Source organism: Rhamphochromis sp. 'chilingali' (assembly GCF_963969265.1).
Source record: "Rhamphochromis sp. 'chilingali' genome assembly, chromosome: 6".
Lineage (NCBI taxonomy): Eukaryota > Metazoa > Chordata > Actinopteri > Cichliformes > Cichlidae > Rhamphochromis > Rhamphochromis sp. 'chilingali'.
The window spans coordinates 38,829,737-38,973,915 of record NC_137933.1 but is presented as its reverse complement, the minus strand read 5'-3'; the positions used below and the strand labels follow the sequence as shown (position 1 = coordinate 38,973,915).

General features: G+C 39.7%; 2 protein-coding genes and 1 long non-coding RNA gene across 5 annotated transcripts; 2 read left to right on the top strand and 1 right to left on the bottom strand.

Annotated features, from left to right (window-relative positions):
• The first annotated feature begins 3,244 nt into the window (after positions 1-3,244).
• LOC308398350 lies at positions 3,245-4,324 on the top strand. The gene is made up of 2 exons (XR_013971932.1): positions 3,245-3,496; positions 4,076-4,324. It is a non-coding gene; the product is annotated as an uncharacterized lncRNA (long non-coding RNA).
• Positions 4,325-41,773: 37,449 nt separating this feature from the next.
• LOC308398285 (protein MTSS 2-like) lies at positions 41,774-124,190 on the bottom strand. Of its 3 annotated transcripts, none has more exons than XM_080884836.1 (15): positions 123,677-124,190; positions 101,250-101,311; positions 100,429-100,502; positions 69,936-70,020; positions 69,020-69,111; positions 67,909-67,983; positions 63,290-63,447; positions 62,584-62,691; positions 62,397-62,494; positions 59,538-59,814; positions 59,147-59,221; positions 56,217-56,372; positions 55,582-55,764; positions 53,155-53,320; positions 41,775-52,617 (listed from the first exon to the last, which is right to left on the bottom strand). In XM_080884836.1, the coding sequence occupies exons 1-15, from the start codon at positions 123,761-123,763 to the stop codon at positions 51,749-51,751; spliced, it is 2,565 nt and encodes an 854-aa protein (XP_080740962.1). In that variant the 5' UTR covers positions 123,764-124,190; the 3' UTR covers positions 41,775-51,748. The 3 variants fall into 3 exon arrangements, with proteins under 3 accessions (XP_080740964.1, XP_080740962.1, XP_080740963.1); XM_080884837.1 differs by having other exon boundaries at positions 59,538-59,685; XM_080884838.1 differs by lacking the exon at positions 56,217-56,372 and having other exon boundaries at positions 41,774-52,617.
• Positions 124,191-132,269: 8,079 nt separating this feature from the next.
• Positions 132,270-138,166, top strand: LOC308398898 (uncharacterized protein; the record flags this gene model as incomplete). Its single annotated transcript, XM_080885765.1, has 3 exons — positions 132,270-132,570; positions 134,090-135,739; positions 138,102-138,166. The coding sequence occupies exons 1-3, from the start codon at positions 132,549-132,551 to the stop codon at positions 138,164-138,166; spliced, it is 1,737 nt and encodes a 578-aa protein (XP_080741891.1). The 5' UTR covers positions 132,270-132,548.
• Between the last annotated feature and the right edge of the window lie 6,013 nt (positions 138,167-144,179).

Below are 144,179 nucleotides of genomic sequence, written 5' to 3'. Positions count from 1 at the left end.
ACGGTCTTTTTGTATGGTAGTACGAATATTGATGTAATTCTAAATCAAATGAATCAAGTACAACTGCATGACTGTGATTGTGGATAAAAAAACAATAGTATGGTAGGTAGCAGTCAGCAGCATATCAAATTGTTAAATTCAGTGTTGTCCCAGTTAACCACCCTGACCACTGTTTTCATGCTTGAAGGCAAGCAAAGGTTTTCAAGTGAGTATTAGGGTCGCATTAAGAAACAAACCCACCACAAGGTGGTCGTTCAGTTTGTTTCACTAACTCTTCTACACAAGGCATTTTGTAGAGGGTATAGCAGAGACTGTAATCTCCACATTTTGACTTTTTTTTTTCCTAAATGATCAACAGTATATTTTTTCTTAATGTGGCCCTTATACTACATTGTTTATAGTCGATATAAGCACTGGCTTTAATAAAATAAATTATGGCTACATGTTCTCCATATATATCAACTAATTTAACTATTTACCACAGTTTTATATGTACTGTTTCAGCTATAATGGCACAGTGTAATATCACACTAACCTTAACCCTATTTTTTTCTGTGTGATCCACTGTATTTTCCTCAAATGTTTCGCATGAACTATAGAGCTGGAGAAAACATAAATAAGGATCCTTCTTTGCATCAAATGTATTCAAAACAAATTCTTCACAACCCCATAGTATGAAGCTTGTGGCAGTGAAGCTAGCCAGCAGCTGTTCTATCACACAGATATTTGACAAACTCTTAGCTCCACACTGTATGACTGTCATTAATATTCAGCGGAGAGTGTTTCTTCTTTTTCTGCCTCTACCTGCCACCCTCTTCCTAAACTAAAAACCCTTTATTTCCATGGAAACAGTCAAAAACATCCCTGTGCCCTTTAGGGGATAATGTGAACCTTGCAATGAACCCTTCACATAAATTCACTCATTCTCCTTTGTATCTCTCTCTCAGACACACACATACCCTTGGACGCGCACTGGAAACTGATGCAGTTTTGTGTGTTTACGTGCACGATCCTGCATTATTCATTTTTCTCTTTGTTTTTACCGATCCCCCCATCAGACTACCAGTCTACTTCCATTAAGGTATGACTAAGACAGACTTGCACACACAGACACAAACACACACGCAACTCACCAGTTATTTGCTGATTGCTTTATGATTTTCTTAAAAGTTGTGCTCAAGGGTCAATAATTAATTGTGTTTAGTACAAGCAGACGAGCCCGAGGGAGTCATGAGAACTGCTTTCCTGCTATTCACTTGGCTATCAGATAAACACATAGAAAATATTTACTACTGATAAAGTGATCCAAGTATAATGGTAACGGCTTACACGTTGTCTCCTTTTGCGTGCCTACAGTAATTATTTTTCATTTGCAGATTCATGCTATCATGAGATGTTTTTTCCACATGTTTTATTAGTGGCTATTGTATCGGGCCATACAAAGCTGATCCCACCCAGTGAATCAGGCTCCCAAAAACCTGAGATGCTTCCATCCATCACTTGGAATTAGTTCATACTTGTACTCCTCGCATTGGAAAATAAGTCTATATTACAATCCTCAAGGGATGATGTCATAAAGAACAAGTGGGATTGTTGTCCTGGATTTTAAACCTACAGAGTCCAAACAGAGTGGATTATCAATCATGGAGCAATTACATTATAACTAGAGCCTAAATGTTATATTTCCCTATGGCTCCTCGTAAAACTAATATCTCAGTGACAAATAGCTCCCTACCACCTTTTCTGTACTGGAGCATAATCACCTGTTCTAGTTTGGCGTGACTTCACATAAATAAGTAACAAATACAACTGGAAAAGACGAGCAATGTCTTGTTAGAAATAAAGCCTATACTCAGCCTTAACTCAACCTATTCTGCCACTGTGCCCACTTTTTGAGGTATTGCCATTGTCGCTGAGCATGATTCCTACTTTTTTCCAATTTTAATTTTTTAAGCAATGTGACTTCTTAGCTCACAGAATGCTGCCGCATTAATCCACACTATTGCATTCTGGAAGCATTCTACAGCTCTGCCTGTTAATGAATTATCCCCGACTGCCAGTAGACAGGAGAGCTGTCTATAGGTTACAGAAAAATGTGAAAACAGAGAAATGAATAGACAATGGTTGTGTTAAAATACTTTATTCTAATGTAAAAAATGCATAAGCGAAGCTATTTGTTGTCATAATACAACTAAAATGTAAATAAAAGCTTAATTAGGTTAGGCTGAGGTCAGACACCGAGTATTTTGTTGAGGATTCTGGATGACTTAGAAACCTGAGGTGCATAATCAAGTCTATCAGCAGGAATCTGTCAACAAGCTCAGAACGCTGTGTTTTTTTAAGCTTGATGAAAATGCATTTTTCCATAATCCAGTGGGTTTTGATAAGGTTTTATGAGTCTTTAAGATAAGCATGTGAAAACATCAAATTTAAAGATAGAAAGTTCCTACCCAACAGAGATAACAAACACACACACACACACACACACACACACACACACACACACACACACACACACACACTTGTATTCCAGCTGTTATGTGAAACAGCATTTAGACCAACATACATGTAAGACAAAAATGTTGTGGTTTACTAGTCAAAGTGCGAAGAGTATTTCAGTATTATATAGAGAGAGTCTTTATAAGAAATGGCAAAAAAATATCAAATTAGCATAAATGTTTCTCTTTCTTGACTGACTGCATAAATACTTAAATCATGAGGTTGCAGATAAATAAAATTTCTGTAATTTCTACTCATTTTACACTTTGAGTGATCACATGGTTGGTTGATTACATTCAAAGCAGCTTGTGCAACAGTCACAACCACTAATCTATTAATTTGTTCTTTTGCACACAAATTTTATTTTATTTTTTTCATTTTCCTGAATGCAATTAATTTTTTTCATCTGCCCAGTCTCTTACTGATTATTATTTTCTGTTATTTTCTAGATTTCTGGCTCATTTTTACAGGACTGACAAAAGTATTGATGTATGTTTTTGGTTTTTTTTTGTTATTGCAGCTACATTTCACCCCTATTCCATTTTGCCAAAGGAAATAAAATTGATCCATTTGAACACATTTTTGGGGAAATAACATCAGACACAAACAAAACAATTGTAGGCTTATGAGAAAACATTTCAATTTGTATATATACACAGCAAATTCAAAAGTGTTAAATGTTTTGGTGTTAATAGTCTTCTTGCAAAAGTAGAGTTAATTTTACTCTAAGCAGAGTCACATTCTTTTAATGTAACTCTGAGGTGTAAAATGATAGTAGTTAAAATCGAGTGTTAAAAATGAGTGTTTCTATGTCAAATCTGGAGGTGTTACAATGGAAACATTAACTCTTGACCTCTTAACTCTGAACTCCTACAGGGGCTATGACACCAACAGAGTAAATTCACAGACTCCGCCCCCAGCACGGCTCCAATCGAAGCTGAAGTGAAGCCGTTTCAGAACATTTTGCTCTACATATTTGAGTTGTTTGCCATGCTTGGTAAGTCACTTTTTCCAAAGATTGTTTCAATTATTATTATTAACTTTTACTTCTGTGGCTCTTTGGAGTTGAGACAAAGCTGTGTGAAAGGCATTAGCCATGTTGCTCGCTGATAGCATAATATTCTGTTTTAGCTAGCTGAAAGGTATTGTTTGCGGGCAAATACCACAGCCTTGAAAAAAAGCTTGCATGTGAATTTTCAGTCAAACTTTTGGTCAAATACACCTAAAACAATGTGTAGAATGTGAAATGTTGGTATAATGGTGCTACTTGAAGCCTGAAAACGATCGCCCATAAAAAAAGCGAGCAAACAGCAGTAGCTGACGTCCTGACTGGATTCTACGTTAGCATAGATCCCTCCAGAGTTTTGTGCACACGGTTTAGGTATAAATGAAAAAGGTTGAGGTTTTACATTTAGTTCAGTATTACCTGTTGCCTGTGTCTTTGTCTTTTGGGAAAATACTTTACACAAGTAATGGCTCAAAGAGGATTCCTTTTTTTTTACTGTGCTGCAATTGTTTACTGGATTATTTGTGCCATTAATTAGTGTCAACTAATTTTTATTCAATCTCTGCACAGGATATGCTTGTGAAGATGGAATATGGGGGAGAGCAGAAGTGCGTTGAAGTTCCACAAAGGGATGAATGAAGGACATGCATATTGTATTGAAGAAATAAGTGATGAGAATGCTGTTATTTGCATTTACCATGTCAGACCTTTTGATAAACACAATTCTAATGAAAGTGAGAACATGTATACTGTTACATCTTTCAGAAAATGTTTTGAAATTGTGGTGCACAGTTCAGAATAAATGTTTTTCAAAAACCATTGCATCTTTTTAGTAAATGTTTATTTCCAAAAGAAATGTCTAGAAGTTCAGAACAGTAAAATTCCCGCTTTTTAGAATGAATTAGAAGATAACTCTTACGTAGTTAAACTAAAATACTCTTTGAGAGTTAATATATAAACTCTTAACACCAAGTGTTAAATTATCAACTCCAGACAGATTTGGTGTTTAACACTAAATCAGAGTTAACGTACCAACTCTCCAAAAAGAGTTAAATTAACACTCTCTGGTGTGGACCCATATAGACACTTTAATAGTGTTGAAATCAAATCCGACAGTGTTAATTTGGACATGCTGGATTTGCTGTGTACTTAGTATTTAGTGCATTTCTACTTCTCAAATTGTACAGTTTGTTACTTTGTGTTTTTATGAGTCAGCACATTCATTATTTATTGACTCCCATGCATGGTATAACCCTGGCCTTCCCAAGAAAATACACCTGCACTCATGCACCAAATATCAACAAATGTCTCTCTTCATATTAGACTAGCTGTCGTCTTTATCGACTGCAACCCCCTGCAACCTGCTGTCAACGCAGTGGTTGAACTGGAATAGATCAACAAAGTTAGTTGGAATACCATGCAAAAAAATAAAAATAAAATAAAAAATGCACACTGGTAACACATGAAATGATTTACATAAACTGCCACTTCCTTTGTACATTGGCATTAGTGCAATGGTAAGTCCATGCTCCTTCTAATGTGGGATTGTATTGTGATTTTATTGTTCTTTTCATTGACAATGACAGAGCACTAATAGCCAAATTTCCTTCTCTTCCTAAATACTGGAATGACATGTTCAACACAGATTATAGGCCACATAATTAAAATGAACATCACAGAAGCCTGCTGGGTTAAACAAGCAGGCTGCTGGCTAAAAGTGCATCATATCCTATTATTAGCAAGCACACTGTGTTAGGATTCTGATTTAAAATGTAATTTGTGTCTCTGTCTAAATAATGCTCATAACGTTGTGCCCGAGTCAGGATTCTGTAGTATGATTACACATGATGGATATTGTTGCATGCAGATTTCAATAAGATGACAAGTGATGAAGTGGGGGAGGGGGAAAGGTGGAAGTGGAACAGAGACAAATGGCTTCCTTTCTAAACGGAGACAGGAAAGACAAATAATAATAAAAAGCTTGTTGATTAATTGATTGTAATTTCGTGATGGCATTTTGCTGAATGATTTATCATTCTTCAGGATTGTCACTGTGTACTTTGGCGAACAGATGCTAAAATATTTTGTGCTGATGAAGCTCATTTAAATTTGACAAACAGAGAGCGAAAGGAGCCAAGGGTTATCCGACATATGCAGTGTCTCTGGTTTTTAAATAAACACAGATCAACAGATCAGCCAGATGAAACAAATGTGAAAAAGATTCAGTCAGTGTGTGTGTGTGTGTGTGTGTGTGTGTGTGGAGGGTGGAGGAGGGTCTTATGTGTGTGCATTTTTGTTTTCACTTATCTTGCTTACGTGCAAGCCAACTCGAAGAGCGTTCTGCTGAATCCCCATTTTCCTTTAATCTTCACTCGCAGTTTATGCTGAGATGAAGCATAATGCACATCAATCAGAAACACACACACACACCAATGCATATATCAAAGATAAAATTAATAATATCAAACAGAGTTATAAATATGTAGATTAGGTTCTTACCCGTTGCAGTCTGGAAACAAACACATGGCCTGTTTGCAATCACAACAAAACACATTTTGACACCAATATGAATCCTGAAACAAAAATCAAGTGACAGAGCTTTGAAAACTACTTAGAACAGAGCAGGTCCAGTAAAGTCCATACAAGTAATATTCAGAGATATTTGAGAGTTTTTCCCTTTTTCTTTTTTTTTTACTAGTGGTTATTTACAGTGTGTGAATGTGTGTGTGAATGGGTGAATGACTGAATGTAGTGTAAAGCGCTTTGGGGTCCATAGGGACTGAGTAAAGCGCTATACAAAATGCAGGCCATTTTATAAAACACTCAATGTAGTCTTGCAGTATTTAGTATCTACTGTTATCTACTGTTAGCTAGTTTATTGTGATGGTGCTGTTTTTATTATGTTGCTCTTTTTTGTTTGCTTTCTCTTCTGTTTTTTTTTATTTTTTTATATCCATACAGGTGATCCAGGTGTTTTGTTTTTCTTTCTTTCTTTCCCCCTTTCTCACAGTCTCTTCTCCCCTCTGTTTTTCTTTCTCTCCCTCTCTTTCTTTCCTTCCTTCTTTCTCCCTGTCCTATCCCCCAGTCATGTCTGTCCCGTTTGTAGCAACCGAAAATAAAATAAATACAAAATTATAATAAAGGTCAATCAAATGGACCAATATGGCAAGGCCATGATGATCCACTTGGTAAAATAAATCCGCTTGGCATCTTTCTTGGCCTTAAGACAACAATTCTGATGGCTAAAGATCCAAATGGGACAAAAAAAAAAAAAAAAAAAGAAATTGTAAAATTTCTCAGTTTAAAGTTTTCTTTTGTGAATAAAATATGTTTTTAGGAGATTTATTTTTTATTTTACAGACTGTCCCTACTCTGCAGATGTAAAGTAGAGTCTATTGGTGTATTCGGCAAAAAGAACAAAAAAAAAAATCTATTATGATTATGTAAAAAAAAATAAAAATAAAAATGCAATACTCCTGATTATCCTCAGCTCAAGCTAAAATCTCTTTGTGGGACACCAAAAGAAATCCAATTCGCAGAAAAAACGTTTTAATATGGAAGCTGAGTCAGTGCCCCTGATACATTTGGCACCTTTTTTCATCATGCTGAGTTGTTATTGTGAGGAGCTGTATTTAACCCAAAGCGTGATTTTTTTCAAGCGCAAACACAAACAAAAATTGAGCCAAACTGCAGGCTCCTGGGTGACAGCTGTAATTTACGTCACTGGCACCCACTCCTGATTCCTTCATTGCACTCAGCATGCAATATCGCCACTGATTGTGTTAAAGTAGGAATGCTTAAAGATACTTTCTGTGTACTACAGAGATGCCAGCAACATTGACAAAGCGGCAGTATTTGACACTCTGAAAATGAAAGCAAGTTGGATTACTCTGAATCTTTGATCAGTGGCACACGGAGTTGAGCCAAACAGCTTTGGGTTTAAGTGGGTACTTGTGGGTAGTTGACATTGTGACAAAATTACTTCTATGGCTTCTTACACAGAAAGCATTTTGGCAACATTTCCCTATCATACATCTCAGGCATGTCTTTTGGAACAATATGATTCACTTTTTGCTCCTTATATTTTTTGCCAAATTTTAAATAATGCTTCCAGAAAAATGAGGTAAGAGCAAAGAATTAAAGGAGATCCAGCAGAAGGTCTGCAAGGTTTTTTTTTAATATTGTATATTAAAGCAAATAATTAGACAAATGTGTGACAGAAAGGTGGCAGGAAAACAGAAAAAAAGAGCTAGATTAGATGAACAGGAAAGTTATATAGTATTTAGTATTAAGTGACAAGAAACAGAAGCTCAGAACCGTGACAGAAAGACTGTGTGGGATTCACTCTGCAGTCTCCTAAATGTACTCCACCCATATACTCCATGACCATCTCCTTCCAACCAAGGCTCTACAATTCATGTCCAAGAACACAAGTGCAAAAACAAGATTTCATGGCTGTTTCATAAAACTGATATCAGACTCTATTTCTGCTATTTATACATGTCCACTGGTGTCTATTTAGGTAAAAAAAAACAAAAACAAAACAACAACTGTAAATTTATGACCCCTTCATTAAATACTCTGTGTGTACACAGACATCCAGAAATGTTTTGATTTAAAATAAATGTAAAAAATCAAGGTATTCACAACTCACAGCCAAGTGTCACGTATAAGTTCAGTCACATTTGGTCAAACACAGCACATTCCTCATTTACACTGAAATGAGATAGTGTTGTTTTTTTACCCACTGTGGGGAAAGAATGACTTAAACACATAATTATTACACTGATAAATGTTTCAAGATAATGTTTTGCCTTGTGTGCGCTTGCATGCATGAATATACTGTATGTTTTCCCCAGGCAGACTGACAAGCCGATCCAAATTGAGAGGGTGTTCCATCAACAGATGGTATTGGTAGCTCAGGCTTTGGCCTTCTGGGACTCAGTTTGGCCCACAGTTGGACCAATTAGCCTGAGCCACAAAACATTATTATGCTGAACAAATGTGGTTACAAAAGGCCCCAAGTTCTAGTAGAACTAATACACATAGACACCATGAAAATGTGTTAAGAAGAAAATGCACACATAGAAAAGCAGAGTTTATTGGACTTTTTGCTCAAATGTTGTTGGTTAAGTGTAGAGATGGGAAATTAACAGTTTCTATATACAAGTCTTTTTGCCATAGTTCCTTTTCTGTATGTTGATGCCAAATAAAACTTTATGCTGATGATATTATGCTGTACTTAAGTACAAAATAGTGTACCCTTGAGTGTTTCTATGTAACCTTAAGACAGCTTTTCTAGTTTAAGAGAAATTTACTATCGTACTTCTAGCGACCCCTTGAGCTTGTAAATATTAAATTGTTGCATACAGGTGACAAATTTATATTAAAAAAACCTTTGGTGAGCATATGCTTCAGTGAGCTTTGCCATTATATAGTTAAATAATGGTGTTCGAGGCTCCTATCTTACAATTACAAAATGCCCTAGATGTTTGACTGCTAAGATCTGGTGAAGGCCAGTTTGATTTATATGATCAAAATTCATTGAAATCATACAGTTACACCTTGTGGGAAAGGGGAATGTTTAATCGTATGATGGTCCTTTGTTAAAAGGACTCGATCGCTGTCATTGCTTCACTGAAGAGGGCAAGTTTTTACTTTAATTTGTCACTTGTGTGTACATTTTCTACATATATTGCACACCAGCTTTGTCCCTTCTGCTTCATAAAGTAAGAACAGGGATGTAGTTAAAGACTTGTTTGTAATTATTACTTTTTGAAAGCAGCGTTAACAAATAGTTTTTTGTTATTTTTTCTAACTGTAAACCAGTGCATCACTTGTGTTCTTTAAGCGAGGTAGGGTTATTCTTTACTCGATTCTTGTACAGTAAAATTCTGTACATTATTTTCTCAGTGGCTTGCAAGAGCAGTCAGCCTTGGTTACTTAGGCTTATGATTTTTTACATTTCCCATAGTCTATTGTGGCTACAGAAGGAAGACTTTAAGTTTCTGGTCCTTCTCTCACTTCTAGACACGAAAACATTTTCTTAACTGTTGCTGTGTCCTGGTCTTTAAGGCTTCTCTATGTGCAGAAATTTCTAATTTCTAAATCCTTTGTATTTCTTGGACAAGGATTTTAATTTTGGAACTGGACACTAGCAGATACAGTGAAGATGACACAGATGGTGAGGTTAAAGAGGTTTTAATGAAGGGGGAGTGAAGGGCCTGAAGCTCAACAGGAGAAATTCTGCCAGCAGCAGGAGAGAACAGACTGGAGATCTAAAGATGCAAGTGAATTGGAAAGATGGAAGGCAACTGGAGGGTGACTTTGAATAATGGTGTAAACCCATATGGAAAAGATATATATAAACCTTATGAAGTTTGTATCTGTCTTGTGTGAAACTTGTATGAAAAGCATACAAGAGTGAAAACAGATATAAGATCCCTTGAAAAATTGTATAAATGAAACTTGTATGTTTTGGATACTTACTAAAACAATATATGAAAGTAATGAGAAAGTGGCCACTTTCATGAGTAAATCATATGAGTAAATCATATAAGCCTTATATGATTCACTATATGAAGTAGGCCACATCTTATGCAAGTCTTTTATGAGTTTTTTCTATTTCTTTTCCATATGGGAATAGTCTCCAGGAAACTAATAACTACGTTTATAGTGTATTTCTTAACTTATGCAGGGTGGAAATATAGTTAAAAATCTAAAAAAGAAACAGTTTTTGTACAATTTGAAAGTGATTAAGTTAAATAGCAACAGGTCAGTATGTAAAAAGAACATCTTAGAGAGTTCACCAATCATCACAATACTGCATCTTTTTTTTTTTTTTAAATAGAATAGAATTCAACTTTATTGTCATTGCACATGCACAGGTACAGGGCAACGAAATGCAGTTCAAACCATAGAAAACATTTCAGAATAGTGTTCCTAAATATAAAGTTTCAAAGACTAAAGCATTCATTATCTACAGGACACAATATTGTGACAAGCAGAGAAATCTTAACAAGAAAGCTCCACACAGAGACTGAGCTTGTTGTTTGACCCCAAACTGGTAGGAGGAGCTCTTTATTAAACACTTGCTTGTACTAGTGATGTGTCGGTCGCTCTTAGAGCCGACTCTTTGAAATGAACGACGTAAGCCTCTTGCCTTGAGCCTTGTGCTTTGCGCTGGGATGAGGGGGGAATGAGGGGGGAGGGGCGGTAGTTACACTCGCAGTAGCACAGGAACAGAGTAGGAGGGAAAGAGAGCCAGGGACAACAAGGTCACATTAGAAAGGTATAGTAATCATCCACAACTATTTTTAGTTGCGGATGATGAAGGATTCAGAAAGTTTATTCATGCAGGTCCATATGACAGAGAATATGCATGTTCTTTTAGTTTTCATATTTTTCATATTTATATTTAATTGTGTTGTGGTTTGCAGTGTTTTGTGTTGTTTCACTTTAAATTTGTTCAAAAGGAAAAAGCTGAAAATGTAAATAGTTAAAGTTGAAATGTAAATAGTTGGTTTTTGCATTATATGATTTATTACATTTTATGTGGAGTGAATGAATAAAAGTATATTTACGGTGGCCGCTAGAGACAAAGCACATACAAACTCCAAAACACGTACAAACAATTTGTAATTATTTCTGTTCTTTTATTTAGAACATTTGAGCAAATGTTTGACTTAGAATGTAAGCATAAAATGTTAATGTATCAAATATAAAACACTTTTGAAAAACAATTTACTAAAGGCCCAATATGAAATACTGCTATATAAAATGCCTGACATAAACAAAATGTGAACTGTAGCAGCAATAACTCTCACAACATATATTAAATATAAAAGAATCAAAGCACTAACAACTAAACTATATAAGGCCAATAAACCCTTTAAACAAAATAAATATAAGTCTAACATTAACATTAAAACCAAATGTAAACATTGTACTTCAAACTGTAGCAACTATAAGGCTTACGACAAAAATATATTAAATATATAAATAAAAGAAATTTCCAGGTTTGAATTTTAGCATTATATGAAAATAACAGTGAAGACAATTCAAACAAAAATAAACGCAGGCCTGTCATATACATTAGTGTATAAAACCCAAAATGTAAACATGATTTTTTTTCACGCTTAAACTATAGCAGCAAACTGAGGTTGACAAAACAAATATATAAAACCTATAACAAGCAAACAATACATTGCAAGAAGGAATTACAGCATACAAAAACTAACTTGGCAAAACAGTGCTTTAAAATGTTTGCCTCATCTTGCTGATTCTCAGGGAATTGCCTTTAAAGGTTGAGAGCCAGGAATACAAGTTGGTCAACTCTTTCTGGTTTAAGTGCAGACCTTTGACATATTACAGTGTTTCCACTTGTACTGAATGCCTGCTCTGAGGGTGCACTTGTGGCAGGAATACACAGGTATTTTTTTAGCCAGCTTAGCCAATAGTGGGAAATGTGCCTCATGCTGCTTCCACCAATCCAGAGGGTTTGTTTGTGGGCAAGCTTCCAAGGTTCGGAGATATTGATTGAGCTCCTTTTCAACTGACTGTCTAGTTGACAGAGGGGCTGTTTGGCATTGTGTTGTTTTTTTTAAAGTAGCTGCTCGAATCGAATAAAAACTGTCAGTGACTTTGTACCGCAGTATATACACAACAGTTAAGATAACAGTTAAAAGTAATGTAACCATAAACAATAAAACAAGAACATCTAAACAGCAGCACATGTCGGGAGAGAACTAACTGCTCCCCCAACACGCCACAATATCTTTAAAGGTCTGCAAGTAATAAGGCTGAAAATTCATTTTGAATGCCCAGGAACTTTGGACCCTCAGGCATCACTGCATTAAAAAAACACAGGCAAACAGGCATGACTTTGTCATGAAAATCACTGGCCTCAGGAACACATACACACACATAGAATCATTTTACAACACATTTTAGAGTGCTATTGTAGTCATTTGAGATATTTCAGTTACATTCTCTGAATATTCATTTATTCTCTTTTAGCCCCATTTTTGGTATCCATCAACTTGTGAATGAAATTCTTGCAGATTTAGCAGCTAAACAGAACTGACAAGAAGTAGAGACAGTTCTCTACCTTGCAAAAAGGTACTGATAAATTTCAGAACTGGAGCTGAGAACCCAGATCCCCCCCCCCCCCAAAGAAAGTGCCAGAAACTCACTGCAAGAAAGTTGATAACAATTAGTAGTAAATTGAGTAACTGAAAGATTAAAACAATTCTTTGAAATGCTCAAAAAAAACAACAACCCCAAAACAAATTAAAAACAAAAACCTCTTACTAAGTAACAAATTATTACAATCAGCCCTGAGAAGCAGCTGGGAAGTCATCAGGGAGATGCAGAAGCAGCTGGGGTTGAAACACAGACTTTTGAGCTGTCAAATGATGCAGAGAACATGATTGTTTTAGATGCACAATTCATACAGTTTTCAGTCTAAAGAAGGGACACACTTTGCAGGCTGTAAGACGAAAGCTTCGACTACGTAGCGATTCACAACCAATTGGAACACCTAAAAACCGAGGAACACACACAAACCACTGCCAGTCGGGTGAGGAAGACTTTTTTTCCCTAAATACAATGCTATAGAAAATAATCCCAGTAACATCTATCCATCCACTGCTGCGTCTCAGGGTGTTTTGGGTTTGCCTTGAGCCCTCCTCCTATTAAGGCGGCATGCCTGAGACACCTCACCCAGGAGGCACGCGGGAGTCAGATGCCCAAACCACCTCAATTAAAGTGGCCCCTTTCTTCTTTTCACATTAAAATGAACCAAGAAGCAGAAATTTCTAAAAATACATTTTTTTAAAAATCCAGTCACCTAAAAGAAAACAAAAAGATCCTGTTACCCGATGAATCAAAGTTTCAGATTTCAGGCAGTCAGTGGAAGTTATAAGGAGATAAACAAGAGATCAAACTTACAATGAAACACGGTGGTTGGAATTTTCTGTGTGGATTTGCTTAGCTTGAGTTAGGCACCTGTACTGAATTCTACTCTGACCAAGTGGAAGCAGCACTCCTCTTCAGACACATGCTTAACCTTCATCTCTGTGGAGAAAGGATTCATGCTCCTGCAGGATAATGAGCCCAAACATACCTTAAAGCTTTGCAAAAATTACTTGAAAACCAAAAAAGACCAGGAAGTGCTCACTGTAGTTGACATGGACTTCATAGACACTTGATCACAAACCTACTGAGCATGTATAGGGGGGCAGTTAAAGGCTTAGGAAACCAAATTATGACACTGTGAGAGTCTCTGGGTAACAGATAAATCACGCTGGGATAAAATTGCTGAGCTGCTGTCCTTTAAGAGAAAGAGGGGACATGTCAAAAACACACGTCAAAATTCATGTACATTTTCCAGAGATGAACCTTTAAATTGCTGTTAATAACAATAATATTACCTTTGAAACAAATGTAAAACAGTATTATCTTCACTAATGGTGTCAGTCACTGGTTTAAATAAAGGGCACTCATAAATCCTATCACTGTCCTATCCCTATTGAAGAGGGAAATATGACTACTGATGATGATTTTGCTGAAGCATGTGCTGAATTAATAATATTATGGGCACTATAAATAACCTAAGCCATGCGTAATAGATGCGCATAATGACAGATGAAAGTCCACTACCTCCTTTCCTGTTCATTAAAAAGACTGACAGAGCACACAAAAGTATTGATATGCAAACAGGTCATAAAGGTTGTGTCTAAATCCAGTTCTGGTCGTAGATGCAAGTGGAATGGATGTCAGACCTCCCAGCTGCAGTATTAATTTGTAAATCAGACTGACGGATATCTGCTTTCAGAAATTTCTAGGAAAATGTCAGTCTTTGTGCACACATTTTTGTCTTTATCTGCAACTGGTTTGCTGAATATTCAATGGAGTTTATCAGGTGGGAAAAAATACTTAGGCCCTCGATATATAATAGGGAAATTAAAAAGCTCAGTATCTGAAGAGACTCCAATTTGTGGTTCCAAAGTCAGCTTTTCTGAATTATACAAAGGGTCTATAGTCTTTGTGAGAAATATTGCCATGTGTTTGGGTTATTTAAACCACAATTACAGTTTAGGACTGATGCACTTTCTTTGATCAGTAATGTATTACTGGGCAAGTACCAACTCCAAAATAACAACTGCAATGTGATGAAATCTGTACTGAAACAGTGAAATATGGAACACTCAGTATTCATAACACACTGACCATGTAATCAAACACAAATATAACCTCCACCCCTGTGTCCTAATTACTTTGCTGACTTATTAATGAGAACCAATTAAGATCTCAAGTTTAGTTCCATGCTAAACCAACCATAACTGCTGAGTAAATCTTTTCAATGATGATAACAAATAACTTACAACACAATGATTCATGCATAAGGAAACTCATACAGAAACAAAAACGCTGTGTAAAGGTACCTTTGACCTTGTGTACAAGGGTCAAGAAAAAAAAGATGTCTCTGCAATAGATCGTTTGCTTGCAGTTAAATTTACTATAGAATCGAATTGTTGAGTTTAAACAGTATTTCTTATCAAATCCCAGCGCACCTCTAACTTCGGTAAATGGCACAAACCGTGTTCTCTTCTTATCTCATGTAATGATTCTGCCTATTTAAGAAATATACCTTTCTGTAGTTTTTGAAGCCCTTCAGGCAAAAATCTACGTGAGCTCTTCTTTTCTTTCTGTAATCTTACTTCAATCAGTTTTGTAAATGCAAAGATTTTTATCCTGAGGCTATACACTTGGAAACATGCAGCTTCACTATTTAACTTCATTAAGAGACAAAAGCTAGAGTGTTTTATTAAATGAGGAGCAACAAATTGATATTTTCTCACACCAGTTGCAGAATGTACTGCATACTTTCATCTGTTGTGCCTTTTAACACTAGAAAGAATTATCAAATTGATTGTGCATGTTCTGTTTAACACTGTGTTTGTCCTTTTGTTGTTCTGTCACCGTGTTAATCAATATGTCTTGATAAGATCTAAAAAAAAAACAACAAAAAAAAATCTGTATTGGAGTTCATCCAAATGTATTTAAATGGTTTGTATCGGGTAAATGGTGAAACTGCTCTCTTTAACAAGTTAGTAGTGACGGATGTGTCCGTCCAGTCTAAAAATCAAGTGCAAGCCAACTCCCCAATCAAATCAGACCTGGAGGCCATACATGCATCATAAAAAGGCTGTTTTAATTGAGAGCATTTATATAGTGCTTTCGTAGCCTTATTGACCACTCAAAATGCTTTACACTACAAGCTACATTCATCCATTATTAGTGGGATTTTCCTGACACACACACGGGCAGTTTTTAGGGTTCAATACACTGTTACATGTAGAGGAGGGAGGCTTGGGCTGGGATCAGGGCACTGACTTGTTGATTATTAAACGATGTACGTCCTCAGCTATAGTTGACCCAGACAGACGTTTAGTTTTATAAAGTAATATTATCATATAAATAGTTTAAAAAATATGTTCAGTCCACTTTGTGGTAACTTTAAGAATGTCTGGTTTCATACCCAATGTGTTATATTACTTTTTTGTCTTTAGCTAAAATATCACTATAGGAATATGTATCGAGATAACCAAGAGGCTAAACTCACTGCGAGGCTCATGTTAAGAATCACTCAGAGTGAAGTGGCGGAGTGGGAGTAGGTAGGAGTAGGTATTCTCCTGCTTCTTTTCAGATGAATCTACCCACCATGAAAGGACACGGTTGTTGTTAACTATTGTTAACTAATTTAATAAAAAATGTGAAACCCCAGTTTTAGTACTTTGGCCATCACCATTTTGGTTTTGGATGAGAGGGTGTACCAGCTACCACTGGCAAGCTTGGCTAAAAAAGCTGCACCCATACACTATATAGAGATTTAATGCTCAGGTACACATATCTGCTAATTAGTGATAATTTAGTGCCACTCCAGTGTCTATAATAAGTGGAGATCAAAATCAGCAGATGTAGGCACAGCTGTTAATCAAGGTGTACACAACTTTTTTTTAAGCCTTAGCAGTTTCAAAATACATGACTTATCCATTTAACTCCCCATGGGGTTATTATGAAAGAAGAAATTAGGTATGAGTTTAAAATGGTTTTATGAGAAGAACGATAACATTTTCACTTTTATGTCTGAAGTTAAGCATTTTAAAATGGAAGTCTATAGGGATTCATTTGTTCAGAGCCAGCCAGCAGCTGATACGTTGAGCTACAAATGCTGGAATCCCCCATATCAGTCGAAAGTAGATCCATCCTACTAACCAGTTCAGGTCTGCAGGGGTGCTGACCCCATTCCAGCTGTGGGGGTACACCCTGGACAAGCTGCCAGGCTCTCACAGGGATACAACTTGCATACAAAGTTGGATATAAGACATATCAAGCTTTTAAGTGATGCTTGTCTTGGGATTGTTCAGAGATATGAAACCACTGTTTCATAAACTATATTCACAAAATCTGTTTATAAAACACAGAAAGAAAACATGGCAGAGCCAAAGTCTCGGAGCTTCGGATTAGGTGGTAAAGTCATTTTTCTATTTTAGTTCATCTTTTTCTTTTCAAAATTACACAATGTGCCCATTGTCCCTTTGAAAGAATGCTTCACACTTTTTTTTTCACAGTGACTTTCCACAATCAATTCACTGCCCACCTAATGTGAGGATAGATTATTGTGCAACATGTAAGCCCATTTCACTTCATCACAGTAAAAAATAATACCCATTAGAAACAATTAGACTGCTGCTGTCCCTGTATCAAATTTTGTGAATTGTCAGTGTTGCACATGCTACTTCCTTATTCAAAGCTGAGCCCACAGGTCGTTAATATAGCTGCCAGTTTTGTTTTTTTGTTGTTGTTTTTTCCTGCCAAATCCTAGTTTACACATAATTACCAATGCATGATTAGCACACGTGCAATGTTCCTGCTGTGCAATCTCCATCTACTGCCAGTGGTTGGTGTGCATCATCCAATTGTTTTACATGGGGGTGTTGCATGTAATCAGAAGCATGACAGCCCTGATTTATGTATTTAGCATATTCGAATACTAAGCCAACAACAAACATAAACACCCTTAATTTTTTATTTATAAATTTCTCATAAAAATTTAAATCCCTTATTTTACAAGTACATAACTGACATAACGCTCATCTTTACTTTGCAGTTCTGTTGGCTCTGAATGGAGCTCACAATCAGTGTAACTATGAAGCAGTCTTAACCTTGTCTGTATGTGCATGAGAGAGAGAGACAGAGACAAAGTATGTCTGTGTCCACTTAACTCTAAAAAAAAAATATATATATATCAATGTGTTCTCTTTCCTTCTTTGTCTCCATCTGTTAATTTCCCTAGCGAGTGATTACAAGCACATTAATGTGGTTCAACAGCAACCTTCTCTGAAGACAATTGGCCGCTTAATCGCCCCATAACTGCATTCTCAATATTGATCAGGAATGAGTGCTGCACCATCACACATGGTTTAACACACAGAAAACATGTGGGGGAAAAGGAGACTAAAATTTAGGGGTAACAAGCGAACACACAGTGAGATGATAGAAGGAGAGAGATCTCTGTCTGTTTGTAGGTGTGTTGTGAGGGGAGCTCTGGATGTAATTTGCTGCAGCATTGCAGTAGTGTGGTGGGGAGTTGCTCTGAGAGCAGCCATCTCACCTGACTCATTAGAGAGAGTAATAAATCGCTGACTATAGATCAGTGTCAAGGGGCTACTCCACTTTGCCCACTGCATCAATGTGCATTGTAGGTGTGTGTGTTAGCACCAATGTATTTGCATTTGTGTGTGTCAGTACACGTGAAAACAGCCGCACATTTGTATTTGAGCGCGCACGCTTGTATCTCTTCTTATTTTATTGTTTTTATTTCCCTGCAAGAACGTTGAAATCTTCACATACGATTGCACTTTGTCTTCTATGCATTCTCTTAATGAACATATAACACATATATGCAGAGTACCATCTTCTATAGTCTTTATTGCATGTGCCGTGGCTGTCACGTAAGGAGAGGGACTATTGTTTTAATGTCACGGCTAAAGGCAGAGACATAAGCTAAATCAACCAACAGATTTTCATATCCTGCCAGTTTTCTTGATGCATAGATGAGATTTGGGAACTGTGCAGTAATGCATACTGTCTTTTCTACGGAACCATAATTAAAGACAATGACATATTCAGACCAAATTCATGCTGAATGCAAAGTGTTGGTCTGTGAAATGATTTTGCACTCCTCATTTGTTTGCCACAAACAGCCAATTTACCAGCTATACAGCTGTTAGAGGTACTGGAGTGTGACTGTGCGCGCAGTAGCTTCCATTCAGTTTCTCTCAGTTTTACCCCATGTCTCTCTGTGGCCACTAATTAAAATCAGAAAACTTCCAACTCTGCTGAAACTTTTTTACTGAATTCCAGAAATTCTGAAGTCATAAAATGTTCCACCTAGAATAAATTACTGACTTGGTAGGGTCATCCAAATATGCACCGTGCCACATACTTTGGTGAATCAATTCAATTCATATTCTGCATAACAGTGTGTATTGTGCTTATGGCAAAAATCATTACAGTAACTGAAATGTGAGATGGACTGACTGATGGAAGGAAAGGGCCAGTATGTGTGATGTAGGTGTCTCGGTTTTCACTGGCAGACCGTGTGGAGAGAGGAAGAGGACCCAATGCAGACACTCGGAACGAAATTATAATTTAATAAAAGGCAAGCTGTTTATTTGTGGCTGGAAAAAGGTACAAAACAAAACGCAGATAAACACTGAGGCAAAACTAACTAGAACTAAACTAAACGCTGACCAAGAACAAAACCTTGAACATGATAAAAACCTGAACATGGAAAAAACCTGGAGACATGACAGAACTCAACAGACGACCGGACACTGAAGAAAGGAAGACAGAGGACTTAAATACACACAAGGGTAATGAGGGAAATGGAAACACACGGGGGAACACAGCTGACACAAATGGCACAGGGAAGCAACACTAAACACACTGAACATGGAAACACAAGCTTGTCAAAATAAAACAGGAAACATGATGAGATGAAGACTGTGACAACACGAGCTTGAAAATATGACATGGAAAACACAGACATGAAACACATAACAGACTGGGGAGATGGAACGATACACAAGGAGAGGAACATGAAACAGCTAAAGGGAAATGAGGCACAGCTATAACTAAAAATCATACGTAAGAGGACAAGTGCATCGTGGGATGCCCCTAGATGCAGATGCTGTGAATTTATGTATATGTATTGAGAGATATTCTAATCAATCTATCAGTTTATTAGATTCCATTAGCAAGAGTATGATTTGGTATAAGGCTGGTGGAAATTCTAGCACTACTGGGCAAAATGGGATATGCTTCTGCTGATAGTGTTGGATCATCAGGTAGCACACTATGCTATTGAATGAAGTGAATGTTGTTTTTTTCTTGTCTTTGTACATTTGTCTTTGCCATGTTTGTGTGTGTGCTCACTTTTTAGGATGCTTGTGCATACCGCTGAGCATGTGAACCCAAATTTTAAGGATCTCCTCTGCTAAAGATAAAATTCACGATCTCAAAAAGCTCAATTTGAGGGGAATCATCATGTCGACTTCAAAGCTTCTAAAAGGTCCTCTCACTTCAGTTTGTGAATTCACAAAAATCTCATGAAATGGCGTTTCACCCGTCGAGAGACATAGTGCTGGAATCAAAGGCATGGATCAATTATCCACAGTTACTACAAGAACACAGCTTCAAAGGATACATATCAGATCATAATCTCTGAGGGTTGTGCTTTCTCCACCTCCTCTCAGATTTCATAAACACAAATACACAGGGAGAGAGAGTACGCAAGGAATACGCACACATGTGAGTTGTAAAAACATTTAGTTTTTACAACACACATGTGAGTTGTAAAAACATTTAGTTTTTACATCCTTGCATTTGATATCATTAATGTCATCAGATCAGGGGGACTTATTTGACTGATTAATCACACTGATGAGACTGCCTTAATAAGTGAGGATGAAGAATTGAAATTGGTTCATTACTTTGTGAATCTGACCCACTTACATAGAAGAAAGAGAAGGAAACAGGGAGCGAGACGATGCTGCGATGCTGAGGCAGTCTTGAAACCAAACAATGAAACTTGTTTAAGAGAAGACAGCGTCACACCTCAAATTCAAAAGCATGGAGAAAAAGGTTGTTTACTTCTGTCAGGGATGGACATGTGAAGCTACTCAAAGAAAAAACATTAAATACAACAAAATGCCAGAAAAGACATGAATGAGGCCTGTGCAGTGAGACATCGAACTGTGATGCTCTGGTTTCAGAGGAGAATAAACGAGGTTGAGAAAAGTGGGCCTCCAGATGTGACTCCTTGTTCTTACGCCCCCCTTGGCATCATCTTCAGACGGCTGGAATGTGTTCAATTATATTCATAAATATAGGATCGTCTCATAGCTGACAAATATAGACTGGATTTGTATTATTTAAATGCAACCTGGGAGGAAAATTACAGCGTGAATATGCAAATGGGTTAAGAAGATTAAAAAGATCAGCAAAAAGTAGGGGTGTATATGTGGCATGGCAAGGCGCCACAATAATGGGGAGGGTAGTGGGGAGGACAGGAAGAGAATGAGTGAAAGAGTGAGGGTAGAAGAAGTGAATGATGAGAGAAGAGGGAGAAAGAAAGCAGAGAAAGGGAGAAGAGATAGGAGAGATTATGAGCGATTGAAGCAGGGGTGGAATCTGAGGAAAGGAGACAAAGTAGGAGTGTTTGAGGAAGGACTGGGATCGGACAAGGATGGGTGAATGGTGTTAAACCAGGACAAAAGGAGGAGATAAATAAGAGCAGAGGTGTTATCTGCGGAGAGGAGTAAGCGTATTATGTGCAAGAATAGAGCTGCAAAGCACTTTTTTAAAGAGCAGAGTGGGCCAGGCACAAAAACTGATCCTGATCTAATCTTCTCTATTGTCCTTCACTTGGGCGTCTTCAAACTTCAACCACATCTCTGCCTCTGCACACACTGGTTCAATCTGCTGCCACAGTTAAGTACAATTAATCTCATGCTGCCGATCATAGATAAAAAACAAACAAGTAGGCGAAAAATTTTTTTTTTAAAGTCTGCTAAATAAATCATCGTACGAGCGAGTTAATTCCTGCTCTTCCATTGTTTTGTTTTTGACGGAAATTTCCTGACCAAAGGAGCGATGACGGATACCTATATCTAACTAGTACAGTTGATAAGTTGCCATGGTGACAATTAATGAAATCCATCCCCATCTTCTCTAAATGTGGCTCCTCATTAACATGGTAATAAACATTGCAGTCGTTATCACAAAGACAGATCGGCGAGAATGATAGCTCATCTTTTTCCCCAAAAAACTGAGTGGTGGGGGTTTGGATGTAGCGGGGAGGGCAGGAGGAGGGTCGACTGAAGAACTGAGGATATGAGGCGAGACAAAAGGCTGTGGGAAGATGAAGCAGAAGATATGTAACAAAAGAGAGAGTCTATAATGTTCAGAGTGGATTGTTCAAAGCTTTAAACAGATGGTATTGCTATCCAGAAGTCATTGCAGCATTTCATTTAAAATATTTTCAGCATGTTTTTAAATGTCTGCACTGAGGATTTTTTGTAACCATATGAAAAAGTTTTTTTTTCCTCCTTTAACAAGTCTCTGATATTAAATTTGCATTAAATATTAAAAACAGTCTCAAGAGGAGTGCTAGATAAATTTTTAAAGTGAAAGAATCACTGTTTCACTGTGATGCTGCAATCCCCCAGTCATGCTCACAACACAGACATGCATCTTCCAAGCTTGCTGCTGTTCAGCTGACCTCTGTGGGCTTATTACTGTATATTTATTCATGAACTTGCCATCAGTTTAGAAGGACATTCCATTCCAACATGTTTTAATAATTATTTCTTCTTTATATCTTCTTTTTCTTTCTGAAAATTACATGGCAGAGCCTTCAGAGAGCAATGAGAAAACATATACTTGAAGCAGGTTCGGTCATTTTAAATCTAAAGAAAAAATATTCCTTCTTCAAAAAGAAACCTTGTGATTTTTGTCAATATATTACAGACCAAAGAGTTGGAGTCTAGAGAGTTCACTGAATTATCATGATTAATCCGTGTTGCTTTTTTAACTCTCTCAGAAAATGACCTTAATGTGTGAACATGAATACCTCTACCAAGCAAATTATAGCTCTCATTTGACTCTCACAAAAATCTGAGAAGGCTGCTAAATCCCTTCAGTCTGTCTTCATGCTGCGATTCAGGAGATTTTTTTGGAACATGATAAAATCTTTGCAGACTTCCTCAAATATTTGCTATAAATACGAACAGCTCAGTCATTATGCAGGTGGATGCTAAGATTTATGGTTTTCAAAAATCAAATCTGACAACCAGTAATCAGTTTTGAAGCAAGGTCTATCTGTGCTTGAGAATGTCTACTTCCATTTCCTCCAGTGAGCGTGTTTTTAACTGCTCGGTGATTGAAGACCAGTTGTCAAGAGGAAGGGAAAAAAATTGTTTTCAAGGCAAATTTAGCATTTAGTATTTTTACAATGTGACAAATGATCTCCGTAGCAGATATTTCACTGAGATTAGTCCTCTCGTTACTAGTTTTATTTGTACAATTGTGAGGTTGTGACTGTATTATAGATGTCAGTTATGGCAGCGGTTTGAAGAGAAAAGAATGGTCACTGAGAAAAGTTCAAACTTATTTGCAAATTTATTTGTTTACACAGAGAAAATAGACACGATGATAAAAAAAATGTTTTGATCTTGTGTCTCTGTGGTAAAAGAGAAGTGTTATGCTTTTTCTTATCTCTGTCAGTTACAATCAAACTTTAATGAAAGCAGATTAAAATATAAGCAAATAACTCAAAGTCTTCAGTGTAATGGCATTAAAACTAGAATCCAGCAAAGCACAAAGAACGTGGCAAAGAAAGAAACTAAATGGATGAACACCTGACATGCATAAATATTTTTGGTGGCTGCAAAAAAAAAGAAAAACAAACCCTAGCCATATGGATAATGGAGTTAGAGACTGCTATGATTAACAGGTATCCTGTTACAGGACACTGGTGCCCATCACTGCCTGCTATTCCTCACCTCTGCTTAGTGGACTGGACTGAAGTGCTACCAAGAGCCAAGCCAAGTTCAGTTCTGTCAGTGGCCAAAGAAAAACCTCAGTGAAGCCGTTGAACAAGATTTTCAGCTGATGATGAGACAATTCTGTCAAACTTCCAGGTGCCTCAGGAGGATGAAGCCATTTTCTGACTACATGTATATACTGGGGTTTGAGTACTGCTGTCAACTGGGAATATAGTAGGATGGGAGGAGGAATACTTTGAGAATCACCTGAATCCCACTGACGTGTCCACTGCATGAAAGTTGGGGAAACTGCCTGTGAATTTGCAGACTGGACCAGTGGTTGATTTCCCTCCCCCCCCCCCCCCAAACAGGGTACCAGGTACCAGAGGGTGTACTTTCACTGAGATCAGCTGCCCTGGAAAGATGTATGCCTCAGATTCAGGGAGGCATAGATCTATGTTTTTTCACTGTTGTGGAACAAAACACCAGCTTATTTTCCTCTCAAGGATACTTTGGTGGGTGTGGACTTCTGACCAGGACTTTTGGAGTGATTTATGGTGTTTGGAGCTGGAATATAGGGTCTGTTAAGTAAGACTTATTCCCAGTGAGTGTCGGACTTCACCGAGGCTGTCCTGTATAGAAAAAAAAATGTTTATGTTATTATGGGTATAATTTATGGGTATAATTTCTAGGAACAGCCAAGTGGTAGGAGGTACTCTCTGTTTTATGTTTTTATGTACTCATGTATTCTTGTAAATGCACCTGAGTGTGAAGTGGCAAAAATGAGAGGTAGCCCCAGAGTCTCCAAGTCTAAGGCTATGTTTCTCAGCCAGAAAAGAGCAAGCAGAGGCGTCCCAGGGCACAAAAAGTAAAGGGAATGACTGAAGGATTGGTACAGTGTCCGCTGCTACATGGTCTGGAAAGAGGTTATAACTTTTGGCTAACTTGAAAATGCCTCAGCATCACTTCAGAAGAACTGGAGGAGCTGGTGGTGAATAGGGAGATCTGGGCACCTCTGCTTAGACTGCTGCCTGCAGGATCAGGTCAGTGTAAGTCGAAGAAAATGGATATATTATTGAAGCTCATGCACACATTGTGATTCCACCAAATGTGCTGCAGTGCATTTGGGCAGCAATCCCAGTTTGTTTGTTTTTTTAAGCCATTTCAAACTGCAGAGTGCAGGTGAGAGAAGGTCAGACACAGGAACAACATAGAGAATCCAATTAATTGTCAAGAATAGGCCCCGTGCAGAATAAGCATTGCACTTCAGACACTGGTGTGATTTATTGTGACAGACGTAACAAAACTGAAAATAAACACCTGGTTTATTCCTGGAGTGGGATGTATCTGTCAGTCACAGTTGTGACTAAAAGTTCAAGTGATGCAAAACATTTTCAGATTTCAAACTGGGCTGCAGCATTATTGAGACTGCAAGTCTCGTGGTTTACTTATTTCAGTTTAGTCATACACAACAAACCCCTCCTCCTCGTCTGTAGTGAAAAAAAAAGATAAGCAACACATTGTGTCCACCCATAATGACTCCAGGTTAATTAATACACAATAAGATCATAAAATGATTATGATTTCAGGAAACTAGAGAGAAAACAAATGAAAAAGTTGATTTATTATCTGCAGAAAGTGGTTCCACTCTGGGCTTAAATAATTACAATGTGGCCAAGGTTTAGCATTGTGAAACATCAAAGAAAAAAAAACTGCCTTGTGGTGTTCTGATCTTAATCTGCTAATGAAGGGTGTAATTATACAACATCATCAGGTAGAAAATGAACTTGTTCCTAATCCCACCCACCCAAAATTCCTCACTGAAAGATTCAGTGGAACTGATTGGGAGAGCACATTGTGGGTGCAGCAGCCAATTGAATTTTCCACCCCCTCCCTCCTCCCAGGAGACTCTGCTCCAACTTTCATTACCCACAACTTCCCCCCTTTAAATGTTATTGCATTTACAAATCCATTAAATATGTCCTAATTTTTATCTTTTAAATCAGTAATTGGAGTTGCCAGCTCTACACAGTGGCTCCTGCAACAGCAGCTAGCTGATATAATTGCAATGTATGCGTGACTTGAGTATAATACCAATTAGCTGTGTTACCTCCTTGAAGAGCAAACTGTGTCCAAATAAACACATCTTAATTATGCCCGCAGAGAATAGGATGGAGAACACACAATTAAAGTGGCTAATTAATTCAGTGTTTTATCATGATAGTTTTTCCTTTTTTTGTCCTTACCCTGTCTTGCTTTGGCCACAATCATGCAACTAAAAGATTAATAAACTGTTCGTCCTCTTCACGCGACTTTGGGTCAGCCTTTATAGTTTTTGTCCTGGCAGCCCGTTTGCCTCTATGGACTGAAGAAAAGGGGAACAGTGAAAAAGGAGAAAAAAAAACTGGGAGAAAGTGCCAATCTCACTGAGTTTCACTGTGCTAACCAGACCAATCAGGCCTATTGGCTTCTATGGTCCACCAGACCTGCTGTCTACCCCAAATTCTCTCAAACTTGACAAAGCCTTTCTTTGAGTTTAAGCTTACAGCTTTTGTCTTCTGTTTTTTCAACAGCTCTTTATATACTGTGTTCATGTTTTTATTGGCTTCGAGCTTACAGAGCCAATCACAGCTGTCACAGGGCAAAGGTGGGGGTACATGTGGGAGAGGTCATTAGTCAATCACAGGACTCATAAACAAAGACCGACAATAATTTACACCAATTTAGAATTTCCATAGGAAACCTAACCCCATGCATTTCTTCAGACTGTGGGAAGATGCTGGAGTGCCCGACTGATGCATGAATTGGTTTGACGTTCGAACATGCAAACTGTTGGTGGATTCGAACCCGCTTGGACCTTCTTGCTGTGTGCTAAAGACTGTACAACCATAGTGTCATGTCATAATGGTATAATAATGAAAATAATATTAATACAAGGGAACATTCTTACATCATTCCACACTCCCATACTCTTTTCTCTACCTGCAAAATACAGAAGGTTTGTGTGTTTGCTGGTATTTGTTGAGCTGTTGGAAATCTTCTCCAAAAGTTGATTCTGTTCATCTGGACGTAGCGTTTTGTGGGAGAAACGTTTCGTCACTCATCCAAGTGACTTCTTCAGTCTCAGCTGACTGCAGGTTTCCCCAATCTTATAAACAGCCATTCCCCAACTCTCTGTCAATGGTACTCATGGCCATTGATCAGTGGTCTTTGATCAGTGGGTTTTGGTCAGTGGTTGTTGATCAATGGTCATGAGAATTTGCATAATTACGATTAAGGAACTGACCTCCCAGCCCATTGTTCCTTCAGTGGGCTGGTTTCAGTCATTGTGCAAATGTACTGTTTATAAGCTTGGGGAAACCTGCAGTCAGCTGAGACTGAAGAAGTCACTTGGATGAGTGACGAAACATTTCTCCTACAAAACGCTACGTCCAGATGAACAGAATCAACTTTTGGAGATTTACTTACCTGGATGATTGAGAATGCATCAATATATTGGAAATATTGCATTTCAATGTATTTGCCACTTATAGAAATGTTAGTTAAATGACCACAACCATCTGCACAAACAAAACAAAACCACCTAGATTGGTCCAATCCACTTTAACCCTTCAATACAGACCTATAAATGATACAGAAATGTTTTTTTCCCCCCATGTCTTTCATCCCTCCATGAGTGATAAGCACTGCGTTTGATATGGTTTTTATGTAGCATTGTTGCCTCTAAATTGATTTGAAGGTACACAGTGATGGGAACTAATAACTGACCTACAATGTCTGAAATCGAAATCTACAGTAAAATGTTTGTAAAGTAAGGAATATAAAGTAGAGATCTTTGTACCAAAAGGATGTAAAAGTAATATATCTGGGAAGTCTACTTAAGTACACTAATGATGTAATTTTACTTCATTACTTCCCTTCTCTGATCAAGAATATGTTTTAATTAAGTCACTTTAGAAGCTAACCATCTTGAATTTTCTCATTTGTAACTGCTCAGTACGGTAAACAAAACCGGTCATGCACATATGAGATACGTTATACAAGAAATGAGCATAGAGAGCATGACTATAGGAGAGTCTCTGTTGTCATCTTTAACTACAAATGTCTGAATAGGCTTACATCAGATCAGATACACAATTCACCACGGGCCCTGGCTCAACCAGCACAGTACAAATGCAGATTCAAAGTGTCGGTCCCCAGAGTGTCAGCTCTGCTCCCGACATTATGTTGTGAAGGAAAGTGGATCACATAGTCAGTCAATGAGTCTCCGTGGCTTTGTGAAATAGCATAGGAGAAAAGCTTGCATCAGAGTGACTCTAAACTCTCTCGGTGATGCAAGCTCTTGCATTATTCTATTTCAAGCAACAATGCAAGGAAGCACAAAAGAAAAACGAATGCTTCCACTTAATTCACCATTACCAAACATTTCTAAAAGACAGTTTATTTTGATAATAGTGATTCTTGAAAGACTTCTATATGTAAGTTTTTAATAGATCACCCACAAAACTTTCCACTCCCATCAGCTGCCCTGGTTAGCAAGTTTAGCCCCTTGACTACATACCTCTGCCAAGGTGGAAAATGTTCTCCACACCATGCATAATAATCTCAGTCCCTGGGAGGACATCTGAATCCAGATTACTTTGTGCTAATTTCTTAAAAAACTGTCTTTAAAAAAAAAATCAGACCATATCAGATTACATACAAACAGTTCCTATAAAAGACCAACTTTAAAACTGTAGAATTTGAAAAATCACATGGAAAGGCACTAAGCTACATATTTTCTTTTAGAACAATATTTATGACCTCACTGCGGATTTTCCCACACATCTATCTCCAGGGTTTACAGAGAATGGTCCCAAAAAGAGAAAATATCCACTGAGTGGCAGTTCTGAGTGGTTAGAAATGACTTGTTGATCCCAGAGAACAGACCAGAATGGCCAGATTGTAACTAAAATAACCACTCACTGCAACCAAGGTATCCAGAAAAGTATCCCTGAATACACAACACACTGAACCCTTAAGCAGATGGGCTGAAGCAGCAGAAAACAACTAGGTGCCAATCCTGCCACTTCTGCAATTTGCTCAGGTTGACCATTCATCCTTTATGACCACAGTGTACAGATCTTCTGAAGGCTGCTTCCAGCAGGAGAAGGCACCATGTCAAAAACTTCAGATGATCTCAAATTGGCTACCTGAACATGACAATGACTTAACTGTGCTCGACTACAGCGGTGTGTGGTGACCTTTACAGAAAGGCAATTTCCTCCCATCCCCAAGAACAAAAAACCAAACAAACAAACAAAAAAGAAACACAGACAACAACCCTCATCTGTGTGTTTCCCAATCAACATTAAATTGATTAATATTAAAATAGCTTTATATCGTTCAGGTGAGCACATTTTAAAAGCTTTATATTCTGTCATATTTGTAAATGGTAAATAGCTCTGGTTCTTATTAAGCACTTTTCTACTACTACATTCACACAAACAATTGCCTTTCTATGCTTTGTAGTGGCTGTGCTGTGAGGACCACATATCACTGGGAAAAAACAAACTTTTGTTCATGAACTCAAAAACGCAGACCTGCATCTTGATTTTAAAAGGAGGAACATTTATTAAAAACAAAGAAAAAGAACTAAGCCCAATTAAAAGGCTTCAGCTGTGTGTGAAATGGTTAACTGTTAATATCTGTGGGGGCACTAAACATATTTAGCAAGATGAAGGTGCAATATTGGCAAAACAGCAGGTAAACATATTACATTGAGACATTCTAAAAGATGCCATTTCCAAAAGTGCTGCTGAGTTGAATGTACTGTTATTGGTCAGAGCTGTCATCTCCTTTTTCCCTCATCATCAAAGCTTTACTTGCCAATGTACTAAAGAAGTTCTTAACAACTTTTTCACACTCCATTTTCTCAACAGGTTGGCTAAAGTGATTAGCAGAGGTGTTTTTTTTTTTTTGTTTTGTTTTTTCCACTCTTCACTATACCGCAGGAAGTTGAGTGATCAGTTTAGAAGCCAATCAGAATTCAACTAGGGTGGGTGCAACTCCATGCCACCTTTCTAGACCGGTGCCGGTGGTTAGCAAGATGAAACTCACCTGGTACGATGATAATTCACTGAAGCTCGTTTACTTGCTAATACTAGTTATGTTTCCACACAAAACACAGAATGTAACTGATCTCGGAGCACTAAAATTAGAGCCAGCCTGGCACCCATCACTTTCTCTCTAAAAACCAGAGGTTTATCCATAATGTGCACATGTAATGTGCAACCAGCTCGTGTCATTGTTAATGGGAGATGGATACATTGTTAAATGGAGACAGCTACAGTTTTCTATGAGCATGAAACAAGCTAAGCTTTCTGCCATAATAGATGATTGCAGTTTCAAGATGCCAGTAATATAAAGGATGGATGTGGAACATTACAGCTCAAATAGCATCTTAGTCTCAATTCAATTGAGCACCTTTCAGATGTGGTGGAACAGGAGATTTGCATCATGAATTTGCACCTAACAAATCTGGAGCAACTGTGTGATGCTATCATGCCGCAAAGAATTAAGGTAGTTCTGAAGGCAAACGCGGGTCTCCCCAGTATTAGCAAGGTGTACCTAATAAAGCATCCACTAAGTATATGCATGTATTAAACCATATCCAGGAAAAGCTTACACATACAGTGCTGATATTGTAAATTACAGGAATTTTAGTATGCATCAATAGAAGATTGGCCATTGCACTTAAATCTGTGTCCGTGCAGCTGACAGTGGAAAAATGCAGCTGCACCTCCTAAAGCATAGACATCCTTTGAGGCAGGTATAGCCACAATCTTTATATAATATTTTAAACATTGATACATAGAAATTGTGCATCATTACTTCAGTGCCAAAATGACTCTGCCATTTAAGAACATCTAAAACTGGCACTTGGTAAAGGACGATGAAACAGCTGGTCTGAAAACTATTTCAGTCTAGATGAGCAGAAACGTGCTTTTAGAGTGAGTCATCTTGATATTCATGTTCATTACCTGATTGGGTCTTATCAGTAAATAAAACTGAAATCATTACAGCTGAGCTAACAAATCCTTTGTGATTATATCCATCCTGTATGGACTGTTGCCTGAAATTTTAGCATAGCAATAGTTATTTCCTATGGTGAATGAAGCCTGAAAATTATCAGCTCTTGAGATAATAGTCCCCCCGATCAGCTTATGAATGAGCCAGCAACATAATGGATATTTGTCTGGATCTTGAAATTTAAGTATTTTATCCGTTTTCAGATTTGACGCACCTTTAAGAGCCACATCAGGATTTTAGTTTTATTTTCACAAATCTAACTATGTAGGTGATTCTTTCCTATCACCTCCTTTGAGCATCATAGCTCTATGTGGTTGGCCATAGACTCAGCATCATGAACAACTCAGCAGCCAGGCAGCTGTGAAGAGAGAGCGGGAGCCTTTATTGAAATGCTAATGCTGTCGTTCATTAGCTGTCTTTAATTAGTGAGTGTGCTGCTGTGGGCTTCTGGCTAACTGCAGCCATCAATGCCAGACCAGTCATCAACAGACAGGAGAAACACACCATTCCCAAACAGCCTGAGAGAAAGAAAAAGAGAGAAAGAAAGAGAAAAGTCTGTGTGTGTCTGTGTTGGGTGGGACAAGGGTATATTTTGGGAGAAGGACAGAGATATTGGAAAAATGGAAAGAATGAGGAGGAGATATGAATCAAAGTGAATAATCAGTATAGACTAAAATATGAGTCATCTGGGTTTTTGCATATTAACCAGGGCGTATCTTTGGGGCACAGTCTAACTTGTTGTCAAAAACATTCATAAGGCAACTAATAAACAGACAGGAAATCATTAGTGGTGATTGACGGGTGTGAAAGCTCACAGCCTTGTGGGATTCAGCTGGTTGGGAAGCTGAATGGAAATCATCTCATGACCAAATATTTGGCTAGTTTGGTGTTAACTTCAGGTATAACTGATGGAATACCAGGGGCTGCAAGGCAAAACATGAACGCTGGGTTTTCAGGGGCATACAATTTTGTTCTCCCTCTCTATATTTTGTGTGCAGCTCTTAAATAAATACACAGACAAATCAACCACTCCTGTCTAACCTGAGTTAAACATAAACTTCTCCAACCCTCTTCCCATTATATCTTAATTGTTCATTTTAATTCATTGTGCTAATAACTGCAAAACTTGTTTTTTACAAATTCAATACTACGTGCAGCTGTCTGGCTTAAATTGTGGTAGGCATATTAGTTTGTGTTTACTTGTTAGACTGAAAATATCTATGAGAGCAAAAAGTATTGTTTTTGTTGTGGTACAGGAATTTAATACTGAAGCAAACACTTTGAAAGCAGACTCTTTCCTGGAAAAAAATAAAATTAAATAAAATAACAACCTAAAAGTAAGGAGTTCAGCCCCCCCAAAAAATCATTAAAAACTCAAACAAAAGTGTTTTCTTGTTACAACCACTACCTGATTTCATGCTAGAAACAATACTACTGACACACTATACTACAACTACTATCTATCTCAAAAATGCTGTTTGAGGTAGGCGAGTGCCTTAAATCCCACGGAGCAAACTGACGTCAGAGTGACGTCTTTTATATGGCATTTTGGGACGTACAATTTTGGTCTGCTGAAGGGGTTGTTTTGTAACGCTAGGCGACGTCTTTTTTTCGACTTCTACTGAACTTCTAGCGTTGATGCTCGTGGGACCTGTATGAACAGTTGTGTGCAGTAAAGCAAAGTGATCAGCGGACATCTCCAAGATGGCACGGGCTCTTGATGCTTAAAAAAAAAAAAAAAAAAAAGTAGCTGCAGGGTGGATTTCGCGCAGAAATGTTCCCCAGCTTCTCGCAGGCAGTTTCCGAAATATGCGCAATGACAAAGACTGTGGAGCAGATAGTCCAGTGCATATGTCATACAGAGTTGGTCATGGACCAACGGATCCAGTGTAGACATGAACTGCATATCTATCAGAAGTCCAATGTTTAGTGGGATAGGTCTCCCTGTGGTACATACATGCCCTGTTTGAAAGTAAGTATGTAGGCAGGCACATATTTGTCTAAGTTGCTCATCTAGAAGTAGCGTATCGAATGGAAGGGTAATGAACACATAAGCACAGTTCAAATATTGCAAGAATCTGTTCTTTTTCATCTTAAAATACAAAAAAAGCAAACATGTTGAAGATGTTGAAGTCCAGCTCAAACTGGTGAGCGTGGAGCTGAGTTTGATAAGCTGACCTTGGATGTCCCACCAAGACCATTACGATGGAATTCGTAATTTGAAAGATTCTGTCAAACATTTCAACATGTCTGTGAACACTCTTCATGTTCTGCTGTAATTTGTGCACATTTCGGTGCGTTGTCAGTACAAACATACTTACTTGTTATATTGTTTTTTTCCCCCTTTGTTGTTCCCTCTGCTGTGGACATGCTGCAAGAGCATATAGCACATCATTTACTGAGACAGCCTTTCTTTCTACCGCCAAGTCGCTCCTCTTTCTTCCTTCTCTCTCTGTCGCCAGTACTCAAGGCCACTATGTATCCAGAAAAGACATGCAATGGTTTGTTGCTGTAAGCTGAAGTATTTTGTGATTTCTGATGCAGCTTTCAACAGCTTCAGACCAAGGAACCGCCGTTATCCCTCAGGCCTGACAGCTATGTGGAGGATATGATGACAGTCGCAAAATGAGAAGACTGGCATTTTTCTGTCATTGTGTAAGACACCCAAGCTCCAGATCCCTTTCATCTCAAGCAACATTGCTTTGTTATTCTCTCCACTAATTCTTCCCCATCTCCCTCCATGCCCTCCGTCTATAGTCAATAATATATACTTATATTAAACATGAGATCTTTGCGATTCCTTGTGAGGTGTCACAGCAGGCCACTGATCAGTGTAATAATAAAAACATGCCATCTTTGGCCTTGTTGCTCTATGATTAGGATTTTATCAAAAGTAAAACTAGTGCTTTCACCTTTCCCTTTTTAATTTCCTTTGCCATGTTTATACATGATAGTGTTTGTTGACAGTCCAAATGGCCCAGAGGAAAAAAGCTGTTTGTGAGATCTCTCTATATCTCTCTCTCATGTTTAACAACCTGCTATGAGTTTGAGTGGACTGCATATGTTATTTATATTTCCGCATATTTTCAGAAAAAGACTAATCTGTGTTTCTGTCTTCAGTAATTGTAGTTTATTGTGAGATGTGCATGTACTTTGGTTCAACAAGAGTGGAAAGAGGTGCCACTTTATTAAATGACAATAGGTAATAAAATGTGACCCTAAATCTATAAACATATACCCTACCATTTCCATTTTTTCCCAGATTGTCAAAGTGGAATTGTTTGTTTAATTTATAAAATTAGTTTCTATTTGACCTGGAAACCAGACATGTGCAGTAAATCCCAAATGCTTGAAATTTTAAACCGTAAATAGAACAATCATGTTAACTGAGCTGACTCTGATTCAAAGGCTTCATGTTACAAGTTTCTTATGCTGCAGAAAACCACTACAGCACTATAATCATTCAAGAAGAAAGAATGGTTGTCTTCAGTTTCACCCACAATGTCATTGTGTGTTTTGTTAAATGGAGGGATTTCTTTCTTCAAGATAAAATGGCCATCACATTCACACTTCCTTAACCACTATATACATATTTCACACACTCCTTTCATTAATCCATGACATTCATGTGCCCACAGTAGGAAATATTGCAGCCGACATAATATATTTCTGTCTCAGTTTAAAAATAGCAAGAGTCAATATTTTCTTATTCACCGTGTTTTGTCTGAGAGGAAAACAAAACATTCTCAACAATTTTGGGTTTGAAAATATGGGAAAGAAACTATGGGATGTATTTTTACTCTAAACCAGTGTGTAAATGAGCAGGACTATTTTAAAACCAGTTCACTGACACCGAGAGCACAACTGGAGGCTTGTTTTTAGCCTTTGTGGTCTATGTCACAACTCTAGCAGAGCTTTTGTTCATGAGCTGCAGCTGTCTAACAGACTTTTCAAGAGACCTGAGGAGATGACTTGCTGGAGTTAAAGGCATGGTTGTTTTTCACGCACTTCGTCAGACACGGATTCGTCAAGTGCCTCTGTAAGAAGGCTCCATGTTGTTCTTGGCTTTCTTGTTCTCCTTCTGTAATGAAGTAATTAGGGCAGTTTTCTGAATACCTGTTCAATCAAATGCTAACATGTATAAAAGTATATCAAGACCTTATACTCAGTACTTTGCTTGGTCTTGTTCTGTATGTTTCCACTGTACAACTTTGCACACCTGAATACTTTATCTCTTTCCTGGCAGATCCAGTGAAGCTTCCATAGATTGGATGTGGAACATCTGTGAACTGACATTTTTAGGTCCCTCCAGAGACATTCTATAGGCTTTATGTCTGTGTTTTGGTTAGACCACTCAATGCTAGTCAGATACTTCCAGTATGTCATACTGAAACAAACATTCTTTTGACAGCCCAATAACTCCCTGTGTTTGCCTATAGTCATTCCCCCTTCAATTTTGCCTACTTTTCCAACAGCTAAGAAAGAAACTCCATAGCACGACACTGTCCATTACCACTGGTTTGTGTTAGGGATCAGATTACTGGGCAACAAACTAGTGAAAGTGCCTGGCTTTTGGAGTTGAGCCTAAATATTTCTCTTTTTGACAGAAAAACTTTTCCCTCATCACTTACCCAAAAGCCTCAGTGATGGAGCACTGCTGAGGTGGTTTTACTTTTGTCCTTATCCCTAAAATAATTTTTCAAGCCCTGTTAAAGTGACTCTTTGGTCCCAGTCACTAAAATGACCAAGGTACCACAATTCTGTTAACTCAGTTTGAAAGATTTTACACTTTACATCATCAATTTTACTTTGGACGTTTTGGGTTTTTATGCCCTGACATGCAGTTTCAGATGTCTGGCCTTATATAAACTAATTTGTGCCTTTCTAAACAATGTCCTGTCTGTTCAGTTCACCACAGGTGGGTTCCAATCAAGATCTAGGCACATCTTATTAAAGCAAATAGACCGCACCTGACCACAATTTGGAGCCACAGAAAAGGATCTGATACATTTGTAAATTAAAGATTTCAGATTTTGAAAAAATGTTTTTCACTTTGTCACTGTGGGTTATGTAGACTAATTGTAAAAAAAACAAGTCTTGTAGACTTCTATGCATGTGCATAAACCATGCTTTCCAAGCACAGTTAATATATAAGAATGCATACATACACTATATAATGTTGTACTCTCTTTTTTCTACTCATAACAATCAGTTCAGGTTATTGTTACCTTTGGGATATTTTTGCACAGTATGGGTCAGGTTACCCTGAATGTGAAACTCTCTCCATAAACCTTGCACAAAATAAAAAAGATAAAAAGCATGGCATGCTTTGAATGTTACTTCAGTTTATTTGGATACGAAGGCAAAAGCACACACATTCTTAGGTCGACAGAAATGTGCACTCACTGGGTGGATTGTTTGACAGTGCAGGAAAACTAATTTAAAAAGCAAAGTTTAAAAGTAATAGTAAAATTAGTTGCTGATATACCTATCCTGCAGTGTCTGTGCTACTTCTCTATGAATAAAATCACAACAATACGTGAGTCTTTTCAATATGTCATGCAGCAATTCGCTATTAGTGCTGCTAACACTGAGCCACACGATTTAAACATTTAATTAGAGTCCCAGTATGAGAAGAGACGAGCAGAGTAGAGACACATTCACTTCACTTCAGCTAAGAGCGCATGGACACACACACACACACACACACACACACAAAAGGCAGTATAACGGGCTTACAGTCTCAAGCTGCTGTGCGTTTGAATGAAGCTTGCCTCCCTCAGATTAATTGTGCCCCACTTATTTTTAATTAAAGTTCTATGTGTGGTTCCATGCTGGCAATGGGGAGTAGGTGTTAAGTAAAAGAAGTCTGTCCTTGCCCTATCAAGTGCTTTAATCAAAACCAGCTGACAAGATTTAGCTCAGTTAACCAGCAGACCATTCACTAATTCTCAGCAGATGATGGCCACCACCGGCAGCTATTGTTAGAAATGGAACATAAATCTCCAGAAACGATAATGAAGGCTAATGAAAAGTGTTTTCGGCTGTTTCAAGCTTGAAAAGAAAGAAAGAAGTTATTGATGCTTTAACTGTATTCACAGGAAAATAAATTAGATTCATTTTAGAGTACCTTGCCACAGTTTGCCTCAGAAATGTAAGCCATCTGATGATGTCCCTATGTCTGTGTGACATATTCCTGAACAACTCGTGTTGTTTAACATATTTACATGTGTGTACAGAAAGCATGCACTATCACTGCTCTGTCTGCTTCAGACCCATTTCTGCATTTGAGAGTTAAAGGTCTTGGCTGCCCCCTACCAGCACGCAGTAGAATACACCTAATTTCTTTCACTTCATTTCCAGCCTCATGAGTGATCTATAACTCTTTGTCAGGAGCAATGACCTGGAAAAATCTGAATTGAAGTGGAAACTGCAAACTCAGCATTAGCAACTGCAATTTTCACTAAGGTGTAATCAGGATGGGGTTTAGTTTCTCTGGCCAAGAAATCAATGTCTGTGCTTCAGAATAAAACTCTACAGGCATTTCCAACACTCTTAGCCATGGTTTTAATCATTATTTATTTTCACTGTTAATCATACAAATTTTTCTTGTCCAACATTCATGCCATTTAGAAGTTTCACTATCCTTTGAGTTTCAACCTTTGTTAGTTACTGAATGACTAGATACTGGCTACTTCAAAATGTGTTGTTAATTTTTTTTTTTTTTTTTCTCGCCTGTCCCGTTTGGCTCTTTTGCCATCAGAATTGTTGTCTAAAGGCAAAGAAAGATGCCCAACGGATTTACTTTACCAAATTGACCATCCCAGCCTTGCCATAATGGTCCATTTGATTCACCTTTTATTGTTTATTTTATTTTCACTTACTGAATACGGGACAGACTTGACTGGGGGAAAGAAGGGGAGAAAGAAAGAGGGAAAGAGAAACAACTGAGAAGAGGGACGGGGGAGATGTGTTGTTAATTAAAGAATGGTAAGGATCTTTAAGGCATAGGGAAGCGTTCATGATTTGTTCATAACCACAAAGGTTATGATTGGGTATTTCACAGTATAGTTTCTCAGCTGAAGCCCTTTTGATTCTCGACAAACAAAAGATTTTCAAAGTATCCAGCTTAAGAGCAGCTGAAGGCTAAGCTTTGCAAGGTGTATGTGGGTTTTGAGAAATTCTTTAGCCGTCCAATTAGATTTTAAAATTCTTGTTTTCATTTTTCATTTCTGCCTCAGTGTGCTATATGCTCTAATTCATAGACAATATCTCATTCATAATTATATAATATATTCAATTCCCCTCTCCGCCTGCACACAGTCTTTATCGTTCAAGTTTGGGTCCTCCACCAGAGGCTCCATGTGCTCCAATTACCACTGAGACCACTCTTGCCTTCACTCTCCAGATCTTTTCAACCTCTTCTCTCAGCCCTTGTATTTCTCGAGCTTCTCGTGTTCCATGTTCCTGAAGTTGTTATCGCTCAGTATGGCAACATCTATCACTATGACCATCTTCTTATTCTGCTTGTTCACCACTGTTATGTCCAGTTGGTTAGCCATCACCAGAAATGTCTGCAAGTCCCACAGGATCTTGGCTCTGTTCATTGTCCAAGTAGGCTATCTGATAACCGAGAGGGCATAGGTTGCTCAGATTTTGTTCCTTTTCATTCAGCTGATTCCTGAAGACTTGTCTTAGTCTCTGCAGGTTCTGTATTTGGTTTCAGCTTCGTTTCAGCCTCTTGGTGGTTCCCATTTAGCTGTAGGATTCACAGGTACCTCAATATCTGCAATGCTGCCTTTTAGTAGTGTGATCCCCTCAGCTCGGACTACCTTCCCTCTCTGTGTTGCTATCTGACTACAGTTCTCCAGTTTGAATGACATTCAAATGTTGTTGCTGTAGATCCTAGTGGTGTGAATTGATGCTTCATTCACTCCTGGCGTGTTTCTATCAGTACAGGATTTTGCATCAACTGAAGGCTTTTCATGGAGGTTTTAGGACATCCTGATAATAACTAATTACAGTAGTCAAGCCTTGAAGTAATGAATGCATGAACTAGTTTTTTAGTGTCACTCTGAGACAGGATGTTTGCAATCTTAGAGATATTGCACAATGGAACCAGTCCTACATAGTTGGTTAATATTTTATATATTAGCCCTCTATAAATTGAATTTGCAAGTTGGAAATTAGAGATCATCCAGGTCTTTATGTCTTTAAGACATTCCTGTAGTTTAACTAACTGGTATATGCTATCTGTCTTAATGGACAGATAAAGTTTGGTATCATTTGAATAGAGGTAAAAATTGGAGTCTATTAGATAGATATGATTCAAACCACCGTCAATACATTTAATACCTACAGTTACACCTACAGACAGGGGACTACAGATGAGTCGACTGTCAGAAGACACAAGAAGATCATTTGTAACCTTCACTAAATGTGACGAGCTCTGAAACCTGACTGAAACATTCTTCTCCAGATGATCAGTTAGTTGTTTTACTCTTTCAGGTCAAGTCATCTTTATTTAAACAGAGGGATAATATAATAAAAACAAAAAAAATAGATATTATGAAAACATAATAGAAAACATTGTAAGACATCCATATATGTTTGTAAATATGTATGTGTACATGCAAATATGCACATACATATACAAAAATGTACACATTCACACACAAGCACACATACGTGTGCATACGCCTCTGAAAGTGCGCCCCAGGGTGGCTGTGGCTGCAATGTAGCTTGCCATCACTAGTGTGTGAATGTGTGTGTGAATGGGTGGATGACTGGATATGTAAAGCGTTTTGGGGTCCTTAGGGACTAGTAAAGCGCTATACAAATACAGGCCATTTACCATACGTGAACATAAAATACATGTATACGTATACACATGCAAACATCATCCAATGAGATAAAAGACCAGAGTAGCTAAAACAGAATAAAAGAGGTGTCAGAGAGCTCTGAAATCCTTGGAAAATAGGTAGGTCTTCAATTTGAAGACTTCCAAGGATGAAGAGGATTTTATAAAAGAGGGAAGACTGTTCCAGAGTCTCGGGGCGGCAATGGAGAAAGCCCTGTCACCCCTAGATTTGAACTTGGAGCTTGGAACTAATAAAAGCATCTGACTGGAGGAGCGCAGAGTTTGAGTGGGTAGGTGCAGGCTAAGAAGATCTCAAATGTAACCTGGAGCCAAACCACGGAGGGCTTTAAAAACAAATAATAAAACCTTAAAATCAATTCTGTATTTAACTGGCAGCCAATGTAGAGACGCGAGTATCAGAGTAATACTCTCTCTCTCTCTTTCCGGTACCCGTCAGGAGCCTTGCAGGTGCATTTTGAACAAGTTGCAGGCGGGGCAGGCTTAAGTGAAAGATGCCTAAATAGAGAGAATTCAGTAGTCAAGATGTGATGATATGAAAGCATAGATAACAGTTTCCAGGTCTTTAGATGACAGGATTTTTTTAGTTTAGAAATGCTCCTGAGTTGGAAAAAACTGCCATGAACAACTGAATTTATTTGTTTGTCCAGCTTAAGGGTAGAATCAAAAATGAAACCAAGATTTTTTTTTTACATGGGGATGTTCATTAGCTGATAATGGGCCCAAGTCGTTTCTTATAAGACTAACAGAGTCCTGCTTACCCAAAATTATAATGTCGGTTTTGTTGTGATTTAATTTGAGAAAGTTCAGAGACATCCAGCAATGTATGTCGCTAAGACAATCTGAGACTTTCTGCAATGTGCTATCAGCACCTGGTTTTAGAGAGAGGTAGAACTGTGTATCATCTGCATAAGAGTGATAGGAAATTTGGTGTTTCTGAAAAATGGAGCCTAATGGGAGCATGTATAAGGAGAATAAGACAGTGCCCTGAATAGAGCCCTGAGGTATTCCACAAGTGAGTGTAGCTGGGGAAGAGTATTTGTTACCCAGCATCACAGAGTATGATCTGCTCTCTAGGTAAGAGGCAAACCATTTTAGAGCAGAGCCTTGAATGCCGACACATGTCTTAGACGGTTTAATAGGATTGTGTGGTTGACAATGTTAAATGCTGCACTCAGGTCTAAAAGAATTAAAACTGTACTTTTTCCAGAGTCAGCAGCTAAAAGCACATCATTGAACACATTCAGTAGAGCAGACTCTGTGCTGTGGAAGGCTCTGAAACTACACTCATATTTATCCGGAATATTATGTGTGTTACCAATTATGAGGATAATTGGTGGAGGACAACTTTCTCGAGAACCTTAGACAAGAACAATAGACAGCTTAGAGAACTGATGTCTCCAAACCAGGTTTTTTTTAGAAGTGGCTGGACAACAGCTTGTTTAAACAAATGAGGAACAGTTCCATTTGAGATACTGCCATTTACAATAGTGGGGATGTTAGGGCCGACTGTCTTCAGCACATCTCTGAAAAATGGCGTATAGGTGACACATCCAAGGGGCACGTAGTTGGTTTCATGTGCATTATTATATCAGTAAGATGGGATAATGAAACTGGTTTAAATTCAGAGAAAAAGAATGAACATGTAGGTGGCTCTTTCCAGAATTTATGACGTTAGCTAAAACAGTTGGGTCAAGGGATGGCTTTTTAAACAATGGATTAAGCTGTAGCCGATTAATAGAGACAAATTGGTCATATTTAAGATTGAAGGATTAATTAATGGTTGGATTTGTTTAAGCAGTCTTGTAGGAATGGGGCCTAAAAGACACGTTGATGGTTTGGAGGAAGTTATTACTGAAGTTAACTCAGAAAGATCACTTGGAGAAAAATAGTTTAAATAAATATCAACGTTATAGAAAGTAGCTGTGCATAATGGTACTCAGGGCTGGACTGGGACAAATAATCGGCCCGGGCATTTTGGCTAGAGACCGGCCCACCAGGTATTGTAGGAAAAGCCATAAAGCCTTTGAAAGAAAACAAACACTGTTGTGACAGTGATGTACAGTTTCTTTTTGGTATATATGTATGATTTCTATGCGTTTGACCACTTTGGTTGTAAGATTATTTATAAAAAGCTAGACATTTTAAATGAGAATAAGAAAGAAGTATTTCTTTGTGCCCCCCTTTCCCTGTTAATGCCCTACCTCAGCGGTCCCCAACCTTTTTTGCGCCGGTTTGTGCCCGACAATATTTTCACGGACCGGCCTTTAAGGTGTCGCGGATAAATACAACAAAATAAAACTAGTGCCAGTACCGAAAAAAAGAAGCTTTATTCATGACACACGTGAAAAGACCCAGGAAAACCGAGTTAACAAAAAAAAACGATAACAGAGGAACCTTATTTGTAAGAATATAGACTCATCTGGAGACAGCCCTTTAGAGCACTTCTTTTCTAGCTTAGAAGAGAGAAAGACCTTGAATAATTGGCATGCCTTCTTCCTTTTTGAAGGTGTGCCACATACATAAGGCCTTGTATTCTGCATATGGAGAGGAATGTGCAATACACATAAAGACCATGTTTTTATATAAATGTGAGCTGTGCTGACCTGTACATATTACTCTTTTCTCATCTGCAGACTCCTATTTAATGTTTCTATATACATCTGAGAGAGAGTGTAATTCATTTTAACTCTAACTTAACCTAGACATTCGACTTTTTATTTACATTATCTGCCTAAAGTTATTGTTGTGGAAAATATGTACCAATGGGATATGGAATCTTTTCCTAACCACTGTTATTATGCACTGAAAGTGCAAGTGTCTTTCTTTGGTTCAGTGACTACAGTTAGCCTTTCTACCGCTGACTGGCCTATAGATGCCACACAGACTATTCACTGACCCATACTGAATCGCTTCTTACAGTGCATACTAAACTCTGTAGATGGTTTAGGATTCTGACCATATTTCTTGAATAAAAAGATTCGTTTTACACAGCAGCACACAGTTTAAGTACAACTTTTATTAATACTGGAATCATCACAGTGCGTTTTGTTACATTAGCAGTGACTAAAGTTAACAAAAAAAGGGTCAATCTTACAAAAAGGAAGACAGAAAAGAAATCTTCACCTTCAGCGACAGAGGCGAACCAAACTTAGAAATCAATTCACAATAAATTAAAGGAAAAAAAGCGGAAGTGAGGGGGCGTGAGAAGAGAGAAAGACAAGACCACAGTGCCTGCAGGGCTACTCGGGAGGAAAAAGAGGAGCTAAAAGACTGGTTTGTACAGAAAGAAGAAGCAGGTGTTGACTCTCTCACAATGTTATTATTTGGGGAAAAAAAAAGCCCCTCAGAAAATGCCTCAGCTGTGAATTTTGTAGAGATTTCATTGAGAGTTCAGATGTCGGCTGTCGAGAGAGAGAGCAAGCGAGCAAGAGACACTACTGGAACTGGAGTATAGACACCAAGACATTTAATTTAGTTGCAGTGACAGTGGCACCGGGAGGCCACTTCGGCCACTCTGTTCTGCATGGCTGTATGACAAGAGGTTGCAATGTGTTACATCAGGATCTCATAGAGGACTTCAAGGTACCCTCATGTGGCTTCTGAGAATCAACCTTAGTCATGTTTGCTTCAGACCAGTGTGTATATGTGCGTGTGTGTGTGTGTGTGTAGTAATGTGGATACCTTCCGTATTAGACAGCAGGAAAGACTGACAGATTGTGTGTGGGAGGTTGAAGGGAGGAACAGTAGGGGTTTTAACCATCTCTCCTTGTACCACACACATAATCACACTCATACAGACACACATACACAAGTACATAGTTCAATATAACTTGGGCAGATGGCTAAACGAGTGGGTTGTATATAGAGCAACTCAAAACTTTTTTTTGTCTGATCAAAAATATAAAACAATCTGTTCTTCAATGGCCAGCATTGTGGTTTCCTTACTTAGATCAAGTCAACAATCAAGAACATTATGTTCATTTTGACTGGGGTATTTCTAATGAAGACATTTTTAAATCTTGTGTAGCATATTATGTAAGTATACAACATTTAAAGGGAAGTTATTTCCATACAGATTTCTAACATTGTTTTCATGCTGCGAGCAAATGCTCACAGTGGAAGTCTTCCAACCGCCTATAAATCTCCGTAACTAGGGAAAGGGATATGTATCGGGTCATGAAGTTTACCGGCTGAGAGAAGTTGGCCGTGCCTTAAGTTTCATCATCAGTCGTCAACATGCAGTTTGAACTTCTGTTCTGCTCTAATTTTAATTTGATTATGTTGCACTAACAGTAAAATGACAGGATGCTGACTGCTGCATCTTCTCCAGTCTCTATAACAGTGATGTAAAATGGCTTCAGAAGAAATAATTCAGACAGCAGTTGGAAAAAAGCTGATTACATGTGCAGCAATTTTGATAGAAAAATGACTTTTATGCAAGATATCAATTTAGTAGTGTTGTCTCCTGAGCCATGCCAATCAAAAACAGGACATGTGAAATTGGCGATACCGAATGCTTAGTTAAAAGTAGACAATGTTGTTGTTTTTCATGTATTAAATGATGTAAACAATCCTTCCCTAGAAATGAGACTCTCAGCCTGTGGACAGATTTCTGTTCGAACGACTCGGGTTAAAAAAGCCAAACCTGCTTTAAGCCATCTTTTGTCTGGATGACATCAGCTAATGATAGCTTGCAAAAGACAAATTGCTAGGCAGCTAGCTAACATGTATCATCTACTTAAAGTAAATCAGAGAAGAACTGTTTCCTCTTGAAATCAACCTTCAGTTAAATTTGGGTTACAAGACCACGCTTAACAAATTGGTGTTACAGCTGTAGTTGGTGTGGCTTTTCTTGCTCCTAAGGTCAGTTAGTGTTTTAACCTTTTCCTGTATGTTGTTCAGGTTTTTTATATTCTACCCTTTTTTACTCTTATGCTTTGTCACTCCTTGCCACAATGGAAATCAATTCACAATTGAACTGCAATATATTTTATTTATTTACATATGGTATTTTGGTGGTCTCCCTAACTGACCTTGTACTGTTAGTTTAAAATGCTCACATGGTGTCTTTGACAAAAGCTCACTGAGAAACCAAGTAACATGAACGCCTTTGAGGTGATGTCAGGAAGATGCCGTAAAAAGCCTGATCAAAATTAATTAAAATGTAATCTAGCACTGAGACTGTGTTAGAGATCCATCTGCTTGCCTTGAGACCAGCAGATATTAATGTGCACGCTAGGGAAAAGTTTAACCTACCTAATGATTCCAGCATTTTGAACAAAACACCCAGGTCCCAAAATGATAGCATCCATTAGCCATTATGACACACTGGATCCACACATGCATCCTGACATACAGTAATCAGACACAGAAGGAGGGGGAGGGAAGAGGGTGAAGGGAAAGACAGAAAGATAATAAACTGAGCGTAGTGTGTATTCACTGTGGACTATGGTCATCAAAATTATTTTTCATTAGCTTTGATGGGCTGCGAGGCACAGAGAGACAGAGTAATGCCAACGGGGCTCCCATCTTGACAAGTGTTGTTTTCTGATTTGTCAGCCACACATTATCCCTGTGTGTACTGATTGAGGAAAGTGGATTAAAGTTGAATGGCAATAGGGGAAAGGGAGAGAAGATGGGGATACACAAGTTTAAATGTCTGGGAATAAAGGAACATTTAAATTCAGTTCTCTTTTGCTTTTTCCACTTGGCGAAATACGATTAGCATGGCTAACTGGTAGCTTTCATATACCTCCAGGCTGTTCAGACAATTATGGTATTAGGAATTTTCAGCTCAGTCCATCTCCAGTTACATAATCCAAAAAAAAAAATAAAAAAAAATCATGTTTTCATTAAATGTTAAAGCAACCGCTTAACATTTTGGAAATTTTCGAGCTTATTTCTTTATTCTCTTGTCAGTGTGAGCCATTCACTGTGGGAACAACACTTGCCAGTTAACCTCTTACTTTGTATAATTTACATTTTCAGATTAAACACAAAAGTGTATTACTAAGTAAACTACAGGTATAAAGGTAGGTGGAATGTTTCAGTTTGGAGGGGTTGGGTTTCCTACATCTTCCAAACCTTGCCATGCTAAAATTACCATCTGTTGGCTATGAATTATTCTTTAATGCACACACTCACCAAAAGTGAAAGTAAGTATTTTCCAAAATGTTAAACTAGTCCTTTCACATGCTCTATGCAGCCTCGTGCTAATCATTGAAAAGTATATAGCTTTCTAGTTTTTAGGGCTTGTTGTGCAGTATTTTAAGTATACACAGTATTTTTAAGTACTGTGCATGTTTTTAAGTGTGTGCATTACTAAAGAAGCTTGCACATTAACCTTGATGGAAAACAAGAAAGCTAATATAAAGTAAACTGTGGTAATATCATTGACTGAGCCAAATTATGAAATTAACATAAGAGGAGATTGTTCTATATGTTAGTCCTGTTTCTAATATGTCCACAAGTGTTTCCATCTATGCGCGCATGCCTGCATGCATGTGTGTCTATGTGCCTTTGTATGTTTCTGCAGCAGCCACTCCGTTTGAAGGTGGGCCCACACTGAACAACACATACACTCGTAAACTTACACTGTAGCACAGTTATTCCAGCTTGTTCAGTTAGTTACACAGTTAATTTAGAATTTTAAAAACATTATTATTTAGTATGATATTTCTTGTGCTGTAAACTGGGTATTTTAAAGGAAAATAGCAGTGTTGTGTCTTTTAGTCATCTTAACCATTCAACCTTTTACTGTGTGCCTTTAGGCTGCCGTGATCTCATTCAATTTGAAAAACTCAGAGGTTTTAGAATACTTGTCTGATCCCAAGTTGTTATTTATAATTTGAGTGCTTGTTCTCCAGGGCATTATTAAAACTTTATTAAAGGAATAACTTCCTGTAGATAACTGGCAGTTTATTCCTTAGTTTTCATTTCATTCAATAAATATGCAGCACTTAAATCTTCAGACTCAGGGAGACATGTGTAGCTATGAAGACTGAAGTCAGCTTCTCATACTCAGAAAATCACACCCACTGGAGAAGAAAACAATCATAGCCTCAACATGCAACTTTTGCAGGACTTTAGAATATTTCATGGCTCTAGGGCTCCGTTTCTCAGAAAGCGATTAAGTCTGGTGCTAGACTAGAACCTTTTTCAGTGGCAAAGTTTTCTATTAATCTGGGACTTTACACACACTTAGCTGATCTTATTCAATCCCTCTCCGTGAGAGGACTGCTGCTAGTTGGATGAGTGTGATTGTTTATGCCTGAGTTTGCTGAGTGTCGCATCAAGCTGCAGCTTGGTTGTTATACTGTATTTTTATTGTTTGCTGATTATTGCACAACACAACAACATTTTGTTTCAGCCTGTGTATGTCTGTAAACACCATGTAAAAACATGGTATTACAGAATAAACCTTCTTGAATCTTGGCTAGGCTTCTCACAACTCTGGGAAACTTTTAGAACATTACAGGAAGTAGTATCTTGTCAAACACTAAACAAAAGGAGCCTGGTTCTGTTGGAGTTTTCTTCTTTTAAAAGGGAGTTTTTAAATGTCCTACTGCTGCCAAGTGCCTCCTCGTAAGGAATCTTTGGATTGCTAGTTTTTTTCCCCCTATAATAGAATCTTTACATTATATATAGCATGTAATATAAAGTGCCTCGAGATAGCTGAATTAATAATCCTAATGAAATTGTAAATTTTCCTACTGAGTGACCAAGCCTTGCATAGCTTTATTAGGTTAATGCCTACAGTAACGTCATGCTGCACACTGAGTTTCAGGATCCCAGAGTTTTCCCATTCTTCCTAACGCCTCACATTTTATTACTTTTATCTAGCAGGGTTGGATAATTAGACAAATATACTGACAATAAATAAATCTTAATATGGAAGTCTTGGTTCCGATCTCCATTTTGGAGTTAGGCGATATGGGTTCTGCTGCAAAATTCTGCAAATATATCTACAGTACCCAGTTGTTGGACTCATCGTAACCACCTGAAAAATTAAACATACTACCCAACACTAACACCCAGTTTTACCATTTGAATGGCTCAGTGTTTTGGTTTGGCAGCTTATTAAACCATTTGGTGGTGCATGACACCTCACAGCAGCTTTTAGGCAAGGTAAATTTTCAAAGTCAGTGAGGATGATACACCATTTTCTTCTCCAGTGTGTATTATTTATTCTGTCTCTTTAAAGATATCTGAACTCCAAATAACACCATTAGAGCTGTGTAGTGTGAAATAACTTTAAGGTGGACAAAACAAGTATCCTAGTCTACAAAACAATGGTATTCTCCTTTATCATACCCACAGTGGATCATGATTGTGAATGCACATACATGCACTACCCCTGTATTGCTTTCCTGTTGTTTAAAGAGGAAATATCACCCAGTTGTACAGGAACAATGCTCTGACATTGCAATAGTTTAAGCAAATCAGACACAGTTGGATGCCATCCTTCACCATGTCATACATTCAGGTATACAGATTCATGGACATGGTGACCTTGACAGGTGGTTTAGGAGAAACTCTTTTTCACTTTTCTCACTCAGAACATGTTTTTTTTTCCCCCTTTCAACTTCTAAGATTCAGAGTCAGATTTATCACACAGCATCCACATGTAACAACAAATGCACAGTTTGCTGTTGACAGAACATTAAAACATCCCCTATTTGATGCACTGTTGCAAACTTCAACAAAAAAAAATGGTGTGCTTGCAGAGGGTGCCTATGTTAAAAACATCTGTTCTCCAACTCTTTATATTAAATCATTCTAAAGAAGCCACAAATGTGCCTGGAACAATTTTCTATTCAAGGCAAAAAAAATAAATAAAATAAGTTGACAAAAAGAGTATATAGGAGAGTGGATGTCGCAGGCTATGTTCAGGTCACTGCTAAAAGAGCATACAGACATGTTGATGAAGAGTTCACTAGCCTAAAGATCAACAGCCAAACAAGGACACACTCACTCTCGGCCCACACGTCCTGCATCCGTATGTTACACAGCTTAGTAGTTTGTGTTACAACTGGAGTTTTTTCTTTTTTTCTTTTTTTACATTAATTAAAGTTAAGACAAAACATTCAAACAGTACTGTAGAAGAAAAAAAAAACAACTAAATATTCCATGTAATATTTTCTAACAAACCTTTATACCAAATCTGTGCGCCTGATTCTCTTTAACAAGTACAGCACATACAGTACATATTGTATGAACAGGCAGTGAAATGCTCATTTCACACATCTTTTCCTCTCTGTCAACTTGCAAAGTTAAATATTCCCACATCTTTGTCATCAGCGAGCCGGCTTCACCATTTCTTGCATCTTAATGTTCATAAAAGTTTCTTTCACACAGCCATATCCTGAGCTGAACTGGGGCGGCCTTTTTGTGTTCAGACACCAGCGTTGTGTCTCACTGCTGGGAATACATTCATTTTATGTGACTGAATAAATGTGGGGCTAAATAATTATGTTTCATGTGATTGAGCCAATTTAAAACCAGCTGGCCAAAGAATCTGAAAAATTTAGGTTCGATTACATTACTTGTTACAGTCCTCCAGTACTTGTACTGGATTTGAGAATGGTGGCTTTCAATAGCTTCAAAGGCAGTCTCACCTTACACCCTGTGCAGAAGTCCAACTTTCAATCGAAGACTTGGGCAACAGCAAAACTTTCAGGAACTTGCGGGCAGCTAAGAAAACTTTTACGCATAATAACCACTTTGACAAATTTACTCCCCCTGCACTAGGCAACTTCATCCTGTCTCTTATTTGAAGAGTTGAAAATGATCTCAAGTCTCTTGATCTGTCAAGACTATAAACATGTAGACCTCCAAATTGTTGAATAGCAATTTTAATGCTATTGTTTAGTTTCAAACAATAATCCCTCACTCTCTACCAAAATAAAGAACTAAGAACTAATGTCAAAAATTGTCAGCTACAAGCTGGACATGTCTCCGAGTGTTTTATTACATCTGTGCTATGTGTGCTATGCTGTTTGATTAAAATCTTTGTTTTATTTAGAAAGGACAACATACAGAGTAAATCTAAGGCAAAAGAGTATTGTTCAGCTTTGTTCAAGGCTTTACTTTGTGTGGCCACAATGTAAAAAAAGACACAATATTTACAGGTGAGACGATATTTTTTAGATAAGCAGCTGTCATTGAAGATTTGGACAGTGAAAAATACAGCCCTAATTTTTGATACTGGTTAAGTATTAAGAGGCAAATATCCAAGTAAAAGTGTTTGATTTTGTTCTCGACCACAGGTGTGTTTATAGTTTTGATAGTATTGGCCCAATTTTTGACATTTTCGCCTCTCTACAATAACATAATACAGGAAAACCGAATTTCAACTGTTAAACTCACAGTGGAAAAAGTTTTATTCTGAAAAGCTGTTTTTATTAGGTTTTTTAAAGGTCTGTGTCCACAGTAGAAACTCAATCAAACCTACATTCCCCTCTGATGCTATGAGGCAGAAGTTTCAGTGACAGAAAAATAAAACTGGCAGGAAAGTATGGATCTGCTTTATACAGTCTGACCTGTCTATACTGTGCTTTTTTTTTCATTATGTGACCAGTCCTTTAAATGCCAGTGCGGCCACAGCATTAAAAACTTCAGTGCTCTTCACGATCCACAACAAGCAATAGCTTGTATGGCCCTGACACTTTCTTATCCCATCTCATTCGACCAATCTCCCAAATCAACCAGTCTTTCTCACTTGCTCTTTGTCCCTCCCTGTCTTCTTCTGCTTCTTCTTTCACAAATTAAATAATTCCCTCCTGGATACCATCTCGCTCACTTTCACACTCCCTATCATACAGTATGACTAAAACAACACCTACTGGCTATTGTACATATTACCTATCCCCTATCAAAGTGCTTACAGTTTTCCTTCCCCCCCCCCAGACTTTTGTAATCCATTTCATTCACCAGAAAGAGACAGGGACAGAGAGAGACACACGCCAAAACCGGCTAGGCATGAATTCACAGTCGATGTGTAATTTAGCATTCCTGATGATTGCCTGAATGTGACAAAGGAGAATCTACAATCCTCCATCGAGCCGCTTCTTCGAAACAAGAAAATAAAACACATTTATTGCTCCATTTCTGATTTAACATTTTCTCTCTGGTTCTAGAAAATATATATGAATATATCTATACGCCTGGAGTACGTCTTGTAACTTCTCGTACAGCGGTAACAAGGTAAATGACGTCACAATATAAACAAGAAAATACACGCACAACACACAGGAGAAAAAGCCCTGCCCTCATTGGGTAACCAGCTGTCCTGCAGCAGAGCTCTACCCACCCTCCTCGCACACATACACACAATTAGTCACACGTAGACACACACTCATGTTTTACATTTGCCCACATGCACACCCATGAATGCACGCATTCACTACGCAGAGAGCGAGAGAGGGGGGAAGGGGGCACTAGCACGGTTCAATGCCAACAGTGGATATTTCCTTTTTTCCAAGATTCTTTTCATTAGGATGAACCAGAGAGGCCCTCTGGCTTGTTAGCTCCCCGTACTAATACCAAAGCTTCAGTTCAATGGGCTAATAAGTACAGTGTGTTGCTGCTGAGACAGCTTGGGTTCAAACCCAGCTGCTCACATGGCACTCTGAGTCCCCTCTCTCTCTCGTCCACACCAGCCCCTCGTTCAGTCATCAGTCTTTCATCTGGGATCAGACAGTCGGGTTAGTTGGAGAAGAGGATAGGGAAAGGTGTAAGTTGGCAAAACAGAACCCAGCGTTTCTCTCTTTCTTTGCCTCTTTTTTAAAAAATCATATCTGTTTTTTTTTTTTTTTGTCCTGTGAGTCTTTCCTTCCCTGGGTGAAGGTGTATAGAAGACAAACATGCGTCCAACACACACTAGTTATAGTGGCCTGCTAGGAGCCTGTCAATGTTCAGCATTTAACTTTTAACTGTCAGCATGGGTTAACATTATTATTGTTATTATTATCATTATATTATATATCATTACTCTAATGGTGTCTTTAAACTTTTTTTTGTGTATGTTTCTGCTTTCATTCGTCTTCTGTTATATTATAGCTTTCCCTACATGGTTAAGTTTTTGTGTATGTACTAGGTGGTTGGGTTGCATCACACCAACACCTGACTCCCTCTCGGTTGACAAGCATCATCCTCTTTCTGCTGTTCCTCCGATCACAATATACGGGGAGCTGAGCGGTCATTGGAGACGGTTTTGCGAAGACGGACTCCTCTCCTGATGGTGGTCAGCATGTCACCAGACCCTTCTGCCCCTTCGGTCCCTGTCTGAGTGTCAGTGGGGCCAGTTGGTGGTGGGGCTGGGTCATCAGGGAGGGCAGGGAAGGGAAACTGGCCCTCACCAAGGGCGTGTGCACTAGCTACCAGCTCGCCAATCTTCTCCACTAGGCTGTGCCGATTGGCTGCGATCATCTGATCTTCCTCTGATCCAGTGCCCGAGCCTGTTCCTATTGCAAGGCCCCCATGCTGCTGAGCATAGACCTCTAACGCAGCCCCTGATCCCCAGGCGGTGTTAGGCAGGCTGAGGCGCTTTGGTGATGCCTTCACATAATCAAGCGCTCCCTGTGAATCCTCAGCTCCAGTGAAGAACACACATTCCTCACTCCCCACACGGACAGGTACGCCACCAGCGTGCCCTCCACCTGCACCAGGTGAATGTGAGTCTCCAGGGACAGTGGGTGTTTTGACAGGCACGATGGGTGGTCGAATGGGGATGGGCCCCGCACTGGATAACGTGCGCCTCACGCCAGGTTTGGTAGAGGGGGTTCGGCGGATGGTGGCAGTCCCTGGAGTCCCTGCTCCACCTCCACCAGCTCCACCGGGCTGCCCTGGTATCCCATGAGCCCCTGGACCAAGAACGCCAGTGGGCAGGCCAGCTGTGCTGGCTGGCCTCTTGGTCTGGATCATTCGCCTGTAGTTCTGGGCAATATTAGAGTGGCGAGGAATTGTGGAGGACTTGTCAAACTCTGTCTGTCCATCTGGACCTTCGGCATCACCATTCACTGAGTAGCAGTCATAATCTGAACCTAATATGAGGAGAGCAGAGGGTAAAACAAAAAAAGGTATTCATGAGATTTTAGAGAAATGATTGAACTATATGTGCCAGAAACAGAGACAGAGGAAAGACAATGTTCTGTGGTCGCTTTATTAGATTAACACAGGGATAGCTACATCATTTTGGTAGAGCAAGCCAGCAAGTGAGCACATTTAATATTTTTCAATTTTATCTTTATATTGTCATTTTCCAACTGCTGTCAGAGAAACTGTCAGAATACATCCATCATACACTTTAGCTGCTGCCTGGATGATTAAATGGATTCACTTAATCTGATTTTGGTAAAACTACACTCAATGGCAGGAGTGCTAGTGGGAGGAATACAATAAACTTCTGCAGAAGTTTTAAATATTGATATTTCCCCTAAAAAAACACCTTCCCTTAACAGGTTGCTTTTCCTGGAATGTTACAAAAATAAGATGATGAATGTGGCCAGGTGAAATGTAATATATGTGGGCACCGAATGAGATTAAATGCTGCCATAAAGAGTGTGGTAGATTAGTTTCACCTTGTGAAGGAATTGTGTCCTCTGAGCAGGATGGGGTTGTGGTCTCTGTGCTATATCCACTGGAGTACTGCAGGGAGTCTCTGTTGCTCTTCTGCTGCTCCATGCTGAGTCCCCTGGTAAGCACCATGGCCAGGTCACTGGCTGCTGGAGAAACCTCCTCTCCATGCTGAGAACATACAATGAAACACTGCACTGGAGTTTGAGCAACCCGCTGTTTGAAAACTAAACCCTAATCTACAAATTGAATAGAATAAAAAAGGTTTCTGGTCCTAAAATGCAGTAGCAAAAAGAAAAGAGTTTTGTTTTTTGTTTCATTTGTAAACATCCACCTGAGAACCTGGAAGTGTTTTGCCTGTGCCGTACCTTGTGTTGACAAGGACACTTGTGTTCACAGCCTTTTGTAGACATATATAGGCTTTGTATGCTTTTTCTAAATTGACAACTAAGTCAAGTCTTTAGCTGACTGTCTCAGATGTATTCCACAGTGAATGATATATGAGCTGCTGAGGGCCATGTGACACATCAAACTTATTGGTAATGTCACAAGAAAAGCAATGGTGTGCTTGGTTTCAACGTAACTTTATTCTTTCATGAGTTATTTACAAGTTTCTCTTTGTTCACAGCCATTGACATGTCGAAGAGGTTAACACGTGAGGAGGAGATCGAAATTGCGTTGATATCTGGTGAACGCAGTAACTGGGTCATTGCAGCAGATTTCAATGCAAGACACCTTACGAGACCACCCATCTCCCATGCTACAGTTAGCAAACTGCTTGCTAAGTTTCGTGAAACTGGTTCAGTGTTGGATTTGCCAAAATGTGGACGCAAGAAAACTGTCACTAATGAAGAAACATCAGTGGCTGTCCTAGCTTCATTCAGCAGGAGCCCACAGCGTAGCACAGTCGAACATCCCTTCGGCGGATATTAGCTACTCACAAATGGCACCCTTACAAACTCCAGCTACTGCAGCATCTCAGCGAGGATGACCCAGATCGGCGCACAGAATTTGCAGAATGGGCAAAACAAAAATTGGAACAGGACCCTCAGTTCACGCTGAAGATTTTGTTCAGTGATGAGGCAAACTTTTATGTGAGTGGTGAAGTTAACAAACAAAACCACCGCTATTGGTCTGACACTAACCCACATTGGATGGATCCCTCCAAGACTGTTGGACCAACAAAAGTGATGGTTTAGTGTGGTATATGGGGTACGACGATAGTGGGTCCATTCTTCCATCCATCCATCTTCATCCGCTTTATCCGAGACCAGGTCGCGGGGGCAGCAGCCTAAGCAAAGAGGCCCAGACCTCCCTCTCCCCAGCCACCTCCTCCAGCTTATCCGGGGGAACACCAAGGCGTTCCCAGGCCAGCCGAGAGATATAATCTCTCCAGCGTGTCCTGGGTCTGCCCCGGGGCCTCCTCCTGGTGGGACATGCCTGGAACACCTCACCCAGGAGGCGCCCAGGGGGCATCCTTGTCAGATGCCCGAACCACCTCAGCTGGCTCCTTTCGATGTGGAGCAGCAGCTGCTCTACTCTGAGCCCCTCCCGGATGGCCGAACTTCTCACCCTATCTCTAAGGGAGAGATAGGGTGGGTCCATTCTTCATCAATGGAAACCTCAAGGCCACGGGATATTTGAAATTGCTACATGATGATGTGTTTCCCTCTTTATGCACTGAAGCTGGCACGTTTCCTGAGTTTTTCCAGCAAGATGGTGCACCACCACATTATGGGTGCCAGGTCCGAGCATTCCTAGATGAACAGTTTCCTGGAAAGTGGATTGGTCGTCGTGGGCCAGTTGAATGGCCCCCAAGGTCTCCCGATCTGACCCGCTTAGACTTTTATTTTTGGGGTCATCTGAAGGCAATTGTCTATGGTGTGAAGATACGAGATGTGCAGCACCTGAAACTACGGATACTGGATGCCTGTGCTGGCATTTCTCCTGTGGCGTTGCTATCAGTGTGTGAAGAGTGGGAGAAGAGGGTTGCATTGACAATCCAACACAATGGGCAGCACATTGAACACATTTTATAAGTGGTCAGAAACTTGTAAATAACTCATGAAAGAATAAAGTTACATTGAAACCAAGGACACCATTGTTTTTCTTGTGACATTACCAATATGTTTGATGTGTCACATGGCCCTCTTCCTATTGAAAAAACAAAAGTTGTATCCAAGATGGCCGACTTCTAAATGGCCACCATGGTCACCACCTATCTTGAGGAGTTTGCCCCCTCACATATACTAATGTGCCAAAAACAGGACTTTAATATCACCAACCATTCCCATTTTATTACGGTTTTATCCATATAAATGGCCCACCCTGTACTATAGGCCATACTTTATACATATTCATGCATTTGTACAGACGTACACACAAATTGCTATCTTCAGCCCGTGTTTCAGTATCATCAACTTCACTATTACCTTGGCAGCGATGTTAGCTGGCGTCATCCTGGCTCTCTGCCCATCATCAGGATGTGATGGCCCAGCATATCCCTGGGAGCCCGGTGATGCCTCACTCTCCCTCAGCCTATCAAGAGGTTCCCTTCTTCGCTGGACTGCCGCTGCAGCCACAGGCTGCTCATACTGACCTGCTTTGGACCAGTCCTGAAGAGGTGAGCGGAATTAATAAACAGGAAGTAGGTGGTAACATTAGCACACACGACTTGTCCACTATCCAGCAGTTTGATGCCCTTCATCTGAGTGCAGAAAGAGGGGGCCTTTATGGGTACATCAAGGACTGTGTGCAGGTCAGAATGTGTGGAACAGAGGCCTTTTCGAGTGTTAGAGAGCATGTATATGTTGATGACCTTTGACCCTGCTTGGTTTTGGTCAGTTACCAGTTGGCAGACTGTAAAACCAATGAGGCAGATGAAGCCAAATAAAATGCACACAAAGCAAGTGGGGATGAACACTTGCAATGAAGCAGTGCAATGTGGTTATGAATGAGTTAATCAGGTGATAAAAAGTAAAAGAAAATAAATTCTATGCATTAACTTGTTAAACAGAAACAGAAGAAAATGTGCAACTGAAGAAATGGAAGCGAATGGAGAACAAACCTTCCACATAGGAACCTTTGATGTGGGAGAGGAGGAGCTGGATCCAGGGGGGCGGTTATAGGGTGGGGACGCAGGAACAGGAAGAATGACAGAGAGAGGCCGGGTGGAGCCAGAGTGAAAAAGAGCGGGGCGGAAGGTAGCGAAGGACGAGCCAAACTGCGGGACGAGAGACACAGTCATGTCATCAGAGAATGGAAAAGCCACAGACATGAAGCAAGAGTGAGCGGGAGACAGGCAGACAGACATTATATATATATATATATATATATATATATATATATATATATATACAGAGAGAGAGAGAGAGAGAGAGAGAGAGAGCCAGCTACTGGGCCACACACGACAACAAAAGCCAAACATGTGTACACACACACACCAAATTCTAAGAAACAGATAGACAATACAGCTGAAACCAAAATGGGCCTCTTGAAACACAATTAGTTACTGCTGCCATGCATCAAAATGACTCTATATGCAAGTTAAGTGTGATTAGAGTGGGACTAAGCCTCTACATCAACAAAGCCTACTTCTAATTTTTAGTCAGATACTGTATGTTTAACACGTTTATGTTGATGTATTTGTAGCAAAAATTCAGATTGATGAATTGTTGCACTTGTGCATCAGGTACCACAGAAGACTTGGGTAGTTCTGCATATTTGTGGGATTTGTACAGTGATCAAGGAAAGGCTTAAAGTAAAGGAGCTCAGGTAGAAATCACAGTAACTCTGCTTTTGTTGCATGTACATGGAGCTGTTGCACCATTTTCCCAAAGGTGCTGGATGTGGATACAGTGAGATGAGCTGATGAAACTGATCTAAAGGGTTTTAGATCAGTTTTAGGGGAGCAGGCAAATTTTAATTGTCTCGTGAGTTTTTAATGGAACGTGTCATGTGTCTAGTGTGTCTGCCTCAGATTCCATGATGATTTAATTAAGAACATCCAGAAATAACCAATACATGCAATGCACAGGAGAGACTGCAAGTCTGCCTCGTGATGCTTATGCTAAATCTTGTCAAGATAACCAGTGAAAGTGGGGCACACGGTCCAGCTTGACAATGTGTATCAGTCAAATTAGAGATGGATCACAGATGGTTGTGAACACGTCAAGGGAAAGAGAAGCAGTATATGCAAGCTGGTACGGAGGACAGATGCTGCTTAAGATCAGAAATGAATATTTATTTTGCCTTGCAAGCATGATTTATATAATGGTGTGCAAACTGGCTAAAGAATGTATAATGGAAGAGGAGGAGACAAGTTCCCAAACATAAATAAAACAAGTCTCTGATTTTGTAGAGCTTTATTTGGGTATGTCTCCATCAATTAAAAGCACAGAAGACCGGCGTTACATGCTCCTATTTTCAGTTGGTAAGCAGGGGAAGATGCAAATGGCTGTAAATCTTAAAGCCAACTTTGCAACTGGCACCAATGTGTAGGTGGTTTATGCTGAGGAAGATACAACTTTGCCCCATGTGCCTATGAAAACAGAGCTCTCCAATGCTAATTGCTGCAATGAACATTTTTTTTAAATTGGAGAAAATGCATAAATTCAACCAAACCCTCGTGTCTCAAATACATTTGCCTCACTATTCTCTTGTGAGTAAGTGGGCGGTGTTTGATATGATGTTGCTTAATGGTACCACAAAGCTTTCTCTGCTGGAGAACACATCAAGGCCCCAGAGATTTAATACTGTCAGCTCTACACCAAGTTTGACTTACCATTCAGAAATCAAAGTCTCCTTCTGTTCTCGGAAATCCCTGAAAATCTTATGAACGTCCTGCTACCTTGATGAGTGTAACGTCTCATTTTAAACAGCATGTGTTGTGCGCTACCTTGTAATTCTGTATCAACAATGACTTTATACTACCACAATTATCACAGCTGTTTAAAAAATTGCTCAATCTTATATGAAATTACATTTTGTTGTTCTTGCCTGATGTCTCTGGAAAACACTACAGATAATATAGGTGTGAATCTGACGGGTGTTCAGTGGAAATCTGGTTGATTTGGACAAGATGAGGAAACTTGAAGTAAACTTAAATGAAGCAGAGCTTAATTTTTAATTTCAAGTAATTCATTTATCTTTTCCCCCCCCCACCAATCATTAAGCTGTATTTGTAAATATATCCTAAACTGAGAGTTTAACTTAAGAATAAACCAGCACTGTCAGGGAAAACTAATCTCTCGACAGTGATGTCACAGACTGACCACAAGTATGATGTATGATTGTATGATTACTGTGTAAAAATCTTAAAGGACACACATTATGCTAACTAGAATAATTTTGTATGATCCACAGCTCACAATAATTCCTGTTTCTCTTATACTGGGCCTTCATTCCATCCTCCATGTGAAGCAAATCATTATAGCCCCCCTCTCTTTAAGTTGGGCCCCGCTACTGGGACATAGACCCACTATATACTCAATGCTACATGTATGCACCATGCATACATAGCGTGAATATGAATAAGTATGAATAAGTATCAAGTGAAACTAACAGAAGAATAGTTATGTCTAACAATCATAACTAAGAATAATTTTTGAGGGTAAAAACAAACAAGAGTCTTTTGACACTATAAAAATCATCTAATTTTTTATTCATTTTTTCGGCTCTTTAATTGGAGCATGCCAGAGAAGGTTTGGGAGCCACTGCTTAAAGCTAATTTTCACACAAGGATGGGTCGTCTGTGTTTACAATGACAGCTGTGCATATTAGTGATATCCTCTCGCTCTGACATGATACAGAGGAGGAAGCTCTCAGAAACAGAGTGTTAGGAAAGTCTGAAGCCTGAGCTTTTGGCTCATAAGGACTACTTGTACACACACTGACCTTTATTTGTTAACTTTTTAGGACCACACTTTTATTGCTTTAATGTTTTTTATGCTGCATTTCAGACTGTCCATGTTATATATTATGAATAAGAATACTTACAGTGGTGGGGGAGCTGCATTCACTGACTGACTGGCATGTTTCTGAGGCCTCTGATGATGCTGAGCTGGATGATTTCTACACCAGGAAAGAAATAAGAGTGACACAAACCGATAAGAGTTTAGACCAAGAACCAAAACACATGTGTGAAACTTAATGTTTTTCATTAGATATCCAGTAATTAAATTCTATTCAAATATTTGTCCTTTGTTATTTTAAAGTTACACTGAAATGTTTAGTTTACCTGCTGGCTGTCCTTAAAATAGAGACCAAAAATTTTGTGTCATTGTCTTTTTCAGGCTGTGCGTGTGTCATTGGAAGCCAGCAATTTAAGCCACAGTAACTCTGAACGGGTCACATAAATAATGTAAATTTGTCCATGAGGCATTTGTACCTGACTAGTGATGTCTGAGGGCATAGGTGAGGGTGGCTTGGAGTAGATGTTGGCATCCTGGGACACGAAGCCCGAATCATGTGAGGAGACACTGCTGAGGCGGTGGGCAGCAATGCCCCCCGGTGGTGGAGGCTGGTGCGGCAGGCTGCTGCGGTAGCGACAGGAGGAGGAGGATGATGAGGTGGGCGAGTGGGGCAAGGAGCCTCCGCCACCAACACCACCACTACCACCTCCCCCTGACGAACGGGAGGCACTACTGTGGGTGCTGTTTACACTGCTGTTGGGGGAGGAAGGTGTAGAGGAGAAGGGAGGGGGCAGAGCGATGGAGGTGTGAGGAATGTGGAGGTGATGATTCCCAGCGTAGAGCGAAGGCAGTATCAGAGAGAGACAGCATGATTAGAGAAGTAATGGTGGAATTCAGAGAGAAGAAGTGGGGTTGGTTGTTGTAGAAAGTGATAGATTGACAATTAAAGGAAGTGTTGGAAGTTCGTATGATGGGTTGAAGGACCAAGAGGAGTTTACAGCAAATCGTTGGTTCATCAGGTCAGTGAAAACCCGCAGTGCGATGCGCAGTAAAGCCACACACCAGGAACAGTTGAAAGTAGAGACCCGCAACAAAATCAGGTAAGCAAAGATCCAGCAGGAGAGAAAGAGGGCAAATCACATGAATGCACACAAACAAGACACAAGTAATAGAAGATAAGTGAAAAAGAGTACACAGAATGGCAGTTGTTTTGAGTGGAAAAGTGGGAAAGAAAAGGACAGGAGGGGGTAGACAGAGGGTGTGTAAACTTAGAAGGATCCAGCACACACACATCTATACACACAGTAAACACTGAAGGCAAAATGCTGTGAATCCGCTTCACATGCACTGACACTCATACAGTTTGCTTCACAGAACCATAGAAATCAGTTTGTAGTCTTTTGAAAGTATTTAGTTTTGTTTATGCATTTGGCTTATAAAAGAGAGGCTGTCATAACTTATCTTAAGGCCAAAGTCCTAGATTCTTTATTATCATTTATTTATAATGCTTTTCTGTCTGAAGGCAGTGCTTCTGCTGAGGATGACCCAATCATCAAAAGCTTGTTGAAGCACCAACTTCATCAGATGTATAAATGACGTCTTGATGCATTCTCAATCATCCAGGAAAGTAAATCTCCAAAAGTTGATTCTGTTCATCTGGACGTAGCGTTTTGTGGGAGAAACGTTTCGTCACTCATCCAAGTGACTTCTTCAGTCTCAGCTGACTGCAGGTTTCCCCAATCTTATAAACAGTACATTTGCATAATGACTGAAACCAGCCCACTGAAGGAACAATGGGCTGGGAGGTCAGTTCCCTAATCTTAATCATGCAAATTCTCATGACCATTGATCAACAACCACTGACTAAAACATCTGAGTGACCTCACTGGAGGATGAACATCTGACTCTCATCATCCACTGGAGCACAAACTGGGTGTCATCAGGACACTACAACACAGAGCGAACACCATCCCCACAGACACAGCAGCCAGGGAGGCAGAAGAACAGCACATCAAGAAGGCCCTGAGTAAATGTGGTTATCCCAGCTGGACTTTTGTCAAAGCTGGAAAGGCACCTAAAGAAAGCTCCAGCCGATCCAGGAGAGAAGGACAACCGCTCCATAAGCGAAAACCTGTAGTGATCCCATATGTGTCAGGAGTATCAGAACAGTTGAGACACTTTTTTTTTTTTAACACCGGGTTTCTGTGGCTTTTAAACCCCAAAACACGCTGCGCCAAAAACTGGTCCACCCCAAGGATCGGGTCCCCCGAGTAACATAGTGTACGCTGTTAAGTGCCAGGAGGATTGGCAGGATTTATACATCAGGGAAATCAAACAACCTCTGGCGAAGCAGATGGCACAACACAGAAGAGCTACCTCGTCAGGCCAGGACTCTGCAGTCTATTTACACCTACAGGCCAGTGGACACTCTTTCAATGATGAGGATGTAACATCCTGGACAGGGAAGAATACTGGTTTGAGCGTGGAGTCAAGGAGGCCATTTAAGTGAAAAGGGAAAGACCGTCTATGAATCGAAGAGGGGGCCTAAGGGTACATCTTTCGCCATCTTAGAATGCTGTGATTGCAGCCATTCCCCAACTCTCTGTGAATGGTACTCATGGCCATTGATCAGTGGGCTTTGATCAGTGGTTGTTGATCAATGGTCATGAGAATTTGCATGATTAAGATTAAGGAACTGACCTCCTAGCCCATTGTTCCTTCAGTGGGCTGGTTTCAGTCATTATGCAAATGTGCTGTTTATAAGATTGAAACCTGCAGTCAGCTGAGACTGAAGAAGTCACTTGGATGAGTGACAAAACGTTTCTCCCACAAAACGCTACATCCAGATGAACAGAATCAACTTTTGGAGATGTATAAATGACCTTTCATTTCAACAGACATTTGGATTTAAAGAGAAACATCCTTTTTTCTGATGCCCTTTCAACTACCTGAACAGGCAACCTTTCACTCAGCATTTTCTAATTTGCTGGCTAAGTTTACTTTTTAATATTTTTCAGTCAGTTTTTGGCAGTCATCATGTTTTAATGGCCATGTTAGAGCTATATGTGGTCCAGTTTGATCTAAATTGGGTCCTATAATTATGCAGAATCACCACAGCCTGATTATGAAGGAACATTTCTGGGGTTAAATGAGTGGCTCTATCACCCATAGACACTTGTTTTTCGGGGACTGCACAGAATGTAATGGCAGACTGACATGTAGACAAAACGACTGACAATCACACTGACATATAAACATCAAGGATGGCTCCTCTTTCTGATACTCAGAACACTGCCTATGTGTGTATGGATAAGAGTGTATTTGTGTGTGAGTACCTGCACATGCTGCTCTTGCGTGAGCCAGAGCTGCTTGGGGATGACGGAGGGGTCTGATAGGACCAGCTGTAATCGGACCCCTTTAGATCTTTAATCACCTGAGAGAACGTGTAGGAGTCAGAGGTTTGTCTTCTATTTGTTTCTGTCTTTGTGTATTCTGGATGTCATGTTTGCGTATGCTTTTCACCTGTTCACTGGCAGGGGGCAGTTTGTGCGGATCAGTTGTCAGCACAGTGAGGTCATCGATGATGGCCTGGAGATGGGTGATCTCGCCCAGCATAGCAATCTCTCCATTCTTAAAACAAGATAGAAAACATTTTTACTTTTTCTTTTACACTAAAGTCCAAAAATTCTCAGTGTACAGTTTCCACAACAACCATAACACAGTTAATTATACTCAAAGCTCTAGTTATTTTTATGTATGATTATTTTTCGTGATATAATTAAACTGTAAATTAGGTACTGTAAGCAAAGCAGTTTAGTTTCTTGTCTTTATAAAGATAATGTGGTTGAAGTGTCAGTACGACACATAAAGTAACAACTCATTTTACACGTTTTTGCTTTACATTGTTTATTAATTAATGGTTTTCTGCAAGATAAATGTTATACTGATGCTATTCTTTAAAGTGTCTCCCATCAGTACAGCCCAAGGTTGTTCATTTTAGCCTTATAGTTTTGTAGCTAAATACATGTGTTTTTTTTTTAATGGGGCAATATCAAACAATGGCCTCTGGCATAAGGGTTCAAATACAGTAATTATCAGTGGAGCTGTTCAGTGAACATGCTTCTCTGTACGGCACTTCAAAAGTTACTTTAGACAGTGCTTGCCCTCATCTGTCCATCTTTCCTCCTGCTGTTAAAGTCTATCACATTTCCTCCATATGTGTCCTCACCACAACTGGCTGAAGGAAACCAATGAAGGTGCAGAAGCGACCCCTCTCCTCCACCAGGGCACGGCGCACCGCCTGCTTCTCAGTCTCCTCCATCAGCAGGCACATGTCGGTCACATCCTGCATGGCACTGTCGAGCTGTGGCTGCAGGTCCCCTCGCCCTGGGTGGGAGAAGGCGCAGCAGTGGGTGAGAGACGTTTATCAAACGAGAGAGCAGAGACTGACACAGGAAGGTAGAGGTTTTCATCAGAGGGTGAAAATGAAAAAGGAAAGAAAAGATGGAGGTGTGGAAAAGTGTTAATGTAACTAAATGTGGATATCTCTCTGTCAAGCTTTGCTTTCCATAATGCAGGAGTTCATCCAACCACTAGTACAGATTATAAAATTTTGACCAAGACAAAAAAAGCAGCAACTTGTTTATGTGTTTGTTTTTAAGCTATTTTAGCTCTGTATTTGTTCTAATGTTAATGTGCAGTAGTCAGTTTCCTAACTTTTCGCTAAAAGTTTTGCTAAAAATGTAATGTTATCATATCTGTTGTAACTATACTGCAATACCTTGATAATAAAAGCTTAAATATAAGTGCATATGTAATCTGAAAAAAGAAATTCTATCTGCTATCTCTAAAAATACATCAAATGCAGTAAATGGAAAGCAAGACATGAAAATTTCTTTGTAGTTTTACAGCATGTAAGAGCAGAATGAGGAACAAAATGGCAGAGATAACAGACGAGGAGGGGTAGCATGAGAGTCAGACTGAAGCCTGCAGTGTCACTACAAAGCTGATAGTAACAGCTACAAGTCATGCAGGAGTCAAGGAAGAAGTTCAGTTACATCATGCATTGTTAAAAGTGACACTACACGACAGCTAACTACAGACACTGAGCTCTAATCTGTCACGAGGGGCAAAACTTGTTTAGGAAGCATTGGAGCTAGTTCATGTAGTTTTTAAAAAGGTCATGGTTACAAGTTTCATTAGTTTCAATGGAGAATTAAAAGCTAAACCCCAGTTGACCATTTAGGTGTAATAAATAAACTGTCATGTTGTTGTTGGCTCAGTAGAATGATGCCCATTACAAGCAAGGCTGGATTGCCCACTGGGCACAGTATGTAACTATTCAGGTGATCCGAAAGGTTGAGGTTCAAAATGTGACATTCAATTTGTGGTAAAAAGACTACAAATAATTATGTTTGTGCAGAAAAGTCAGAAGTATATTTTAACCTATAAATTAACATCACTTAATAACATTGCTACCCCACCTCATGAATCACCGGTCACAAAAAAATCTCAATATCAGTTGTTTCAGGCAAATTAAAATTTTCTGACTGAAACCTTCCAACATCAAAATGCATGATCTTCTACAATGACCCTAACACGTCTGCTCTGTAGAAGATAATGAAAGTTTTTTATCATTTTTTCTGTGTTGATTTAAAGCTTTAAATCTTCAAATCTGGTCATGCAGACTTTTGAACATTGTCTGGTTTCTCTGGCACCAAAGGAGGAATAAAATATGGGAAATACAACACAAATACAAACGTCAGTTTTTCCGTTGGCCACTGGGCAAACTGTTTTCTGCACATTTTCTGCACACAGACTAGAATGGAGGACTTAGCTGATTAAAATGAAGAAAACAGACTGAGAGTGATGCAGTTCAGGACACACACAGCACGTGTTTCATGTTTAAACTAGAGTGGCACCAGCCTAAAAGCACCTGTGTTGTAATGGGGCCTCAGATAGAAATTTGGCTTTAAGGCTTTATTATTTCAGCTTGCAATGTGCTTATATGGTGTACTTGACAAAATAATTGTATGCTAATTACATTACCATAAACTCATAACTAATTAATAACAATTTATGCACCGAGAGCGAGTTAAATTAAACAAAAGCCTACAGCTTATTATGGGAGTCCCTGTGGTGGGTTAATCCAGCCCTGATAAGGTTCTCTCTATTCCCCTTAAGTCTGCTTACATGACTATTTCATTATGAAAGACAATTTCCTGATATACCCCCAAAACTTTTCCATGACCTCAAATTTAGTAATAATCACTGCCTGCAGGCAAATGCTGGAAATTTAAAAAGAAAAGGATGTGATGCGGTAGAGCAGCGAGCGGCAGGCTGATACTTACCCTGCATCTCTATAGAAATACCAGAGGGGAGGAGAGACAGAAAGACGTAGCAGTGAGAGGGGGAGACAGAAAAAAAGGAAGCAAAGTAAGGAAAGAGAAAGGAAACAGAGAGAGAGTGACAGGGGCGGGGAGAGCAGAAATAGCAGAACTCATTGTTAGGGTTAGTACAAGGAAGCCATCACAAGACAGCCACAGTGCCAAATGTTAGAGCAAAATAACACAGCTGCAACCAAAAGTTCAATCCAGAAACAATAATATCCTCAAGCATCAGCTGCGATGGGGCTTATCAGACACAGGAACAGACATTGCACAGTTTAACTGTTAATCTAGTCCTGTTAAAGGATAGTTTAGGTTTTCAAAAGTGGAGCTGTCTCATTTTGGAGATGCACCCAGGTATGCAACATTGTGGAAACATTGTGCCAGTGTGGAAGAGATCAGCATCAAAACGTATTTTAGCCACATGAACTCTCATGTCATGTGAACTAGAATGTCTGATGGCTTTAAACATTGCATGGATAGAAGTTCAGACTGAGGACTAAGGAGAAAGGGCAGTGTGACGTCGCGGTATGCTTTTGTACTTTTTTAAAAAACACATTTTGCTGCTGACCCTTGAAAGCAGGACTTTGCTTATCTGTTACACTGGTAACTTTTCAGTTACAGTACATACAGTAGGTGTGTGATAACTTCTACAATAGGTAACGCACTGACTACTGTGAAGCGCCTCATACAAACCCCCCGTCAAAGATATCAGACTATCGTTTTAAGATAATTTCTTATATTACCCTTGTTTTATGTGAGAAAATGACATCTCTAAGCATATAACTTGCATTCAGATTCACAGTCACTGGGTTGCTTTTGAAGGTGTGGACTTCCTAAAGAAATCAGGCTAGAAAAAACTGACATGATCATGACGGGACTTTTTATCAATACAAACGAAATCTTTAGTGAGAAACAAACTGAAAACTAAGATTCATAATTTATATTAAATAGTAGCCTCTCTAATATACATTATTGCTTCACAGGAAACCTCTGAAGACAGGCTGAATTTAAATTCTTCTTCTTTTTTCACTGATTTTGATCATATATGATTTGAAGCAAAAAAAAAACTTACCAATTTAAATGGTGCAAACTTTTTTGAGGTACCAGTATCAACATTATCATTATTATTATTGTTATCACATTACCAACATTCTAAGCGTTTGTTCACAGCAAACCTCTCAATTTTTTATTTTTTTTTGCTTTCCATAGGGGCGCATTTTTCGCCTTACAAATACTGTTTACTCTGTTTCCAACATACTAATGTGCTTACAAGCCATTCTCCCTAAACAGAATTTAAAGATTAAATAGCTGTTTCCTGTAAAATGTTAACTTTTTTCTTTTTCTGTTTCAGTCCATTAGTTGTGTTTGTGCCAGCACAGCACAACAAACACAGCTAGCCTCATCCAACTACTGCAGTAATAAATGCTAATGCAAACCCCACCTAACTAAGTAAAGAGGAATGACATATTAACATATTGACTTGCTTTTCTGTTTAATAATTGTAAAGACAAAAATGATGGACTCTCACAAAGACTGCCCCAGGAAACTAAGTCCAAGAGTTACCTGTGCTTTGGACGACAATTTGTTTTCTTATTTTTCCCATGAGGCAATGCAACTGTAGGCTACGTAAAGGCTACCAGAGTGTGGAATACTACACCAGAGGACCTGACCTCTACAATATGGTAATGTAAACCCACCTGACACAGTCAGGCATGAGTTACTGTGCATATAGAAGGAAAAGCTCCATCATAGCTGTAGGAAAACATTTTGGAAGTTGTCCTCATGATGCAGGCTGAGAGACTGTAATGAGCGTGCAAAGTATTCATCAAAGCAAAATGTGGCTACTTTAAAGATACTTCAAATTGAAAGTGCATTTTGCTTTCCCCCCTCTCTTTCTACATAAATATACATTTAAATTCTGACAAACCCTTGAATGAGTGTTATATACTCATTCAAGGGTTTATGTTTTATATAAAATATAAAACAACAATTTCAATAATGATAAATAATTATCTTGAAATATATTTTAGACAACTTGCATGTGTAAATTAATCTGCCTGGCAACTGAACGGAAGCAGCAGCAGAAAGAAACCAACAATTATTGGCTGCTGCCTCACTGGGTAAAGCGATTCAGGACAAATGAGAAAAGATCTGTAATTTTTCAGAACGCCACCAGATGGCAATATAAACTTATAACGACTCAAGTTACTGTTTGGATGATGCTCACGTAGTCTGTTATCAAGAGTGCCAGTCAGATACAAAATGGCTCATTTTTTGTGATTAACTGCAGCCTTACACTTACGATGTTGTGTTTAGATAAATAACAGTAGGAACAATGAACTGGATATCTAAATATATTTACAGCTGCAATACATAAAACACACAAACAGCACTTTACAAGAACTGTCTGAGTGACAACCATGAGCCTGAGCTTGACTGTTAGACAGCTGATCGTTACCTTTACGAGCCTTCTTCTGCAGTTTCATGGTGTCAGATGATTTCTTCTTGATCTCGTGACGTGACCTCTTGTACTCTTGACAGAGAATAAAGAGAGATGTTTTAGAAAAACGAATGCAAAAGCTGCTGAGCAAACTCATACTGTCTTGCATTTCCAATAATAACTCAAATAGAAACAATATTAACTTTCAGGAACCGAAACCACCAAGAGGTCAGCGAAACACTGATTATTATGTTTGGTTTCAGATGTACCCGCTCCCGTTTAGACACTGTTGTATACAAAGGTATAGTTTTAGAACCGAATGATGTGGAAGCAAATGTTTAAGTAAGATTACCTGTTTACTGCGGAAACACATATTAACAGGTAAATATCCTGTTTATATTGACAAAGGCTAGTTCTACTCCTGCATATGAACATACAGTTTGGTTTGGAAAAAATTTTCATGGTGTCAGGTTTCAGTCTGATCATAGTCTGAGTAGTATGGTTTATGGAATGAGGAAAAGACAACATGTATTTGGCACAATGATATCCTAACAACACTGGCTTTGTCTTTTTTAAAGCATTTGTAAAGAATGACCAGCGCACAGAGCAGGAAGTGTCCCGGCTACGTCAGAAGCCCCAAAACATGCTTTGCCTCAAAGTTTAGGTCAACTATCTGACACCCTGGCAGTGGGACAGATAATGGAACAGATAACTTGATGAGAATACTTCCTTGGCATTTTCAGACATGATTCTTTGGCTGTTTGACAGTTAGGACATCTGCAGGCATTACTTTTCCAGCTGCTGGGGTACAAGCTTACAAGGAGTGACGATGAGCAGGTAAAGAGGAGCGTAGCTCTAAGAAGCTGCAATGTGATCAAGGTAGGCATACACGCCACATGCAGCGCTGCTGAAACCCCATTTTAAAATGGTGTGCAGAGTTTGCTTTTTCTGTTCACTGCTAGCCTGTGCTAGCATAGCAATGGTGCAGCCCAGCTGATCAAACATTTGCCCTTCTGTTAGAGCCGTACATAAGCAGTACACTTAAAGCTACTTCAGCGGTGAGGATATGGGGTTAGAATTTAGTGATGTTGAAGTTGAATGAATAAGCAAATCTGGGATGTCTGTGTACCTTTGGCGTGATCCTTATCCAGCTGGTTGGCTGTCTTTTTCCAGTCCTCAATCTTGTCCTGAAGAGGAGTGATAAGACTCTCCATCAAAGCACTGTGGGAGAGACAAAGAAGTAGATATTTGAATGCAAGTTAGATGCACTGGCAGTATTAGAGACAGTGAGCAGGGATTCATTAAATAGTTCCTAAGTGTGACATTGTGACAAATGACTGGTTTAATGTAAACCTGCAATATTCAGATCTCCACAGAACAGTGCAAAAAGTACAAAACATATTTCTGAAAACATGTTAATGTATACATCACCTCCACCTATTGTTCTACTTCAGAATTTTAGTAACTGGACATTTTCCCACAACATGTCCACACATGCATACACATGTGATACACATGCTCAAATATTAAGATAAATGCATGACTATTACGACATGTGTACATCTTTTATGTAAAGCCACACAAGAGCTTGAAGATAAATCATTCATCAAAAACCCCGTCATTACCACAGTCATAGATCATTATCGCCATTACCATCATCATCAGCGTAATAGCTTTTGCTGTGGAAAAGTCATTAGAAAGTAGAAAAAATGAAGATAAAGGCAAACAATGGTTGAAAGCAGACTCTGGTGAGGTTTCCAGAGCGGTTTGCATTGTGTGCCATAGCTATATTTATTTACAGCCACTTCAATATGGATAGACAGACCAATGTTCCTAATGGAGTCCATATTGCTGTCAAGAAAACCTCACCAAACATGTGCCCCATCATAAAACAAAGACAGCTTTACTTGGAAATACACACATAGTTGAGCATTTTCTGACTTCTGAAAGATCCTGATGGGCTGCAGTTTAGGATCAGAGGAAAAAGTTACAGAAGGGAACAAATTCCTACTTGAAATAAGGGAGCTTGAAGGATAATTTCTTACTTGGTGAACTGACGAAGTTTGGCCTCAATGCTGCGATGCCTCATGCACATCCTGGTCAGAGCTGATCCGATATCTCTGGTTGCCCCTGGAAAAACAAACCAGGATCTTATTGTGAAGCATAAAATCTCCTAGTAAATTTACCACAAAGACCTCTTTTTTCTGTTCCACAAAAACATAGATCACAAAGCTGTGATCAATATTTACGTTACAGCTCGCTGTGTGCTGTGTAATGTAATGCAGTTAAAAGCGCTGCATCTTTCAAACACACGAACAGCTACACAGACTTTGTATTATTTTACCTCCAGCCAGTGTTTACACAAGACACCGATCTGCCTCGTGTAGACACTACGCGCACACCCCGGCTTCATCCAAATAAAGCAGTGTCTTGTGAGTGTGTGTGTATCCTGTGCAGGGACCCAGTTTCGTGAGTAGCTAACCTGCAGCTGTAAACAGCAGTCTATTTTAAGGCAGTAGATCCATGTGGAAAAAGTTGACCTCAGAGTTTAAGTCAATTTAAGTGATGGCAGAGACTGCTAACTTCCAAACAAGGTGCTCAGATCTGTTGCCGCTGCGCTACAGGTTGAAAGCCTGCACAAGAAAAGTGATTAAAGCTTTATTCTCAATGCTTTAAATGCTACGCATTTAAAGACTTTTAAACAGAAGTCAGGCTTATATAGTATACCTTACCTAGAGAGACCATAATCTCTACTGCCAGTGAAATGTATATAGCAGAAAATTCAGATTAAACAGCAACCAAATGGGATTTCCTCCTGTTTATCATACGGGCTTAGGCTGGCTTACAAAGCAATGTGCAGGGGGAGTACAGCAGGAGGAAGGGCATTAATCTAATATGTTCTTTTTAACATTTTCATCCAAAACTGGAATTATAATTTCCAAATAAAAAGGAAATTTTCAACCAATGCACACGTTTACTGGAACTTTACTTCCACTTAGCTTTAATTTCACCATATAAAACACATAATTTTGTAATTGTAGAAATATTCTTCATTTGCACTCTGCCTGTCTGTGTCCTGCATTTGGGTGCTCACCTATGCACACTCCACATGACAAAATGATTGAAATTACTTATTAGTTAAATATATATTAGTTAATATTGTTAAATATTAGTTATTTAACAGCCCTGAACTTTTCTAGACCTTACCTAAAGGAACTGCGTGTCAGGATATGTCTAACAGAGTTGAACTGAACATTCATCAGGACCATGCAGCAGTCTCTCAAAGCGGGCGTGTTCTTATGCAGTGCAGAATTTGTTAGCAAGACACAAAAACGTTGGTACAGCAAACTTTTTGGAGTCAGTTTGATCATGTTTGAACAGACTTGAGCTGCATGCAGATCAACTGTGAAGAGCTTTGAAGAGCTCTGAATGCAGTGATGAGTGGCCCGAAGTGAAAACTGGTTTCACTAGATGCCCCAGAGTTTAGCTGGCTCAGTCGATAGTTTATGGTTTGTCAGACTGATGGTCCACTGAATTTGCAGTGAGTAAGTCGTGTGTCCTGCCTCCCGCACACTCCATCCAGGCAGCTGTCTCATCTAAATCTGAGTGCTTCTGGTACACTTAAATGAACTCTCTCCTGTTGCTTCCTAGATGTGAGAAATGTGAACTTTGGACAGTCTCCAACCTAATCTCCTGATACCCTCTGAAGTTCATGTGTGAAAACAGCTTAGGGTGATGATGAGGCAGTTAAGCTTTGGGAAGTTGGGTTAGAGTTTTTAAAAAGTGAAATGTATATTTTAAGGAATAAAATTCCTGCTGTTTCCTGCTCAAAGGCAGACATCCACGTCACCACTTCCACCACAGTGGCCTCAGCAGCTTTAAACCTTTGACACACAAACTAGTCTAGAGTACCCCATAATTACCAGGGAGTGTGGAGACCTCCTTTGCAGTCAGTTAAATCTGCATTACCTACTACATTTGATTTCACAAAATCAGTGTTATGTGGGTTCCCTTCTGTTCTAATATGAAACAATGATTTGGTGCTATTCTCGTCTGATCAATCTAATGCCTTGCTCATGAGCAGTACAGTGGTAATTAGTATTGTTCATTTAATTTCCTCACCAGATAGTCAGCAGATTCAAATCAGCAACCCCTTGATTAAAACAACCACAAGGCATATACTCAGATGTATCAGGCATACATCTGAGCATATGCCTTGTGCCTACCACACAACCACACACTCACAAACGCCAAACCACACACATGGACTCTCTCCCTCTCTCTCTCTCTCTCTCTCACACACACACACACACACACACACACACACACACACACACACACACACACACACACACACACACACTCTGTGTTGTTCACAACCAGAGAGAAGTGCGCCATTCATAATTAGCAAATTCCTCCCTCACGCCTCCTGTTCTACCCGGCAACCATTCATTAAAGCAGCGACACCCACCCCCAAACACACACACATTCATAGACACATACACACATACTAAGAATATAAAAGTGTACAATGTGCACGTTGAGCAGTTATACAACTAAAGGAGTAGTTTGAACTGTGCCTGCCGAGAATGTGATCTTACCCCAGATCAGTGAGTGGATCTCAAGTGAAACTAATGAAGAGTGTCGGTGTGTGATAGTTCGTGTCGAAGGAAAAATGAAGATTTGGGAAAGAAATGAGAGAGGACGAGGTGGAGGAGAGATGAGAGGGAATGAAGACGAAAAGGGTCGCTTTGCACATTTTAATGAGCTCACTGCTGGAGTGAGAACCACGGGACTGGAGTTACAGCCAAGTGTGTGTGTGTGTGTGTGTTTGATCTCTACATTTATGATGGTGCTCTTCCTGTTTGTCTGTTATTACCAGGCCTCTCAGACTCCATAGGAGATCAACAACTAGACAAAAAAACTGTAACTACTCACATCTGGAATCCAGCTACTGTGTCTGTCCACATCCAAGTCAGTTTTCGTTTTCTCCGAAGCCAAATCACCATGTTAACTTGAACCAAAAGAGGAACTAACAAGACTCAAACCACACTGAACATACTTATCTTTTGATTTGCTTCACCGTTTATGGATTGCTGTATGTGAATGACGATTACATAATTGTACACACACTGTAGGTGTGTTCAGCTGTGATCATTAAAGGCAAAAAGCAAAAAAAAAAATAATAATAATAATAGTGTATCTATAGTCTGCTTTTAATAATATGTGAACAAGAACAAAAGTTTTTAAGGAAAAAGCCACAGCCCATGAAATTTTTTTTTACTTTACAGCCTGAGAATATATTTTTCAGAATTACAGTTTTTTTATGTTTGTTATTTTCACATAATTGGAGTGCACCAGTTTTCAGAGATAACCCCCCCCCCCTCTGTATGTCTGTCCTGCAGCGGGGTGGGACCGCCTCCTGGGACATGCGACCTTACTTGTTTTCCTTCATGTTCCCTTCAGTCACTCTCCCTTTCCTGCTTTTGATATGCTTCCTGGCTGCAAAGTGCTCTGTGAATATACTGTACAGAGGGATAAAAAAAGGATAAAAGAGTAACAAATCCACTTTTGGAATTTGGAGGGATGAGGTGAAAGTCACATGTTTGTCAGCCAAGAGACTGTGTGTGTGTGTGTGTGTGTGTGTGTGTGTGTGTGTGTGTGTGCGTGCGCCGGGAGTCTGTTTAGGAGTTTTTGCTCGCTGAGGAGATTTATTTAAACTCACTTTTTTGTTCTCTTTTTTACTTGCTGGTTAGGGTCAGTAACCAAAACTTATTTCATTTAGGAAAGTACTATAAAACTAAATATTGTACTAAAAGTACTATATTGAGGAAAAAAATCATGCAGTAGGTTAAAATCTGCCCCTTTACAACACTGACCCTACATGCTGCAAAAAAGATGTTCACCTAGTAAGATTAAGGGTGGGCTTTCCATTCCATACACAAACCAAGTTTGTGTGACTCCCAAAGTTAAGTTTGTTTGCTAGTGTCAAACAAACTTGACTGATTAGGAAAAACTAGCCAGGGCAAAGTTAAGAGAGCTGTGCCATTGCCCACTTGGTTCATTTGGACTCAGGCTCAGTATGCATGTAAGCATGCAGTATGCAAGTGATGACTATCAGCACCCAAGTGCTTCCTCAACCACGGATGCCTCTGTAATTATGTTTCTGTTAAGGAATTCACAAATCTGTAGGGACAGTGTGTCACTGCTTCACTAATTAAGCCACAAAATGACAATAAAAATGGAAAAATAAATGAAAAAAATCATTTCAAATCAGCAGTCATGCTTGAATGCAGTACGAGGTATCCAGACCTACGATGAGTACTTCCTAAATGTGACATGAAGAGGTTCCTTATAAGTATTTATATGTGATTAATTGGAAGTAAGAGACTTGCGACTTTGAAAGAATGACCCTGAGGTCAGAAGAACTGGAGAAACCCACAGAGAGAGGCTAATGAATGGTAACTTCTGGTAGCTGCTGTTATTGTGTATATATTTATTTATATTTAGATTTCTTCATACATTCTTATATAGTTCTATATTGTGTATTGTGTATTTTGTTGTACAGTTATTTTATTTTCAACTTTAATTTATATATTTTATCTTATTCTTCCCAGTTAAATTTACCCTTCATTCTAATTTGTGTTGTACAGTTATTTCATTTTTAACCTTAATTTATATTTTATTCCTTCCTAGTTAAATTTACCCTTTTTAATTTTTCATATTTATTTCCTATCTTATTCATAGCCTTTCTTTTTTTGTTTTCTTTAGGTCACGAGCAGTTGTCCAAGCATTTCACTACATATCGTACTGTGTATGACTGTGTACGTGACAAATAAAATTTGAATTTGAATTTAACCTTGTACTTTCTCAGATCTAAAAATAATTTAACTTTTATACAATTAAAAATTAGAAACCTGTTATTTTATTATTTTATTACTATCCACAGCAAGCAGGTTACTTACATTTGGTTTGTTAGTACAGTAACCAGTCAAACTAAAGAACTGACTAGTCTGCTGATATGGCCTCTGGGGTTCAGGGTTCCAGAGTAACCAAATGATAAATGGGGCCGGACTTCCTGTTCAGTTACAAATGCAGATAAAAAAGTAATAGTTTCAAGATTGCATTTGACGAGCTTCTCTCTTTTATCTCAGTGCATTTTCCCTGAATGCAACCAAATCCTGTTCATACACGATTGCTCCCAGGAGCAAAATATTGCTCTTTGCATACAGATTTAGTTTATTCATATACAGCTAACTATTTATAGAGAGCGGTGATATCCTGCCGCCTGATTGTTAATCATTACAAAAAGTAATAATTAACAATATACACACACATATATATATATATATATATATATATATATATATATATATATATATATATATATATATATATATATGTGTGTGTGTGTGTGTGTGTGTGTGTGTGTGTGTGTGTGTGTGTGTGTGTGTGTGTGTGTGTAATGTAAATGAGTGTTGAATGACAATTAATGTTCTTTATATAACTCCTATATTTTTGTGCTTAAAACCTTGAATGGAGCTGATGATATGTATTCACACTTGAGGCAAAGTGAGCGCCTCCCTTGTAAATGGCAAAGTAACTGATCTTTATCACCTAGCAACTGACTTAACTGACAGGGTTGCTACGGTTTCCATGACAGCACAGATCTTGGCCTGTTGCTAAGGTCAAACTGTCTGCTGCTACGGAAGCGATTGTCTGAACTGCACTGCAAGAGAGAGAGACAGGAGAACAGAGTGGGAATACCAAACAGACACACAGACTGCAGTCACTCACTGGCACACAGTAACATCACTGTGAACACCGGAAAAGCGCTCAAAGCGGTGGGAACGGGAAGCGACACACCAGCACAAACATCGTTATTACATTAACTCGTTATTAGGGTTACCCCTGTTTTGTTAAGGAATGTGTCTGTACAGAGTGGAACAGAAATTGTATCACAACTGTTTTAGTTTTCAAATATAAGAGTTTATTTTCACAATCAAATAACCTTAACCCGTCACTGGTGATGGTTAGCATTTATAGCAAGGATGGGCAACTCCAGGCCTCTCTCACCCATCTCACCCTGGGTCAACACACCTGAATCAAATGATTAGTTCATTACCAGGCCTCTGGAGAACTTCAAGACATGTTCAGGAGGTAATTTAGCCATTTAAATCAGCTGTGTTAGATGAAGGATACATCTAAAACCTGCAGGACACCGGCCCTTGAGGCCTGGAGTTGCCCACCCCTGGTTTAAAGGGTAAATTAGGTTGGGGTTTAAAGGGTTAATATCCCTGTAGCTACAGTTTTTTTTTTGACAATAATACTGTCATTCTAGATTTATATCAACTGGAAGAAAAAGAAATTCAGCAAGGCTTGATAAAGACTATAGCAACAAACAAATAATGAAACTATAGAAATATATCAATGCTTACCGCTATAAACACATAAAATTTTCCAGAGACGTTAAAGAAAGGTCTTTATAAAATGCAAACCCTTTAAAAGTATAACATTATTACTTATAAGCCATTTTACCTCTGCAGGTACAATGAGGTACTTTCTTTCAAAGTGTGGGTATATTTTCTAACTCCATTCATTGCATAAGATGGTAAATATACCGGCAGTTATAAGGTGCTTTCTAGTCTTCTTGATCCTTCATAAAGCTTTGAACTGTATGTGCCATTTAGCCATTCACGCACAAGTCATACAACACTTTATTGTATTCACACAAAAGGCAGGTGGAAGGACACTTCCAGTCTGGCAGAGATGGGAACTGAAACCACCAACCTCCCCACTGTAGAAACACACTCTTCCTCTTGGCCACTAAGCCCCATCTTGGAGTAATTGCAACTAATTCACTTGCACGTGCACACACACACACACTGTACATGCTGCTGTACACTGTTTCCTTCCCAGGAAAATCACTTCTTCTGCTCTGTAATGATAGCATCTCTCTCTCTCTGCTTCCCTTTTCTCTGGTTCTTTGCCTAGGGCATCTCTGGCCTTCCCACCAGTGCATCTCCATGGCAACTATTATCTGTACTTTTGCAGAGGGATTCATCAGTCTCTGGGTTTTCATTTGCTGTGCAATGCAAGCAAACCTGCAACTGTAATAAAGTGAATGGTAGTGATTGCTATGTATCTGTTTTACTTGGATAAATGCATCCAGCAGGCGTATGCACATCTTTCATGTTATGTGTGTATGCACTGGGTGTAGGCCTTTTTTCAGTTTCATATCAGGTGACAGGACTAAATGACAACTGTGTTTGGATTCTTCACAGTCAAATGGAAACACACACATAAAGACACACAGATGCATACACACAGAGACACAACTATATATGAAGCAAATGGTTTATTAGTTGTTCATTACTCACAATTAGTTCTTAGTGAGCTGAGGTTATGGTTGCATAATTACTCTTAAATTAACATCCTGCCACATGTCAGTCACTGGTATCTTTTGCTCCCACTGGTATCTGCTTCAATTGCTTGTGTTTCAGGTCCAATTAGTTTAATGACTTAGAACGACTATAATTATCTCACCGGTCATTACTAAAAGTTGCCACTCTAAGTCACAGCTTACACACGCACATTATTGTTTTGTTTAGTGTCGTTTTCACCTAAAAACAGCTGGTGACACACAAACTTGCAAAGAAAAATAAGAACATGAGTTATGATTAGTATTTGGTATTTAAACTTTTCTTAATGCTATCAGTACATCGTACTCTGTTCTCATCAACACTGTGTTTCTTGGGCCGAGTATGGCGCAGATTTAATGGATGGAAAAATACAACTGCTAAGCAAAATAGTTCTTCATATTATGGTGACATCTCCACCTTGACTACAGCTGATTGGTATGAAGGGGTCAAAGATGTGGGAAGAAAAAGTCTCTGGCGCCATTACACAGTGAACAAAAGTCACGTTAGACCCATGAATTGTCAATGCCATATCATATTCTGAGCATACCATCAAAGTTCCTTAATAGCTCATCAGCTCACGCTTTCTTGTTTTTGGTTTTTGTGAGTCTGAGGCCACTGCAGCTTTACAATTTCTGCCCTGTCCTGATAGGACCGTGAGCTGACTTCTCCAGTTTAAGGCCATTTACTTCAAGGCTGGACATGCTGTGTAACATAATACACAGCTTGTTGTCTTTATTATCTGGCTTCCAGATAGCAGATAAAGTTGAGCCTAATCTGGGCTGCTTTTGGGAATAAAGGCTCAGTTATAGGTTTGGTAACTGGTGTGCTGGCCAGATGTGGCCCAAGACACACCAGCCCATATATGGTAGACCTGTCACTGGGCTGAGGCAGCCAGACTCACTCTGAGTCAGTACCATCAGTAAAGACCAAATGTTGCCCACAAGAAACCTGCAGATGTGGGACACATTTGGACCAAACATTCATTTTTATCTGAGTCTAGTCCAGCAGTTTCGGAAACGCACCAGCTGGCACCAGTAATTATGCCACGCATACCTGCAATATGATAATATGTTTCAACATTGCAGACTTTGTTTTCTGGCTCTGCTGTTAAGAGACGCAGACTGTCAAATATTACACAAGCAGCTAAAGACTTTTTAGCTGCTTCTGGTACTTTAATGAAGAACGAATCCTCCACATTTAGTCACAAGCAGCCCACATCCAAAACAAACAACTGCCTGCTGCTCCCATTCACTAATACATCATCTATTATGTGAGCCGTTTGGTTTGAAAACACTTAAAAAGGCAACTGCATCACTGAAACTTTTAGGGACTCTCATAAACTATACGCAATCCCTTAACCTTAGCTAGGTTGTACAAATGAAAACCAGTCAGAATGAGAAAAAAAAACCCCATTTAGTTCACATTTCACATAATGTAATCTGAGAGAAAGGTTGTATTTGATTAGAGATCATTGCAGTTTTTATAATTATTTCCTAACTTTTTATTCCCTTAATGATAAGGGAATAAAAAGACATAATAAGACGTGTAAAGCGAGGAAAGCTGACACACTTATAGTCTGTTAAATTTAACCCGGCCAAGTGTTGTTAGTTATGCTGTAAATCCACTAAAGGCCACAGTCCATTAGCAGATTGCACATCCAAAGACACTGTCAGTAACCCTGACTTAGCTCAAAGGGTCAGCCACACATGAAGATGAAACACATAAACACATAAATATGACAACAAGGACTGAAGAAGAAAGACAATAAAAAAGCAATGCAATAGGTGATATACAGACGAAAAGGAATGTGCAGGGTGACGATGCGTTTGTGTCTCAGGTGGCAAAACACAGAGGCAGGGTTAATGCTAGAGCAGGTGAGGCTGTGGTTGCCAGGGTTACAGACGTCTGCAGCATCCGCCCATCTGTTCCCCTGACAGCAGCATCTCTTCAGTGACACAGCAACAATAAGAGGGAGAGGTGAAAGAGATAAACTCAAAGGCAGAAAGGAAGGAGGAGACAAAGATAGATGGAGACAGATTAAAGAGAGGAAGATGGGAAGAGAGTCTGCAGTAGTAGCACCGGCTGATAAAGCAGAATTATTCATGAGGCCTAGATTCTCCTCTCACCATGAAACCAAGACAGAGATTGTGCTTTCCAGACAACTAGACAGCCCTGGCCAAAACAAACCACCTCTGAGACAACAGCATCTACATTATGTTCCAGTGTAAATCCTGTGCCGCAAATCTCCAATACAGCATGCTGAAGGAATGCATTACAGCATGAAACATTATACTTAAGCAATAAACCACAAGAGGCCGTGGTTTGGAAAGATCCTGACTGAGAAGAACACTGGTGGTAATGGTGTTAAGGCTCATTTGCCTTACTGGTCAATAACATGAAGATGTGATGATGTTCTTCACTGAGTGAATGCATTTAATCCATTCACTCAGTGAAGCAGGAGTACCTCAGGGTAGCCGTTGAATGGATTTGAACCCTCAACCTTCCGATCATGGGGTCACCACTCTACCCTACTGAGCTATCCCTGCCCCATATTATTAACATAGATAATAATGTGGTGGTTTGTTGGGAACGCGTAAATATGATGAAAACCAACTATATCCACTTCACACACTCAGCTAATGTTGCACAGTATCACGACACTATAACTGCGTGTTTTTACAGCCAGTGGATCAATTTTAAATGAAGTCACAGTGGCTGTGTTTACCTGTGCTTTTTGTGTAGATCAAAGGCAGGAGCAGTTAAGGTCACAAGAATTAGAGCCAAGCACTTCAGTAGAAACAAAGAAATGTCTCACATGTTTGAAATACAGTAGTTCAGTGATTTAAGCTGTTACTTCTGCTGAGCTCCTTTGGGAACAAGTCAACAAGCCGTACAAAGATCTTGAAATGTCTTAATGACTGCTCTCCGTGTTTTTTATCTTTATGTGGCCATAAAAAACTTTAAAACACATTTAACTCTGCATACATCAAGCTGCTTTGGGTGTTTTATTTTCTGGGGTTGCTTCAAGTTTCTCTTTATTCAGTACCATTAACAGCCAAATCACAGCAAGTGCATCAAGGTGCTTTATGTGCCAGTGTTCCTTATTTTAAATACTAAATATGAGTAACTGTTTTCCGTTACAGTTACCATTTAAAAAGGTGATCATTAGAATACAGTCTTTTCCTGTTTCATATGTTAGGCTATCCCCTCTCTATCGGGCAGGAATGCATTTCTTACTTGGAAATTCTGACACCACTTCACATTTAAAGAAGAAAGGGATGGGTGAAATCTAACAGTGTAGTGCAAACTCTGTTTGCCACCAATCAAGCTGCTCTCAGCGTCAAAAGACTCCACCTGCAACCTAAAGAAACATCTGGAAACAAGTTCTTTTTTAAAAACTAATGTTAGCCTGCTGCAACTACCTTGTTTTAGTTGTGGCAACTACCTGGGTTATGTGCAACTTCAGTATCTTTGATGTACTATTGCTATTACTGAAGGATACTTCCCTCCGAGCTAACATTGTTAGCTAGGGTTACCTGAGGTTAGTTCATAGGCTCGTAGACTTGATGGATAGTATTAACAACCTGCTAGCTGCAAATAACCATGTGCAGTTCTGAAAGTCTATGAACTAACCTCAGCTAACGCCAGCTAACAATGTTAGCTCGATGGCAAGTAGCCTTCAGTAATAGTAATAAATCACACAGCAATAGTGCAGTACACAGCAATTTATGTTGTTAAAAAGCATGACAATATAATTAGTAATCCAAAGTATTCAGATTACATTACTCAAATTGAGTAACTTAATGGAATATGTTACAAACTACATTTTGGGGCATGTATTTTGTAATCTGTGGTGGAATACATTTTAAAAGTAACCTTCCCAACACTGTTTATAGAGAAACCCAAACATTAAACACCCTCTATGAGCAACTACTTGGCAACAGTGGGAAAGAATAAAAAACCCTTTTAACAAGATAAAAATCTCTAACAGAAGCAAACTCAGGAAAGGGCAGCCATGAGCAGCTGGCGCTGTGGTGAAAGAGAAGAAAGCAGAGGGAGAAATGACAAAAGACACAATGATGGTAGAATATGAATCTGTTTACCCTTACACCAAGATTGGGATCCCATCATCTATCCAAAATTTGACCTCATCTTTTTGTTACGCCGCAGTCTGATTCAAATAAGGACACATTAGCATTTATGTGATAGGATACTACACCAACAACATGCTTGCATGGTATGATTACCTCACAACAAGAGGACCCTGGGTTTGAATCTGTTGTCTTTCTGTGTGAAATTAGCAAGTTCTCCATGTGCCTGCGTGGGTGGTCACTGGGTACTCTGGCTTCCTCCCACAAAGACATAACTAGGTTAACTGGCGATTCTAAATTGGCCATAGGTGTGAATGTGAGTGTGAATGAGTTGTCTCTATGTGTTAGCCCTGTGACAGACTGGTGACCTTTCCAGAGTGTATCCCGGCTCATGTCCGGTGACAGCTGAGATAGTTTCCAGCCCCACCGTGAAACCTGAACTGGATAAGCAGCAGAAAATCATTGAATGAGTTACTTTTATTAATTGTGTAAATAAAATGTTAATTTTAAGGATGGTATTGGTTCACTGTAGAAGGTCCTGCTCGCCACACAGAGATAGAGGTCTCTTTTTCTTCACTTCATTTCCCCCCCAGTGGTCCCCCTTGGCAAGACTGTTTAATATGGTAATGATTTTAATAAATGTGAGCACAAGACAGAGGAAAACAACTGCCAACGAGTTGAAACATAAAGTTCTTATTTATTCCTGCATATACAATCTTTGTCATTCGTATAGTGTCTCTTTGTATGTCCCTCACGATTTCCCGTCGTCACCCCCGGGATGTGCCACTCCAGTACTTTTACTGGCCCCCATATGGCCATCCTTATGAAAAAATTCTGGAGGTGCCCCTTGGGACAGCCCTTCTGTCATGTTATGACATGATTTCAATTTGTAAGACTGGATATTTAATAAGTAATTAAAGTGCCCAGCTTATGAGCATTGTTACCTGATTCAAGCTCCACGTGGTTTGGTCAAACTCAAATTACGTGTCAGATAAAGTCAAGCTCAGCCTGGGACTGCAAGTCGTGCTGTCAGTCAGAAATGTTTTGACTTGACAGAAACTGTGACACGTACATTCTAGCTTTGACCTCTGACCCACTCTGGATTTATGACATCAGTCAGAAGGTCATGACAAGGTCACTTCCTGTCAAAACACATCTTTCCACCCTAACTGCAATAGCTATGATGACGGAAGACTAAGATAGGCGATCGCTGATGAACTGATGCACAAACTCAGACATTAGCTTAGTTTCCTTATATCTGTTGACTGGTTACTTATTAATGATTTCCAACAAATGTTTTATTTCCTTTGTATTTTACATCCGAACTTTTAATTTCCTTAATGAGCCTAGTGGAAGACTGTGTCTCCTGAGCGAAGATCTTTTATCTGTTCCTTGACGATATTTGCTGTCTAACCTCTTAAGTTATAAAATGAACAGTCTCAGAAAATAAGATCAATACCCTCTTCTAAATCTTTTTCAAGACATACTTTTTCCCCACAGAGTCTTTCCTGCCTCATTTATTTTTTATAATTTTTTATTGTTTCATTTTTGTGTTTGTTTTCATTTAAATGGTTCATGGCTGATGTGTTAAACTGTAAACTGCTCATTTTTTGGTGTCTTTTTGCTATAGTAGTTTGGTTTTAAAAGTATTAATAAATACAGATTATCAAATGTTAACAAAATAAAAAAAACAGTTTTAGAAACGGTATCATGCTCAAACCGGGTGCAGTTTAATGCTGCAGCTGCTTATCAGACGCCGTCCCCAGAGACGCATCAATCAGGACCCAGATGAGTGTCAGCTGAGACGAACCCGAGCAATCAATGTTCTGCTTGAGTCTAGCTGATTTTTACAGCAGTCATTGTCCTCCCCAGTTGCACGAGATTAAGAAATCATCATGAAGCGATGGCCGCAGAGCTCCTTTTCTGTTCAAGGAATTTCTATTAACTTGGTTTTATGTCCCGAAATGAGTAAGAGCACTAATTGTCCAGTCAGCTGGGATTAACTGTTGTTGTTCTGTTTCACAGAAAAAGCAAAAAAAAAAAACAAAAACAAAAAAACTCACATGTCAACACAGTTCTGATGAATTTAGCTTATTCAGGCCTGATTAGGTAGAATTAATGCCTTATGCACTCAAATAGCCTTTACTATAATTAGCACATTCACCTTTTTCTGTATGTGATCTATAATTAAGCGCTTTCCACATGTCCTGCATCAGTCATGCTGTTGTTAATTTTGAAAAATGAAATAGGGTATGGCAGTCTGCCTGTGATAGTGGCTGACCTACTTGATTGACGAACCCCTGGCAACACAAGCAACTCTTCTGCATTACGTAGATGGAATTTATGGAATAAAAGTCACTTCTCCCATCATCAGTGGCGAAACTGTGCAAACCGTACTGATGACTGGTGGATAGGTGCCAGGAAAAATGACAAATGCAGCAGTTTCTAACATGCGACGAGATCGTGGAGGCTGTAGACAAACTGTGTAATGTAAGAGTTCAGATACAAAATGTACATGTGATTTGTACCTTTTTGGTTTTTCTTATCTAGTTGTTGAACCACGGTGGCACGGTGGTTAGCACTGTTGCCTCACAGCAAGAAGGTCCTGAGTTCAATTCCACCATCAGGCCGGGGTCTTTCTGTGTGGAGTTTGCATGTTCTCCCCGTGTTTGCGGGGGTTCTCTCCGGGTACTCCGGCTTCCTCCCACCGTCCAAAGACATGCAGCTTGTGGGGATAGGTTAATTGGATAATCCAAATTGTCACTAGGTGTGAATGTGCGAGTGAATGTGAGTGCGAATGGTTGTCTGTCCCTGGATGGATAGTTGTTGAACCATATAGAGTTTATCAACTTATACTTCAAAAAATAGTTGCCTTGGAGCATGAAATGCATATGCTGAAAAAGCTATCCATGTCACTCATCTTAAGGGCATCACAACTGCAGAAATGCAGCTACAGCTGGGGAGTAATGTACTGTGCCATAAATAAAAGTCAAAGCCAAAGTGCATCTGTGTTCAACAAAGACAGGTCACAGGTTAGAGCCAGAAGCTTAGCTTAAAAGGAATAGGAGACAGCTCATGTGTCTATGTGCATTATTGCTGCAGAAATAAAAGGTTACATTTTTCCATCTCTATATCTCAGCTCTCTGTCTTAGTCTTCCTCTAAATTTTTCAGTAATACACATTAAACCCCCTCTTTCAGAGTTCTTGCTTCCTAACATGTGGGAATACACATTCAAACAACGTGACAGGTCAAAACACAGGTTTGAATGTGCAGAAGCAAGTAAACAAAATAATAGGCGATTTCTGTGTAGTCCAGCTGCACATTAATTCCCTTCTATCAAAGAAATATATTAACATGCATCACCTGAAACTGCAGTTTCTTTTATCTGTTTCCATCCCTGCCATTTGATCTCCTTTCTATGCGAAAAAAAATGTCAAATATGAAGCATAATTAAGTTCCATTAACTGACCCTGAGAACTTGAAAAACTGACCTGAGTTCAGAACAGCCTGCAAGAAAGCAACCCTGCTCCAGGATTAGACACTACTTGGCAAAGAACCTTAGCATCAAAGAGCTCACTTCATGATCACAGAGGAAGTCCAACTTCCTTACTCAACAAATAGACATGCACAAATGTATACAGTAATTCGCAGCCCACAACCTTGGACCCAATAAAATGCAGGGCACAGTAGACCAGTGTACTGGTGCAATGGTTTAGAGAGGAGTCAGCTGGGCCTGGGAAAGCATGCACATTCTCTGGCTTTGATTACAGAGGCTTTAAATCTCTCTTACACACATATCCACAAGGACACACATGAGCATACGAACTAAAATACAGATACACACTCGCTCCCCAGAGACAAAGACAGGGTTGAACTAAAGGCCTCCAGACAGGGTATAGGCCTTTTTTACACAGAAATGGGGGGATGCTGCCAAAGGACAGTTTCTGATGCTAAAAATACCAACAGAGAAAGGGAAACTGGCCAAGTTAGCTAGCTTGAACCTACATTACACAATAATCAGTGGAAAAAAATGCATCGAGAAAAGAAGAAGAAAATGCAACTTAAAAGGCTTTCTGCTGTCTCTACCAATCAGTAAGAAGAGAAAAGCAAAGTTCAAAGTAATACAGGCTTTAAGCATACCCTCCATGACCTTCCTTCTAGCATCTGAACTGCTCCATGGGTTCCTTCTTCTCACAGATGTAGAAAAATTTAATATTTTTTCAGAAGTGAAATATCACTGAAGATGTGAATAAGCTTGGTGCTTTTTTAGCTAGTGTGCTAGAATGCTTTAGCTATTATTCTGTATTTGAATAAACAGTATGCAGTACATGTGATGGCGACCTCTCCAGGGTGGACCCCGCCTCTTGATTAAAAGCTGGGCAAGCTGCAACCCTAAAATGAATAAGAAGCTAAGCAAATGGATGGATGAAGTTGAATATTGAGACTGCACTTCGACACTCGATTCACTTTTCAGACCAACACAGCAAAAAGACGAAGGAAGCAAAGTGACTGCGTGTGCCTTTCACCTTTGAGTTAAGTTGCACATTATTAGATTTGATACATTCCTAAATGGAGTGAGGTTAAACAGCAAAAAAGCCTGATAAATTATTCAGAGGGAAAAAAAATAATCATCAAGTCTTCTGCTGATTTTCTCTTTGATATCCGTCTAAACAATTTCCATAAAAACAAGTTGTTTGATTAGGCACATGTCCGCACTTTTCAGTACACTTCTTTATTGCGGCAGTTGACATACACATGCGGGTGCAGCTTTTCGGCTACAGCCTACACACATCATCAACAACAACAGGACCTGATTCATTCTGGTTTAAGCCGCCGAGGCATGAATGGGGATGCCGTTTAGGTGCGTCCGCCTACCCGACGGCCGCGCCACAGACCACGCCCCACCACAGCTCTGCAGTCAAAAACAGGCTCACTGCAGCCACTAAGAGTAATTAGTATTAAACTCTCAATAAATATATATTTTTCACCTCTGTTCACAAGTTTCTGGATTTCTTTTTTTTTTTTTAAATAAAACTAAGACTGAAATGTATTTTTCCAATGTTCACATTCTGTTTAACTTGTTGCTTTTTTGAAGAAGTGGTGCAGACTAATGAAGCAGTCTAGTGACAAAAGTTACAAATAGTTGTTTGAAATGAAAGTTGTTTGTTTAAAACAAAAACTACTGAAGGATTGATTGTGAATGAGTTTATGATCTAAATAAAGCTGCAGCTAGGCCTTTCTGTCATTGTTTTGTTTAGATGGGGCGTGAAAATATTTCTTCCCGCCATGTGGGGAACGATGTAAAGAGTTTGAGAAACACTGGATTAGGCACTTTATTTCAGCACAGTGCCAAATGATGTAGTCTTGCTCTGGTGTTAATTAATCCTTTCTGTATATAGAGTACTAATATATAAAATATAACAATTAAGCTAATAATTAAGCATTATTTATTTGTATGATAAGTTCATTTACATCCTTGACTACACATAATGCACGTATGTAACTCTTTAAATAGCTTATGTAGAAAAATAAGAATGTCCTCAACATTAAGTCAGCATTAATAAAAACTTGGCATACAGAAAAATACTATAAATCAGGTCTGTGGTCGGGTTTATTCAAACAGCCATCCCACTCGGTTATACACAAAACCTTGGATCCCTTCCACCTACAAGGTTGATGACCTCACTGGAAACCATCCTGTCCCTTGTCAGGGAAAAACAGAACATAATCACGCAGTAGCACTGCTGTTTCACATTCACTTTACTCGAATACAGAAACATGACACCTAATTAGGATCAATAAAAAGGAAAATCAATGGAAAGTACATTTGTGCATCTTAACAACCTGATATTGATCTGATATCTTTTACTGTTACCGTAAATGCTCAAACCTGAGTTTCAGTTTAGGTGGAGTATCAATCCTACAGCACATGGTTTTCACAAGGAAAACTCTGAATCCAGATCGGAACACCTCACCCACTGGTAAGAACAGTTTAAACAAAGCTGTTGTCTGATGCCAGAGTAGGCGGAGGTGCTTCCCTCAGCACCGGCTGTTGAGTGGCTGGTTTTCTAAGCTGTCTGCAGTTCCTAACCTCTTGAGGCTACATGACACATGATCTTAAAGTGCTCTCACTGCTCTGGCAAATACTTAGAAAGCCACTCAGTATTGGGTTCAAGGGAAAGCTTATCTCCGTCACAAATTCACCCTGTTGCTGTCTGTGCATATGTGCATTCTCCTGTATCATGCATTGAAATGGCCAGCTGAACATTTCTGTGGCCACTGCTCTTCAAACTTCTCACAACGCATTTACAAAAGTTCAAAAAGGAGCACACACAAAGAACAGAGGGTTAACACTACAGTGCTCTCCACATACTTGAAGTCACTGTCAAGTATTCTAATCCATACATTGTTAAAATAGCATTTGACTGAGTCATGGGATCCAGTCCAGAGTTATGTTTTTTCCCTTATAATAACAGAAATTTGTTGCCAGTGGGGTGAGCTAATCTGCCTTTCTGTCTTTTACAATTTTAACACAGAAAATTTCCAAAAATGGCCCTGAAACAAGGGACTGCACTCTATATTTATCTCAGTGACGTGATGTATTTTTAAAGGAACATTTTAACATTTTTGAAAACAAACTGGCCGTAATAAAGTTGATGCCACTCTGATATTGCTACAGTATATATATATATATATGGTCTAAAGTCACTAAATGAAACAATAAAATGTGTTATTCCCAAGAATAATGCACATATTTTAGTAATCTGGTGAATTACAAAAAACTGGGATAAACCAGAACTTCTACATGTTAAATACTGCAATCTGTTGTTACATGTTCTTTACAAGAGATGCTTTATGGAGTGCAAGAAATTTTCCTTCCAAATAAGGTCAGGAGGTCAAATCTGGAAGTTGTGCAAGACCAACATCCTTCAAGGCTACTTGCTGGTACTCTTAAATAAATCATATTTTCTTTTAGCGTCAGTGTTTGTGTTTGTGCCATTTTGGCTGCTTTCTCTTAAAACACATTTTTAGATAAACTCACAAATTTTCCACAAAACTGCTCAGTGTGGTTTCCTGGCATGTTGGTTTGCACGCCGAGGACACACAGGGCTTACAACAGGGAGAAGTGCTTAGAGTTAATTGGTATGCAGTGAACACATTCTCTCACAAAACAAAAAAATTACACGTGAATATAAAGGTTGCTGTGCAGTTGTGTGGCAACTGCCTATAATTGCATATTAACTGTTGTTATCATTATAAATGTTTGGCAAACTTTTGATTAATTCTTGACTTTGTCCCTGAAAAACAAAAACACATGTGAAGAGGAACATAAAAATCATTTATTATTTTATGCTTTTCTATGCATTGGGTTTCATAACATCAGATAGTAGTTTTCCATTATGTAAAGCAAAAGTTAAAGGATAAAGTGTGTTATATTTACATGCCATGAAATGTCCTTTGAAGCTAATTAAATTGCCTCAAAGGACAGGATCTAAGATATGGTTATAATTTATGAATAATAAATGCACATATGATACCGTGGAATCACCAGTCAGAGCTATGCCATCACAACCAGAGTTAGGCTTGTCTCTGCTGAGTCATGCACTGCAGTGATCTAAATATAGCATTGTGGGTAATGTAGTCTGAGCATCATGTATGCACGTCTGCTGTTCTGCACATTATTGATCCCCCAAGGAGCAAAATAATGTATAGAACTGGCTCTGAGAACATGAGACAAACAAAAGAATGATGGTCCATGACTGTCACAGTAAGTGGGAGTGAGTGATGGCATGTTATACATGGAGCCTCGAGCCATAACTCCTTCATATTATTTTCTTTTTCTACTTTTATTGTTCTTTTTTAATACATTTGCTCATAAAATAAAAAGAAAACATGCAGAAGAATAAGGGGTTCGATTTTTCCCCAAAAGATAACACACTGGCATCTGTGTGCCACTGTTGCCATGGCAACACAATCATTGGGCTAGCTGCAGACCTGAGAGAGAGAGGGGATGAAGGGGATGCAAAAAATATGAATGGGAGAGGAGTCGGCGTAGATATCCCTGCATCTGTACAGGTACTGCGTCCATTATGAGGGAACATTATGGCACGAGATGTTACTCACATGACAAATAAAATAATGTAAAGAAAAGCAGATTCATTGAACAGAAATAAAATCAATTGAATTGTTTAACTGTACTAAAGTATTTAATGTTGAATACAGATTTCATTACTACTCAAAAGTCAAGCCAGTTTCTCAATTTGAAATTTGCTAGTTGCAGAAGGTATGGTGTGAAATTGCAGGTGTGCAAGTGAAAAGAATTGAAGCAGCACTGACAGCAGTCCAGACGTTTGCAGGAAGTATGGAGACGCAAAGCTGGTCTGGGTTTGTATTTTATGTCCCAGAAAATCACAATTTTATTGGTAACTCTTGTAGTGAAAGATAGAACGATTGCTGCATGTTTAACATTCCACAGATATAAAGTCCTTCCTCCTAACATTACAGAACACAAAGAAGTTGTTCAGCATGTAATACATATTGCACAGCAACATTCACTTTGTATCAGACTATGAGTGATGCTAAAATCAGGGAGAATCCCTTTAAGATCATAACAGGTCGAGATTGGACGTGTAATTCTGATCATTACATTAGGGTTTATAGAAAGAAAGCCATCTGAGTGTGTGTGTGTGTGTGTGTGTGTGTGTGTGTGTGCGCGCATGCAGCTGAGCCAGCACCAGCCACACCAGTTATCACGCCTGGCTGATGGTCGTTAATGCTGAGGATTAACACCTAACTCTCACATAGCTGTCAGCAAACACATGTACACACCATTATACTAGCTTTTCTCTAACTGCTGCAAGAGTTGCATCAGTATTTTGAGAAACTTAGTAAAAAAGTTATTAAATGCTAAAAGTGAAAATAGAAGCATGTAAATGTAAAAGAAAACCTTGTGCTTCAAATTGTTCCTGACAAAACTCCTAAAACACAAAGATACATAAGCACACTCACACTGCTCCTCCGCCCAGCCTCTTTACTGATTAAACAGGATTGGCCCCTGGAGCAGTGAGACTCACTGAGCTCAGCTTCCCATGCTTACTGAGCGAGGACATTGCATGTGTGTCTCAGTGTGTGTGTGTGTGTTTGTGTGTCCAATAGAGCATGTCCTGTGTTGTTGACCTCTGGGACAATACTGCACTGTGACATGAGGAAATGTCCACAGAGAGCTGCCAGAGACAGACAGAGCGATGGAGGGAAGGAAAAGGCCAATCGAGGAACAGGAATTGTGAGAAACACAAAAATTTGATAGGAGAAACATGTTGTGAAGAAAGAGATGGCAAAGGGGGGAAAAAGAGAAAACGTGAGGAGGAACGCAATATTTGGATTAAGTGAGGAGGGAGAGAAGAGCGATGGAGGGGCTGCAGGGAGGGAAATAGATTCACAGTGGCCGAGGCTTAATTAAAAACAATAATGTTGTTTTGTTGCCCTCCACAACAACAGACCCCTCAGCCATGGCCTACTTAGAGAGAGGGGGAGGGGAGGGTAAGAAAGAAAGAAAGCAAGAAAGAAAACAAGAAAGAAAGAAATTATCATTACAACATCTCGGTGTAGTTAGGCACAGAATTAGACACTTATTTGGATGTATGAACTGACCCTCAATCTAGCAAACGGCTTACCCTACCTACAACCAAAATTTGTTCTGTTCAGCATTTCATATTATACAACATTAACAAACCTACAGTAAGATCAGGGCTGACATAGCATGTTACAAAATAACAATGTAAAAGCGAATCATTGAATTCTAAAAAAACACATAGGTTTGGTGACGTTGTGTCATAGCTTTTTTTTTTTTTTTTTTTTGAGACCATAAATCAAAGGTATCAAACTATCTCCATGTGGTAATCTCACAAATTTGTCAAATACAAAATACACATTAGCATAACACGTGAGGATTATCCTCATAAGCAAAGGAAAACAAGACAAATTTAAAGTTGTGCTTTTAGATAAGTACGCTTTTGCACAGTTTGCGTACACTAAGCAGAAAGTGTATTAGCTAAATGTTACCTTTATGCTAGTTAGACGCCCGCTTAGTTTTGTGTTTGTGCGTGTGTAAAAACTCGTGTCTTTAGAAACTCCAGGTATTGCAGTTATTTCTCTGTACCTTCCTCCTTTTATTCCTTACTCGCCGTGCCTTCATGAAGAAGCTACATGCTGCCTTTTACACAGTAATACTTTAAATCCCAGCAATGGCACTAATTTATCCTAATTTAGCCAAACTTAAATTGCACCTAGCTTTTATGTCACACCGTTTTTAAGTACCACTCTGGGGTTTAGGTAAGGACAAGAGCTGACTTAACCTGATGCTAACCTGGTTATGTATAGGACAAAATCTCGCTTCAAACATTTTGGTTGCATGATGAACTCTTCCAGCTCCAGTGCGTCTCCAGTTGACCGTGAATGGCATGCTGTCTGTGAAAGGCAATTAAACCATCTTTCTCAGATTTCTCCTCTCCTCTTGGCAACAACATGGCTATTTTTTCTCTGCCACCACGTCCCTCTTTTTCTCACACACTCACTCTCTCGCTTGCTTTCTCCCTCCTTGTTGCCTGGCAACCAAGCTCATAAATGTGATCCCACTTGTCTGCGATTGGCTCAAGAGAGAGGGTAGATCCACGTTAGAGTCAGAGACAGAAAATGGGTAGACACGAATGCATCACGCACCAGAGTTATAAATGTAAAAATATCGAGCAACTGAAATGAAAAATCAAAAGTATCTGGAGCGCAGAGTACAACTAACATACTCTTTCCACTGTGTATGTCTGTGTGCTCATGACTGGTATAATATACATATGTTTACACTCATGCCCAGGAGCTAATATATATGCATGTCAGAACTGCATATGTAGAGGTAAAAGTGTGTGTGTGTGTGAGGAGAGGATTTATCTCTGTGCACTTGTATTAAACAGCAGGTGGTCCTTGGAGGAGGTGCCATGCTCCAAGCTGAATAAGGGAAACCGCTCTTGCTGAGTTGCATGTGTGCGTTTGAGTAGCTGTATTAACTTAAGTGGCCCCACATCTGCAGGTTACATCTCCCCCCCACACACAGGGAGTGTCACTGACGCCAGCATGGAGAACCCTGCCAGCTAGAATGTGCTGAATACTTTTACTAAGAGATTAATAAAAAAATATTAACCCCCGCAATAAAACCATCACCACCACCACACACACCCACAGACATAAACACTGTTCCTTTATTATGCAGCACATAGTTTTTCATTCATAGCGCTTCTGCAATAAAATGTCTCAGTAGGCCAGTTTCTTACATATGAATCTCCACCCCCTCACACATGAATGACTCTTTAGACAGTCAGCTCAGTAAATCCCATCAGGAGAGTAAAGAACAAAAAAACGTAAATAGTCAACTTAAAACAACAAATTGACTCCATATCAGTAAAAGTTACTCATTAGCAGATGAAATGCCTGATTAATTACTGTGGTAACATTGCATCTGCATGTAAATTATTGTTAAGATATCCTCACGTAATGTTTACATTTTAGCTGCATTGGTGCCAAAGGAAACAATATGATATGATTTTTACCTGCCCATCTCCAGCAGCCTACTTTACAAACGAGCACCACTGAATAGTTAGACATTGTGTCATGAATCGCTGTGCGGCAGGCGGGAGTTGGACCCAAAATGCAGGACTCACAGACTCGAGGGAATGAACTCAAAACACAGCTTTATTTGCCGGTAGAACAAACATACAAACTAAACTAAACTGGGAAGCCACAAACTAAGAACTTACAGGGAGATCCACACACAGCATGAGGGACGACGTCACGCCGAACAGAGGGAGACGCAGACAGAAATAAAACATAGGGTTAACGAGGAAAGTGGGAACACACGGGGAACACAGGTGACACTGATAATCATAACGAGACAGGGCGGGGTGAACTGAACATGACATGTACAGGCGTGAGAGTCACAAAGTAAACAGGAAGTGCACAGAGGTTCAGACAGGAGGAGAGAGAGCACGGGGAAAACACAGACATAACGGGCTGGGGAAACATGAAACAACCACAAAGGGAGACGAGGGCTCATAAATACACAGGGCACACAGGGGGGGGAGAGAGAGCACGGGGAGAACTTAGACATAATGGGCAGGGGAAACATGGAATAAAACATATGGAGAGACGAGGGCTCACAGATACACAGAGGGGCACACAGGGGGTAAAAGCCATGAAGGGAAAACACTTAGGGAACAACACAACAGGGCAACTCAGAAAACATGGCCTAAATAAGGAACAAAATACAAACATACAAGAAAACTAAGAACACTGGGCCAACATGGCCCAGGACCATGACACATTGTGTGTAAAGGGTGTTGGAGAAAGTCGTCATCTTTAATTGCTGAATGGCAACATGTTGCCATATTTAAGAATAACAGAAGTTATATCATGTATGTATTTATATGAAATATATACACAATAATGATTATAGTAAAAGATAAGATTTTGCACGAGTACAATAAAGACTGTGAGGGTGATGGAGTCCAGGATTCAGAGCTCAAAGATGGCAGCCGTGTAACAAAATGTAAAACTGTTCTCTTGCACTCGCCAGCAGGCTCTGATATTGTTTTGGTGCCACTCTGGCACTTTGTGGCCTGTGCCCAGCACGTGATGCGCACGTACATAAAACCAGTGCTGGGTAAAGCTGAAGTTCAGCCACTGTCTTAGCTGAGCTTGGTCATATTTATAATGACAGCACAGGCCTGTCACTGAAGACCGCCTCACATTTCTCCAGAGCAGCCCTCTGTCCATTCTCTGCCTTTATTGCTTTCTATACTCGACTCTCTCAAGCATGGACCTCTGTGTTTTCATGCAGTGATAACTCCATTGCTCTGAGGTCAGAACAATCCTTTACTGTTTCTATCATTTCCTTAACCAATTATCTTTCATTTCTTCACACTGCATCACTGTGCTTTGAATCTAAGATTCTTTATTTGCAGCACATGCATTCTTCTTCTTTTTGTCTCCTTTTAAATGTGCTGTGTGTAGCACTTTTTAAGCACCAATAAACCCTGCTCCAATTAAAAACCTTACCTTGTTAAAATTACTGTAAACATGTAAGACCACAGCCAGGATAATTGGCAGCCTCCATGTCATATTGTTGGTATATAGTGCTAGTCTTTCTGAAAATCAAGGCCACATTTCCCATAAACTTCATTACTTCCTGACCTCCAGCTCACTTCCTCTGGATTTACTGACACAGATAAACACATTAGAAATTAGTTTTCCAGCATGTTTTCTCTCCTCTCGACCATCTGCAGTTGTGATAAACCTGACTTTTGTTTCTCCTTTCGTATTTATTTTAGAAAATCATGAAACTATAAAGTTCCAGTGTAATGCCACTGTATGCATTCAATCCACACTGGATGATGTTTTACACCAACTGAGAGCCAACACATGCAACCGAGGTTCTTCTGTTTCCATCTAGTTTACAGTGCTTAGGTTTGTCTGATGACTTTAGTCACTGAACAGCGATATAATAGACATCAAAGTGCACAAACTTCAGGAGAACCGTAAGCTTATTTGGATTTTCTCGGTGTGTTTGTATTCCCAGAACACAAGTTGATGATATCAGGACATTGTTTGAAGGTGTCCTTTCTCACACTCCATTAACCATGTTCTCACTTTTGGAATAATTCTATGTGGTTTAGGCGAGGGTATCACCCGAGTGCTGGATGGATATGCAGGAGGTAGGACACATGCTACTGCTCAATAAAAACACAATGAAAATTGCTGTTTGCACACACTGTTGTTCATATTCTATATAAAGAGTGCAAAACTTTTTGCGTTCTGTGGGCATATTGTATTTCTAAATCCAATCATATATATTCTAAATCACAATCTCTTCATTTATCCACCAACTGCAACTGTACAAGTCGGAAGAATAACAGAGAAATTTGGCTCTTGGCATATGCATGATTGTGTGCACACAAGTGTTGGTGTGCATTAAAAAGATTTATGATATTCATTACGTATCTGGGTGCAGGCAGGGAGCCTGGCAATAGAACCACCAGGCATTCTGTACCATCAGATCATCATCTTCCTCTCTTTTTCCCTTTCTCTCTCTGTCACACACACACACACACACACACACACACACACACACACACACACACACACACACACACACACACACACACACACACACACACACACACACACACAGGGCTCTTTATTGCTGCACACAGTGCCAAATATGCATAGTGAGAGTCCTGGGACTGACCCAGGTTTTACTGCTGTGATTGCAGAGAGAGGACAGATATGAGGGAGGGGGTGTGTGGATACAGATGCCTCAGCATCATTAATATCATCATCTTCATCATCATCAATATTGCATGAATAAAACACATGAGTAAAACAACAAATCTCATACATGATGACAAGTCACAAAAGGCTTTTTTGGGACTTACGATTATCATGACATCCTGTCTCATTTACAGCCACCTCTGTCAGGAAATGAAAGAGGTGGCTGTAATGGCTGTAATAAACGCTATGGAACAAAATATTAAGTTTGCCACACATGATATAAATAGAATATTCCAGCCACAGCCCAGATCTCTTCAAGAACAACAGGTTAAATAAAATAAACAAATATATAATACAAATATTCTACAAGTCGTCAAATTCTCATGTCATGCTGCAAAAAGAAACATGAAATATTATCGCTGTATTTGCATCTTTATATGAGGGTGGTGACAGAAGTGGGCAGATATTATCAGTAAAAGAATTCAAACAAACGGGTGTGAATCTGCATATCAACAATTTTATACAGATTTTATTGACAGTAGAAACTGTTACTGTAGATAATTTCCATCATCTGAAAAATATCTTTATATATTTTCCAGCATTAAAACTTTGAGCCCATGTTACCCACTCAAAGTTTTGAGTTTGCCAGTGAACTAAGAAAAAAAACTACAAAAGCCCACTCTGTAACTTAAACAAAAGCCAAAACAACAAAAGGAATAGGTTTTGCTGGGAAAACCTTCACTTAATCTCTTTGTATAAACACACACACAAACACACTCGCATGTAAAACACAGTTTTCCCTCAGGGGCGCTGCGGAAAGTGAATGTTTGGGCCATAAGACAGGGGTGGAGAGCACATCTGAAAGTGCACTCCCATTCATCCCACACCAGGGAATTCACAAATAATTGTTCACTTCCTACTGCTGGATTTCACCCACTTGTTAAATGTCTTTCACACACACACACACACACACACACACACACACACACACACACACACACACACACACACACACACACACACACACAATGACAAAAACTAAGAAAACTGTTTATCTTACCTAATGTGGCCACTTTTAATTTTGTTAGGAGAAAATAATGAATATAGATGACCCCAGGAGAAAACATAGATCGAGACTGAAAAATTCATTACCTGGCGTTTGTGACTTTTCCCACTTACATATAAAAATAGAGCGTGGCTTTGTTTTAAAGCCACCCTGTTAGCATTTACAGATGCACACATTTCTGTGTTAGTCTTCCTCTCCAAATCCTCATCTAACCCCTAATAAGAAAGAAAATATAGACTATCTACCAAAACACATACTTTTTAGTTATTTGTGTTTATCAGGTATTAACAGCAGACTGTGTCCAGACATATTATTTACTCATAGAGGTTTCAGCTAGATGCTAGTGTGAGCAGACTCTGTAGCACACAGATATCAGATAGCTGATACCTATCCCCTTCTAGTGTTAGCATGCTAACATTAGCTGTACACACTGAACGCAAACGATAGTGGACACTTTTGTGACCAGGCTAAATCACAGAGAGTGAACTCTTTGTATTTTACCAATCAGCAGGTCAAACAAATAGTGAAAGACGTGATTTTGGTCAGTTTGATCACCTTGACCGAACTTGATTTTCAACATAAAAAATGTAAAATTAAATAAAAAGTATATAAAAATATCCTCTAATAACACTAGAAATGACTTGTCTGTAAAGGGTTAATCTTGAGAGAAACATACATCAAATATCATGTCAGTACAAATAATAAAATACTTTTGAATAATACATGTCAGCTTCATTAGTTAGATAAGTTGGGGATCCTTCTCTGAGGGGCATGTACAGCAGCGGTGAAGGGTTTGGGGACATTTTGAAACGTCCCTGTTTTTGGAAGAAAGATGAGAATAAATTGATCATTAATCAGAAATCTTTTATGAGGGACTGCGTAGAAAAATGTACAGAGTTGTGTGTTTCAGCGGCACAACGTGTTCCCTGATGGAATATTTAAAGGCTAATTCATCATTAGAAAACTTTTTAAATCGTGCTGACTCAGCAGAAAACCCTTTTGTTAATTAAATAAGGCTGCTGAGTCTCTGAAACATCAGCCTTCAACTACAGGCAGAAACGGCCAGTGAACAACTGTGTGTACAACTCCAGTCACAGAAAAATCAAAAGTAAATTTGATCTGAATAGAAAAAAACCCAGGAACAAATCTTGAGAGTTCCTGGTTTGACATCTCACAAGTCCTCAACTGGAGGCTTCATTAAGCTGTAAATGTAACAGCCGCATTGTGCTGGTCTGGGTAGGGAGTCCTGCACGCTGTCGCATGAAAATTTCAACTTGTTTTCGAAATGAACTGCCACATAAGGCTTTTCTTTCTTCTGTTTCTAAGAACTAAAATAGTTCACGGCAAGTTTCACAAGATGGTGAACGATAACATGAATCATTAGCTGTCAAGACTTTGAGAAATATTCCATGAATAATAGGAGCCTGTTTTTTTTTCACTTGATAACATTTTGCAGCGTTTCAGTTCACTTAAAATTTGTTTGACAGCCGTAATGAAAACATTCCCAATCCAGCCTTCCAAATGGGACTGTCAGTACTAGAGCAGAGCACAGGATCATCAGTACCCTTTGGGCTTGATTCATACACACTGTAATAAGTAGCACATTGATATAGCAAGTGGCAGGGAGACAGAGAGCATCATTATTGGTGCCGTCTCCTGCCTGCATCCATTTAACAAATCTATTATAGAACATCACACACTGAGAAAGAGACGCATCTGTATCGCAGTCTGACAAATGGACTCTAACAGGAATGACTCATCAGTATAGAAAGTAGAAAGAGCCTCTGATGAACAGTCTGGATCTTTGTGACAGGACCATTTATGTTATATTTCAGCGCGTGTGTGTGTGTGTGTGTGTGTGTGTGTGTGTGTGTGTGTGTGTGTGTGTGTGTGGCACATATAATGAGCTGACAAAGCATGGTGACTTCCTGTCTGGCCTGTAAAAGCAGCATGATCTTCCTGTATCCTCTGCTATAGGAGCCCACCTGGGGCTGCAGACACACACCACATACACTGTCTGGCAGCTGCACCTAATAAGCTACATGGATGGAGAAATTCCCTGTATTACGGTCTCGGTCATCTTCCTCACTTTCCTCAGTGGTACCGTACTATTCACGTGGTTGCCGGTGGGCGATGAATGTTTGTCTGACCTTCTTAGCTCTCATCCCACACTCTCTTAAAACTTGTGCCAAGCTTTAAGCCTACGCACAGAATATCAAGTGTGTCAAGAGTGTCAAGCCAAACACACAAGAAAACAATCCATAGCCCATAAGTCTATAAACTCAGTTGAATTTTTGGCTGAGTACCATGCAGAAAAAAAAAATGTAACAACATTAATCATGGGCATTTTAGGAATTTAAGATGTGAATCAACTTGCTAGAAAGCAACCAAACAGCTGTTTAAAGTTACAATTGTTTGGCACATTACCCACAGGTTTTACCGGCTGTGTATAATGTGCACATTTTTTGTAAGCTCTTCTTAGGAAACATGATCCATGGAATTGTAGCAAAAATGACAATTAGACAAAGTTTAAAGTGCAGTAGTCGCATTGCACACAATTCAAGCTGTTTATTTGCTACATAAAGTGAGAACTTCACTATCATTCTGCACCTCTGTCAGCAACAATCACCCAGTGAGCTTTACAAGCATTTCTCACCCTAAAATAAATTTTTTTGCTACACCTTCCAAAATCATTGGGTACAAAAACAATCTGAGGCTATACTTCTGGAGCTACTTCCTACTTCACACTGAGCTTACTGTTGTGTCATTCATGAATTATGAAGATTTCACACCTATTACATGACCGACTTGATTCATTTGACGCAAAAACAACTTATCACTTTCATTTATAGATATGAGTTTTAGTCATTTTGGTCTGTTTTTCTGCACCCTGCATTTGGCATTACTCACACTTTACTCACTCACCAATCAGCATTAACATGTTGGTTTACTGATGCTGACGCTTGATGCTGGCTTTTATGTGTATTCACCATGACCAATATGAAAATACGGAAAAAATCTTAGTTATTCCTCCGGTACAGTAGTTGGAGTACTGGGGACTGTAACTATTCTGCAGGTTGCTGATGTTCAAACATTACCTCTGTGAGAACTTTCTCAATAACTCAAAAACTCTTACAGTACTTTGACAAGAAAGAATGAAGGACTATTTTTGTGTGTCTCAAAAAGACTCCATGGAATAAAAATAATAACCAATACTTTCCATTTCTTTTCTTTCCCAGCAATAAAATCCTGATGCACGTATTTTTTGTCCCCTGTTGCCTCAGTGTTTAAAAGGTGTTTCCCATTGCATTGGGATGCCTGATAAAATGCATCCTGCTACAAAAATAGATTTGATTGACCTCTCTGAGGTACTTCCATCATGTTTTTGTCTCTGTAAACAGCAGTAAACTTGTTTTGAAGTTTGGGACAAAGTTTACCTCGAGGACACTGGAAACACTTTCATGAGTAAGATGGCTCTTTAGAAGGCTGGTTGATAATATCTCAACAACATAATAATACTCTTGATAGTTCTGCAATGTGGAGGGCATTTCAGAAAAGCAACAACAGAAGACACAGAGCCTACAGTTCTCTAAGCAAGTCGCTGTTTCTTTCTTACAAACCCGCAGACACACGTTGTTATCCTACCTCTGGTGTTGGTAGCCATGTCTGCCACCTTCTGAAAGGCATCAAGGAAGGCCACGGCAGCCAACACAGTGGTTCTATGGACAGAAAAAAAGCATTTTGACAAAACTTCAGCCTGACTTCACATGATATTAGGATATTATGGTATTATGGAATTTATACATAGACTATATTTAAAACTGTATATAAAAATGGAGCTGTACCAACAATACCTGCTGCTGTGTCAGTTTTAAAGCCTTAACTTCCTCAACTCATTTTAAGTGAGGTTTGGATTTAAGTGAAAAGGGTACAAGATTTCTCTAAGGCCTCTCACTAATAAAAACATTTTAACAACTAAAATATCAAATAGATGAACACTTTAATTTCATTCATTGTCATTTCTGATTCATCTTTTGGATGCGACAGTGGGCATGTCTGAAAAAACAGAATGTGAATATTTTGAAGGAAACAGCGTTGCGAACAAAAGCAAGTGGAAAAGTCATGTCTGTGATGTGGGACTCATATACCTTTCCACAGTTTTTGCTAGGACTGTCCTACAAGAAATCTCAGAGTGTGTTAAAACTGTAACACCCAGTTATCCACTCCCATATTAACTGGTTTAATGCCCTATATTAGGCCCACTTTTCAGGCTACTGCATTCTCATATTTAGTCTATGCCTTTAAATGAAGTCTAAAGGCCTAAATACTGAAGGTAAAAAAAAAAATCCCAAATTCTCTCGACTTTAATCTGTCTTGTTTTGAAACTGGCATTAAATATTCTCTTAATATTTTCATAATTCAAAAGCTGTCGACTGTGCAGTGGTGTGTTGTGCAGTGGAGCATACCGGAGTTGGGAATGCAGCTTGGTGGCCTTGGCGCTGAAGTCCTCCCACACAGGATAGGAGCACTGACAACACAAAGAAAGGGATCCACATTAAAATGGAAAAATATCATTTAATGACAAAAGTTTACTGCATATATGTGTTACCAAACCAAAATACACGTGTTAAAAAGGATGCCAGAAGAAAAAAGATACATGAAGTCCCATATGGAAAAGATTTAATATAAATCTTAGTTTGTATCTGTCTTGTGTGAAACTTGTATGAAAAGCATACAAGAGTGAAAACAGATATAAGAGCCCTTGAAAAATTATATAATGAAACTTGTATGTTTTGGATACTTACTAAAACAATATATGAAAGTAATGAGAAAGTGGCCACTTTCATGAGTAATCACATATAAGTTTTTACTATTTCTTTTCCATATGGGGTGGGAAGATAATGATGTAGTAATAATATTCTAACATGAAGAGTTGCTTTTGAAGAATAAAAAAAGTTTTACTTTTGAGACTTTGCATTGCATTTTGCTTATATATGTTTCTGTGCATGCGTGTGTTTAAATTGATACCAATAATGTTCAATATGAATTAAAAATAAACAAATATTCTGATAACAGAAAAGTGTCTTTGTTGTAAATTCACTACAGACTTTTTCATTTCATATGCTTTGATGTCCTTTAGCTCTACATTTTTCAAGTTAAAACCATACAGACACACACACATACGTTTTCATATCTTAGTGAGGACATCTCATTGACATAATGCTTTCGCTGGCTGTTTACCTTAACCCTTGCCATCAAAAATGAATGCCTAATCTGAATCCTAACCCTCAGCCTAAACCTAACCATAACCTAATTGTAACCTTGATACTAAAACTGCATTTTGAGCCTGAAAAATGCCTTCAAACTCGTGCAGACGGCATTTTGTCCTCATAAGTGACTGTTAGGCCCCACAAGTATAGTAGCATGACATTTTTCTGTCCTCACAAAGATATCTAAACATGTACACACACACACACCAATTCCATTCTCTCCTCCATTGGTACTCTGCATCCCCCAATCCCTTTTTCACCCCCGCTTCACCCCGTCCTTCATCATCAACACCCTCTCCTCCTCATGCAGCCATCTAATCCATCTATCCAACACACAGACACACACAAATGCGCACACACACATATAGAGAAGACTTGACAGCCACTGGCATCAGGCAGCATCAAAGGGTCTGACTAGAACAGCCAAGATCGTTAACACAATTCAAAGCTGAAACGGTGTCTTAATGGATGCTACTCCCCCATCCTCCTAGCACTTCTTAAGACTCGATGATTCCTCTATCACACACCCCCAGCACATATTACATTATACTTGATCCAGGTTAACCTATAACCCTGTTAAATGCTTGCAAATTGTGCGTGCCGGGGGTTGGCGGGTGTATTTATATCAGCATGAGGTCAAAAATGTCTTTACAGGAACAGTGAAATATGAGAAATCTGCCAGTGTAAAATAGAAACTCGAGGAAATGGAGGGGATAATGAAAAAATGAAAGTGAAGGAAAGAAGGAGGAAGTGGATGTTTTTGTGTGTTTCTGGGGGGTGGGGTATCCTGTCGTGATGTCAGCCTGGCACAGACAGTAAGGCCTGTATACTCTTTGATCTGGCCTGTTTGATGTGGCTTAATTTGGTCTGAAATCACAGTACCATTTCCCCTTGGTACTGAAAGCTACTCCCTCTACCCTCTACACACGCACGCACGCACGCACGCACGCACGCACGCACGCACGCACGCACGCACACACACACACACACACACACAGTAACCCTGCACCCTCCCTTTGCAGGAGCTTAAATAGTGTGGCTGGAAGATAAACCAAAGCGATGCCCTCCTCCTCGCACACACACTCATACATACACACGAGGGGAATCCTTCACTTTATTAGCATATTTGTGCAATTTCAATCCAATAAAAATTTGGTGGTAAGTTACTGTATGAAGACTGAGTAAGGATGCGTGTGATTGCTTTCAGCTTCTTAAAATGCAGGACACACACTGTATGCTGCTGTGAGGTATGAGGTATGATCAGTAGCTTCCAGATTAAATGAAGACTGTCTCTGTGGGATAGTGGCACTGAATATTCAGATGGCAGCATGGAGGCTTTGGGTTTGGTCTCGAGGCCATTCTGTGTGGCATTTACATGTTTTCAGCATTCCTGTGTTGGTTCTCTTTGGGTACTCCAGCTTCTTCCCGCAATCCAAAGACATGCATGCTGTTTTAATTGTTGATTCTAATTTTGCTATGGATTTAAGGTGCATGGAATTAAATGCTATACAAATATATGGCTAAACATGAATCGTAGTCTAAATTGCTTTTTTATACAGTGTGTGAATGTGTGTGTGAATGGGTGGATGACAGGTTGTGTAAAGCGCTTTGGGGTCCTTAGGGACTAGAAAAGCGCTATACAAATACAGGCCATTTACCATTTTTTTATACAAGTACCAGTCCATTTCTATTGGGTGTTCCTGTAAAGTAAACACAAGTTCCTTTTAATATTATATTTGCATACCATAAAATTTTACATTATTTATAATGTGTTCAACGGACCTTACTGGCCGTTTGAACATTTGTAAACCAAAAGAAAGAAAAAAAAATAGTAATAATAACTGGGAAAAGAGTCGGACTAGCACTGATCATTTTTCCACTGATTTAAAATTCAACTGTTTCATTTGTATTAATTTCCACAAAATATAGCTTGTGCTAGCATCAAACAGCATGGATAGTAAATCTCTTTCTCAGAACAAAAGATCAAAGAAACTGCCACAGAGATTTCATCTTTTATTTTAAAAAAATTAAGAAAAGATTGTTATTTCAAGGTGTAGAGCTTTATATTTGCTGGTTTGTTCTGGGATGTGTCTGCCCTTCCATGTGAAACGTGGGGAGAGCGGGACCCAGACTTTCAGGACCGAGCCAGAAGGCATCAGTGACAAAAGATATGACATTGATTAAGTCAGACACAACAGGCTAAACAGCTAGTCTAGCTAAATAACAAATAAAAACGATTGAATTCATAGAAAGGTATCAGGTGAGCCAACAGCTAAAGTAATTTGACACTGGATTTACTGGATACTCAAAAATAGCATCAAGATTTTGCATAATAGGCATCTTTCTTGAAAAAAAGCACACAAAACCATCCATCCATTCGCTTCCGCTTATCCTTTTCAGGGTCAGCCTAACCCAGCTGTCATAGGGCGAGAGGTGGGGTACACCCTGGACAGGTCGCCAGTCTGTGGCAGGGCCAACACACAGGGACAGAAAGCCATTCACACCTAGTGGCAATTTGGATTATCCAATTAACCCACAAGCTGCATGTCTTTGGACAGCGGGAGGAATGCTGTCCAAAGACAGCCGGAGTACCTGGAGGAACCCACACAAACTCCACACAGAAAGACCCCTGATGGTGGAATTGAACTCAGGACCTTTTTGCTGTGCGGCAACAGTGCCAACCACCGTGCCACCGTGCTGCCTGCACACACACAAAACCAGTGATTACACAATTGGTACTTTTCTTTAGTTGACACTTAAAACCAAACCTTAAAATTCCCTGGGCCTGCACAGCTTCTTGCTCCCTAAATATGTCGTTGCGTGTATGTTTGTCTCAACCAGAGAGCTAAAAGACCGCGACCATAACCACTGCTCTCAGATGATTGTGGGACTTGGAACATCACTGTGGCCGAGGGGCAAATACATCAGAGTGTGGGAGACACAGACAGTGGGAGACAGTGAGTGTGCGAAAAAGCTCTGGGATTGTATACTGTTACATCACCACTTCCTGTGTCACAAAAACATCAACAGGGCATGCACGATTACCTCTTGCTCACATACACAGACACAACAGCCATCCATTTATTGTAAACATAGCACCACTAAACTTTATCCCAGCCGTCTTCCTCTCATGTTAGTCAGTTGTTTAAAAATGGGTCAAATTCTAAAGACATTGGATCGGCCATGTATCAGCTGAGCGTGTGCATAATCATGTAATTAGAATGGTTTTGTGTTCCTTTTATAGAATATCATAACAGAAATTTCAAGCTCCACTTCACCTCGACACTTTGTCTTTCTCTCTTCCTTTATAGCCTCCCTTCCTTCCTTTTTCCTTTATTGCTTCTTTTTTTGTGGATGTAGCAAAACCGAATGTGGTTAGACTGCTGAGCTGCTGCCTGGATTTCATGTTCTATCGAGAGTGGACTTGCACTCTAAGCAAAACCATTCATTATAATAGAAACCCTTTGAAAATAGCTTAGTGATAACTAACTAATCACTGTCATACAACAGTTTCTGCATCTGTCTATTTTGCTCATGAAGCTAAACAATCAGTTGTTTTTGGACTTACAGAACAGGATGATGAATGTGACCGCAAAATGTTGAAGCCAAATCACAAAAGTGTAGCTTTCTTTAAATTAATGGTGATTAACGTTCAAAGAACAACTGCATGTTTTTTTAATTGATTGGTTTTATTTTCTTTCCTTTTTCTCCATCCTTAGCAGTTTTGAATAACAAGGTTCATCTGCTTTGAGTTAATTAGTGGTGACAATTAATTAATTAGCGGTATCCCTGTTTCCATGTTATACTGATTGTCATGGAACATCTAGTAGTTATCAGAAAGCACTGTTAGTGGTGGACAGGGTAAGCAGTTGTTTTGGGTGTTTTTCCTTTGTTAAAAAAATCCTTTTTACAGTAAATGTGTGTTGCGAAAGCATATATATAAGTATCCAGTCTGAGCTTCAAAAGTGTATGTTCTTAATACAATACAAATTACAAGAAGTTGGGACACTGTGTAAAATGTAAAAACAAGTTTGCAAACCTCATAAACCAACATTTTATTCACAATAGAACACAGAAAACAAATGTTTTCAGTGTTTCCCAAAAGTGCGTACATGGCCATGTTTACCACAGCATAGCATTCTTTCTTCTTTTAACAACAGTCTGTAGAAATTTGAGTACTGAAGGGACCAGTTGCTGAAGTTTTGGGACAGGAAAGTTGTCCGGTTCTTGTCACATAAAGGGTTGTAGCTGCTCAACAGTCCAAACAAACAACAAAACTAATTTAGGATCATCTGTCAACTTAACCTGCTTAATTTGGACTGCTCAGGAAAGCCAGTGCACCTAGAAAATATCCACGCAGGCATAGGTAGAACATGAAAACACAAAAAAGAAAAGCCTTAGTGCATTGATACTATGAAGTGAAATACTTTTAATTAGCCTGTCCATGGTGAAACCCACTTTTTAACTAGAGCCTAGCCAAGCTGATAGGGCAAGATTCATGGCCGTCGATTGGATTAGTGGAGGAAAATGGATGGAGAGATAATGCCAGTTCTCCTGATCTTTGCAAGGACTCATCACTTTTTGAGTTTCTAAACACAGAGTAAATTGCTGCAATTGAAACAGTGAGTTAGAAGTTAACGTCTGGGGTCATGATCCGAATTTCCCGTCCTTACACGCAGTGCATTCCAGTTCAAATGCATTCTGGCTACTGGAAATACTCAGTTTGGCGACAGTGCTGCCTGGATAGAGCATGCAGGGAGTCAGCTACACTGCACTTACTCATAGTGAAATCACCAAGCATAAAAACTGTTTAATCTTCAGTGCAATTAAAGTAGACATTTGCCTTCTTGGACATTTTAAGTTCAGGGCTGTAGAGTTTGAGCTTTATTTTTTATCATCAATCTGATGATTCCTCCATTGACTTATTTTTCTTTGCATGCTGGAAAATCACTCAAAAAAAATCCAAGTTAAGTAGGATTTAGACCGTGGTGTCATCTACAGACAAGTTCTAAAAAATGCACGAGACTGACAAGACTTTGCATGAGTCTATACGTTAAATAACTAAAATATCAAAATGGTGAGCTGTATTTATTTAAAAAACAAACAAACAGAATAATATCATCCTTGTGGACAACTGTGGGCACTACACACACATGCTACTACTTTTTATTCCACTTGGAGAATGTATATCTTCAGAGAGCCTTATGAACACTCTCTGATGACAATATTTATGTTACTTGGACTCTAGTGGACCCTTGTATGCTTGGGGATGTTGAAAGTACAACTCCTGCTGCAGAAAAAGACATTTGTGGCCAGCTACAGAAGTTCCTACAAAACAAACATATTGGTAATTCAGTATGATCAGGATACATTAAGAAGGCCATTTGGTTTGAATTTCATTAATGTGGACAAGAACAATAAGTGACATGAACCCATAGAATGATTATATGATTCTCAGGTGTACATTTGATGGATACAGTTTCCTGTTTATTTTTTTTTAGCTGAATTAAAACTTACTTTTTGATAGTTGTGCAAATATCAAAAGGTAGACAAACTGTGCTTTAATCTTTCAGCAATATATATTTTTCTTTTCACTCTTTTTTTTCTAGTAATCCTTCATTTAATCCAGTTCTGATTCTAGACTCTGGGGTACTATCAACAGTCCTCTGGCCTAGTTCTCATAGCACCAGTCCATCCAGTCTGCCCAGCATTCTATTGAGAGCTCCACTCCACCACTCCACTATAGTGGACGGGAAGCTTACTGTCTCCTCTCATTCTTTTGTTCCCTTTGTCTCCCCCACAGCAAGACAAAAAAACAGAGGAAATCCAGCAAGAGAGACGGAGGGAGAAAGGGAACGGGTGGAGGCAGGCAGAGAGGGATGTAAGGATTAGCATGAGTTTTTTTTTTTTTTTTGGTCGTATCACTGAGCCAGTTCACACTTTAAAAGAGAAATGCAAGAATCAAACAATAGAAGCTAATTTCACAGTGCTCCATATGCATAATCATCTGCTTTCATAACGAGGATCAAACTCACTATTATCAAGGTTGGGGATGGATGTATAACCCACAGAAAGAGTGTTATATATCATATCTCTTCCAGAAAGAATGGTGATGTGTTTAGTCTCCTTTTAGTCAACAGTACCAGTGCATTAACTGGGATTTAGTTACATAGGTAAAGCTTCACGTTCCTGCTCAGTGTGGCTAGATAGAGTTTAGTGGCCAGTGAATTCAATTATGTTACATTACAGTCTTTTCCAAATTGGGCCTTTCTAATATATTAATTTTACCAGCAAATTAGACCTTGTATATTCCTGTAAAACTACAATATTTTCCTGTTTCATTATTTTAACTCACAGAGATTTGGTTTATTGTATCATCAATAAAATATCAGTCACTCTTTGAATTTGATGGTGCCTGACTTTGCTTTTTAGAATTTAAATTTTCATGTTGAGAAGATTACTCCTCTGGTTATGATGATGTCCCGCTCAGTCTAGACTGCACCTGAGTACAAAGTGGCTCAGAATTAGCTGCCAAGTCTGAAGTTTGGGAATGAAGCTGGAGAGTAACAAAAGTACTGAGACAATAGAATCAATTAAATGGTTGATCTACCGTCACCTAAGACCACGAGGTGTGGGCACTGACTAAAAGAATAAGATACCAGACATCATGACAAAGCTTTCTCCAAACAATTGTTAGAGGAAATACTCAGTGACGAGAAGTAAGTAGACTCCAGAGTAGAGCTGCTGCTAGGGTTTTCTCAGATACCAATGAGCGCTAAAAACAATCAGATTACGTACTCATTTGCAACAGTATCAATATCCTTCAGTCAACACACAACTTCACGCCACACCACTGCAGACAGACACAACCGCTAGTTGATGTTCAAAATGCTGAACAGTCTTTATAAGGAATTTCAAGGGTTCAGTCAAGTAAAGTAAAAAGTAAAGTAAATTAATGGCTGCCTAAATGAATAAATACTTAGCGTAAATCAATGGTTGCTTTTGTGCAACCATTTTATTATTTTATTATTTTATTTAAATGTTGCGTTAAATTACTGGTTAGTTTGTATGGGACATAACAAAGTTAGCTTGTTGTGAATTGAATGTGAATTTATTTTATTTTTATTCGTGCACAGTGGCTGCGGTTCCTTATGGCCAGTCTGGGTTTACATCAGTGAAGTAAACTCATTTAGATTTAAGATGATGATGCTTAGATTAATTCACTCAACGTATCAACAGTACTGTCTAGTATAAAGACCTCATACTGTTAGTGTACGAAATGGAAATCAGCCACGATGGCTCGTGAAACTGTTGACATCTTGTTGAATTCACTAGACTGCAGTCTTGGGGTTCTTCCACATGCCAGATTCCACTTTAACCCCTGACTGTACTCATTTTACTGTTCATGTGTGGAGGCCTTCACAGCTGCACATCCATTAGAATTAGAATTAAGATTGGAATCATATTTTTATTCTCGTGTACTAATATTATTTTATTAATATAGTAATATAGTACAAGGTTCAGTTACCTTTGCATGGTGGAATGGTGGAATTTTCCTTCAACAAGCTACTTTCTTACTGTTAGGATGCCTGGGTCGTCGACCCAGGGTTTTTGAGTTTTTGATATTATTTATACTTCCTAGTTTTTGGTTTCTTTGAGTTCTGTCTTATGGCTTATGTCTGTCTTCTTTAGTTGCTCTGTCTCCCCTATCACCTGCATCCCCTTGTCTAGTTCGCGTCTATGTGTATCTTAAGTTCCTATATCCCCGTGTTCAGTCAGTGTTTGTGTCTGCCCTGATCCCACGTCTCTGTTCCCTCTGTAGTGCCTGCATGTGAGTCTGTTATGCGTTTCCTGTTTTACTTTGAAGGTCTCTGTCTTAGTGTGTTCAGTTTACGCTTCCTTTTGTCTCGTCAGTCCTGATTTGTCCCAGCTGTGTTTCCCTCCTGTTACAAAAAAAAATAAAAAAAAATGAAAAAACCTCACGATGATTACCAGAAAGAATCAACGAAACCGGTTCAGTCTCATGAGTGACGGAGGGCAGTAACTGACCGGTGAGAGCCACAACAGAGACGGGAACCCGCAAGGGTATAGTCTTAATCCCGAGGCGCCTCGTGAGACCGCCGTCAATAAAATTCTGCTCAGCGCCAGAATCCAAAAGCGCGTTAGTAGAGAAAGCGCCAGACGCGGCATTCACGACAGCAGGAAGTTGCATGCGGGGAATTTGGGAAAGAGAGGAAGTGCCACCCACCAGTACCCCCACAGTTACTGGTGGGCACCGCCTTTTGACCGCAACGGGCAGGTGGACACAAAATGGCCCGACTGGCCACAATACAAACACAACCGTCCCTCAAACCGCCTCCGACGCTCCTCCAGCGTCAGCCGTGTACGACCAAACTGCATAGGCTCCTCAGCGGCGGACGCCGGAGGAGACCGTGCGCGGGCCGGACCGGGAGGAGGAGGACGGAATATTGTGCGCACCGCGGCGCGCTCAGCACTTCCAGCACAGACCCGGCCACCCCTCTCCCTCTCACGCTCGCGAAGGCGATTATCGATACGAATAGCCAGATTAACTAGAGCCTCGAAACTCTCCGGTTCGTCACGAGTGGCGAGCTCATCCTTCATGCGATCGTCCAATCCAATGACGAAAGCCCCGCGCAACGCGTCCTCACCCCACCCCGTCTCCGCGGCTTTAACCCGGAAATCAATAGAAAACTCCGCCACCGACCGGCCCCCTTGGCGGAGCCCGTGCAGTTGCCGCGCGGCCTCATCCGAGCGCAGGGGGTGGTGAAAAACCGCCTTAAAATCCTGAACAAACTGCTCATACGTGACAGTCTCCACGGGATGCAAAGCGAGATAAGCCTCGGCCCAGTCCAAAGCACAATCACGAAGGGCACCGATAACATGAGAAATCTTAACAGCATCATTGGAAAACGCTTGGGGATAACGCTGAAAAAGCAAAGAAACCTGAATCAAAAAACCCCCGCAACGGCCCAACTCTCCCGTAAAAGGCACCAGAGCCGGGGGAGCGGGGTCACGAACAGAGCCCACACTCAGTGAGGCAGACGGTACGGGCGGGGGAGCAGGAACAACGGGAGCAGTAGGAGGAACTAGCCGAGCCAAAGTCTCTTGAATGGCCGACAGGGTCTCATTAACTCGGCCTGCACATTGCTCGGACGCCGCCAACTGCCGAGACAAACTAGACAAAGACTCCTCGTGTTTCTGGAGTAAATCGCCGGACGCGGGACCTGTGTGTTCTGCCGAATCCATCAAAAATGGTCGGAGTATTCTGTTTTTTTTTTTTGTAACAGGAGGGAAACACAGCTGGGACAAATCAGGACTGACGAGACAAAAGGAAGCGTAAACTGAACACACTAAGACAGAGACCTTCAAAGTAAAACAGGAAACACATAACAGACTCACATGCAGGCACTACAGAGGGAACAGAGACGTGGGATCAGGGCAGACACAAACACTGACTGAACACGGGGATATAGGAACTTAAGATACACATAGACGCGAACTAGACAAGGGGATGCAGGTGATAGGGGAGACAGAGCAACTAAAGAAGACAGAGACATAAGCCATAAGACAGAACTCAAAGAAACCAAAAACTAGGAAGTATAAATAATATCAAAAACTCAAAAACCCTGGGTCGACGACCCAGGCATCCTAACACTTACTCTTTCTTACTTTCTTACTCGACTGAAAAAAACATACTTACTACTTAGTACTTAAAGTATTTTTTAACACAACTATCTGTACTTCTATTTAAGTACAGAATGTCTGTACTTTTTCCACCTCTGCCTATGAAGTGCATTTGCACTGGACATATGCATTTTGTGGTTTCAGTTAGAGAAGCTAGTAGTTGAACTAAAAATCGATAAACTAAACAGGGGAAAATGTCACGTATGTAATATCAGTTTTAAACATTCTGAATAAACCGGTACTACGCACATCCTCCACCACATCACCTGGCAGTTGGTTTTGGAGAAAAAAGAATCAGCGCAGCAATGATGAAGCTGCCTCACTGCATAATTGATGAAGTGCAGCAGCTAATTCCAATCTAAACACAGTGATGAAGGAAAGAGGAAACCATCTGTGTGTTGTTGTGTCACTCTGCTGTTAGGCCAGAGATCACAGACTCCCTACGAGTGAAACATCTGGGATGTCTGCATCATACACTGCACTGATGAATGTCATGTAATATGCCAAACAGGGGTAGATATGAACATACACACATAATCAATCAAGTGTATCATAATAGGAATGAAAGCCGAGAATCAAAGAATATTAGCATTATTACAATAGGATACAGCTAAAAATATTTAACCGGTGCTTTAGCAGGATCATGACATTACACTATTTCAGGACCGTTACATGGTATTATTTGTGACTACAGATAAATCTTTTTCCTTTAACTGACTAACATCCACCAAATCACTAGAAAGCCATCGCTGGTGTCAGTTTAGCAATGTCCAACCCTCAGTACAGAATTTCCACCTACATGAAGCAACCCAACAGGAAACACAAAAAAATTAATTTCAAATTTAAGATATTATGCTAAATTTCTACACACGTGTCTCTTTATTATGGGACTGAGTAACATTGATATCATCATAATAAGTTGAGCAAGAGGTTTCCGTTTGGACGTCCAAATACCTGCCAGTGTTTTATGACCATACAGACACTTCCCTGGGGAATTTACATTAAAATGCATCAACTGTGCATTCGAAGAAGTATCACATCAATGACTGTTTTCAGTTGTGAGTGTCAAGTAATCAAGGTTTAGCCCTAGACAGCAGAGATGCTGCACTACACAAAAATACCACTATAGAAAACACTCAACTGACCTCATTTAGTAGTAAATCATTGTAACTGTGAGAAGTAAGAAAAGTTTAGCTGGTAAGATGCTGAAACCCAAAGTTTAGATTTACTAGTTGAGATTGTTGAGACTTGCCAATGTGCCCTTATCTGTGTTCAGTCTGTGTCAGTATCTATTGAAGTGTCATCAAGTGCTCTAACAATAATCTACAGAAGAAGATAGGGTTCAGTTCAGTTCAATTCCATTTATTTATATAGCCCAATATCACAACGAGAGCTTGCTTGAGGTGCTTTATATTGTAAGCTAGACGTTACAATAATATAGAGAAACACCGACAAATAGATGAGAGCCTATGAGCAAGGATTCTGGCAAACGTGGGAAGGAAAAACTCCCCTTTAACAGGAAGAAATCTCCAGCGGAACCAGGCTCAGTTGTGACTGGTTAGGGTGGGGATTGGAAATTTAGATTTGCACTAATTAACAAGTATAATAGCAAAAACTACTCCGAGCGTAGCAGCAATTGCACCAGCACCTATATGCTATATGCAAACATATACTTCAGATCATGATGTTGTCTGACTGCATTTATTTGATGTGTCACCTGTCCTATTTTCCATCTTGCTTGTTCAGAACATCTGCTGTTGGCACTTGTCAAGGACAGCAGCTCCATATTTTGAAAGGTGGTAATCTAAAAGTGAAGTGACGTTTTACATTGATGACACTGATTAATATATATTTCTGCTGCTAGTTATGGTAGCAACACTATAATGACTTAAAATGACAAAATCAGTTTTTTAAAAATAAAAATAACAGTATATACTAATCTATATGACATACAAAGTGGAGCTGGGGTGGTTGATGCAGTTAAGCAGAGGAGGTTATGGGAAAGAGTCCAGCAAGTCAGAACCACACGTCCATTAATTTGGGAAAAAGTCCAATCAAAGAAAGAGAAAATCATCAGCTAGCCAGTAAACAAGAAAACTGACTTATGATGTGGATTTCAGCCTTAATTTCCAGGCCAAGTAATGATTCACACACACTTTAAGCATAAATATTCAGTCCTGAATCATAAAAGGCACACAGAGATGCACACATTTTACACCCTGCACAGTGATAAAAGATGAGACTGAGGTGCATTATCATTCACTGGATGGCATGTTCACAAGGAGCCATCAATCATCCAAACTCGTGGCTTTTTTTCCCTTTTCCTTTACTGGGCTGAAGGTTATTATTTTCTGCACTGCTCCGCTCTTGTCAAAGGGTTGTCACTGGATGCTGAAGGTGTGCCCATCAGGCTTCTAAGACTAAGTGCAGCTGTTATCGTCACTCCCCTCATGTACAGAGATGAGAGGTGGAACTTGATTGTAATGCCTCATAATATTATGTATTACCACTGTATCACATGGCAGTATCAATGGTTAATTATATTAGTGGGCCATATTGCCACTGTGTGGAGATCGAAATAGAGCAAAATACAAAACTGCACTTAAACGTTCTTAAAAGTTAAGGACTGGCTGACCTTCACATATTAAAGAAATTATGACTTCAGTTTCCTTTTACTTAGTTGAGCTATTCTTGTTTTAATGCATTACTGTAATACTATTGCAGTTCAATATTGCTAATGCTATATATCAGCTGATGATACGAAACACAATAGATTCTACCAATTAACTGTTTTCAAGAAATACCACATATGTCTTGTTGACTTGTTGTGAAAGGACCCTGAATTTAATAGTGGAGGAAGATGGATGGATGGATGGATGGGTGGATGGAAAACCTACCTTGGAATATTATCCCAAGTGACAACCTCAGGCTAGCTAAGATGTGAATAGAGTGAAGCTGTGCAAAGCCAACCCCTTTTCATCCTACGGCATAGATAGCAGGGATGTCACCGGGACACACAGTTATGGTACCATTCGATAGCTGCCACACCTGCTAACATTAAATGCTTATGCTAAAGTCTTGGCACTGTATCAGCAGTAGCCTTGAAAAATATGATTTAACATTTTGATCTTCCACTATATCAATGTTTTAAAATGTATTTTCAATATAGGAGTTTATTTTTGTTTTGATGATCATTTTGTTTAGCTGTTGAGCTGGGTAATGAGCATCGTGTAATTCTTCAGGTATTTAGAGCCTTCGACCAGATTTCTGGTGTTGTGACATCCCACATACAAAGTCTGCATAAAGAGGTTTCAGATAGTGGCACGTGCTTGCAGGTTTGTCAGCAGGAGTTCCTGACTGATGTCCCTGATTCGTTTCTATCTTCCACTTGCTGGTTAAGTTTAGGCACTAAAAATGTTCAGGTTTAGAAAAAGATTGCAGTTGCCGTTAAAATCTATCCGTTCATAACAGTAACCCTTCATATTAAAAAATGATGAGAGCAACTGTGAGTGTGAAAGCCCCTGCTCACTAATGCCCTTCACACTAATGCTGGTATAAATCAAATGCTTGTCAAATACATGTGATTATGAAATGAAATGATGACATATAGAGCATGAAGAAAACTTTTTTTTTGAAATGAACAGGAGAATATTGATTTGCCATGTTCATTGTTATTCTCTGTGTCAGCCTCTGGCCTGTTCATAATGATCAGCGTGTTTTACAGTAAACAGCTGAGTTGTGATGAAAAGGTTTTGACAGGCCTGACAAAGGGTTCACTGAGTGAAGCTGTCTTGGCGGGCTCCCAAGTAGCCTCCACGCCTCCCAAGACCAGTCCTCCCCATTCATCTCTACCGACTCTAATGAGCCTCGGGGCCCTAACGACCTCTGAGATTTTAACAAGCTCTAACGAGGGAGATGCTCCTTTGTGTGTCCTATTGGAATATTGGCATCTTATACATAAGTATATGATGGACTGTAAGTTTTTTTTTCTTGTTTTCATTCTTTGTTATTTTTAATGAAAGAAACACAAAGCCTCGCTCTCAACTTTTGCTTCTTCTTGCGACTTTAAAAATCTGATTCTCTCTAAAGTACATATTTTAGGAATATCAAAGTCAATACATTCTAAAACTGCAGCATTAGTAAGAGTACAGTCATTTCATTTTATTGGATATAGCAAAAAGTATATAGTAAATTCCTAGCCAACTCTTAAAAATTTAATAGATGCCCCTGAAAAGTTACTACAACTGATATTGCTGGTGCCTCTCAGCTTCAGTGTTGATGGAATTTGACAAATTCAAAGCAGTTGCTCTGAACACCATTAAGATTCAGTATTAAAGTCCAAAGTTATTAACTTTAGATGCAATTAGGATTGGAATTATGCTCTCTGTTTTTAAACAGTGCTCTTACTATTACTGTTATTAGCAGAAACCTGAACTGTGTCAGTTAGCAATAATAACCAATCTCAACTGCCAGATGAGGACAATGAAAGAAAAAAAAAAAATCAAAATTTCCATTAATCAACCAAGTTTGTCATAAACTCTTCAAGTGAGGCATAATATTTCATCAAAAAGCAAGACTTACAGCCAAAAAGGTTCAGTGTAAACAAAGTTCCAACTGAAAACAGAAATCCAAAAACACAAGGAACAAACAGGAATCAATAAAGATAAACAGAGGGAGCCAGGGAATGAAAAGATGAAAAGAACAACATATAGCAGTAAAAAAGCAAACATGAACCTTGAAAAAAGGCAACATTACATGTACACAGAGGGCAGAAGGCAACCATGCAGGTGGTGGGGCAAACTAAGGTGTGGCAAACAACAGAAACAGTACGCAGGGAAAGGAGAAAATACTAAAGAGAGAGAGAAGAAAACATACTACTAATAATAACAATAATAATAATAATAATAATAATAATAATAATAATAATGATATTTTATTTGTATAGAACTTTTCAAAACCATTGTTATAAAATCATTCCAGAGGAAAAAAGAAAAGAAAATTTTAAATCAATGTGAAAATGTGAATAAGATACAATGTGATTTACATTTTTGTGAATAACTTAAATTGAACATAAAACTCATAAACACTGAGGGAAGTAAAACTATTATAAAAATAAAAATAAACACATGAACCATAACCAGAATTGCCAAACTGAAACTCAGCATAAGAATGTTAACATAATGAAAACAGGAATTAAACACTCAATATCACAGCAAAGTGAAGAACAGGAAGAACAGAAAAACTAGTATCACGACAAAGTATCTATTTGTATCTATTTGCCTTAATTCTGCTAAACTTACTCAGCTTGGATAGATTACAGAAATACAGCAATCCTTCTAATAAATCATTCGATTTGCATTTCATGTATTTCCATAAAGAAAGTAGATTTGCAAGTTATGTGAATTCACTTCTGGAGTATCCAGCAGTATCCCTCCAGAACTGACAACAAAAAAAAGGTTTAGCCTGTTTGTTCCAGGACAGAACTGCTAATTGTGCAAGTTAACAGACTTATTAGTGTTGCAGGTCTGTCATTAAGACATGGGATAACCCATATGTCATACTGATGCCCATTGTCAAAAGATCTGTGAGAAATTCACTGAAAGGCAATACAATCAAACATAACATCAAACATCTGCAGCATGAGCTAACATGCTGGTGCTGATGTCTGTGCTGCAAAAAGCTCATTGGTGTGAGTAGCAGAGGCTGCATGGACATACACGAGCTACGTGGAGAAATCTGCCTGTCGATTTTCCTCCATCTTTGGGTTGAACCCGGGCCTCTGTTCTAAACAACAGGCCTTGCATTCGGAAGTGTCCTGGACCACGTGGACACAAGCGCACCACAGACTGGACTAATGATTTGCTTCCACAGAGCATCTTCAGTTCTGTGGCATGGCCAAGGGTCATGGGGCATAATTGTCACCAGCTTTTAAAGGGATGGACAACAATGAACTGTCTCTGTGAGGCTACTGACCAGTTTACTTCCACTTCTGCTGGTTTGGTGGGGTTGTTGTTTTTCCTGCTCAACACGTTAATGAGGACTCAGGCAAGCACTATGTCCATTTAACACTCTCAATTCATCTGGTATTTTTAGGATTCTCTTTAAACAGAAAAAAACAGGACATAAACACTGATTGAGGCAGACTGTGACATACAACAAAGGTCCCCTGTTTGAATCAAACGAGGGTCTTTGTAGGCATATGGTGTCTTAACCACTTATCCTCTGATACAACCCAGCAGCAACATTTTAATGGCAGTAATAGCTCTTTCTCCTTTTTCAATTCCTTTGTGGAATTTAACTTGCCGTTCAGAGTCACTGTAAAGCCAGCATTTAGGATAAGTGAAGCTATAGGGCAGTCATTTACATGAAAGCACTGCTGCCACACATGCAAGTGGATCATAAATGACTTGCATCATAACTTTGTATTTTTGATGTGCATCCCACAATGCCAACAACGTCGTCGCAGGCAATACATGAAGACTCAACTGCATTTTTGCATTTGCAAATATTCAGTGTGCTATGCTTGCTAAGATTATTAGAACATTATTATTAGCTGAAGAAACACTTGTTTGAAACATCACATAAATGTGTTACATAGATGACTCTTGGAATAAATGCCCGGATTGCCAGCAAGGTCTTTCCAGCAGTGGGGGAAAGGAAAAAAAAACTATTTAATGAAACCAATTTTAACTGGGGAAAAAAAATCACAAAAGCACAACACAGGATTTTTAAAGTCTGATAAAAAGGAGAAAAAATGTTAAGAACTGAACATGCACGACACAGCGCAGTATCCAGATACCAGAAATACAGCAAGTTTGACAATAAAATTATATTCTCCTTTACTCTATCCTCCCGCCACTGTCAAGAAAACATTATCCACTGGCTGATTTAATCAGATGACCATGAACATGACGTCTTCATCTCATCAGATTGACCCTCTGTAACCTGTGTGAACAATTCACTTGAAAATGGCGAGACATGGCCCTCAAGGGATATACATTTGCTGACAACTACACAATGCCCTTAAACACACACACACACACACACACACACACACACACACACACACACACACACACACACACACACACACACACACACAGAGAGAGAGAGATATGCACAGAATTAGCTGTATGAGTATATGGGAACGTTTCCCATGTATATTTTTTGTACACAGTAATAAGAACATTATTACTTTGTGGCTGTTTTATTATTATGAGCTACTTTGCAACTCCCACTGTGCACCATTATTAATTTACAGTTATCCTCAATAATTCTACATCAGATCAAAGGCAGCTTACATATACGATGCACATACAGATTGCACATGTGCACATGCATGAGGGGTGACTGACTGCCTCGGGTGGAGAACCTGCTGAGTACTGGAAGAGGAAGGGCGAAGCAAGAGGAGAAAGAGGAAGATGATGGAAATGAGGAAGAAAAAGTGCTTTCTAAACTGCGTGAATCCACTCTGCTGACGCTGGCAAACAGTGAACGCTGGGGTTGAATCTTGCAAACCGAAAACCATCAATGACACCTAAGGGCACTGGCTTATAGATCCACTTGCAGAAAACAAAATTATACAAAAAACGTGAACTGGCAGGACACAGCATCTTGAGAGAGTGCACAAACTTTGGGGAGAAGCCCTGACCAAACATTCTCTCATCTGATGTACTAACCTTGAAACCTTGTGAGGCAGTATAGTATACTGATCAACCCTGATATCACACGTAAATCCAGATGTCCAAGTGTTTTAGATTTGTAGATATAAATAAGTTATCAACTCATTTTTTATCAACTCAACAGAAATCTCAATAGCTAAATATCCCATAAATACATAAAAATATATCTAGGAGCTTGACATTTACCACCTCAGTGTTTCTTAAACATAAGCACTAACTTTTGTTTCAGTTTTTATTTTTCATTCATGCAAAACAACAATGACACTTGTAGTTGATATACTGATGCACAAACTCCTAATTCACATTTTGAGGTTTCAGTCTCTGTTCACAGCTACCCGTGGTCCATTCCTGAGCCTGTTGTTTTTCTACCAGCTGGCTTACTGGCAAGGTCGCTGTCATAACATTCAGCCTCAGATTCCCTTGTCTGTCTTGGACTGTAGCTGGCAGTGATAATCCTTGTTCTGCTCAGGAGATTTGCTGAGAGCCACTCAGAAATCCTCTACCTGCTCTAGGTTGCTCCAAGCTCACTGAGCCCAAAGAGCAGAGCAAGGACTACCATGTGTCATGTGCAGTTGGAATCCATTAGTGGGATAATATATATAAGGTGTTTCAGATCAATTTAAAGCCAACAAGGAAACCAATAAAAAAGAATAACCAATAAAATAGAATGAAATGTTACCCTAATACCAGTTTAAAAAGATGAGTCTTAAGCTGCTTTTTGAATGAGTCCATTGAGATCACAGATCATAGACGGGAGAGAAGTGAATTCTAGAGTGATTGCAAATGTCACCTTCAGTTTTTTGTCTAAATTTGGGGATGGATAACGATCCCTGATCAGAAGACCTGAAAGGCCTGCTGGTGACATATGGCTGCAAATATTTGTTAATATAATGCTTAACTGTGCAGAGACCTAATGTGAACATTCGAAGTCTGATAGGGAGCCAGTGCAGTAAAATCAGCCAACCCAGTATCACAGCAAAAGACCTGCTGTTCCATTGTGTAGTTGCCATGGTTTGCCTCTTCTAGGCATGAAATGCATTGATCAGCAAGCGTGTGACATGACCATTTTTGGACGATCTGGTGCAGACCATTACCTGTAGCTGTAGGCGATCCATGGAGCACAGTGTCAGGTTTAAACCACCACGACACCAACAGTAAAAACACTGACCTCGCTGGGAGTTTCTAAACAATGAGTGACATCAGGGTGGGTGTGCACATCGTTCATATACAGTTTATGTATGCAATTTACAGTTACTTTCACTTCATCTTCTAATTGTTTTCATAATTCATGAGTAGTTGTGAGAATACTTGAATGATGAATTTAGTCTTAGTCTTCTTCTAAATTAAAAGATAAGGATCTAAAAATCAAACAGACTGCTATGTCAGTATGGCTTCTAATTTGCACTACATTTGCATTTTAATTAACACCATTTATAGAAGCCTGGAGTTGTACAGCTTTGTAACATTTTAGAATACTATGGATGAAAGGGTAGACTACATCGAATTTATACAAATCCTTTGGATCAAAGTGCACATGTTCATGGATGCAGATGGGATGGTGAATATTCTTAAATATTTGACAGTGTGTGTACAGGAATCAGCACATTTTTCTTTTAAATGTGCTGTATTTCATTTTAAAGAATATGATGTCTAAAACATAACGATCAGTTTTATTGTAGCTCACAAATGACTGTACATTATTATATAATTATGTATCCAAGTCTTTTACTAATTCAAATCTAATCTAAATATGAATCGTGGATGTTTGTGGTACTATGCACAAATCATGTACTGGCATTTTAAAAATGCTTCCTCAGAAGTGTGTATTTTGTCGCACAAGTCATGCATCAATTTAATCACCAAAGCTGTCAAAACCAGCTTGTTTCCAAGAAAAACTATTAATTTGTTACATTTGACAAACGGCTTCTTTCTTGGTGAGCTATGAACACTGATTAAAGACAGAGTTTCCTGTAGAATCAAAAAGAGTTTGAGGGCTGATAACTCAATGATTCTTATCCCTTCACTAATGTTCATTCAATGCCTGGTTGAGGAATTCATACAAACTATATCAGGTCAGGAGTGCTTTAGCCCAATTTCTAGTGACCCACATTTTTCTGAGTTAGGCGGTTAACATCCACGGGAGATGCATTAGAAAATAAATGAATAATAAATGAAACACTGATGCACTGAGAAGCCTATTCTTTGAGCAATGATTAACCCATCTCAATGTGTACTGTACACATATGTTTGAGCATGAGCTCTTAAGAGAAAAAAATGACAAATCCTTGGTAAAGACACATGAAAATACTGATTTATGATCACCACTGAATATGTATCCAATTACAACACTCTAAGTAGACATTCCTCAACCATTACCAACATATAAATACATACTGTTGCTACTGCTAACTTCTAATCATACGTCACACAAAGCTAAATATTTTCATTACTGCCATGTGTAAATTTCAGTCACTGGATCTACAATCACTGTAAACAGATCTCTGCACATGCTTATTGCTGAGTGTAAATACGAGACATGATTTATGGTGGTACTCTCGCTGTAGTCTGCTCTTAGTCTGAGTCATATTGACCAGTCTCCATGTTAAAAGCAAAATAAAAAAAGAGGATTGCATTTGCTGCAAGTGCAACTGCAATATGAATTTCACTTTTAAAAAGTGATATCTAGGTATTCTAGTCCCTTCTCAATCTTCTTGGCATCAATCACTTTTAGATGTGCACACTACAAACAGAAAATTCTACTCTTTCTGCTGCTTTATCATTAAACACTATTAATAGTAAATCACAGGAATGCTCCTTTTTTATTGTCCATAATGTTCTAGTCACTATTGACTGGATTTTGCCAGTCATGTCATTTCTCCATGCACCTGTATTATTTGAATTACATTAAATAGAACTGATCCATTGGAAGTACTCTCTGATCGTGGGTTGATATTGATATCCGGGATCATATCCCCTTCTGTCACTTCGACATGTCTCACCCACAACAGAAAGTCAATAATTTATGCTTACAACACAATGAATGTGCTGCATTGGCTGTGACCTCTAGCATGTGAAGCCATACAGATAGCAATGAAATGTGCAACAGAAAAACCTTTACGTATTTTACATTCACGCATGTAAACTGGTTTTTAGTGGAACATACAGAGAAGGGTGCGTGTCATTAGGTGACAGGCAGACAGAAAAGCATGCAGAGCTGCATGGGCGTCTGACAAGCAGGCATACACCCGAGACTGCATCTCCAACCATTTCATCCAAAGCATCTTACAGCAGCACCGGTGCACATTCAGCTTGGGTGGGTACCGAACCACTCCACGGTTGCTGCAGAATCACTGACTGACAGGCAGGCCGCGGTATGGGCAGACAGACACGCGGACAGAGGGGGTAGGTATCTGCGCGGCTTCTCGTGCTTTTGTGTTTTCTCGCTGGATCAGCCTGACAGAAAATCAATGACGCTGCACTCTCACGGAGACGCAGAGTAACCAGAAAAGCAAGGACGACGGAGGCTTAACATGCAACAGTCGAGCGCGCACCTATTCTTACACAGTCGCTGCAGGTCTTAGGTTGAGGACAGCCTGGTGAAGATTCAGGCGTGTGCATGTGAGGGAATGTGTCAGTCACGACAGGGGTACACATCTGATTATATTTGCCAATTATACATGCCACTCCACGGAGCCGTTGAGATGAATGGAGTCCCAGGCTAATATGGGCACTTCCACAGGGCTTTGATATAAGACCCAGCTGGTCTTCACATTTAGCACAAATTGATTGCAAAATTATCCATATGCATAAACCTGATCAGACTGAGAGAAAACAGCGGTGATCGTGCCTGGTTGTTGTGGTTGGACTGAGATTTGAGGATTGCATTAAAAAAATAAAATAAATGAAAATAAAATAAAAGAATGGATTGACGTTTGCATGCGCAGCCAATATTCCGGGCGTGAGGAAGGCGGTGGGGGTCGGATCGCACCAATAACCCACCGGGCCGCCGCATCACTGTCAGTAAAAGGCTGCCATCATCCATTCATTCACCTCATTGTTAAATAGAAGACAAATCAGCATTAGCTTTCAAGGAGAGGCGTGTGTTCAGGTATTTTAACCGTGTAGCCCATCTGAGAGCACCAGCTGGGAATAGGCTGCAGGACACCGCTATTTTCAGAGAGGGAGCACATGTGTTTAACCGTGGCAACAAATTCTTATAAATAAACTTTCATTTACCTTCATGTCGTTGACAATCGCCTGGAACAGACCACCGAGGGCCCCGCATTCCTTCTCCACCGTCTCCATGTTTGCCAAATCCACCATTCGCCGGAATTTTTAGAAGCGCGCACCAATTGCGCGCTACCAACACCCAGCAGGGAAAAATATACAAAAAAATTATTTCCACAAAATCACGACCGGTCTCTGAAAACCGGGAGACCGACAATAACGGGAGGGATGCAGGAAGAACGGGAGGAGGAGGAGGGGTGGGAAAAAAAGAACGATGCCGAAACAAACGGCTTCGTTGCGGTCTCTTCCAGGAGAAGGTAAGATTGGGTTTGAGAGAGGAAAGACACACAATCTCTCTCTCTCTCTCTCTTTTTCTCTCTCTCTCTTGCGCTCTCTCACTCCCTCCCACTCAGGCGGTGAGATGGTACCGGGGCGACCACGCTCATCTTGGCGCAGCCAGCGCAACGCGGGGACGCATGTGAACGCAGCGGAGAAGCACAGGGATGTGGTGTGTCAGAGCCTGTGTCTGTGCGTTCGTGCATGCATGTGCTCGTAGGTAAAATAACGACAGGCTGTGATTGGTGCACAGGCGGTGGGCTCAGCGGTGCAGGGAGAGCAGCCAGTAATACGATCCGTGCAAGCGAGTCACAAAAAGGGGAGGCTGGACAATCCTGGACGGTGTGTCACATGGCCGCACGCAGGCACATATACATGCATGTAGACACACACACACACACTACAGCATGGGGCTTACTGTCAGATAGAGTTAGATACTAGCAGAGTGTGTGTATGTGTGTAGGAATGCGTACTGACCACCTGATTTATGTTTAAACCACTAACCATTCAGTGACATGTATGAGTGGTTATTTTTGACATTGTGGCTATTTCTGAAATTCCACCTGCTACCCTCTTGTGACATGAGTTCACTGGTGTACCCAGGAGGCAAAACATCTTCAGGTCCAACACACTTCATTTTCCATACCAGTTACTCAGAGTAATAAATAAATACATAAATAAGTAATTAAAAATAAAAGTTGACACTGTTTTATTTTGATCCTTAAGAAGAAGCAGTTATTTAGATACCATGCCATGGTTTACAGTTTACGGTACAAAAATATCTTTATGGATAGGTTTCCCCTCTCATAACAGCTGTTTGGAAACTGTTAGAGGTTACAGTTCGTGGTGTGTCCTCTCTGTCTGGAAGGTGTGCTGGCACGGCACATGTAGATGACTGGTAGAAAACACCTGTGATGATTCAAGTGACTAAACAGAACCTCTTGACTGAGGTTAAAGCTACCTGACTATGCTTATATCCTCACTAAACAACTGTTTCACTGACTGTACTGTTTCTGTTGAACATAAAAAATAACAGTTTAAAGACATGCAGCAAACTGGAAACAACTGGGAATGATGAATTTATATTTGGTATAATGCACATCATTGTGTGTTGCATACTTAAATAAATAAATAATATGTGTTTTATTTTGAAATAAACTGGTTTAATTGTTCTCATTTCCAGCTTCATAGTTTTATTTTTCTGTTTTCAGTTTTGCCTCCTTCCGTTAAGCTCAGTCTCAGTGCTCACACTCAGGGCTGTGTACCTAACATGACCATATTAGGGGTGTTCACTCTCATTGACATACAAATCCATGACTGTAAAAATAATAACTCTGAATGAGCATTTAGAGTAGTCTAAAGCTTGAGTCTGTAGCTCAAGGAGATTACTTGGACATACATATCATTATCTCATTATTTGAAACTTTGGTCTTTCTGTTTTTGGCCATATCACTATCCAAAAAAGAAAAAGAAAAAAGAAAAACGAGTAGGTTGGGGAGTTGGGGATTAATATTTATACTTACACTGCTGTTAATATTAAAATTTCAGTTTGATACAAAGCCGATTACTGTTACATGACATTACAAACACTTAATAAAACACCCAAATGACACATCTGCATGCATTTAAAAAAACGCCCCCTGTAGGCATTTCACACTTTAATCTTCATAGAAGCTGCTGAGTGTAAAGTTAAAAGAATGCAGTAGTAACTCTGAGAGAGTATGAAAATAAAAGCTGATTTAGGAGTCGTGTGGTTCTACAGTGATGAAATGAACTCTGACAGTGTTCATTAATGTAGTCAAATTACTGTGAGTCACATTTATGCTTTTTGAGTCAGAAAATGCATAAAGATGACTGCGGTCATAAGGTTCTTGGTAGCTACTGTTAAACCACTGTGCCTCTCATGTAGACAGTTACATCATTTTTTCAGAGCCATAACTAACTACAAAAATGTTTCCTGAGGCAGTTCTAGTATGAGCAGAAATCCTTTCAGTGGGGGGTTGTTGTTTGCTGGATATGGGGGAAAAAGCTCCTGAATAAAGGCATTTCTTGATAATGTTTTTTTTTTGTAAAGATAAAGGACAGATAAAGAAAAAAAGAAAATCTGTGCTTTCTGAAAGCCATATTCACCATCTACTGTATATGTAGGCAGCATAACAGTAACATGATGCGCCACGCAGCCAGAATGATGCTTTAAAGGTCAAAGGTCACAGTGGGGTGGTAATTCTGAGACTATAGATGAAGCATGTCAAAGGAATTCTTGGGACAACAACGGAGAGGCTAGATGGAATTGGTTTCAAGCAGAAAAATGTTGTTACGAGTTGAAGATTTCAGAGTGCGGTGTAAAGATATTCCATTTTTATTGGAACACCTTGTGTGTCGAGTTTAAACAACCAGAGAAACCACAAACCTTCTCAAAATTCCAGATCATCAGATGGACAATATTTAAGGTGGAATATACAAATGCCCTCTTCATGATTCTGTAACACTGTCCCATAGTCCTTGTAGATATATTTCTCATACAGCATGTATTTTTAACTCTGAAAAGAGGTGATCTGTCTTTCTGTCTGTGTATGCTCCAGTTGTTTTTGTGTACAACTCTTAAATGAGACTACTTGTAAAAAAGGGGGATTTAATAATAGAGAGGAAGCGATAGCCGACGTAATACACATTGGTATGCACACAGGGATGAATTTCTGAACACACACACAAACACTTAGCTCTAAGCTCGTGCCAAATGTTCAGCATCCTCCTAGAGACCTCCTTTTGTGCAGGGAAAATGCACCCATGCAACTCCTGTGTATTATGTATATGTGCATCTATGTGTTTCTATGGCTACACTGGTGACCTTGACTGAAGGATGTAATGCATATGACATAGCCAATGCTTTCTACGTCTTAATGTAACCCCTCGTGTGTTTATGCGTCTTCTTCTGTCTGGTCTTCCTTCACACATCACACATTACTCGCTCACTTGGACTCTGCAGAAAGCTGAAGAGCATGTGTTCAAGCGCAGCAAAAAACTCTCCTTTGGTTCTCATTATCTCTCATGAGGCCTTTCCTGAAAATGATCGGCTCAGTGTAGAAAGTAAACATACTTCAAAGAGTCATGAAAACAGTGTGGGTGTAGTAACAGCTGTGTATGGTAAAGTGACAGATTCCAGACAGGTTAAAACAATTTGACAAGGTTTTACTGCATTCCTAACTCTGGAGCTGATTTCTATTTAAAGATTCCTTGCACTCTGCTAACAGTGGCCCAGATGGTCCTGATGGTATACAGTGATGCACACATAACAGCAATGATTCACTTTCCCCTTTTATCCTGTTTTTGGCTTTATTATTTATTTTTTGTTACTGTCATGCTTAAAGGTCTTAAAATACATATTATTAAAGACATTAGAGACCTTCAACCAGATTCATGATAGGAGTGTTGCTTCATACACACGTTGTAACATAATATTTAGTTTTATTTATTTAAAGCCTAAAAAGAGCCCGTACTAGTGTATCTTCTCTGCATTTCATATATTAAAAGTAAAAATTCTTTCAAAACACCTGCTAATAAATCACGTAGCTGTTATTGGCTCTTTGCTCGTCATGGAAAACAGCTGGCAGAGGCTCCTCATTGTGAGTATTTGAATGTCTTTGGACACAATAGTCCAGGACAGCCAGAGGTCACTAACAGAGATGATGACTACATGAATCTCCCATAACATTAAAACCACTAACGGGTAAAATGAAAAACACCTATCATGTTGACTCGAGGGCAATGACATCTCCCACCAAGAGAATCCACCTCATTACACTGCAAAGACTCCACAGGACAGTTTCGACAAACTCTACAAAGAGCTCGCGGCATCAACCTGACATCCAGTCATCAAACATCTCCACCGTGCTGGTTCTGATGGCCTGCAGCCTCCATTTGTAACTGAAAGGGTTACCTTAAACTAATACTTTGACTGCTAGTAGAGACATTAACAATGAGACAAAACAATATGCTTCTAGGACTTTGCTGTTAGTTAAATTGCTGGCCTGTTTCTGTTCCTTGGGGTGGCTGTACAGGTGCTTTAGAGCTAACTCTACCTTTTCAAATTCCTTTTGATGGAAGCTAAACAATCATCAGTAACACTCTCCCTCTCATTGTTACCAAAAACCCTCCGGAGTTGCTTTGTCTCCCTTGAGAGAGCTTGATTGATCTACACAAACAACAACCTCTCACTGATTGGGCCCTCATCCTCAGGCTGGACGCTGTATTTTTAATTGGGTTTTGTCATTCTCCATCCTAGTTCAGCTACGTTTGTGGTTCTTGAATTTTAGCCTGCATGTAAAAAAAAATCTTGCATTCACCGAATGTGTATGGGGCACACATGCTCCCTCTCTATATAAGAAATTAAGACTTTTTTTCTACTCTTATTACTCTTGTTGACACTTTTTTACAGAATGAAGAGAACCCGGACATGTCAGGGGCTTTAAGCATTTTTGGTAGAACACAATGGATTCAAAAGTAAAGCTTATATAGATTTATGGGTTTTAAATATTTATTGTCCTTGAAATGGTTTAAAATCAAAAGATTAGTCAGTGGATGTTGCAATGATCTCAAAAGAGAATGATGATTCAGTTACTGCAGTGAATCACATATGACAAAGCTAAGCCTGCATGGGGCCAGTGATGGAAGCGGCGCTGTTTATAATGATCATGTTTGTTACTAAAGGCGTGGATGTCTAATAAAAGAGCCTGAGTCACATCCAGTTCAGAAAAACACCCAGCACTATCATTTTGAACTATTGGCAGTTAGCTTATATAATCTGGGGGAAAAAAGAATTAATAAAAATGATTATTCACAAAAACAGAAGTAAAAACAATCAAGATGTCCATACTTACCCTTAGAGATGTGCTATAAAAATACAGGGTGGGCCATTTATATGGATACACCGTAATAACATAGGAATGGTTGGTGATATTAAAGTCCTGTTTGTGGCACATTAGTATATGTGAGATGGCAAACTCCTCAAGATAGGCGGTGACCATGGTGGCCATTTAGAAGTCGGCCATCTTGGATACAACTTTTGTTTTTTCAATAGGAAGAGGGCCATGTGACACATCAAACTTATTGGTAATGTCACAAGAAAAACAATGGTGTGGTTTCAACGTAAAAAATAATTTTTACATCTTTATTAACTGTGTCGTTGTTTTGAAAACACATCAATAATATTTGTAATAAGTGGAATGGACTAATACATGGATTGGAATGCTTATGAAATTTTGATTGCGGGCTGTTGACGGCCTTTTTGGACTCCAGCACTGGTCTGGGTTATATGGATTCCCTTTGGTATCCATATTTCCGTATTTTTACCCACTTGTATAATTTTCCACTTTCACCCCAGGTGGAGGTTTGCCAGAAACGAGCTGCTGTTTCTATGAAAGCTTTTTAACTCCCTGATAAAGGCACACATGCCAAAACATTTTTTGGAGGTTAAATGAGACAACACTATAGGCATAAAGATTTAAATTACTATTAAATGTGGGAGATTACGGCTATACAGCACTGGCCTTTCATAATGATGTATGAGTGAAGCAATAGTTTTACTTATCATTTTACTTTTTATTTATTTATTTATAAATACATTACAGCATTTTAATTAAAAGCATGTACATTTACATTTTGACATTAGTCCATTGTGGATGCACATCAAACAATAAAACAAAGCAAACCCAAACCAGCATATCAGATTTGTTTACTGTTGATTAATATATTTTTATATTGAAGGATCCATTTGTTACTGAAATCTGGAGTGAGAATTTCTGTGTGGTGATGTATTTTACTGATGCCCCTCCACGCATACGCAAAGCAAAATCTGCAATGTCCCTGGGTAGGGTCAGAGGTCAGGGGTCAGCTGACCTTAAAAGCAGATGATGCTGCATTTCTTTTGTGAGGAAGCACCAGAAATTGAGCAAAACTGGCACGCCCTGCTTAAAGCAGATGTAAGGAGTTTTCAGCACAAGAGTGTCTTGCAAGATGTGAACTCATGTTTGTGTCATCTGGTGTTTGTTCGCCTTTTCAAGAAAGTTATTTATTGTCAGATGGAATTTCTTTCAAAGACAGATAACAGAAATCTTCTGCTTTGTTTTCGTACAACATGAATGAAATGCAGCTGTGATTATTGCCACTGCAGCATTTTTCAATGACATATACAATGACAGAAAGCAGATTTTTGATACAAAATAAGACATCTTCACTAGCCCACAGGTGTTATTTCCTATAAGCAACTTCTACTGACCAACTGCAAGAAAATGTTCTCAACAGGTTTAAAGATTGGCATCTGGTGACTCCGTTTGAAGTGAATATGTAACCTAATGATTTATCCAACATTCATTCATTCCAAAAAAAAAGTTGTCGTGCTGTGTAAAATGTGAATGAAACATATTGCAATGATTGGAAAATCTCATAAATGCTTATTTTATTCACATTCAAAAATAGAAAACATTTGCAGCAACACGTCTCAAGAAAGTAAGCATGTTTACGACTGTGTAGCATCTCTTCTTTTAACAGGAGTCTATAAATGTCTGGGAACTGAGGATAGTAGTTGTCGGATTCTGGGGACAGGAATGTTGTCTCATTCGTATCTGATACAGGTTTCATCTGCTCAGCAGTCGGGACACTTATATTTTTCTTTTCATGATGCTCTAAAGGTTTTTAGTTGGTGAAAGCTCTGGACTGCAGGCCAGTTTAGTACCCTGGCTCCTCTACTATGAATCCATACTGTTGTAATATATGCAATATAAACACAGAGATGTCTGTGCAGGGCATGGGAGTCTAAGAAGTTTGGAAAGAAAGCTTTAGTTCTGAAGTCCAGTTTCTTTCTTTCCAACCTCGTTTGACTGTACAGTTTAGCATTGCCTTACTGAAGATCCTGAAAAAGATGCTGTTTGGATGGGAGCATGTATTGCCCTGAAATCTGTATATACCTTTCAGCACTGATGGTGCTTTTCCAGATGTGTGAATTCCAGAATTTGCCTCATTTGACATTCAGTTTGCCTCAGTCCGTTTTATGTGTGCTTTGTTCCAGAGAATACGTGACCCTTCTGGATCACACTGTTCATGTTACTAACTTGTTGCTAATGTATCTAATTAGTTTCAAATATTCCATCCAGTTGTTTCTTTTAGCATTTACTTCTCCAACCTTTTGTTGCCCCTGTTCCATCTTTTATAAAATATGTCAAGTTCAAAATGAGGCAGTATTTTTTGATGAAATAATTAATTGTCTTAGTTTAAACATTTGATCTGTTTGCTGATGGTATTCTAGTTTTTTTCCCCCTTTCTATAATAATCCCAAAAGGTTGATTCTGTTCATCTGGATGTAGCTGAACAGAATCAAGCTTTTGGGATTTATTTAGCTAGATGATTGAGCGTGCATCAAGACTTCCTATATTAATATTGATAGAGGAAACTCACATTAGTCTACATATAATAACAGAATTAGCTACAAGACCTTTGGTACACCATGTGGTGGAGGTTCTCTGTGCCACAACATGTGATATATGCTGTTAGTTACTGCATTTCAGAGCATCACAAGTGCTTTCTTAACTGATATTTCATCTTCTGAGTTTAGTTGGTTTTAGTCTCTGTGTTAGAAAATGCTGTCAAAGTTAATTGGTAATCAGACACTGACTGAAGATGTCACAATGAGTTATTCTGTTCTCAAGTACAGATTTAGCGATTGTTGTTGAGGTTGAGGCTTTGTTCCTCAGCCACAGCACTGTCCCACTTTGTGGAGTTGGCAGTGATGTCCAGTCACTGCTCCTTGTCACTGTGCTTCCACCTCAAATCCTCTTTTTTTGTGCCGATGCCACAGTGTTTCATCCCAGTCTGCACGTCACTGTCTTTCTGTTTGGCCTCTGATTCAGCATCAGTGTCAGAAGACTCTAGGTATGGGCTGGGAATCAATGACATCCAACTTCCACTGTAAAAAGCCATGTCTTTCAACCCTTTTATTTAAAATCCTGCACAAATTTCTTCCAAATATTGCCATTGTCACTCATCTCTCTCAGTGTTTTGTCATTCTACTTTCCCAGGAAATTCACAAGGTTCTTTCCACATGGGGGAGATTTGTGATGGTTACGTCACATGGTTCGTTACTCTATCTGCAAACTGAATTTACACAGAGCATTTGTTTTGAGGAAAAACAATTCATAAACTTAACTAAACCCAAATAAATAAAACATGTCTTGCGGGTTAGCATATGTAAGGACAAGAAAGACATTGTGGACAAAACAAGACACCCCCCATAATCTTTAGTGACAATATTGTAGTTAGTTAAATGGTCTGATTGTTCACATCTGTATTTTCTTTGATTGTGGTAAAATAATGTGTGCCCCAGTCTCCAAAAATGACATAGTGCAGGAAGCGTAGTTATTCCTCCGTTACACCACAAGAGGGAGTATCCCCTAAAATGAGCAGCTCTAGCGGGAGTAAAGAAGCCAGCCACTACCCATAAGGCAGTGCGCCTATAAGCGTTATGTGAGACTGCAAAAGTGTGTAACGCTGTGCTATGTCCATGTATATATTTGCAGGTAAGCAGATACAAGATGGTAAATAACTTAAAATGTGTCTACAGATGAGTCCACGGGGTTGCAGAGAATGTGGGAAAGTTGGCCGTTAATCCCCACTATGTGTCATTAGTGTATAAGTTATTGGTAGCGATGTGAATTAGCTGTGATGCTAACGATTAGCAGCTAGATCTGATTCATTAGTTTGTGTGGAAACCTCGTGGCACTTTTGTGGATTTATACCTGTACCGGGCTGTAATCACAGCAGATGTAGACTGGTGGATCACACTACCTTGTGTTTATGTTTATTTCATTGTTCCACTGTAAGAAATATTAGTGATTTGAGTTTAAACACTACCCATAAGGCAGTGCGCCTATAAGCGTTATGTGAGACTGCAAAAGTGTGTAACGCTGTGCTATGTCCATGTATATATTTGCAGATGCAGTAAAGGCGAACTCACAAAGCCACACTGGTTTCAATTCATTTTAATTCAAGTGTGCAACACATATAAACAACTCTGTTTCCAAGAAACTTCCAGGTAATAGTTAGAGGCCTGTAAAGTTTTACTGTTGTAGTCCCCAGCATCTCATATAAAAGTCCAGCTAAGAATAAACAAGCTAAAAATACCACAATCCTACATCCAAACATAAACTTTAACTGCAGAATGTAAACTGCTCCCCAAAGACAAAAATAGCCTCATAAAATACAGAAGGCCTTTGGGTAATGTGTGGCATATAGTAAACCGCTGCTGACCAAATGATAATACACTGTGACTGTCATGGTCCAGTGTTTATGTATTTGGACCTTTGTGATTCTGATTCATTTAATATTCTAACGTTTAGTTTGTGTTCCTGTCACAATCCTGGGTCTTAGGACCCAGTGTTTTGAGTTTTAGTTCATTTTGATGTTTATAGTATGTTAAGCTCATCAGGTCTCCTATGTTCATTTGCTTATTAGTTCCCTCTTGTGTTTTCAACCCCTGTGAAGTCTCCCTTGCCCTTCGTGTGTTTCATGTCTGTTGTCTTATGTTGTCATGTCTGCCTCTCATGTTTCCTGTTTCATTTTGGAGAGATCTCGTGTTTTTATATTATGGATTATGTTTTGAGTCCTTTGTGGTACTGTTTCGTGTTTCCCTAGATCTGTTATGGTTATCTTAGGTTTTGCTCTTTGGCTTTGTCATATGGCTTCCCTGTGTTCCATGTTATGTCTCCCCTGTTGCTGTTAAGTTTGCATGTTTAGAATTCAGTCAGTGTGTTTCCTGTTTTACTTTGTAGGTCCATGCCTCATGTGAGTGTTTCTAGTTTTGCGTCTCTGTCTCGTCCAGCCTGATTGCTCCCCTTCTGTGTCTCATTCCCTCGTTATCCCTCTGTGTATTTAAGCCTTGTGTTTCTCTTTGTCAGTGTCGTAGTCTCCATCATAGCTGTGTGATTTTTCCCTGTGCTTTAGTTTTCCCAGTTTAGTTTATTTTGTATTGTTTTTCGTGTCCCACTCCACGCCAGCAATAAAGCTGTGTTTTTTGAGTTTACCTTTTGTCTCTGTGAGTTTGCGTTTGGGTCCTCTCCTGCCTGCCACACAGCCGAAACATGACAGAAGACTACGACCAGACAATGGACCCAGCAGCTCACAATCCCTCTGCTGAGCTCCAGGAGGACATGATCTACACGGTAGAATTTCTCTGCCAGGAGTGGTTTGCGCTGCCATTTAAGGAATACCAGGAGGAACTAGCTCTCCGCTTACAACGGATGATCTCTGGACTCCCCTGGTTATTTGGCATGCTCTACCCTTTAATCCAGGACTTCCTTGTTTCTACTGTGCGTGTCTGCACTGAGCAGCCACTCCTGTGTGAAGAGCCGGAGGCTTTTCAGACGAGTCCGCTTGAGGATTTGCGGGCCGACTCGTCTCCTCCCTCTTCCAGGAGAAAGCGGCATTCACGCCGCCATCGCTCCACAGCAGCTGAGCAGACCGTTTTTGTGAGTAAAAGTGACTGTTTGCCACATTCTGACTCCAAACCTTCTGCCATTTCATCCACTGTTAGTCATGCTGCTCCTATGAACACTTTAGTTTTTCAACCAGCTCCTCCGAACCTTCATGATTCCAATCCTGTGTCTGGGACTCTACGTGACGCTCTTCCAGTATCTCAGGCAGTTATTTTTTCTGTGCCTCAGCTGGGAGGTGTAAACAGTAACAGAGTGCCTCCCACCATAGTTAAACTGGCTAGAAGACTTGGACTTGATGCCACTGAGCTCATGAATCAAGTTGAATTTTGTGTTCCACAGCCAGCCATGTTCAAACACACTCACCATGTTTTAGAGTCAGACCAAGTTCAACCTGCACCTCAAGTGACTGTTTTGGGTGTGGCCTCACCCCTGGACTTTGCTGCTCACCAGTCAGCTTATTCAGAAACTGCCTTTGCAAACCTACCTACGCCTGTGACCGCTCCTGAGCTCCGCTCTCCACCACCTGTCCCGGCTCCCAGGGTGAGGCCAGCCAGGGCACAGCCTACCTCCGCACCCGTACCTACTCCTCGGGTGGGAGCGGCTCGTGTCCGGCGGGTGCCTGCACCCATTCCTGTGTCCGCTGAAGTCTCAGACGAGCCTATCCAGCCCCTGTCCTTGTGTTCTGTAGGCTCGGAGATATGTCAGCAACAACTACCACAATCACTACAACCTCTCACTTTTTCCATAGTTCAGTCTGTTGCTCAGTTAGCTCAGTCGTGTGTTCAGGCTTCAGTTTTGTCTCCAGGTCAGGCTTCAGTTTTGTCTCCAGGTCAGGCTTCAGTTTTGTCGCCCATACCCCTTTCTTTGGCCCAATCATCTGAACAACCAACCGCTCAACAGTCTGCTCAGCACTCCGCGGCTCCCACGCCGCCTCATGCCACGTCAGCTGGAGGGCCCGAGGAGCCCGTCCGGCCTCATGCCACGTCAGCTGGAGGGCCCGAGGAGCCCGTCCGGCCTCATGCCACGTCAGCTGGAGGGCCCGAGGAGCCCGTTCGGCCACCCGTCTCCGCTGGAGGGCCCGAGGAGCCCGTTCAGCCGCCACCTGTGGCCGCCTCTGCTTCATCGTCTACGCCTGGTCCGGCCTCTGCTTCATCGTCTACGCCTGGTCCGGCCTCTGCCTGTGCTACGCCTGGTCCGGCCTCTGCCTCATCGTCTACGCCTGGTCCGGCCTCGGCTCCTGCTTTGCCGTCGCCTGGTCCGGCTTCAGCCTCTGCTTCTGTGTCGGCCTCGCCTGGTCCTGCGGCTGTGTTGCTGCCGCCCACGCCACGTTTTGCCCTTCGGAATCGCCAGCCGCTTTCCGGGCCATCAGCTGGACATCGTTGCCATCGGGGTCGGCCGACTGAACTGTTCCACCTGTGGTGCTCTCGACCTCCGGGTCGGCCCCCTGAACTGTTTCCACACCGTTGCCATCCGCACGGTCGGCCCCCTGAACTGTTTCCATGTCGCCGCCGTTGCCGTCCGCACGGACGGCCCCCGGAACTATTCGACCATGAACTCCTGTGCCGTCACCCTCCGGGTCGGCCCCCTGAGGAGTTGTGAACTGTTCCCTGCGCTCCTGTGTTTTTGATGGACATTGTGTTTTTGTGGCTTTGTTTCTGGCCCTCCGTCCTGGACCCCCGCCGCCCGCCCTGGGTGCGTTGTTTTTGGTTTTGTTTTTTGTGGTTTTGGGCGTCTGGAATCCGCCCTTGAAGGGGGGGCTCTGTCACAATCCTGGGTCTTAGGACCCAGTGTTTTGAGTTTTAGTTCATTTTGATGTTTATAGTATGTTAAGCTCATCAGGTCTCCTATGTTCATTTGCTTATTAGTTCCCTCTTGTGTTTTCAACCCCTGTGAAGTCTCCCTTGCCCTTCGTGTGTTTCATGTCTGTTGTCTTATGTTGTCATGTCTGCCTCTCATGTTTCCTGTTTCATTTTGGAGAGATCTCGTGTTTTTATATTATGGATTATGTTTTGAGTCCTTTGTGGTACTGTTTCGTGTTTCCCTAGATCTGTTATGGTTATCTTAGGTTTTGCTCTTTGGCTTTGTCATATGGCTTCCCTGTGTTCCATGTTATGTCTCCCCTGTTGCTGTTAAGTTTGCATGTTTAGAATTCAGTCAGTGTGTTTCCTGTTTTACTTTGTAGGTCCATGCCTCATGTGAGTGTTTCTAGTTTTGCGTCTCTGTCTCGTCCAGCCTGATTGCTCCCCTTCTGTGTCTCATTCCCTCGTTATCCCTCTGTGTATTTAAGCCTTGTGTTTCTCTTTGTCAGTGTCGTAGTCTCCATCATAGCTGTGTGATTTTTTTTTCCCTGTGCTTTAGTTTTCCCAGTTTAGTTTATTTTGTATTGTTTTTCGTGTCCCACTCCACGCCAGCAATAAAGCTGTGTTTTTTGAGTTTACCTTTTGTCTCTGTGAGTTTGCGTTTGGGTCCTCTCCTGCCTGCCACACAGCCGAAACATGACAGTTCCAGGTTTTGGTTGTTGTTGTTGTATTCCTGCTATGTTTAGTATTTTCTGGTCTTAGTTTTGTTGTCCAGTCTTTGGGTTTTGGTTACCATGCCTCTGTGTTGTATGTTTGCTTTCTGTTTTCTCCCGCAGTCTCAGTGTCAAGCCCATGTGTCTTAGTCATGGTCTCAGTGTTTGTTCTTCCTGTTTTATTTTGATAGTCTTGTGTTTGTGTGCTGTGTTCAGTTTTGCTTCTCCTGTCTCATCAGTGTCAGCTGTGTTCCCATCTGTGGGCTGTTCCCTCGTTATCCTCCTTGTGTGTGTGTGTATATTGTTTGCATTTCCCTCTGTTCACTGTCGTGTTCTCCCACATTGTAGGTAGTAGTTCTGTCTGTTTGTCTTCGAGTCAGTTTATTTTGTATTTGTGACTGTTTAGTTGGATCTTTTGCCTTTTGTTTTCATTGGCAAACAAAGAAATTCCACTAGGCACAAGGACATCAAATCCCCTCAAACCCAATCATTCAAACGAAAAATCAAATAGTTTATATTTCATAAAAAGGAATTTTCATTTTTGTTTAGTTTTATTTGAAATCATGAAGATGTGCTGCCAGTTCTTTTTAGCTCTAAAATCAGTACGCAGCTGCCTTTAGGCTGAATAATTTGCCCTAGGAGGCACATTTCTGTAGAAACACTATTGACTTTTACTGCACCCCTATTTCTGGGAGTGTGCACCGTATTATTTATTTGAAATGCTTAATTTTTAGTTTTGCATATCAAGTGTTTCTGAATCTCCATTTAGAGCATTGTGTCTCTTCTTGTAATCCTTATATATTGGAAAACAAATCGATGTCGTGATGTTTTCTTTCTGGACCCCTCTGCAGATGTTGTACCCTTTATCTCATGACCTTCTTTCGCTTCTATTCCCTCCTCTATCACTTCCTCTCAGTGTGCTGAGTAAGACCATATGACTGTCAAGTGTCACACCAGGCAAAAGGAAAAAAAATGTAGGGAATGTAGAGGAGAGGGCAAGGAGAAGCATGGGAGATATATTAGGAGAGGGGATAATGGAGGGAGAGGAGCACAGAAAAGACCCCAATTTTTATCACCCTCCTCCTCCTCCTCCTCTGTATGGCAGAGCAGAATGTAGGTCTGCTCTTGCCTTCAGCCATCAGCAACAATCAGTTCTGCCCCAGTTACTGACGCATCTCACAGACTAAACACACACGCATACGTCACAATATGCAGTAATACACGCACACAGATGCACATAGACACATGAAAACTATGCTCGCAGAAACACACACACACACACACCAGTCTCTGAAGAACACGCATGTTGTCATACAGAGGCAGTATCTGCCACAAGCCTGTGCAGATGTATGCAAACAGTTAAGCATGATCACATTTTCACATTTTAACAACAAGAAGGGTTGAACACTGATTTTACTATTTACAAAATTAACATGGTGCCGACATTGTGCGATCATGCAGGCACACATGAGCTCAGCATCATAAAGATTTAATCAAGAGAGGGGAAATGTAAACAATGTAAATTCATGTTTTCAGTGGATTCACAGAATTTGACCGTACAGTCAATAAATTTAGGTTCAAATCCAAGTATTTTAATGTTGCAGTTGTTTATGTTGACATGAAGGAAGTTGGAAGTATTTTTGGCAATTTTGAAAATCAAGATGTTCTTAAGGAAAGGCTCACAGAATATGAACATGAGGTGCATGAACAGAAAAAGAAAAAAAAGTACTGGGCTCACTAATAATGAGACGTGATCCAAAATTCAAGATCACAAATATCACCAGGATAAAACACAGAAACAGAAATATTAAGTAAAGAGGTCACGTTCAGAGCTGGCAGTTATCTTCCACAGCTATCAGAGTGGCCACTTCCTTGATTTTAAACCATTGCAAACTCCAAATGGAGGGTTATAATTAAAATCCATGCACCTTGTGTTTTCTTCTGCCAAGACTTCTGCAGCAACACAATCAGGCGTCTTTCGCTCTCCATACCTTTTCCTGGCAAGTGACTGTTGTGTTTCAGTTCTTAAATCGGTTAACTGTATAGTCATTAAAAATGTAGTGACTTGTTCCTCAAGATTTTACTCAGTGGAGCTAACAGTTAGACACAAACATGATGACTCACAGTTTCAAATACAATCAGCACATTACTTCAGATGCACTGAAGGCAGGAGTGCACTTTTACTGGCTGTGGAGCTCAAAAGATTGATAATATTTTGCAAGAATTACTTTATTCTTCAAAATTCCATGTAGGCAACTACTTTTTATTGGTACAAACTTGCTTTTATTTTCAGCTGGCTGCAGGTGATGAGGCGAGCTGAACATCCATCGTTTGGTTCCATGACTGCTCTCAGCATTTGGGGGCGTTTCCTTTTAACAAGATGGCCATTGTCTTTATCTGTACCTGCTGAGTGATGCGCCTGAGTGATGTTCATTTTAAGATACTTTGTTAATAAAATGTTAATCATAAATTATCATGCCTTTGTGAAACCACCTCATATTGTGTTGCATTGTCTCCGGTCACCTGTAGGGGGCGCTCGTTATGGAAAGGCTCGAAGTCATATTTTAGGCTAGGCACAAACAGCTTACGTTATCATTTGCAAGACTTGTTGTTGCAAAGGTGACAGTTAGCTCCAGAGACCAAAACAGTTTTTTGTACCAGGCTGTAAACATGTTTATTTCTGCTACACTGATTCTATGGGGATTCATTCCCTTTAGAGTCAGCCTCAAGAGGCCATCACCTTTCCTTTTTTCTTCTTCTCACGTACTCCAGTTTGCTCAACACAGTAAATTGGCAGCATATTCAATGTCGTTGGTATCTTGCATATGACTGTGTTGGGCTGTCCGTCTCTGTCTTGGCTTTGTTATAGACTAATTAATTGCTATCTTAAAAAAACATGTTTAAGAATTTGGATGAAGGACAGGCTGATTCTTCTTGGGTTGTATTTTTGACAAACCAGGGAATGCACTTAGCTCTGCTCCCACATTATCTCTTGGGCATGGACAGCATGGTCTCCTTAAACATTTGACTTTTCTGCTTGCATTACTGAGCCAGCTGAGGTTAAAAAACATGCTGCACTCACTGAATGTCCCTTCAGTAACCCAACACAAATTAAGCTCCCGGTGTGATTTGATAAATTTAAACAGCAAATCATCTGTGTTGATGTGACCTATTTTTTCACAAACATCAGAATCTGTCATCAGACGTCATCAGTGTTGGAATTTCTGTAAATAAATTATTGTGAAGTGACTCCTCACGAAGCCCATCTGGGCTGCTTTCTTCGGGCCCCATGGGATGCTCTTTGGGTTTGTTTCATTACATCTACATGTTTATTATACGGACATGTTATGTACATTAGCATGAAATACAAAAGTAACATTTATTTAACAAAATTACTTAAATCTCTGTTTTTCTCTACTTCATTGCAAAGTGGTATTTACAAGTAATTATATTGTTTTGTAAAACTGATTTGTCACAAATATATGTGAATTTCAGGTCACATCATGATTTTGTTCCTGTTACAAATGAAGCCTAACCTTGAATTAAAGCTTGTATTAATGGTCTTAAACAAACTTTTAGTCTAAATAATAAAAAAATAAATAAAAAAATAAGTAAATAAATAAATAAATAAATAAAAGTTCATTTGTCAGAGAAGTGAAAAATAAGAATGACAACAATACTACACTGAGAAACAGGCCACTATGCTTTTCCAGAGAAGACTTGTAATTATTAAAATTCATTAGACTTTTAGTAGTCAGCTGGACAGGAGAATGAAGGAAATCCTCACTGCAGCATCTTCTGAGTGCTGAAAATGCATGTATGTAAAAGGTCTGGGCTTCTCTGCTTACACTGCCATCTCTGAATCAAACCGTGACCTTGACCTGGTCAAAAATTGATCTGTAAGTATATGAAAGACAGATGTAGCTACCGTGATATAGTCCATTTGTCACCTCAAGCTGTCCATTTTCACCACAGCCATCTTGATTTTTTGTAACTGGTCTCCACTAGCAAGGATTAGATATATAACCAAGGAATTAAGGGACCCTGTACACTCATAGGTTAGCAACTTGTTAATCAGATGGTGAAGAATACCCTGCCATAGCCTTCTTTTTTATTCTAACTGGTTTTCTATTGAACATCATGAAACTACTTGAAACTACCAACAGAGGCTCTAAATATATCAGGATAGTGCTTTTACCTATGCAGGCTTTATCAATTTTCCTATACGATACGACAGATTTAAGCTAAAGTACACGAGACAATGTATTGTGGATACATTATATTATTTAAATTATTAGCAAAGAGCAATACTGAGACAATGGGACAGGCTGTCCCTGTGAACTTTCATATGATTAACTCATAAGAAAATGGATGAATGGATGGAGACACATAGCTTAAAGTCATTCTGAAATTAATTTGTATGTACATTTTTTGCAGATATACAGTAATAAGAATAAGCTGAGTATTGAATTTTTGTGCTAATGACAATGATAGTGAGACTAAGCAGGAGATTGGAGGGCGTGAGGATATTTATATCAGGACAGGGGTGGGGGTAAGGAGGAGGACAAACAGAAGAAAGAATCTGCTCTCATTAATTTTTCACTTTCATTTATTTGTAAATAATTTAAGAGCTATGTTGCACTGTGTCTATGATGCAGCATGGGCCTCACATGCAGAAGACACTGGCACACTCACAGCGAGCACACAGTTGTACACAGAGTATGCACGATCGAGAGTGGCACATGTATAAACAATATTCATAAATTCAGAACATTATACAGGCATATAGACCCACACATGCACTCTCCCAGGGGATCCGATTAGAGTAAAACATGTCAGGCAATGAGACAAACCCCCACCCCACCCCCAGGCCCAGCACCCATGCACCTTATGTGCCACGCCACCACTGCCAGTAGTTCTTTTTATAATAATCACGCAAACACGCAGAAACAGAGCACAGACCTTCCTCCATGCACTTTCATATTCATATTAACCTTTTCAGTTTGAATAATCCATGAATCATAAAGGGAACAGAGGCTTGAATGTCACAAAAGTAAAATCTAGACCCAGATAAGGACATTGTTAAAAAACATGTGCCACACATTTCATCTTAATGGTCTACCCAGCTGATGAGCCTGCATCACATCCAGGCAATCAGAAGGAGGAGATTAATGTGTGTGCATATGCATCTCTGGTCCATTTAACACATGGATTAAAACATTCCCAGTTATTAAAGTAATACAAAACAAATGATATACAATAATGGGCAATTTTAGGTTATGAGGGTTTGACACCTAACAGGTTTCGAAATACATTAATGTCAGTGAATGTCCTCACAAAGCCTTTATGTGCGAGCCTCTCATTACACACAGAGTGGAGCAGGCAGAAGTCAATGAAAAGTAAACAACAGCCATGAACAACAAATATAAAGAAAAATAAAAAAAGAAGCAGGAAAAAAAGATATAACAAGAACAACAGCTGTAATTTTAACTGACTGGGTTTCATTAATATGTGATCCTGGCCTACTAATATATCTTGTTCCTTATGAAACAATGTGAAATTTCCACAGGAATCCAAAAACAGAAAACCAAAAGTATTCAATGACTGAACTCCCTGAGAGCAGACTGACACATTTTTACATCAAATTTCACCTTTCACAAGGTAACAAAAGGTACCAACAGCACAAAACCTTTTCTTTCTCTCAGAGACAGCCATTGTGAAGTTTTGTTGACTGCTGCTTGGCCCAGATACATCACACTGTCTGGATACAGCATAGCAACAAGGCACCTGATCAAAGAGTATAGAAGAGAGGAGAGGAAAGACAGAAAGAGAATAAGGACTACAGAAACAGAAAACTGGTGAAAAACAAACATGTGGGAAATCGCAGAGGGAGATAAGGGAGGAATTACATGAAACGGAAGCAAGTATTAGAGACCACTAAACGAAACTGAAGAAAAGGAGAAAGATGGGGGTTATTTGAGACGTTAACACAAGAAACAGAGCTTTTCATCAGGGAGGCACTTGCAGAAGAGTCAAAATCAGGACTGAGTTCTTTTATCTTCTAGTCCTCCAAACACTGCAAAATAAACTTACAACCTTGTGTTTGAACGTGTAGAGTGACTTCATGCCCAGGCAGCCCCATCTATTTATTGTTATTAAATAGCTTCAGAAGATCTATGTTTGGTGCTGATTGCATGGACAGGGTGATGCACTGCTGGAATCTCTAACATCCATCCATCTTCCTCCGCTTTATCAGGGGCCGGGTCGAGGGGGCAGCAGCCTAAGCAGAGGATCCCAGACCTCCCTCTCCCCATCCACCTCCTCTAGCTTATCCGGGGGAACACCAAAGCGTTCCCAGGCCAACCGAGAGATATAATCGCTCCAGTGTGTCCTGGGTCTGCCCCCCCACCCGGTGGGACATGCCCGGAACACCTCACCCAAGAAGCGCCCAGGAGACATCCTTGTCAGATGTCCAAACCACCTCAGCTGGCTCCTTTCGATGTGGAGGAGCAGCGGCTCTACCCTGAGCCCCTCCCGGATGGCTGAACTTCTCACCCTATCGCTAAGGGAGAGGCCAGCCACCCTTCGGAAGAAGCTCATTTCCGCCGCTTGTATCGGCGATCTTTCGGTCACTACCCACAGCTTGTGGCCATAGGTGAGGGTAGGGACGTAGATCGACCTGTAAATTGAGAGCTTTGGACCGGTGCAGCGTCTGCATCACTGCGGCCAGAGCACCAATCCATCTATCAATCTCCAGCTCCCTTTCACCATAACTCGCAAACAAGACCCCAAGATACTTGAACTCCTCCACTTGGGGCAGGAACTCATCCCTGACCCGGAGTGGGGACTCTACCCGTTTCCGGCTGAGAACCATGGCCTCAGATTTGGAGGTGCTGATTCTCATTCCCGCTGCTTCACACTCGGCTGCGAACCGTTCCAGTGCGAGCTGGAGGCCATCACCCGATGAAGCCAAGAGAACCACATCATCTGCGAAAAGCAGAGACGAGATTCTGAGGCCAAGTGAAAGCCCTCCGCCACTTGGCTGCGCCTAGAAATCCTGTCCATAAAAATTATGAACAGAATCGGTGACAAAGGGCAGCCCTGGCAGAGCCCATAACCCACCGGGAATGAGTCCGACTTATTGCCGGCAATGCGAACCAAGCTCTTGCAACGGTTGTATAGG

What these genes read in the sequence shown, in the direction of transcription:
- LOC308398285 (XM_080884836.1), bottom strand. Translation starts at nt 123,763, where the DNA reads ATGGTGGATTTGGCAAACATGGAGACGGTGGAGAAGGAATGCGGGGCC. An exon ending in CCTCAGACATCACTAGTCAG is followed by an intron (nt 59,222 to 59,537) that starts GTACAAATGCCT and finishes TTCCTGGTGTAG; the next exon opens with AAATCATCCAGCTCAGCATC. An exon ending in CAGCTAACATCGCTGCCAAG is followed by an intron (nt 53,321 to 55,581) that starts GTAATAGTGAAG and finishes GTATGTTCTCAG; the next exon opens with CATGGAGAGGAGGTTTCTCC.